The sequence below is a fragment of the Amphiura filiformis genome, chromosome 3 (assembly GCF_039555335.1).
Source record: "Amphiura filiformis chromosome 3, Afil_fr2py, whole genome shotgun sequence".
Classification (NCBI taxonomy): Eukaryota; Metazoa; Echinodermata; class Ophiuroidea; order Amphilepidida; family Amphiuridae; genus Amphiura; species Amphiura filiformis.
In genome coordinates, this window is record NC_092630.1 from 34,893,669 (window position 1) to 35,020,455 (window position 126,787).

The following is a 126,787-nucleotide window of genomic DNA, read 5'->3' on the forward strand; positions in this document are numbered from 1 at the left end:
TAAACTTTAGGACCCCGGTACTGGTCACTGGTATTATCATGCAAGGACGACAAGATGCGGACGCTTGGGTTTCGAGATACAGAGTTATGACGAGCCTAGATGATGTCATCTGGGAAAATGTAACTGATGAAGATGGACTTATGGAGGTTTGTCAGCTTGGGTTATCTCCTATAATGTGTATATATAATGTTTATATGTGTATATATGGTAAACATTTCAGGTCTGGTATTTACTGAATAAAGCAAGCTTGCAATAGACATTAGAGAGATGGACGGTCGTCTGGATTGTAATTCTATAGAAAGTTCACATTATGCTGAGACCATGTACGTCCCGCTCGCACCTGTTGGATTAGCGTGTTTGAAAGAAGCGGCATTCAATCGAAGTACATACATTGTCTCTGACACAGTTACGTCTGCAATGTAAACTCTGTTGTCACAAAACAATTATAGTTACAAGAAATGAAACGGTAAAAAACGCTTATTTGCTGCAGTTTCAAGTTAATTAAATAAATACATATATTCACCGTTTCGATTTATATAACACTACCTGTTACTCTGGCATTGAATGAATTTCAATTTGCGTTATATAAGCCTTGGTCTCAACGTCATGCTTGCACGGATGCTCAGAGCACAACATTCCATTGGTTTGCGACTGATAATGCAATTGAGTGGACGAGAGTTGAGTTATTGACCTTTTGTACGGTAAATCGATTCGATGGCAGGTATGAAGACTATCTTGTCTTTGTGTTCAGGCGAGACAATCATAGCTTCAAAGGATATGCTGCAGATGACCGTCCATGTCTTCACGGTCTATGATTTGGTATATCAATGTTAACATAATAATATCAATGTTAACAACGTTCTGCCGAGGTATCACTTAACTTTATATTTATCAAGCAACTTCGGTCGATTCACAATACGATGCGCCACCAGCGGTTGCTGGGGAGCGGCCAAAATACGCAGTGCATCATGGAAAAAAAGTCGACATCCAAAGTCCGCGTAATATGAAGGCATCACATAGGTACGCAACTGCAATATGCTAAAAATCTGTCGATCTAAACCGATATTCGCCGTCGTAGTGAATACGTCATACCTTGATTACTGGTTTACCCTTGGTTTGCACACCTGCGTGTTAGAAACCCATTGACTTTGTGCTGTGATCATTTTGATCGTGGTTCCGAACAAAGATAGCGTGAACCAGTTGACCTGGCAACGATCGATTTTGACGTCACACTACGACGGTGAATATCAACGAATACAAAATTTAACACAAAAATCAATATTGACTTTTTATTGCCTAGGTGTTCGAAGGCAGCTGGGATCGGGACACACCTGTTACTCACCTGTTTTATAAACCTGTTACGGCATCCTTCATACGTATTCATCCATTAGACTGGAACATTGGAATTGCCATGAGGTTTGAATTGTTAGGATGTGTGGGTAAGCGAGATAAATTATATTTATCTAATATAATTGTCTGCGACGTTTTAGTATATCGTTTTATTCTATATGCCTTATCAAGGCGAACGTTTGATTCGTGGAAGATGTTTTGACAACGAGACAATAAATAAACAAGAATGAAACAAATAATGGCCCCAATTTGTCCTTGTGGGACGCCACAAGAAATGTGAATTATAATTGAAATCAGTTGATCGATACAAAATGATGAGGGCGAAGTAAAATAAAGACGTCGTAAATAAGATTATGAATTTATTTATCTGCATTCTCATTCTAATCATCGGCAGATACCGAAGCGCCCGTGGTCATAACTACTCCAAGGAACATTACAACATCAACAGATCCAGGACTGCCGGTAGCAGCTGTCAATTGGACTGAACCTATAGCCATTGACAACTCCCAGGAGGATGTAATCTTGGAATCGAACTACAGTCCTATGGATAATTTCACAATTGGAATTACCGTGGTGACATATAAAGTGTTGGATCCTTCTGAAAACTACGTGAATTATACTTTTATTGTTACTGTGATTGGTAAGTATGTATTATAGAATTTAATTTTGTTGTTTTATAGTGGCACTATTCACCTTTCATGCCATCTTTATTTTGTTTGTGACTTCGAAATTATATATTGTTGAATATGTAGAATATTTTTTCCATTCTGTGTTTAGAATTCATGATAAGAATAAGATTTGAGATTTGGTTAGGTTAGTTTATTTTAGCTTAAAGGGGGATTTCGTGATCCTAGCATCCTCTTTTTATGTCATGTTTCAGTAGATATCCACACAAAAAAACTTATTCCCAAAATTTGAGTTGATTCCTATTTTGTGTTTTCGAGTAATGCATGATTATGTATATTACACTGCTCCATAGGACACCTTGTAATCTGGTATACCAGAACGAAATTCAAATTTGACGATATTTTTGCTAAACGATTTTATCTGCAAGGATTTTTTGTTTGGTACATAAACATTATATGTAGCCAGAGGTTTCCAGTGGTATAAAAATCTCAACTTTTTTTTTGAAAAAAAGTGGGGGGGGGGGGGAGGAGGCTGTGGATTACGAAATGCACTTTTAATAGGTGTTCGAGGATTTATTAGGAGTTATTCAGCTCTTAATCTGGGTGTTTGATGAGTTATTTGGAGTTATTCAGCTCTTAATCTGGGTGTACGTTATTTGCAGTTATTCAGATTCGAATCTTGTCAATCCTTACAGATTCTGAGGCGCCGATATTTTTGAGCGCCCCTACTGATATTTCGATACAAGCAAAACAAGTGAACGCTTCAACCGTTGTAAATTGGACCGAACCATTTGTTTTCGATAACAGCGGATATTTCACAGTACAATCCAACTTTAAATCCTGGGGTCTTTTTCCTATTGGAGATACTGTTGTTACATACATTGCGTATGATGACTACGGGAATAACGCTTCACATTCGTTCATCGTTTCAGTTGAAGGTATTTGGAGACGGAATGTTTTAACAGTAAAATAGATAATATTGCATTATGAAAAATACTTTCAACTGTGAAATTTATTTCTTTTCTTGCTTTCAACATTACATGACTATCTGGCCGACATGTAATTTATTGTATAGAGAGACAGTTAATTACATTTCTATGGCTCTAATTACAGGGTTCGAACTTACAACCTCTTCTGCAATCACCACGAAGTCATTGAAGCAGATACAACTAGAAAATCTGATAGGTATGAACTTAAACAACTAAACAAAGCAATCAAAGTGAAAAACTATGGAATAAATATTCCTGTTACATCTTGAATTAAAGCAAATTCGTGATGATTTAATCTTAAAATAAATGTGCCATTTTCGCAGACTCAGGTGGTATTGTAGTTCTTAATGAAGAAACCAGTTCGATTATGTCAACCGTAATTCTGCAGCATTTGGGAGCCACAGTAAGTTACTTTATGTCGATAAAAATATGTACAATTCAACTTCATTATTCCATCACATGAATTTGAGCAGCTATCGAACACATATCAAACAAGTAACATACCACACCTTTTATTTTATACAGTTGACTATTGCTTCTATGTGCATGGTGGTCATGGTATTAAATATCAAGTGATATTTTATTGGAAACCGTTCAAAATCAAAAATAAGATAACAAAACCAGAACAAAATCTGTACGAAGAGTTGTTCAGATTAATGCATACGAGTTACGAGCATGGATGAAAGGGTTTGACCCGTAAAAAACCTGATATTCATTCTGAAGCGTAGCAAGCGGGTGGACAGGGTGGATATAGTCCAGGGCCCCGAGCAAAAGCGAAAATGAGGAGAAATGATGGAGATGTTAAAAGGGTCCCGCACTTCTCCTTTTCCATGGTCCCCTGAGGCTCTTGCGACGCCCCTGCAAGGCCTGCATGTATGTCGTGTATATGATATAGCGGGATAGGATGGCTATTTGCCGAGTTCCTTTTCTTTATAGTTCATCAGATTTCTGTTGCTGGATCACCCTCCCGCCCGGGCTGAATGGTCGCTTCACGTATAATTGTCACGGGTTAATCAGATTTCGATTTCTAGATAACCCTCCAGTCCGGACTGGATGATGTCCGTATGCAAAACTATCATTCGAGCCTTGCAATTTTTGGCTTGTACTCACTTTACAGTCCATAGTTGGAGCTGACACTTCTGCAGGTGATGTCAATGAATTGTTAAGAGCATGGGAAGATATCACATCGACCCCTCTGCAGTCGGATGATAAACTGTGTTTAGATGGTGGGAACACATTTGGTAAGTTTGGATTTAAGTTTTCCAAATAATTCTTATTGAAGGTGACACAATTATTATTCATAATGTAAACCTAAAAGGAGTCCAATCAAAGGTCTCTGTGATATTGATATCAGTAAAAAGCCTACATTTTTCTAATTGCCTTGTGGGCTAAACACTCTTTGGGTTTGTAAACCAAAAGTTGTCGAAAGTGGGTTAACCCATATATATTTTTCGCACAATAATCCATCAGGCCTTCATGAAATCCACCTTTTTGGCGGGCATAATAGCAAACATGCTAAAAGGGATTGAAATAATGTCATTCAAATTCATATATCAATGGAGAGTGGGATCAAGGTTATTCAATAAAGTGAAAATCGTGCTTTGGGCTTGTTTTCTCTGCAAGCCAATGTGTTCAGAAACAGATTGTGTAAAAGAGAAATAAGTCGGGTTGAAACAATGATTACTTTACTGAATCTTTTGGTATTGTAGGTGTGTGTGTATTTCCGTCGCTGCCTGGAATAAACAAATTAAATGTTGCTCTGGAAGATGGCTTCTCTCTTGACGTCACTCTCGATTTTGGAGATGGGAGTAAGCATTTACTATTTTCATTTGATGTCTAAAACATAATGTACGATCTTTTAAAATAAAGTACTTTTTTTCAAACCTGGTTTTAGCTAATAGGAATAAGCCAAATTAAGTACCCTTTCCATATTTATCAAGATATTCTAGATACTCAAAATATTTAATTCATTACATGTACCATGTACTTGTACATGTTTTATGCACACATCACGCTTTTTGTTAATGATCTGATTTTCACAGCTGGGTTCGCTACAATAGGTGCTTTGGTAGCATTACCAGAAAATGTAACACTTAAGTTGGAACAGAATTCAGATGAGGGTGAGACCAAGACATTAAGTCCTATTATTACCATCAATTTGTGGGATCAATATGGGAACATAATAGCTTACGAGTCAGATGATCCGTTGGAGATTTGTCTCCCAATAGACGTAAGTTTGATTAGCCCTGCACAGTGTCAACACCCTGTATTACAAATATTTTTTTCATACAGCTGAACAGCTCCGTTGGTGATCAATATTCTATTGTTGACACAGATAAAGAAAGTTTAAATATGCATTGTGATATACACGTGCACGATCGAATATTCTATACAAGCAGCTGGATGGGCTTGTGTTCTTTTATATAATTGTAATTCTCAAAATTAAATATATCACAATTTTAACTAGCTAAAAATGCAGTAAAAATGTATCCAGAGCAAACAGCAATGGTCTCTAATTAGTGTATTTAATTTCAAGTTAGTGTCAAATTTGCTTGTAATAGGAACACCATGTGGGATACTAGAGCATGCGCAAATCGTAATAATGTATAGAATAGAAGTTGGTGGTATCTCATATGATAGTCGTTACATTTATATGAAGGCAAGACATCAATAAATCTTAATATAAATACAGATTTGGGGTAAAAACAACAATTATGAAGAAAATCACAGAAAAGTGAGTTTTTGGCAATATTTGTTAGGTACATCATAACAAAAAAACACTCTTTCCAAAATATTTTATTTTGTTTTTAGCTCAATCTTGAGGCTCTATTCCAAAAACGGTTTTTTATTTTTTTGATATTGGCCATATTTTTTGAAATATTGTTTATATAAGGCATCAAAATTAACTTTTAAAAATTCAAAAACGCATATTTGCACAAAATGATGCCTAAAATCGGAAATAGACCAAAATATAAAAAAATGAGAAAACCGTTTCTTGAGTCGATCATGCTTTTTACGATGATCATATTTGCTTACCTATAGATGCTGTATTTATTGAGTTATCGTGTACCTAAATCGTCATTTTACAGAGAAAATGAACACTTTCATCGAATCTCACAGGAGAATGCGGCAGTTTTCGTTTTTGTACCTTATATTACGTGAACATCGGGTAAATCCACAGCCCCTTGAGAAGTTTGAGCGAAATCCATTCATAACTTGATATTTAAATCGGGGAAAGAACTTGAAAAACCCACATTTTATCAGCTAAAACGGAGCCATTTGACCACTAGGTTTTGTGAACTCAGTGCTTCCGCGGTGTTTCCATAAGATGCGCCGCGCATGCAGATAAGCGTCGCGTATGCGTCGCGTATTTGTGCGTTAACAAATTGCGCGATACGCAACGCGATGCAATGTTGCGCGCGTGTACCCTGCTGGTACAACAAAGATTTTCTTTCCTTTGCAATTTCAAACACGAGTGGAATAGTGAAATAAAATCCTTTAAATTTTCATTCCTTGTATTTATAACAAACATAACAAAGTACAAACATATCAAAAAAACTCAATTTTGCGAAAGAAGCAATGTCTAGAGTACACAGCTGCCTTAATTTCCGAAGAGCTTACTGCAAATAGTCACTTTGTAGCTCTTTCGATCCGTACAAACTGACTCGGGAGGCTGATCCTGGCTGCAATGGTTATTCTACAATAATGTAGGTTGATCAGGGCTCTGCACATGCGCATGTATAGAGCTGTGTCCACACATGATGATGCTTTCAAATTGTAATGAATATAAACTGAGCTCAAAAAGAATTTTTTTTTTACAACTTGTGAATCACAAGGTCTAAAAGGAATCTTTAAAATACTGTCAATCAAAATGAACCAAAATTACACACATGATTACCTTAATACTCTACTCAAAACACATGTCAGTAACCAAGCAGTTGTCCAACTGACACAACAGCAAAATGCACTGTCATGGGACAGCTGCTTCCTGGACTTCCTTCACTTTCACAGCCCAACATTTGGTACCCAGGACAAAAAATCTGTGAGAATGCACACAAGATCCTTACACAGATGATAAAACGGTGCTGTTTTCTGCTTTTCATACACTTTCTTCATGAAACAGGGCTGGGCTGTGAATGTGGTCCAGGAAGCTGTCCCATGTCAGTGCATTTTGCTGTTGTGTCAGTTGGATAACTTCTTGGTTACTGACATGTGTTAAGAGTAGAGTATTGAAGTAAATCTCTGTGTAATTTTGATTCAATTTGATGGACAGGATTTCAAGATATGACCTTGTGAAAAATTATAAGTTTCTTTTTGAGCTCAGTTTATATTTGTGGGAAAATATGGAACTGTGTAATAAATTAACACCACTGATAAAAATTGTATTAATCTTTGATTCTAGCCAACTCAGTCACTTGAAGCTACTACTCCTGGAAAAACGGCAGTACCGGGATGTTATTACTACACTCAAGATGGGTAACTGTTAATTATTAATGTCTTAAATATTTTATCAAAGGTTTGATTCATTTTATCAATGTTCCCTCGCTACGCCACTGAGCGCAAGGTTGTGGGTTCGGATCCCGTCCGTACAAACGAGTTGTGTCCTTGGGAAAGACACTTTATGTCGCTTGTCCCCGGTGTAATATGGGGAACTGTTATGGGGTATTCATATGGGCGCCGTTATTGTAGGAAGGCAAATGGTGTGATATAGACTATTGACTGGGAAATAAATGTAAAGAGCTTTGATATCTGTTTAATTACGGATCCGAATCCGGCCTGGTGCATATTGTTTTTTCAACGTCAACATGGTTAATGTACGTTAGTCATTTAATTATTAATTTTTTAATACGGTTCCAGATTTATTTCCCGGTTTATTTGATTAATTAGTATTTTTGGACAATCTATTATTGTCGCTCGTAATAGGTGCCCTAGTCAAATATTTATTGGTTCTATTCATGACTAGGTAATGTTTATAGTGTATAAATGCATAGCTTTTTTAAATTTTGCAGGCACATTTCAGGTACCCCTGAACCGTTACACCTTACCTGGTTTATTATATATGTATTATCTGGTCTTGTTCATATTTTAACAAATACTTTTGATATCACAGTCCTTCCTTCATATGCTCTACTTTCTTGGTATACTGATAACCAAAATGCCTAATGTTTTCTCTTTACTTCAGGTACTGGTCGGAAAAGGGTTGTACACTTGACTTATCCCAAGAATGCGGGATGAAATGTAAATGTACACATCTGACAAGTTTTGCTGCTCTTATGCGATTTGTGGAACAAGTAAATAAGTATACGTAATTATTAACCCTCATCGGCCTAACGGTTCGCCCCTTGTTATACTGAGTTACCAAATGCTTCTACGTAATTGTTACACTATGCCATAATCGATTTTTGATAAATAAAAATGTGTTATTTATCATGATGAACTCATTCAGTTGAACTCGAAATACTTATACTGTTAAGGCCCATTCAGTGATTTGATCATCCAGACGATCGTAAAAAATCATTAAAATTCAGATTTTGGTACCTTTGTCATAAATGTGCTAACATAGCCTGCTAGTGATTCTAGTGCATGGCGCTATTAGGAGATTTTAGAGTTAGCTTATAGCTTTCCTACATTAGTGGAACCGATGTTTTTTTGCATCTTTACACCTGAAAGGGTAAAACTAAAATTGGTTCCATTTTTTCTATGCCCCTTATGCATCCCACGACGTCTATTTTAAGCCAATCACCTGATGTAAATGGTATTGGTCGAAAAATTTACACTGGACACAGGGAAATCAACCATTTTTAAAGTTCCCGGAGATTATGAGGCGTGTTGATTTGTTATTAATGGAAAAATCTAATTTGGTGCCCCGGCTTTCTTGCTTGGTAAGACGTGTAAGTTGCCAAAAACAAACAAACTAAAAGCACAACTTATTTTGGTCTGCTTCTTTTAGGATAAACCATACTCGCGTGTCGTGAGGGCCATAACGTACCTGGGAAATGGCTGTTCAATATTTTCATTGATATTAGGACTGATTAGTTTCTCTCTTCTTGGGTAAGTTATCTATTAATATTCAGGATTAATTACCATAGCGATAGGTGAAAACAATTTTCGAATGTATTGCCCTTCACTATAAGTAGGCTACACTCATCACCTGTCATATCTGTGTATGTGTGCAATCATTGATTGAATACACTACCGCTCTTTTCGAAGACACTAAGCGTACAGGTTTGAGTGAAACGTACGTTCACTCAGCATAATGTGAAGTTTCAATAGAATTACGATCCAAGTCTTTATACTTATTCTTTGATTATCAATAGTGTAATGTAGAGTTACAGCATACGTCTAGTGTGGGGCAATACATACAAAAATTGTTTTTACCTGCGCTATTTTAATTGATCATGTTACATCACTACTTCTACAGCGCTAGCAAATAGGTAGTGACAGAATGATTGACAGCTGATTGTAACAGATTACAAAAAATATGAGTGAATGATAAAAAAAATGATAAAAATGGACGATTTGTCTTTGTCTGCGAAAAATAAATTGTATAGATGAATTACTTGAATCAAACTAGTACTAAAATCCAGTGACGTAGCGTTAGTCATCCGAGGGGGGGGGGGAGACCGACCCCCCCCCCGCCTCTATGACGCTATGTTGCTACACCACTGTCAAAATCTATGTCCATGCATGATGATGATGTATTCTTATACACATTATCATGATTGTTTTATTTTCCTTACAGATGGAAAGAATCATTACACAAAGAACGCCTGTTTATCCATCGGCAACTGATGTTTGCTCTGCTTTTTGCACTTATGATTTTAATGATGAGTGAAACTGCGACTTCAAATGCGGTTAGTTTTAAGACATATGCAAGAAATAAGTTTAAAAAATACTGCATATATATGTCATAAAATACCCTAGTACATAATAACGTAAACATTTAATTTCTTAGATTTGAAACATTCGTTCTAAATTATCATCGTTTAGTTCTGGAGATGAAATAATAAAACAAATTCTAAGAAACTCGACCATTACCACATACTAAGGAACATAATTAACATATTTATTAACAAAATTGATCTCTTCTTGCCAGCGTAATAGAACTAATGCATACTGTGGTGGCTCTCTAATGATACTATTCCGGAATCCAGACAAATACAAATACTTAACTTATTTTTTGGGTTGAAAAAAGTATTATCCTTTTTAGCGAACATATCTAAATCATAATGCTTTATTTGTACCTAACTGGCAATAAATGTCCAATTGTAATATTTAACCCAATTTAGGGAAATAAGTGGGTAATTATAAAAATATCAAAACCTACGTTATCTGCGCACTTTTGAAGTATCATAATTCAGTTTGACCATAATTAAAGACAGAGATAAAAAGAATTTATCGCGTCTGATGTCACTGTCAATTACGATCCTTGATTGGTTTACACAGGTTAATCAGCGCGTAAAAGGAAGACCGATCTATCCGGTGCTGATCGGAAAAAAGGAATAGCAGCAAATGGCGAAAAATTACGTACTTTTACAAGGCAAAAAGCAGCTTTTCTAGGCATTGTTGACATGGTGCCTTCGCCAAAGAAAGTTTCCTACTATAAAGATCTAACTTTTGAGATGGTTTGCTTGTCGAAAGGTGCAAAATTAACTATAAGGCGCCCGGTTATAAATCCGCGTTCAACAAGTCAAACAAACAGTGCTCGAATTTGATTGACAGATGACGTCAGACGCAATAAATTCTTTTTATCTCTGTCTTTAATTATATGATTTTCTTCAAATTTCCTTTTCAGATTGCTTGTAAAGTAGTGGCAGTGTTTCTATACTATGCATTAATCTCAGTTTTCTGTTGGATGATGGTAGAAGCTATACATCTCTATCGTTTAATCGTGATTGTCTTTGGGAGTGAAAAGGATTTCACCAAGATTTATTACTGCATTGGATGGGGTATTTTGTTTCCTTTATTACGTTCATTTAAAATATAATGACGTACATGTAGACCTATTATTTATAATTTTGTCGTACGACGTGTATGATGGATAATTATCTTTCTCTAGTGCATTCGTCAACGCATTTAGCGTGAGACTCACGCATTTGGACACTTTCTCACGCTCTCGCGCCAACGTAGTAAAATCTCACCCCAAGGTACTAAATCTCACACCAAGAGCTGCTTATTTTCCATGGCTGAAATGGGGGGGGGGGGGCACATCCCTCATCTGACACCTCCTGCGTCAACATAATCTCGGGGTTAAGTTTTACATGAGGAACGCTATGCGGAGTGATATGTATTCAGATGGTCATCGGGATTGAACTGGTTTATTGTCTAGCATTATTTTATATTCTTGGAACTATTGCAGACAATAAAATAACCGTGATCTATATGCTATATATTTATAGGAATCCCAACTTTGATATCAGCAATAGTACTTGGAGTGGGACACGATAAATTTGGTGTTGATGGAAGGTATGTATGTAACAATAGAAACACTTTGAAAAACAAAAAAGAAAATAAAGGTACCATTAAGGGATCTAAAATGAGCGTTTATTGCTTTTCGACAGTATTTTTTGTGGGACATGAAAGCACCTCAGACCTATCGAATTGCATTCTGAATACGAAGCATGTCTTTCTGATATCAAATAATTTTCATTTTTTGAAAATCATAATATAATACAAATTTTATGACAAATTATAAAAATTTGATATTTGTCAAATTTTGATATATAACAGTCCTCGAAGTAAATTATATAAATCTAATGATATATTCTTAAAGTGTATGTAGCAGGGAGGAAAAGCCGACGGTCAATTGAAAATTTTACCTTTCATATTGAAGATATGGATTTTTTCCCAAAAAGACCTAATTTTTTTTGGTGTTTTGGGAAAAAAATCCATATCTTCTATACGAAAGGTCAAAATTTTCAATTGATCGTCGGCTTTTCATCCCACCTACATACACTTTAAGTATAAATCATCAGATTGATAAAGTTTACTTCAAGTACTGTTAAATATCAAAAATATCAATTTTAATGATTTGCCATAAAATGTGTATTAAATTGCGAATTTCAAAAACCTAAATTATTTGATATCAGAAGGACATTCTTCGTATTCAGAATGCAATTCGATATGTCTGATGTGCTCTAATGTCCCAAAATAAATACTGTCCAAACGTTCATACCCCAGCCCTTAAATTTATTGTAAAATTTCTTTCCCTCAATTAACATGCAATTTATTTTCGCTATACTTTTTAAGGTAACAAAGATAAATTTATATGAAAGTATACATTATTATGAAAGGGAATGGTGAAAGGAATTCAACTGTATTTTTGAAATTTCGAAAAAAAATACCCATTTTGGAAAAAGGTCCTAAACCGCGCTTGCATTACCAAATAATAGAAATTACATATTATAGACAATACTACTACTATACTAACAATCAATAGGGGAACAAAACTACGGTGATACACATCAGGAAAATTGCTTCTTTAATTACATGAGTTTTTAAATAACTTTTGCACTATGCTTAAGATGTACTTGATTTAACGTGGGTTGGTAGAGTATTCCAGAGACGTACGTGTATTCTGACGCCAGATCATTTAGTGACATTTAGTAACAATAAGCAGCATCAGTTTGTACACTATGCTGTAACCAACCGGCAGCCATTGTAACTCTCTTGCAATCTGAGGAAGGCCAAACAAGAGGGAGTTGCCCATATGAAGCCGAGAGGTTACAAAACTGTGAACAATCTGTTAAAGTAGCAAGAGGATTTTTTTAAGTAAGTAGGTTTTTTCCCAAATTTTGAAGATGCAGTTGAATTCCTTTCCTCATTTTTGTTTCCAAAATGTTATACTTTCATTATTGTCTTTGTTACTTTAAACGCGACCCTGCGTCAGTGCATATCCGTAAAAACACTTCACTTTTCTTCAAGTTTTTCTACTTTCCGATTTTTAATCTTGTGCTCGCAGATGTTGGCTGACGACGAAAAGGGGCTTCATCTGGGCGTTCCTTGTGCCAGTTTTACTCATCATCACAGTAAGTGATTTATGATAGCATCACTATTATGTTTGGTAGACATTTTTCTACTTTCCACACACCCAAACAATACCTTGCACCCATTTGTATTTTAGAAACGAAATGTCGCATGGTTGAAAGTTTTTTTTAACAATCTTCTTTCCAATCGTTTGACCTTGAAAGGTAAACAGCATTGTACTGGGTATAGTGATACAGAAGACAGTGAAAGCAAGCAAGGTTTCTGCAGAGAATAACATCGATGTGGTCAAGTAAGTTAATGTCTAAATTAGGCTTAATGCTAGACTAGCCCGAGGTACTCACACCTCCGTAACTACGATTTCCACTGTCCTTGGTGAGGAAGGAACAACTAGGGCCATGATGTTTCGGACTAATGCTAGACTTGAGGACAAGGATCAGAGAGAAACATTTGGACCATGATGTTCAATAACATATAATTAACTCGTCATCATCTTTCTGAAGCATTTGTGCCACCGTGAACATGATTGCCTCTCAGAAATTATTCATAATGGGATAAAATATAGGAGGACCCTTTAGCGCTAATATATCTTTTTTGAATACAGATCGAAAATCTAATATCGAATATTTGACATTTTCATCTTTTCCGCAATATCTAAGCTGTTCAATTCTTTAGATTTACGAGTACATAATTGATTGCTCGATTAGTCTACCAGAAAAAGTTTTTCAAATAAACACCTCAAAAAATTAATTATCCCCCCTTAAATAATGGCCACTATTCAAAAGAGGGCTATTGTATTACAAATCTGTAAAAAGGCGTTGGAAGCAGAATTTATTTCTGCGCATTTAGACACCTCATTTGATACGATAGCCTAGAAAACAATAAAACACCGGTCAATTTAAAGTAGCAAGGTCCAGATTTGAAAGTTGCACTTACATTTTTGAATAATGGTCAATATATCAAGGGGGTTTAGTTACTTATTTTGAGATGTTTACATATTTCCTGACAAAGGAAACAAATAAATTCAATTTCTACTTTTTACAAGAACTATTTACCATGTTTACGGGTTGGTTGCATATTGTCGGTGGACGTTAAATGTTGGTGTGCCCCCTGACACCATTTAGCACCCTAATCCGCACATTGGAAGTATATATTCATTTCACTTTCTTGTATTATTTCTATGCAGGACTGGGGTTCGAAGTGCTATCATGTTGTTACCAATGCTTGGAATAGTGTGGATTTTGGGAATAGTTGGAAACTGGACTATGATTATGGCTTATATCTTTGATATCATCAATAGTTGTCAAGTAATACATTATTCTCTAATCTCTATCCATGTCATTATTCTCTAATCTCGTTATGAAAGCAGTATACTTCCTGTGGCAGGGAAATCCAGGAGAGTTCATAAGAGCAATGTCGGGACCCCGGGTCACAGAAAGTGGGAAGAGATGATATACCACCACCACGGCCACGGCCATTTTGCTCTTTCTAACGTTTCCATGGTTTCTAGGACATCTAGGTTTCTTGAAACACCTGCTGAATAAAAACCCTATCCATGTCCAAATTCCTTGTTAATGAATCATTGTTTTATACTGAAAGATGATTGCATGAGTTATCGGACACATAAAATTAGAGAAAACAGAGAAACAATTAAATCAATCAAACGTTGATATACATTTTTGTACATTACATTACATCCTATTACAACATAGGATGTTGAAAATTGCAACTTTTTCTGAAAGCATCAATTTTGGAAAAAGTGATTAATTTGGCCAAAAAAAGGTTTGGGAAATGGGACAACATTAGGAGGGTAGCAAATTGATTTTTCTATTCACAGCTTTTTTGAATTTTTCAAATCAATAAAATGTACGTATATCAAGTTCTGCAAAGATATATTTTGTAATTTTAAGGGGGTTATTTTTTGAGCCCTGTAGTCATAAAATATTTCACTCATGTTCTGTGTTGTTGTGCGGTGCGGTAGATTTTTGCTCTATTCACAAGTTTTTTTAATTTTTGCAAAATGAACAAAATATTATGTCAAGTTATGCACAGAAATGTTTTGTAATTTTAGGGGGGGGGGGGTGTTTTTAACCCTATGTCAATAAGATCATCCCATCTGGTCTGATTCTATCAAGCATATACCTCAATAATCACTGTCATAATTTTCACGTCGATTACTAATTTTTAAATTGTAAATATGCTAACAAATGTATTTTTCTTATGTCAAGTGTTACAACTGATCAATAATATCATGAAGGAAGGAAACAAAATGGCACCTATGCAGGGAAGGACTGATCTATGTCAATTCAGCCTCATAGACTTGATATACCACACTGGAATGCGTGACAATTTCCAATGATCCCAGTTTCGAAACCCCCTACTATATTGTATTATTGTATTTATCATCAAATTGTCTGGGACTACATGTACTCTTACACATCTTTATGTCCATGTATAGCGGACATCCGTGTGGGATTTTTGTCTTTTCTTTTCCATAAAATCCATGCCTTGGTTGAAATAGGTTTGGAATTAGAGTGATCATAATATAATTGCGTCATGTAATTATTTTTTGTGTTCTAACAAAACATCATATTATTATGATCAATTCTAGACCCTGACAATACCAACAGCATTCACACTAACAAACATATTATTTTTTAGCTATTTTTAAAATAGATTTTCCTTGCTTGAAAAGAAAAATCATCTGCTATTTTTGTGGTAAATTTTATTCTATAAACTGTATATTTGTGTGAACATTGAGGGCGCTATTTAGATATATTTTAGTTTAGCCCAATAATATCAGTTATTCCTTCATTCTATGATAAAAAGGTTTTTCGAAAATATCTTGCTATTTCTTATTCATTTTTCTGATGTTTCTGTGCCAAAATACAAGACAGTGTCTACCATTTGTATAATATGACAACAATATTCAAGATATATAACGATAGAAGGTTTAGAAATCGGCGCCCACAATGATTTCAAAGGAAGGTTTTCAATGGCGTATTGTAGAAATGTTTAATACATACTTATCATCGGGTAATCGATTATTACTGTTTTTCTTGGTTTATAATAAGCACCAATTTCTTCTCATTTTCAGGGCGTATGGTTAGTACTAGTTTGCTGTTATTTTAATTCAGAGGTAAGTAAGCTATTGACACGTTTTACAGCAGTAATATGCAAAAATTTATTGTCAGTTCAGCCATCATGGCCATGTCAGTGGGCCTAAGAAGTCATTTTTATAAAGTTTTTTGGGTTGGCGATCTACATTCATTTGACCTTATCCGGAATTAATTGTGGGGTTCCTATGGGGTGTCAGATATCAACTTTTCGTAGTGTGTTTTCATCGTTTTTCTGTTGCTTGTTTGTTTTTGTCACATTGATTAATCGCAGATTGGTATAAACAGTGATAAACCAACCTGCCGTCGAGGACGACTTTTAATATTACAGTACAAAAAAAATGTCGTTGTCGCATGCATTCTGCGTCTAGCGTAAGGCATTTTATGGGTTTTATAGAAATGCTTTATAGTAATCTGTTGGCCGCGCCCGCATTGGGCGTTTCGCGTAAGGCACTTCACGGGGTTTATAGAAATGCCTTATAGTAATCTGTTGGCGCCCGCGTTCGGCGTCTCGTGTAAGCACTTCACGGGTTTTATGAGCTGAAATACTTTATAGTAATCCGTTATTCGTCATTACGCATACAAATAAACATGGACGATACATATTTTGATAACGATCCCTTACCCATGTTACTCGCAGGTTCGTGGAGCAATGCAAACGCAGTGGAATAAGGCATTCGGATCTAAAATATCAAGCAAGGTAAGAGATTCTTTATTCATATTTATTGACATTCACGTCTAACATAGCGCTGGCTGAAGTCATCTATTACCCGATGTATTTCCCCGGGGGCGATATTTTTTTACTGGTCAACATTTGCATCACATAATACATTTACATGATATACTTTAGCATATGAGGCTGGATTGCGCTGAGTTCAGTTTTATTGCCAGTATTATTACATCTTACTTAACAAAAGGAAAACAAATTTATTACAATTAATATTCTACCAGGGTTCGAACCCACAACCTTGAGATCCACAGTCGAGAGGATATATACTACGTTATGAGTCGTTCTACCAGAAATGCGCTTGTTCAACTATTATAGCTTATTATAATGATTGGAGTAGGGATCCTAGTGTCTTATGCTTTATAAAGTGATAGACCAAAGTTCACTAAAAAGATGCTAGTGATGTATTCCGAATCTGGGGCCATTGACCTTTGACCTCTGGATGATGCCAAAGTGGGTAAAATGCACATCTTCAGAGTAGGGCCTGAGACAGCCAGTTGTACAGCTAGGACTTCCAGCCTTGACACTCACGTGTTTACAGAGGAACGGGGAGGAGGAGCAAGTATCACAAAATAATTATAAATGGCATTGCCCTGTTGCACAAGAATTATATAACTTTTTCATTTCTATTCTATCCACTGCATCATTGGACACACGGCTTTAATATAGTCTATTAAGTTATTTTATTAAGAACCTTAGAGAAGAAAGCCCCTACCCAAAAAAGGCAGGGGGCCCGTAAGCCAACATAGCAAGGGGGACTGGTCAGCAGCTGCTGATTTGCTGACAGATTAAATCCGCCACTGCAAGATATCAACATCAACGATAAGATTAGATTTATTGTCCTATGCTTGTTTTGAGATAAAAAAATATATTCCATCACTTTTCGTTTTGCTTTATTTTGTTCATAGGAAAGTGGGACTTACGCAACGCATACTAGTACACGTAATCAGACAACCACCACGGATATGGCAAAAGTTGATTAGATGACCAAAGATGTTTGATAGGACCTAGGAGATTGAAAGAATTGTCTTCATATGAGCTGCTCAAACTGCCCATGTGATGGTTTGATCGGGGTCCGCTTGGTTGGGTTGTGTTGAATATGCGATGCAACTTTACTATCGACAATATTATAATTATGCGACTGGAAAACAATGGTCGAAAGTCAGTATACGCTGTCGAAATGTCGGTATGATTATAATTAGGTTTTAACCTAAAAGTTCGGAGTATACATGTACTTAGAACCAAGGAGGATTTAATAATCATGGAGAGACAATAGATTACGTAACGCATTGTTGCTTTGTGCCGATTTGATTTGCCGACAAGCTATTCATCGAGAGCTACCTTTTTGTTCAAGACAAATAGGTTCCGCCATTAAATCGGTAACTGACTGGAAGCATATGAACGCTTTGCAAGGCAGTCTACTGTAATCAAAAGAAAGTTATGTGAAAGGGCCTACTTGAAATGAATTGAATATAATTGCTGATCGATTACCCGTAACAAACGGCGTGGCTGCCAGGTAATAGGTCCATGTCTATTTGTATCACTTTTTATCAAGTAATATATCGCTGTATATTTTGTTGTCATGGTTATAGACCTAAAATGTTGTTTGCTTTTTGTTTTTTAATATTAATTTTAAAAGGGGAAGGGAAGAAGACAAAATGAAAAAGAAAGAAAGAGGGGCAGGCCCGTAACCAGGATTTTATTTGGGGGGGGGGGCTGATTTTGAAAAAGTGGACTTGTTTTCAAAATTTGGACCTTTTTGGACTAGGGGCTGATTTTGAAAAGGTGGACTTTTAAAATTTGGACCTTTTTCGACCAAAAAGGCATAAACCCTATTTTATAGCTCGCGACGCTCACAAATGGGACTTTTTTCGGTCAAAAGGGGCCTTTGGGGTGGGGCGGCAGGGGCGGATTTAGGGGGGCGCAGCCGGCGCGCCCCTCTATTTTTTCCCTAGCAAAGGGCGCCGGTAACTTAAAAATACCAGAATTGTAAGAAATTTAAAAAAAAGGAACAAATTCGGCCATGAACAGCAAACAATGGGCCAAAACCGTTGAGTTTTCGAGGGGGTAACCCCCTTTAACACATTTTTTCGTCGTCGACCAAAAGGCGCCCCCTTTATCAAAAATTCCTGGATCCGACCCTGGCGGGCGTCCACCCCAGCCCCCCTGGTTACGTGCCTGAGGAGGGGAGGGAGGGAGAAGGGGGCGAGGGTCTATAGGGCTTATAATTTCAAATGAGATATGCTTGTATTGCTTATTTATAGTTCAGATAGCTGATATGCTATCTGATCACAAAATTCGTGTGTCGAGCGCCGTCATTTTCTTACACGACTGACGGGAAAGATCCCAGTGACAGGTGTCGTCTTTCAGAGGGCGATATTTCGTTGCCATCAAGAAGTTTACAGAATTCCGCAGTCAATTCCTGAAGACATGTTTAAAAAATTTTTAACATGATGACAAGTGTAGTCTAAGTATTTAGCAATGTACATATTATAATGTTTGGGAATTTGACAAGTATGTTCAAGTTTACTAGGTATATCATGTATATTATATTCGGCAGCTCATAAAAATTTATACCTTCTCATGCCATTAAGTTGTAGTAGATTGTTTTCATGTGTGCTATTTGCACGGTAGGCAATAGCGTAGCCAGCAAAACAAAGGGGAGCGGGGTGCCAGAGTGCTCCCTGACAAAAAAAAATGCCTCCGTACAAAAAATGAAAGAGAAATTCGGGAAAGCAAAGGAAAGGGAAAAATATCAATTTGTCAGTCATAGTTCATTGAGTTTACAACCGTATGACAAAACAGGCGAAAATAGTAACTTTTTGCACAAGATTTGCAATTTAAAGAGAATTGACCATTGCTTATTGAAATGAAGCTAGTATAGAGGTCCTGCATGTTTTTATCGATTGGCTCCAAACAAAGGATTTGAACCGGTGTCTTTCACCGTAATCATGGCGCAGTGCAGTCCATTCAATCAAATGTTGTTTATCAACCTATTGTAGTGCATTTGTTATGTGTGTGAGACGAACTGTCGCGGTAGATTGCAATCATGCTTTTGTTTAATGTACTCATATGCACAACCTCTATACGCTGGCGAAGTTACGTAATTTAATAATAGGATTAACTACCATAGCAATAGGTACAAACAATTTTGAATATACCGCGCTGCACTACAAGCAGATTGCACTCATCACCTGTCGTCAATCATATAATAGATTGAATACAATACCGCTCTTTTCAAAGAGACAAATCTTACAGGTGCAAGTGATTAGCATTTATTTGACATCTATGGTTCAATGCAGAGGTACTGCATGAACGTAGTAGTGCAGCGCGATATAATCAAAAATTGTTTGTACCTATTGCTATGGTAGTTAATCCGATTATTACGTAAGTGTGCTCTTTCATTTAATGACATAAAATCTGAAAGATATTATAAGGATCACCTGTGGTTTTGCCTTTAAAATCTACATTTTGGTCACAAATTGTGCTTGGATAGGTCGTTTTCAGCAGATTTACCACATTCACCTTGCTATAAATATTATTGCGTTATCTGTTGTCAGTAGTCAGAGAGTAATTGTAAAAACTGTGTGAAGTCATCACTAGAGTAGATATTGCTAGTGACCACAGAATGGTGTTAACCTGCATTCACATCAGTAGAAAGTTAGCCAGACTTAAATTCATCAAGAGCCAGAGAAATAAGAAAGTTACCTTGCTTAAAATAAGAGAAAGGAAGAAAGAATTTCAAATCCAATTGCGAAATAGATTTCATATCTTGGAAGATGAACATCTCAACATAGATGATAGATGCAGCCTGATAACAAACATCATCCTAGAAGAGCGAAATTACAGCGCTTTGAGTCCTCTAAGATCTGGAGAAAGGCGCTTTATAAATCCAAAATTTATTTATTTATGTATAAAAGGCAGCATCTGTAGCACCTGTAAGTAAAAACTCCAAACAGAAGACAAAGGAGGATATTGAAATCGACCAATTGAACTCAAAAAGAAAACAACTCGGGGAAAAAGAAAGTAGCATATGCTGAACTTATTAAAACCACCAGAAAGAAACGAAGACAGAGAAATAGAAAGATGAAGGAGAAACAAATTCAAAACATACTGGAAATGGGAAAAGGTTCCAAAGAAATTAATAAAAAATGTCGAAAGAAAGTCAGAATACAAAAACTGCGCAAAAAAGATGGTTCACCAACTTCGAATAGGGAGGAAATCCTCAAAATATGTTCAGCATGTTCAGACTTTGATCAAGAACTATACAATTCAATTCACACACAGAGGCCAAGAGCCTAGAAGCCATAATAACATCACCAGAAAACTCAGAATTACCAGACATCACATTTCGTGAAGTAGAACCAGCAATCAAGGAGATGAAGAAAAACAAGGCACCAGGATTAGACATGTTAGATAAGATAACAAAAGATATTCTCGAGGAGGGAGGAAGTGAAGCAAACTGTTTAACCAAATTATATCACCAAAAAATCCCACAATCTTGGAAAGAAGCAAAAATCATTCTTCTTCACAAGAAGGGAGACAAAGAAGACATCAAGAATTACAGACCCATTAGTCTTCTCTCACATCTGTACAACGTAGACTAAAGAAAGAACTGGATGAACACCTACTTGCAATAAACCAATTCATTGAAAAATCAAACGAATATCAACTTGACCTATGTATTGGATTCATTGGTTACGAGAAAGCATTTGATTCCATAGAACATCAGGATCTCTTCCAAGCACTGAGAGAAATAGGTATAAATGAAGGGTATGTTTGTATTCTGGAGGATACACAGATGCAACATCTCGAATCCATCTGGATAGTGACGTTTCTGAAATTGTTAAGATATCCAGAGGAGTTAGACAAGGAGATACATTGTCACCAAAGATATTCACAGCTATGGAGGCTATCTTCAAAAAACTACCTTTGGATGAAAGAGGGATTAATGTTGATGGAGAAAAATTAACAGACCTCCGATTTGCAGATGATGTTGCCCTTACTACCTCAACAGTGAAGGACAACAGTGAAACACAATTTAATGACTTGAATAAAGAAAGCAAGAAGGTGGGATTGAAAATGCACAAAGGAAAAAAAATATATGACAGATTTGGCAACAGATGAAAAGATCATCATTGAAGACCAGGAAATTGAAAGAGTTAGGGAGTATACATATCTGGGCCAAACACTGAGGTTAAACGAACTGCATATAATTCAGTCAAAAAAGGTAAGGGGTGACGAAATAATTATAGGGGGGGCAAAAACGAAACAAAAATTTGGCAGGACAAAGGGTGGGACTATTTTGGCAGATCGGAAGGGGGGACAAGCGATTTTAGCAGGTCGAAAGTGGGGCAATTGATTTTGGCACGGATGTTTTGGGCACCGTTTCTAGTACGCCCTAGAAAGGTGTAGGAAATCGTTAGGAACACTTTTAAATAATATGCAAAACTTCCTGCTCGCTGCGTCGCATTATATGATAAGATAATTTAGCTTTAAATGTTGGTTCCCCCAAATCTTGCATGTGTATTCAGGTGTGGCAAAGATATTTTGGCACGTCAAAAAGGGGCAAAGGTTTTTTGGCACGTCAAAAGGGGAGTGGCAAAGATTTTTTGGCAAGGCCAAATAGAGAGGGCCAAGCAATTGTTGAGAAATTATTCACCACCCCAGAGGTACACATAAATATTGCACAGTCCCTAAGCCTACATGTTAAAGACGTTGGTCGCAAACAATAATGACACGATTTGATCTTCGTTCCTGAATGTGAACCGTAATGACATGGGTACTTCATTTGCCACCGCATTGTAATAACTGTACTTTTTCCCCAATTTTATTTTATTGTATTCGGTGAACAGAAAATGAGTTTTATTGGTCTCTGTAGAGCAACCCATATGATAGGCATTATGCACTTTCCACCACACTGCATCTTTTATTTCAGCATGAAGTTATTGTCAGGAATGTAGCTAGCCTAATATTTGCAAATTTGGATGTCCCGATGGATGCCAAATTGATGATGATGATAATGATGATGATGATGATGATGATGATGATGATGATGATGATGATGATGATGATGGTAATGATTAATGATAAATAATATATAATATTAAAAGGGCATTTCGTGATCCACAGCCTCATCCCCCACTTTTCTCAAAAAAAGATGAGATTTTTATACCACTGGATACCTCTGGCTATACATAATGTTTATGTACCAAATATTTCTTGCAGATTAATTCGTTTTGCAAAAATATCGGTAAACAGTGGCCTATGGAGCAGTGTAATACACATAATCATGCATAACTCGCAAACGCAAAATCAACTGAAATTTTGGGAATAAGCTTTTGTCGTGGATATTTACTGAAAAATGTCATAAAAAGAGGATAGGATCACGAATACCTCCTTTAATAATAATAAAATAAAAATAGAAATGATAAATACACAAATAAATAAACTAAATAAATGCATAAGTATATAATAACCTGTACATGTATATAAATAGCAAATATGAAGTAGGTTTAATATACTAGTAGATCCAGCTCAATCTTGCGGCTATCTTTATTTCACCTGACGAGCACATCAAACGTGAATACGCAGATTGACAGCGGATCATGTCATGTCATGTAGCCTATATGCAATCATGACAATGACCGTTATAGCTCGTTATGTAGCTTTATGTAGACAGTGGCGGCAAAAGTGTTGTTTTTGTTGGGGCAGGAAGATAGGTTTGCATAAAATTGGGAATTTTTATCTAAAAAGGGAAGATTGTGCCAATTAAAAAAGGGGGAAAAATGTGAAATGGGGGAACCGTGACTACTTGTTACAAAAAAAAAAATTAGCGATGTCACTAGCAATGTAAGTCTACGTGTATTTATTATTACTTTTTATCATTTGTAACATTTCTTGTAAATAAATGCAAGTAAATAAATGCAAGGTAAACTGATGTTAAACATACCTACAATGATGCTTCGTGCTACATCATAGCACTTTCTCAACTGCGTCATTATAAATGTAATTAATTGACTTGTAAATAATAAAAATGTGTTTTAAGCTCACTTTCCGTGTTTGTTTCAAAGTCATTTGTAATTGTACAGAAGACAATATATTTTGTTGAGTTAAAAATGTCGAAATAATCATTTTGTATAATCGAATCAGATTTGCACTAAAATGCAAACGCTTAAACATGTTAAAGTTGATGACTCAATCTCTTGCGTACGCATTGAGTTAAAAATGCTTGCTGAGGTTGTTGGCTCTTGTTTGCATTACAATAAATATATTACTCCGTTGAGATGTAAAATCATTCGCTAAGTACACAGAGTTGAGAGTAAATGGCACATCAATCACTACTCAACTGTATTCTATCTAGCGAGATACATCTACATTTCCGAGCTGATTACTTTGAACACACGGGTGTGCTTTGAGGTTTAGTTCTTGAATAGCAGTGCAATTTGATTTAGACTAGAGTTGGACTTAAAAGTGTATGTAAACTTCTAGCCCAGGTGTGTTGAACAATCATGGACACAACTAAACAATCGTATATATTACCAGCAAGACGAGCTCAATGGCTTGTCAGCGCCATGTCTTATGCCTATGGTCTTAACCAACCAATGCAAAATGAAGTTGTGGTACTTGCCACTGGTTTAGACCAGTATTTGCAAGAACTGTTCCATCATCTGGACTTCGCAGGCAATGAATGTGTGTCAAGAAAGCATTTCTTGAAGCTTCTCCAAGTTTTGGGTTTACGGAATTGTGAAGATGTATTTGAAAAAGATGTCGACACTTCCAATGGGACGATGGATTTCAAAGAATTCCATCGACAACTTGTTCAGAGCTTTCTCGAAGAGAATGGCGAAGTTGGTCTTATGGAGGGGAAACGGTGGGGTTTTGAAGGAGAGGGAGAACTTGTGGAAGCAGAAGTTCATATGGCTCCTCGACAAGGACATAGTGTTCGCACTATGTGTTCAGAATGTTTCTGCGAAAAACCAGTATCAGAAATTTTCCATTCAGTTCTGTACAAGCAAGGAAAGTTGGCAGACGGCGACGATGGCAAAGATCTTGTTAATGTAGAAAGCAATGTCCTGCAACAACAAGCAATGTCTGCACATGTTGTGAGACTGCAAGAGGAAAATGAAGGTCTACGTGAGTTGATAGAAGACATGAGACAAGCGTTACAAAGCAGCGACGCCAAAAACCTCGCACTTGAAGTTACTCTTAGCAATCTGCGATCAGCAGACAAATCTCCGCATTCAAACTTTGTTGCGGGTATACCCAACGGCAACTTGGCAAGACCAAAATACCTAACTCTTCTGACAAATGAATTCAACCGATTGCAAGATAAACGGAATGTGCAACTCGAAGAAGCTATGCTCTACACCCAGGAGCTTGAAGCTGATCTTTGGAGATCTCGTAAAGATCGAGAAATATTGCATAAAGCAAAGGCTAATCTACTGCAAAATCAACAATCGGTTACTGTCCAACTTGAAAAGGCGCGTGAAGTGCTAAGTGCAGGTCTACAACGGGTGAAACTATTAGAGGAGCAAGCATCCCAAGTAGAGCAATTGCAGAGGCGTTTGCAAGAAGTGCAGTCGGCATTTTCTGGTGATGACGGGTGCGTATATTTTTTGATTATTTAGTTTTACATTGTTTGAGGGTGTGCTATAAAGCGGGAAGGATGTTTGTGGAAGGTTTGCGTGTAAGGGGTGGGTGTCTGTGTGGTGGGGTGGGGTGTGTATGCTTGTTATGCTGTTGCTGTTGGTTTGCTTGAAGAGTGTGGTTTGTTTGAGCGTAGTGAGCAACAGACCAGAGCAACAGACATAACATTTGGTATTATGTCGCCCTTAGTTCAACTAAATAAGCTACACAACACATTTTTCTGTAGAAACAGAAATATTTAAAAGTCCAGTTGTTAAAAACTGGTGGCAATTTACCATGTTCACAAAATAAAGACTTTCAATGTATATGCAACGTGAATATAATTTCTAGCTAAAAACATAGAAAGTAAACCAAAACTCGGATTGTTTAGATCAATGGAAACAAGTCCATGGAAAGTGATTTTGAGAAAACTAAAAAAACAAAACCTGTATGATTTTGATTCCTTCAGTTACATTTACCAGGTAAACAGGGCAAGTTTTGCATGCAAATAAGTGAGTTAAACTGTATTAGATATGATGATTAGCAATTGGTGGGGGGGGGGGTATGCTAGACTTGGGTTGTTTTTTAATCACATAGTTAGTGTATTCTTTACCCTTTGCTCTCGGTCTTTATTCTTGTTCTGTGCCCATTTAAAACTTATTTCGTCATCACTGTTGCTATCACCTCAATTTATCAGACTAGCCATTTTGCCCTGTTTGCTGAGGCACTATAATATGTGTGCAAACACCAAAGTCCTGGACTTGGGTGGTTTTTGGATTTTCACATGCTCAATAGATGCACGTAGAGGGTGGATTTGTGTTGTTCTTTTATACACATGATAGGTCTCGTATAAGCAACAATTTTCCAGGCTTAACTCAATTTGGCCAAAGTATGGACTTGGGTGGGGTTTGTATTCAGGTATTAAATTATGTTCTTGTATTATACAGGTATATATCTCGCAATCACTATACCATTATTTAGGCTTTATTGCATTTTTGAATATTAACGCAAACGTTTCCATTGATTTAAAATTATGGTTTTGCGTCACAAACCTGCCAACTAACTACGATTAAGTCATTACAAAATAACAATTTTCCAGTGTCTGGTCTAGTATTATAAGAAACGAGATTAAAACAAAATCTTCAGATATTTAGAAAACTTGTAGCATGAGATCCATCAATAAAAATCGACTAATGTAAGCATTGACTTTAACACCTCTCTTGAAGATGCTGCAGACGACAGTGTTGTAGCCCTCTTCGCCAAAAGAACCACTTGATTGCGAATAAAGCGGCACATAATCATGATCATGGAGTGTCTGTTACAAGTCCTGAAAGAAACCGAAACTCGCCAACTCGAATCAGCTACACTCATTTGGAGAACTGTACCTCGTCTGATACAGGTGAGCTAACTATATGTTTATGATTGGAAAGTGTAGTTTAAAAGAAATACTTAGTGTATGATTCAAATAGACCTTTTAATGATTTCAACCAACACTTCTACATAAAAGCTCATAAATGAATGATTCGCTTTAGGGGTGGTGCAATAATTATGTGTACCGGGGGGGTGAATTCTCAAAATGGTCTGCCAAAATCGCTTGCCCCCCTTTGGCCGTGCCAAAAACCTTTGCCCCCCTTTTGACGTGCCAAAAATCTTTGCCCCCCCTTACATGCAAGATTTTGGGGAACCCGAATTTAAAACCTTAAATTGTCTTAACATATAATGCGAGCGCAGCGAGCAGGAAATTTTGCATATTTGAACGTGTTCGTAACGTTTTCCTATGCCTTTTTAGGGCGTAATATAAAAACGGTGCCCAAAATATCTGTGCCAAAAATTGCTTGCCCCCCTTTCAACCTGCCAAAAATCGCTTGACCCCCCTTTCGACCTGCCAAAAATGCTTGCCCTCCCCTTTTGGCCTGCCAAAAAATTTTTGCCCCCCCCCTATGATTCACCCCCCGGGGTACACATAATTATTGCACCACCCTTACCTATTGTTGTGTTCTTATATCACCATTAGCCAAAATACTCTAATTTCTAACGGCATAGTTCAACGAACCCTTTCAAATATCCGTGCTCAAACTTTGACGGAGTATGAGATTTTGTACTGGCAAGACATTCTATATAAGGTAATGCTATCATGTCTATTAATATACAAATATACCGTATTGAGGTTAGAAGACCCCAAACGTTTGGATAAGTTGTGACATTAAGGACATGTCAAAATTATCAACCAAATTTTATTGATTTCTATATTTGGCACTTCCTGAAAAAAATGAATGCACTGAAAGTTGCAGCAATTACGGAACTGTTTTTTAATGTTTTGTTATGTGATTCTGATCATTCTGTGGTGAATGACTTTCTAACATTACCTGGTTCATTCTGATGTTAACACGAACGGCACAGTGCCAATTAAATGGAGGTAGTCCATGTCTATAGCGACCCACTCTAGTCTCCTGCGTAAAGGTCCGATCCTGCGTAAAGGTCCGTTCATACGTTACCGATATATCGATTACTTTTTGCAGCAACTTAAAGCAACTCGTCGCATTTCAAAGTTTAAATGTATTTAACTTTATTGCAATACAGCAATGCAGTATTTTGCAGTACGATGCGATGCGGCAACGCACCGCACCGCACCGCAAAGCAATTACGGCGTAGTATGAATGGATCTTTATAGTCTTGAGTACGAATGTGCCTAGATCGTGTACACAGTCCGCATTTGCAAGTAAATTTACAAAAGATGTAGAAATTCTCTGGTTTATTCAAGGGGCGAAAGTCCACTTTTAACATGCAAGTCAATCCCCCGAGAAAAAAACTAAGGTCAACACATTATGGAATTCTCCTCATCAATGCAGCTTGTTGAAATATTGTGACGTCATCGTGTCAATTATCGTTATCCGTATCGCCGCGCTCTTAGTTTCGAGGGACAGCACTTGAACTTCCCCTGATAAAACGATAATGAATTGGGTACGAAGTTCACTGCAGTATTTCATAATTGCTGTTTCGTCGTCCACACTGAAACAGCAATGCGTCTACTTATCGTCTAAATATGGCGACTACTTCGCAAAACCTTAATTCCCCAACAGACGGAATTCCTAACTGTACGGCTTGCGAGGATAGCAAAAATCGCGCCGTTGCACGATGTACTGACTGTAAAGATTACCTATGTGAGACATGCTTGGAATCGCACAAGAGACTTCGGGTGTTGAAAAAACATCGCGTGGTACAAATTACCTTATGTTCGTCATGCGAAGAGTCGGGTAAAAAATGTATGGCCGTTGCACATTGCGCAGATTGTAACGATAACATGTGCCACACCTGTCTGGAGGCTCATCGTCGACTTCGAGCTTTAAAAAATCACCATATCTCTAACCTGGAACATGAGCAGCAACCTCAGCAGCAGAAACATCATCATGTGCAGCATGAGAATCATGAGCAAGAAGTTCCGAAAGAACAGCCACGACAACAGCAGCAGCAACATCAGCAGCCAAAAAATGTCGCGGTTGTCCGACGTAGTTCCTCCAATTCACACCAGCAGCAGCCCAAAAATGTCGCTATTGTCCGACGAAGTTCCTCTTCTTCATCTTCGAAATCATCCAACGGAAAAGTGCGCGGGCCATCCACTGGAATATTAGAGAATTCTCTTCGAAAAGTAGGAGATTTTGGTCGCGAAGGTGAAGTAAGAGTTCTCGCTGCTAGGGGAATAGCCATACATCCAAATGGAAGTATTGTAATCGCCGACTGCCAAGGATTAAAATTGTTCACCAGTAGCGGCAAGATCCGATTCTATTACAACATGCAGCAAGGATTTTCGAGCGTGAAATCACAGCTTAGCGATGTAGCCGTTACCCACGAGGGACAGATCGTAGTCGCCGACGAAACACCTCATATCAAAGTCTTCAATTCAGATGGTCGATTTTTGCGTCAATTTGTCGCTCTTACCCCTGATGGTAAGTCTTCAGCCTCGATTGAAATTCACTCTCGGTTGGTCTCTGCGTTCGTTGACCATAAGGGACATATTCTGATAGGTAGTGGAAGCGAACCGCATTACATCAGCATTCATAAAGCTGCCGAAGACGGTCGTCATGTAGCTTCAATCAAGACAGACATCGAGCCGCGGTGTATCGCTGTGTCACCAAGAGACAACAATATCCTGATCGGCTGCTGGTCAGATGCAACGGTTCATATCCTGAACAGATCTGGCGAGTTTATTCGCGCCGTCATAGAGCCAAAGCACCTAAAATGGCTGCCGGTATCCGTTTGCTATACCCCAGACAATGACATATTGATTAGCAATGTTGGGTCGCCTGGTATCGGTGTGTATAGGTTTGATGGCACGGGAAAGCTGATCGGATGCGTCACTGAAGATGTTAAGTATCCGTGGGGTATTGCGATGAAGAATAATCAAGTTGTGGTTGCAGACACCGAATCGTACAAAATATTTGAATGGCATTGAAGTTCAAGTAAACTGTGTGCATTCCTATTTAGTACCTAAAACAAATCAATTCTATATTCCAAGTATTTGAATAATCTGAAGAAGGAGATATAACGGAACTTATTTGAATTTAACGTCAGTACTTTGTGATATTATAATGTAACCATAAACATGATGAAACATGATTTGGATTCTCTTATTGACAGTGCTAATGACACGTAATCAATGGAATAATTTGGATGCGACTTATGATCAATGTGAGTGCATGAAACGAGTAACTCGGTTATGACATTACAGAAGAAGATAGACACAAAGATAATCTACTTTTAGCATCTGTAGACAACAGTCGAAGTTTTGAAGAGTTTTGTGTCGTAAGATAAGACTTGGACAATATCTGACGTTCCTGAAAGTATCGACAAACCATTCGAACAAAAATGGAAATACAAACATGTGGATGTAACCATAAATATCAATTAAACATTAATTAATAACTAATTAATAATGATTCTATAAATGAACGACGTGGCGCTTCTCTTAGAATCTGTCTACTCAGAGTAAATAAGATGAGGCCAATTCCCATCGCGAATGGAACAGTGTGCAAATGCGCCAATAAGCTTACGCGCGATGTAGTTACGCTACTTTGGTATACACCACCGAGCACTACTATAACATTAGGAGAAAAACGCCAATTTTGGACTTGCTTTCGCTTAAAATCTGGCTCCGAAAAGCTATTTTTTCAATTCAGATTTTTTTATCAGCACATGGAAACACTATATCAAAATATTGAGAAATTATATGAACGCTTGGGCCATCCTTTAATGAGTGTTTGAGGATCACGTTGTTATAATTTTTGCTTTCATTAGATTTTTTTTATGATTGGTATTCCAAAATCCATATTCAATTTTGCTGTGGATTTATCACATTTTATTGGATTTTATTGGACCTCGTATTATCTGTGTCACCGGCTAGTGGTCCATCTCTCTCTCTTTCTCTGTCTCTCTCTCTCTCACTCTCTCTCACTGGGTATATTATGTATAACTATAGCAGGTCTATATTACTGCAAACTTGGTGCATTTGATTGACATGACCAGGATCTGTGTCTTATCTACTAATTCAAATATGCTATTTACAATATACAGAAGTTAAGTGTGCATTTCGCAAGTTTTAACCTTAACCAAACAGTTCATGCAACAACTGATGATAAAACGACGTCCTGTTGGTTGCAGCCCCACTTGGGATTCAAAAAGAAGAATTATTTAAGACAGAATGAAAACAAACTAATCAGCTTAATAGTGCTCGCACAGCGTCGTAAAAACACTTATATACACACAAATACCAGCACCGCCAGCCATCTACACCAACATGCAACATCAACCCATCCGCCCGCCTTTCACCCCTCACACACACTACACACATAGGCTATTCAAACTAATTGCAACCCTACACCAACCCACCCCACCACCATAGGCTACACACCCCTACACCTACATACATATCCACATTAACACCTACAAACCACAACCCCTACTCACACACACCCCAGCAAGGCACAAACAACCCACCCCAACACAACGCACACACACTCCGCACGCAAGCCACGTACAGATATGTTTGCACAAGGCAATATATAAAGTCGGTGGTCAAATTTTATTAGTATGACAGTATGTATATTTTCATAATTATTTGACTTTGCACCCGAGAGCTCGATTTGACAGTAGAAATTGTCTAAATTTTGTCTTCATTATGGTTTAGAAATTACATATCATAATTATGATAATTGCTTGAGTTTAAACATACTATTTTAAACGGTGATGAATCCAGAACTTTGTAAATATGACTCATTAAAATGATGTTTGTGACACATGTTGTTTTTTGCATTGTGTTTAATCAAGTTCGGTGTATTTTATATATTTTTGTGTTTGTGTATATACTCTTTACGATGACTTCGAATTTTTCTGCTTAATGGGATAGAAGTTTCTGGACGATACTTTTTGTACTGTTTGCCTATTAAAACTTTACAAACTAGTAACTATTTTAAAGTTATGACTAACTGTCTATTATGACATTTGAATGTAATCTGTATGCTTTAGATTAGAACAACAGAAATACTACATTTATTGTTCTTGTATGGTATACACACGTGTACGAAAAGCATTGCAACATCGCTGCGGACAAATTCAAACTGTAAGTGGAGCATTCATTTCAAAAAAGCAAGAAAGCAAAAAAAAAAAAGCGCGGCAGTGATTTATAGTGCGCTACGCACAGTAGACTATGCCATAGTCTATTTTTGATAAATAAAAGCATGTTAATCATGATGAAAGCATTCAGTTGAACTCGAAATTATACTGATATTTAATACATCAAAATACTAGTATAAAATTGTTATGAAAAAGTTAATATAATTATATTAGTGACAGTAAAAGTAAAGTGGCTTATATTATTGAATGCAACATATCATATTGTCATATTAATTGTAATTGTATTGTACTGAACAATTCTGATTTTAGAATCGGCCAGTTTATTAATCGCGAAATTCCAGGTTAAAAATAGACTATGGACATTCAATTAAAAACGTGATTTTGAACAGGCAAAGTCCCTAACACTCACACTGTCAATCATACTTGTTTATCAATCAAATTTAACCGCAAGCAAATACAAGACGCGCTCATTGACTTACTGACGCGTTCATGCAATTACACAACACAAAGGCGGCGTCAGTAGGCCACATACTTGTGTACCATGTAGTTATTAATGGTAATGATAGGTACCCGGAGGATTTAAACCATAACGAGATCTGGGCGACCAATCACAAGCCAGATCCATTTAAAGATGCATTACATCATCGCCAATTTTAGTAGGCCAGATTTCCGACAATCTCATCCATAGAAGCTCATAGACAGCCGTGTTAAGCATGTAAACCGCAATCCAATGTCAGTAGTCCACTTGGGAAGCTAACAAACAGAGGGAGTAGGGTGACTGAAAAGATCAGATGTGAAAATCTATCAATTGTGCACACATTAATTAAATCAGAGTTTTAAGCTTAAATACAATATCCAGAGTATGCACAATGGGCAAGTGGACTACGGGGTAGTCTATACGCACAGGCACAACGCCTAGACGTTGATCCACAAGCCTCAGCACACTTTACAGATTCTCAGCACACTTTAGATTGTCGCTGACCACTACGACCCACATCATTCCATAAACCATTTAACAAAGGTTGGAGTGGTCCGTTTTTAATTTGCAACTTTTACAAATGCACCAACATTCATATACTGGTATCAATCTCTGTAATTTTAGAGTGTTTGGTAGCAAATTTGGTATCCAATTGGAGCTAACAAGATTCTGCACACGACTTTATCAATCAAATTGAATACATGAATACAAAAGCCACCTAAGTCCATAGGAAGTGCTTTTGAGAGAAAAAGCTGTGTATCATTTTAATTCCTTCAGTTAGATTTACCTGGTCAATATGGTAAGTTTTACGTGCAAATGAGTGGATTAACCTGTATTAGGTATGACGATTAGCATTTCAGGGACTTAGGTGGTTTTGAATCATATACAAAGACAACAATGTTAGAATGAGATTACCACTAGTAAGATAATACAAAATAAAGCACACAGGTATGTATAATGTTGATAAGCATTCTGCCATGTAATATAAACCACACACTTTCCTTTATTAAACCCATTTTTTGTTCAAAAGTCACTCTCTAGCAATGAATGTGTTACAAGTGGACTTTTTATACATAATGGATTTCAATCAATGTGTTACAAGACTCAAATCATGGAATTGGGTGATTCTTTCATACATGCTATTTTTCACATGCTTAATAGACACAGAGAATGAATTTGAGTTGTTCTTTCATACATATGACAGGCCTATGTATAGCAACAATTTCCCATGCTTAACTCAATTTGGCCAAAGTATGGACTTAGGTGGCTTTTGTATTCATATATTCAATTGTCATAACAAGATCAGGTTTTGGTGTAGGACGGGTTGTATAAGTGCGGAATTTCTTTATGTGAGTAGTTTAGTACTTGGATATACCTTTTTTTAAAAATCTTGGTGTTGAAATTAGGCATGAAATTATGTCTTTCACTAAGATTTTGTATTTTTACACACCTAAATTTGGTCCATGAGCTTTTTCTGGGTTTAAATTTTTAGTGTTTCAAACTAATATAGTTCGCTAAAGAAAGATTTTCCCAACTCTACAAGGCACATCGTCATATCCGTTTTGATTTTACCTTTTTCACTTGCAACTGCCAAAACGCCCAATTCAGTACTTCATTTCGATACAACCAGCAGAACTTAACAACCGATATTTCTATGCCAAATCAGCCATCCAAGTTCACGTGTTGATGTTGAAATATTTGCAGTCAGAACTGAAAAATAGTGTAATCAAAACGGATATTCTGACAAAACTATGATATATAGCGCGGTATAATGTGCTTTATAAAGTTGGCAAAATCTTTCATAAGCGAACTATATTACTTTGAAAAGCTAACAGTTAAGGCCTGTCAAAATCGAAAATCTTACATTAGAAGACTAAATTTCACACCTAAGTTTAACAGCAGGGTTTAAAAAGAAAATACAGCAGCATCATGCATTATGATTTTCAGCTGATATTTACTGAAAAAATGAAAATTATTGCTCTTCATTTTGGTTAGCAAATATATTTTAACGTGAAAAGGTGTAGCTCACAATTTTGCTAATTTCAACGCCGAATTCAATGAAATGACTGAGTGGGCCTTATTTAACAATAGCCATCGAGTAACAAGCGTGCGGAGTGCCCAATAAGTATCGTCTACAAACCGTGTCCCATGTTACTCAAGATTAGAAGTTGTTTTTACATAGCTTTACATAACGATTCTGTATATTCTGGAGAGGGAATGAGAAATGTTTAAGTTGATCAATTCCATTGGCATTTTCCAAATCATAAAGACCATTTAAAAAGGGATCAGAGGTGCTTGTGCGCATTTTGAAACTTGCTTTATTATTATTGAAGAGGTTCATCACGATTTCATAATTCAAAGAAAAAACTTACGTTTTACTTACAAACGTGAAAGGACTTGCAGTCAATTGAAATGAAATCCTCAATTGCAGAACACTCCAATGAAGAGAATTATCTCATTAACTGGGACAATCCAAAAATCTAACTGGAGACCACACACTAGAAACACCAGATGGATAAGGGAGTCTATCTGAATACGGAGTAGTATAGTAGTAGTACTAGTACTAGTAGTAGTAGTAGTAGTAGTAGTAGTAGTAGTAGTAGTAGTAGTAGTAGTAGTAGTAGTAGTAGTAGTAGTAGTAGTAGTAGTAGTAGTAGTAGTAGTAGTAGTGTGTTATTGTTATTATTGTTATTATTATTATTATTATCATTATTATTATTATTATTATTATTATTATTATTATTATTATTATTATTATTTATTATTAGTGTTATTAGTGTTGTTATTATTATTATTATTATTTCCATCCAATCCACAACAGATGATCACGAGCAGATGGTTCGCGCAGTGGAAGGCCAAGAAGGTAAGTACTATAATTAATGATTAAGAAAAGTCCGTTCTTTCTAGTTTCTTTCTTTCGTTCGTTTGTTCTTTCTTTCTTTCGTTCGTTCTTTCTCAAATTATCATAATTCAATAGATACTCTAAATATAAGTGCGACAATTCCCAGCAATTAATAACAAACATGTTGTACACACATATGTATTAAAACATTGGCAACCAGAATTACATTGAACCCAGAAGAACGGTAGATATGGCGAAATTAGATAATTAGAACATTAAAGATAAGAAAAACAATTTGCTCTTAAGGTCGTATAAAATTAATGTTTTGGTTCTCGTCCAGAAGATTGTCAAGAATTGATAACGGTGGGAGTTTTTTCCAATGTAAGCAAGAGTACCTTTTTTCATTTTTTTAATACTAAATGTGCGATTCTAAGGGGTAAACCTCATTTACAGCCTGTCTCAAAAAAAATTACATGTACCAGCCCTATTCCCTAGTAAAAGTGGCACAATTGTGATTTTACCTTTTCGTTGTTAACTAAACATATCTCGAGATTAAAAAGAGCAAATTGAACAGAACAAACGGTATTTGAGAGCTAAGACTGTGCCCTTGACGTTGATGTAACAGTATGTCACAACGGTATTTTCTAATTGCCAAAGAGGGCACTTTTCACTTGCACAATTTTTTTTTGAGACAGGCTGTATATGTATCGATAAGTTTTCAAAAATCTTTTCTAAAGTCTAAGCAAATTTGAAAAATCGAAAAAAAAAATCTGACAAATCCCAAAATTGAGGAGGGCGGGGTCGACGAGAATCAAAACGTTAATTTTACACGGCCTAATGTGGCGTCAGTGCGTAAATACATATTCTTATCAACATATTTTCCCGGTTCCGTGAACTAGGGCAATATTCGGACTCAAGTCACCCACAGGATTAGATTTTCGTTCGCGTATACGCGGCGCGTGTACGCATGACGTCAATATGATGTCATTCTATTGCGTGTCGATTGGTCACGTACGGGTAAGTGACATCAAATTGACATCATAAGTACGAGCATAATTTATCCATCACCTATTCACCATTAATTATATTATTATTTATAAACCCAATATTAAAAAATCCATTTTTTTTTCTCTTCTGATACATATAGTTTGCCGCCAAGGGGAAGATAAAAATCAACCGAAATGTCACAGGTTATCTTTTTAACAAAATAAATATGTTTCTGATAAGTAAATTCAAGGCAAACTCCTGTTCAAAGTGCAACTAAAATGTTTCCATCAAATCGCATTGTTTGTACTCGTGAGTCGTGACATTTCAAAATTTCAAATATTTTTAATAGGCCTAACTCGAAAACTATTAATAGACAATAATATAAATAGTATACATTTTTTGAAAGGAAATCCATTTTAAACGTCAGTTTTGGGTCAAAAAGTACAATTTTTGAAGAAAAAAAACCCGGCTTTTTTGACCAAAATATTTTGGTCCACCATAAAAGATTAAATTGAAAACCAAAAACGGTGAAACATGAATAATATTTATTTAGACACTTAGTTCTAGAAACGCTTTTCTCATTTTATCGAAATTTTGCTTAGTTTGTAATATAGACAAAAAATCTACAAAAAATCGGGAGCCCTGTTCAAATGTTTTAATAATGGGCAAAAAAAAAATCTAGGCCCTTATTGAAAAAAAAAAAAAATGAAAAAACCGTACCTAGATTTTGACAATATCATTTACCTGGTATATTTATAATTTCAGTCCAATAAATTCCACCTACGTTTTTCCTATGCCCATTTTTTCAATATTAATGAAGAGATATGTATTTGTATCTTCTCTAAATGGAACAGAATAGAACCAGTTGCTGGAACTAATGATGTTTACACACAAGTGTGTCATCGTTTTCATTTTCAGATTTAAACATAATAATAATAAGTGACTGTTACTGATGCTAATTAACTTCTACCATCATGATGACTGAAGAATATGCCATATCGTTCTCCTAATGGCCAATTTGGAAGAAGTTGGGTTTGCTTAGTAAATGAAGCGCCGTGCAGGATAACACTGGAATTTTCTGTACAATAATAATTAGGCCCTATAATATCTAAATGCTAATGTACCACGACCATGCTAAAATTATATAGGCCTTAAAGGTCCTGTTTCATAAACCGTTAGCCGGTATTAGCCGTTATCCGGGGAGGGGGGGGGGCAATTCCACTTTGGAGGTGACGCGTATGTAGGGCTGTTAAGACACCCCCTTAAGGCGTCGCTAGTCACCCAAATACCCCAAATTTGTTTACGAACACATGTTCTTTCACACAAAGACCCTTATTTTTCCATTTGATCTGTCACCCAAAGACCTTTGTTCGAGGTTTTTGTGGCACTAGCTGTTTCGGCTCAAAAAGGTTCTATTTAAAAAAAAAGGTCATGCTCTCACCAAATGCCTATATGGTTCATTAGCAACAATTAATATTTACTGGCAAATTAATCATGTTCATTGAAGCGTTTTATTAATTTTATTTTATCTGCAACGATACAAAGGATATTTGTTTTATGATATACATCAATATGACCAGAGCTAAATATAAAGTGATTATAAATGTATGTGAAGAGTCACTTATAAAAACGAACGCATTGCTTTATTGAAATGCAAACTTTGGAGGAGGGTTATTATAAAATTTTTAATTATTTTTTGCTAATTATATTATAGTAAAGCACCATACGCTCATCTTGCATAGTTTTTTATACATAAATATGACATTGGAAATATAAGAAACGTTAAAATGACTATGACTATAAAGGAAAACACTATGTGCGCTATAATGTTAATTAAGTCCAATAAATTCACGATGAGTAAGAAATAACGAAAGAAAAATATGTATAATATCCAAGTGAGAATTGACAAGCAATTGGCCCAAGGAACGTGAGATGTTAGTTATTATTATGCCGATTATATAAAGTTGTAGAATATATCCCCGGGGGGACCACTCAAATATGACAGTGTACGCATGCGTGACCAAATATTTTTCAAACACCCCCTAAACGAGTTTTACCCTACCAGCAAATTTACCGGGCAAATTTAGCCCCTTAATAAGATAATTGAATATAGAATTTACCCCCTAATGAGTTTTTGGCTGTTTTTGTACCCTATAACATGCCTAAACAAGTTGTTCAGATTCAGAAAACTACCCTTATTCTTGAAAAACACCCCCTTTTACTTGTTTTTTTTTGGTCACGCATGCGTACAGACCATTTATGTGAGTGCCTGCCCCCCGGGAATATATGACGGGCCACCAGCAAGCTCGTTAGCAGTAGGATGACAGACAAATAGTTGGATTTTCATCAAGAGGAATAATTATCTGTTCATTATATCGGTTTAGTTATTTCAAATATTTTAATTAAAATACATATTTTAGTTTCACCAATAAATGATCATCTGTACTTGTTGGACAATTTTTGCCAATTGGACAAATCCTGTTGGAAACATTTTTACCTAGTGTTGTAATGTTTTATTAGGACAAGATACTGACTAATGAATCTGAGATGTGCGAGTATGTGTAAATAAGGAGCAGGGACACATTATCAGAGAACGCACTTTGGCCTGTGACATGGGAAAATTAATTATACATTTAGTAAAATTCTCCGAGAGTTGAGTCCAAATCGATCCGAGAAAAAAACGGCTGACTTTACATGATTTTTAACAAAGTCCGAGGGCTTCAGCCCCCAAAGCTCCCCCTTGGACACGCCACTAGGTATATTTTTAGTTTATTTTTTTAGGACGTGAGGGGGGGTGGGGATCAAAAAAATTTAGCCCATAAAAAGGGGATACAAAATCCACCCTTTTTTTTTTTATGTCCGAGGTTCCAACTTGTCCACCCCCACCACCAAAGCGTTTACGAACACTCCCTAAGTTATTCTAATAAAAGACGAGATCCATCAATCACAATGTGCACATTAAGGGGTGAGGTATGAACGTTTGGACAGTATTTATTGTGGGACAATAGAGCACATCAGACATATCGAATTGCATTCTGAATACGAAGAATGTCCTTCTGATATCAAATAATTTTGATTTTTGAAATTCGCAATGTAATACACATTTTATGGCAAATCATTAAAATTGATATTTTTGATATTTAACAGTACTCGAAGTAAACTTTATAAATCTGATGATTTATACTTAAAGTGTATGTAGGTGGGATGAAAAGCCGACAATCAATTGAAAATTTTGACCTTTCATATTGAAGATATGGATTTTTCTCCCAAAACACCAAAAAAATTGGGTCTTTTTGGGAAAAAATCCATATCTTCAATATGAAAGGTCAAAATTTTCAATTGATCGTCGGCTTTTTTACATACACTTTAAGAATATGTCATTAGATTTATAAAAATTTACTTCGAGGACTGTTATATATCAAAAATGTGAAAAATATCACATTTTAATAATTTGTCATAAAATTTGTATCATATCGGGAATTTCAAAATGAAAAATTATTTGATATCAGAAAGACATTCTTCGTATTCAGAATGCAATTCGATATGTCTGATGTGCTCTCATGTCCCACAAAAATACTGTCGAAACGCTCAAAACGCTCATTCCAGATCCCTTAATATAAAGCCAAAAAGTAACAAAATATACGTCAGTAGTTTCAGAGAGTGGCGTAGATTTCTTTTTGGCATTGGGGGGGTGGAGTTGGAAAAAAAATATTGAAGTATAGTCAATCCAGCACATTTTGGCGACAGAAGAAGTTTATGGTACAAATGCGCGCGTAGCGAGCGAAAAATTTTGCTATTTTGAAGCTAAACTGATGAAATATGGTGTAAAAGTAGAATAAATGCGCGCGAAGTGCGCGAAAATTTGGGCAAATATGATGTTAATACGGCATGGTCAGAAACCCATTATCAGGTGTTAACATGGGGGGGGGATGATTGTATGGACCATCCCCCTGACAAAATGGGGGGGGGGGGTATTTAGTTTCAGAACTATATAATCGTTTCCTCAATCATTTTTACATATAGGCTAGAAAGACTAATTGTTTATTTACGCACTTTTTGATACCCAATACGTTCAATGTCGTTCAATCTTAGCAACACACTGATGTTTTGAAAGAAAAATATTTTCTGAATGTTATTATAACCTTTATATAACCCAACATTTTTAAATGTCGACATTATTACATTTAAATGCCGACATTTTTTATTTTTTTTAAACAGAAACGTTTAAAACATTTTGCTGGGTAGTCAAAACAAACAGTCCAGCCGGTCAGATTCACTCGCTCGTCACTATGAGCGGGAGCCAAGGGGGTCAGCCAAGCTTGGCCAACTTTCCAGCTAGGTTGACCCCCCTGGGCCCTCGGTCTATCGAGTGGAGTAAACTGTTTTTTTAATTTCATTACAGCGTCAGATGAAGAAACGGAAACACAGAAAGAATCTTCCCCAATCTGTAACCCCGAGAATCATGAGAATGGTACTGACACGATGAGAAGGGCTAAACTGAGTGAAATCCAAGCCAAGATGGACAAAATGAGGAAACAACTTCAAGACATGTCTAAAGAAAAGGAAGACATGAAGACCAAACTTGAACAAGTAGGTTTTAGGCCGTATAAATTAATGTTTTGCTTCTTCTCGTCCTGATGATTTTTATGAATTGATGAGGGAGGGAGGTGTTTTTTGTTTTCAATGTAAAATTAGCATTGTCAGTAGTTTTCGGAATTTTCCAACAGTGCTCGAGGAAATGATGAGTCCCCCTTTTTTTTTTAAATCAAATGTGAGATTCTGAGGGATAAACCCCTGAGTACCACAAAAAGACTTGGAAGTGATCATTGTTCTCTATAATAAACATATTAGTCATTAATAATAATTAGTCCAAATGTGCATGGATTGAAGTCTGAGCTATGTAGGCCTATATGTATGAAGATTTCATAAATTATTCCAAAGTCTTAAAAAAATTGAAAAATCTAAAAAAAAAAAAAAAAATCTGACACATCCCAGAAATTTGAGGAGGGAGGGGACGAGAACCAAAACATTAATTTTATACGGCCTTATGAATTAAATATTATTTATTTCTTCAATTCATACGGACCTTCAAGCTGAAACGCGCATTTTCATAATAAGTTTAATTTGGTTAAATGGCACACTTGTCATTCGTCGAGAACCAATCATAGTGGATCAGGTATTCCGGTATACATGTTTTTTGGCTCTCTGGCAAATTCAAAATTATACACGAGATGATGGAGCAGGAGGTCCACACCACAAAAACAAAATGCTTTACTGCGCGGGCTGTAAAACTTTTTAAAAAAAATATCAAAGCTGGAGATGCGACCGCGTCTAAACTTAGGTATGAGGGTATGAGCTCGATATTTTGAAATAGCTCCGACTTCAGTCCATGCACATTATGACTAATTATTATTAATGACTAAATTCGTATCCAATGCTCAAAACTTCAACTCAACTTTCCATGAATAAATAGGCCCTTATCATGACCCTATTATCGATATCAAATTCGGTCCCAAAACGCAATTTTTCTTATGTTTTTTTTCTAATTTGTGGAGAGGACAACTGCTACCGTTTCATTAGGCACCACACTTGCTACACTTGGTATCGCGTTCCCAGGGGGGGGGCTCAAGTTTGGTTTTGGTAGGGGTGTGCCGCTGAGAATTTAAAAGTGGGCCCATCATTCAAGAAATTTGGACCCATATCGATATCATACCAAAAAAAAAATTCGAAAATTTCGACTAGATTGATGGACCCAGCCATATTCTGATAGGCCTATTATATACCAAAACTGGCTTATAAAAAGGGGTAACACGATCTGGTCCATGGAAGCCAAACGGGCAAATATGAAATTGAGCTAAAGGTAAATGGAGTAAAATCAAAACAAAACAATCAAATACATAAGAAAATAGACATCACAAAACTTAATAATTTTAAAACCAAGTAGGGGGTGGGGGGCTATGCTAAACCTTGGGTTTGTCAGTTTAACCTATGAAATTTAAAATACACAACATTATATTTTTTTCACTCAAATTGTATTTTTTATAGTTGGAACAATTTTTTTTCTTCAAATTTCAGGAAAGATCTCATATCTTATCACAACTTGAACAGAAGACTAAAGTAACAGACAAGTTCAAAAGAGAAATTCAGCATTTGGAATCAGAACGTGTAAGACTCTCTCTGGTTGAAAACAAAATAAGAGAAAGTATAGTACTTCTTCAAAAACTTAAGGAATTGGTAAGTATCATATAGAGGATAGAGTATAGAGGATATAAGATAGAATATAGATAAAAGGCCTTCTCAGTAAGAAAATTATTAGGTTATAAGTTATAACAGATGAAATTTGCTAAGATGGACATGGTGGATCGGAGGGAAGCATACTACTAGTGATGTTGCTCTTAAATATTGAGCAACTTAACATGAATAAACATGCTAAAGTTGACATGCTAGTCTGTACTTTTTCTGGCATATCAAGATGTTCACCAGATAGTACTTCCATGATTGGACTAATGCATCCCAGCAAACACAAAACGTTTTCGACATCATTCGCAAAAGGTTATAAAAGGTTGTCAGAAAACGTTTAAATGTCGGGTTATATAAAGGGTATATTAAGAGTATAAAACGGTTTCATAACCTTAAAAACATTTTTGATAATCTACTGCTCAGCAAACAAAAATGTTTTACAGAAAACGTTTAAATGTCGGGTTATATAAAGAGTATAAAAACGTTTTAATAACATTCCAAAAACATTCTTGAAAACTTAATACAAAACATTCTAAACAAAATGTTATTTTGGGGTTGATAAAATATTTTGCGAAAAATGTTTGCCCAAAATATTTGCAATAACGTTTTAAAACGTTTTCATGACCTTTATATAACCCGACATTTAAATGTTATTAAAATGTTTTGAAAAAACATTTTAAGAACATTTCTGTGTTTGCTGGGTTCAAATATTTTAACATAATGTTATTTAAGTATTGACAAAATATTTGGCAAAAATGTTTGCAAAAATAGTTTACAATAACATTTTTGAAAACATTTAAAAATATTGTTGTAGTGTGTTTTCATACAAAACGTTTTAAAACGTTATCATGACCTTTATATAACCCGACATTTTAATGTTATTAAAACGTTTTACCAAACCAAAAACCAAAATATAACTTATTTAAAACGTTTTTAAAACGTTTTTGTGTTTGCTGGGATGTTTCTATGTGATTGACTCAGTCCTTATATCGGTTTATTCTAGCCATCGTATTTAGATAAGACGGTTTAACCCAGAGCTTTCAGCCCATGTTATTTTTGATAATATCTATAGGCGTATAGTACGATATTTAAGTTAAGGGCAGCTGATATTCAATGATAGCTGCATGTCATCGGTTGACAAGGTTGTGATGGATCCACGCAAATGTTTTATTTTGAGATATCTAAACTTTCATGTGTGGATATATTTGACGAATGACGATGATGATGATGACGACGACGTAATCAGGCTCCATCGACGCGGCATATTTTAGAATTTTATAACGAATTACTGAGCATTTCCCGGGGGGAGCATTTCAAGCCCATTAGGGGTGAGTTCAGGGACATATCCAGCTTTCTTGGTGGGGTGGGGGATGTTTTTGTTATTTTACCGTAATTTGTTGGGGAAATGGGCTTCTTTCCTCGTTTCTTTTCCTTCCCGATTTTAGTCAAGGGGGCATTCCAAGATTGGCTATATCAGAAAATCTAATCAAAAATCATCTGAATTTTGCCTTTTAGTGTCAATATTTTTATTTGTATACGACCAAAAACGACCTACCGGTATCACATTTTGGTCAATGATGCGGCAGTTTCAGTATGTACACCAATCTTGTATAAGTTATTTTTCAACACGGCTGTTTTCCTAGATTTCTCCATTGTTTTAAGGGCTGGGGTATGAACGTTTGGACAGTATTTATTTTGGGACATTAGAGCACATCAGACATATCGAATTGCATTCTGAATACGGAGAATGCCTTTCTGATATCAAATAATTTGGATTTTTTGAAATTCGCAATTTAATACATATTTTATGGCAAATCATTAAAAATTGATATTTTTGATATTTAACAGTACTCGAAGTAAACTTTATAAATCTGATGATTTTTACTTAAAGTGTATGTAGGTGTGATGAAAAGCCTACTATCAATTGAAAATTTTGACCTTTCGTATTAAAGATATGGATTTTTTTCCAAAACACCAAAAAAAATTAGGTCTTTTTGGGAAAAAATCCATATCTTCAATATGAAATGTCACAATTTTCAATTGACCGTCGGCTTTTCCTCCCAGCTACATACACTTTAAGAATATATCATTAGATTTATATAATTTACTTCGAGGACTTTGAAATATCAAATTTTTATAATTTGTCATAAAATTTGTATTATATTGTGATTTTCAAAAATGAAAATTATTTGATATCAGAAAGACATGCTTCGTATTCAGAATGCAATTCGATAGGTCTGAGGTGCTCTCATGTCCCACAAAAAATACTGTCAAAACGCAATAAACGCTCATTCTAGATCCCTTAAGAAAACAAAATGCCAGCATACAAATTTTAATTTGAACACTTTTGCTGGGACCACGGTGCCTGATTCACATTGTATAATTTAATTAACGATATTCTGTTTTGTATCTTAAAATAACCACATCATCTTTCCATAACTGAGCGTCTGTTTTGGGAATTATCATCACAACTTGACAGTCGAGTATAAATGTTGATATGTATATTATTTTTAGTAAAGGACATTAGTATTAGGACATGATATGAATAATTTATATTTAATCGTTTCCTTTATATATATATTTCTATTGGTTTAAACTTCGTAGCATTTGTCACGGCGATCTGTCGGCAAGATAATTATGGATTCACTCGAGATAAGTTTACGTGATAACGGCATGAACATGGATCCAGGTATGTATTCTATCATTACTGTATTTAGGGAACAAACCAAAAGATCGATGACGTCCTATAAACGAAATGTTTAAGGGGGGGGGGGGGGAAAAATACTCGATTACGTTTGTACAAAAACATCGGTCTGAAGAATGTGTCCAATGTGTCATTATTATTATTATGTCAAAATTTTCAACATTTCTTTATTACGTTTCTGGCAGGGAGGGAGGGTCGGCTGAGAAACGAAACCAGTTACGTTTAGGCCTAATAGGACGTCATCGATCTTTTGGTTTGTTCCCTTAGGGACGCACCATTAGATCGGGGGGAGGGGGCTAGGGAGTTTTTGGGAAAGGACAAAGCAATATTTGGCATGCATATCGGGACACCTTTTAAATAACACGCTCTAAAAGGCTTAGGAAAACACTGCAGAAACGTCAAAATAGGCCTATTACAAAATTTCCTACTCGCATCATGCATCTAAATTTGGCATGTGTAAAGGGGGGGGGGGGTAAAAAAAAAGGTGCAAGCAATTTTTGGCAGGCGGGGGAATGTTTGGCATGCCATTACCAGGGCTCATTAAATTTGCACAGCCCCTGCAATATGCTTGAATTACAGTGACAACTTCATTTTCAGTGAACCCGTTGCCTTTTTAGCAAAAGTATTTTCTTGAAGAAAATGGGTTATTGGAATGGCTCGGCAAGAGTTGAAGAAGTCACAAGTGTGGTTGGGGTGGGGTGAGTAGGGGTGTGTATAGATTTGTGTATGGGTGGTTGTAATGGGACTGTGTTTGATCAACATTTACATTTAGTTTCTTGGCTTTTCTAATTTATTTAACATTGCAGGTGATGATGTGACAAGGTTTCTAGCGTGTTTTCAAAAGCAGCTTCAACAGCAATACCTCTTGCTTGAAACAAAGACCACAACAAACGGGCCATCCAATTCATACGTATCACACAATGCTGTGCATATGTCATCTCGTAAGACTATGTCATCAACAACGTCATCATCATCAGAGACTCACAGTCGCAGTAGCAATAGCATTCAAGTAAAAACTAATTTCTACCAGTTTGGATCGATCAAAGCTGGAATGAAGGGAAACCTTCCCGCTACATTCAGAGCTATAAAAACAGATTTGGGTACTGTCTAGTGAGCAATTCAGAGCATGAGGTGGATTTGAAATTGCTCAGATACTAGTGATAATTGTCGCAAGTACAACATAATTGTGTCTGAAACTGTCATTTATAACTTCATTATTATTATTATTATAAAATATATAGGTGTTTGCTTAGTTGGATTGCTTAGTTGGATTGTGCTTCATAGTCTGGTCCTGAAGTAGGAATATTTGGCTCAAAAGGTTTTTGGCATTTCTATATCTCTGTCCGAGACCTACTGATTCAGAGTTTTGAAATAAATGACCCCATAGGGTTTTACATGGGTAAAAAATTGAAAGTGTTCAAATATCACTTCAAAGTATATCAAATTATTCATCTATACCCAAGATTCACAAATATGTAATTTTTTCTCAATACGACCTATGGTTCAGAAGCAAAAGGTCAAGGGTCAATTTCCAGTTTGTAGGGGTCAAAAATTAAAGTTTTCCAAAATGCCCAAGGGTGCCATGGGTGGCTCCTGTGAGATCCTGAATCGGTAGATCTCAGAGAGAGAAAGCACACAATAAAACATACACTGTAAATACAAGTGTTGAAGGGTTTCTGCTCATTTAACATGTAACATTTTTAAACACTGCAAGGTGTTTAATTTTTCATTTACACAGTAAAGGTATAGGACACCTAAACACTAAAGTAAACACAAAGTAAACACTTAAACACAAAGAGGAAACACAGGAGAGTATTTAGATTCTAAACATTTCAACATGTTTACTTTCATAGTGTTTAGAAAGTAAACACATCAAATGTTTACAAAGTAAACACATGTGCATTTACTTTCTAAACACTATGAAAGTAAACATGTTGAAATGTTTAGAATTTGGTGGTTAGGTGTCCAATACCTTTACCTTTACTTCTCAGAATTCAAAATTTAAAGTTTTGGTTGCCATTAGCAAGCTAAATGCATGTACCCAACAATTCCAACCTGACTGCTTACAATCACCAGAGTAGCCATGTACTAGTTTAGTTTTATGGTGGTAATAAATTAATATCTAGTTTATAGATCACCCTGTATGATTGGTTCTAAAAACATTTGTAATGCTATCAAACAATAACCAAGTTTGATAGTGCATTTGGATGTATTGTATGATGCACTCATTAAAGATACAAGTTCACTGGGGCTAGCATTGTTGAATATCTACTGGCTTGATGTAAAATACACTGGTGTAGGGCCACCGATTAAATCCGACCGTGTCCCTCTCACCCAAGTGAAAAAATGCTATTTTGCGGTATTAATGTAAAAAGAAGTCACCAATGTGGGAGGCAAACTCATTCTAATCTCCAACAGCGATGACATTTTAATAATGAACATCTGCAATAGTACAAATTTTCTTAAATAACGAAATATACACTAGATTATATACAATATATTACAGAATATGAACAGGGATTGGCAGCATTATTAGAGACCATTCATTCAGTGAATTATACATTGGTAATTAAACAGAATTATTGACAGTTCATGAAAATGTAGCTCTCCATGCTATTTGCAATTTCTATCAAACACTAGAAATAATTTAGATTGAACATAATTTGTGACTTATCCTACATCCATGGTTGGTCATCAGGTTAAAATCAGGCATAAGAATACATTTCAATGGGGGAAAAAAAGGAAAATTTTGAAAGAAAGGAAAAAGTGAGTAAAATCAGGGCAAAAATGCTCAAAACGGGCTAAAAAGAAATAAAAACACAGAAATTTGGGCAACACAAAAAAAGGATTCCTTTTATTAAAAAAGGAAAATTCTCATGCCTGTAAAATGCAGTATGACCTATTTAATGCCTCTTCCCATTGCTCATTTGGTATCCTCAAGGCAGTGATGTCAGTGGCAGTGTGTGTTGCAGGGGTGCAGTATTAAATCATGTGTTTTGACTCAAAGGCAGTGTTTCTAACTGTTCACGCAAAGTACTGACATCACCATCTCGAGAGCCAAATGGGATAGACTTCTGTACCCCACTGGAGGTTTACTAGCAAGTCAAAGTTCAGGTGCAGAATTGATGAACTGCAGCATGTGTGTGTTACATGTATGTCATGCTCAGAGTGCAGTTGTTGTAAAACAATTACTACTCTTTGCACTTGACATACACATAGTGCACTTACACTGCAACTTAACTGAAACTGGTTATTATATTGTGTTCTTTCCATACACAAAACATAATGTGACCCGCTCTGACAAAACAAGGAACAAGTCGCATTTTTGACATTTCATGATTTGAATAAATATGTAAGCACTACACAATAAGCTTTAAAATGATACCAAAAGTATATAAATAGCATCAATAATTTTCAAGATATGGATAATTTTGTATCTGATACCTTGACATATTTGCCAAATTGCTATTCTGAGTAATGGGCCAATTAGTTTCCTGCCTTACACAGGATTGAATAGGGATTATCATGATAGTTCAACTGTCAATTATCGATTAAATAAACCTCTTTTTAATAAGTACTTTTAATGATTTGAAAGTCTATTCAGTCCCACAATCAAATAACATGAAATTAAGAATTCAAAATTTTCGTTTTTTTTATGGGAATGTCATCTTTATAGACCTATAACTCAAAAACATGTCTGGCAACTTGTTCTGGGTTTTGTTGGGAGCTGGTCACATATACAAACCATTCACCAATAAACAAAGTCCCCATGTTTGTATGTTGTAATATGTTGAGAATTCTCGCATATTCATACAGGCCAATCATTTGAACTAATCTAACAAATCACGCACAGTGTGTTTGTGGCTATCATGGAGTGGTATTAGGGTTTATTATCAGTTCCATGGTGCCTATGAAGGTTTGCGCAAAAGATGTCAAGCCTGCACTTGTGGTAACATGTGCAAAATGGGTGTAGTGGTTTCTTGCGCGTGCTTCATGGAACGATTGACCCTCATTTACAGATGATGCTGGACTTTGCTTGTTGGTGAATGGTCTGCATATTTTTTGTCTATGGTTCTTTATTTTTTTATATACTAATATGATGTACATTCATGTTGGCTCAATGTGACAACGGTGACAATTGTAGAAAGTTCCTGCAATCTTATTGGTTCTTATACAGGTTATATGATGCGCTATTTGACCAATCAAGAGGCGCATAGCAACATCTGGACTGATAAATTCTAAGCCCTAGGTAATTCTTTGTAAAATTTTAATTTGATTAAAATTTAGTATTGAATTGAAGTGTTTATGAATGAGAATCAAAGTATTGTTTTTAGCCATTGTCATGCATCTATTGTCTCGTATAACATGCGGGCGACATCATTATTTTTTGCATAAAACAACTTGGCTTCGCCTTGTTGTTATACATTGGTTTGTTTGCTCCAATGGTTTGTTGTTATACATTTGCTTGTTGGCTTCACCTTGTTGTTGGCTTCATTGCCTTGTTGTTATGCATTGGCTTGTTGGATCCACCTTGTTGTTGGCTTCATTGCCTTGTTGTTATACATTGGCTTGTTAGCTTCACTTTGTTATACAACTTGGCTTCGCCTTGTCATACATAAAATAATTTGTTACATGTTATATGAGGAGATAGATGCACGACCGTGGCTAAAAACAATACCTTTATTCTCCAAGTACATTGTGCAACAGAATTGTGCCCGAAACTGTTGTTTCACCCCATGCTCTTCTTTGATAAACATAATGGTCCGATTCAAGGGCTACATTTTCATGACTGGTTATTATTATTATTGCCTATCACTATCATACATAGCTTTTAAAAGTGTGTAACTCTCTTTGTATCTTGCTTGGTTGGACTGAGCTGCATCCTTCCATCTGTGAAAATAAAATACACAAATAAAAAAGTTTTTTTATGAATCTCCATGTGACCAAGAAGTAATCACCAACCTGACTGTTTTAAAACCACCATAGCAGCCATGTACTAGATTTGTAGTGGTTTTGGATTTGTAGCACCAATGGTCACCATTTTGAGTAGAACTGACGACCAGCAACCCTACCCAGGCCTTATTGCCAATGGTCATTGAATGGAGCAAGAACTACAGACCATCAACCCTCCCCAGGCCTTATTGCCAATGGTCATCGAGTGCAGCAGAACTACAGACCAGGCCTATATCGTTTAAGTACCAAATGAACAGGCTTAGGGGTAGGGATGAACTTTAACACCCGCCCAGATGCGGGTGACTTTGCTGTTAGGCAGGTAAATTTTTAAAAGTAATTTGACAAAATGTACATGTATAGTACAGCTGTGCCCTTTTGTTTGTTATGTAAACAATACTGTCCAGGGTACAAAATGCACTGCATTGGTTGAAAGTTGGTGTGTATAAGAAAAATGTTGTGGTATTTTGACTGGAGGGGACCAATCGAAAAGTGCTCCTAAACGTAAAGGCAAACAAAAAACAAAAACAGAGGTATGAATCAATGATTGTTCTTGTGATGTTTACTGTTTTAGCCAGTTGCTGATAATAATTATATTTTTTTGGTTTGGACTCAATAAGTTCATCATCTACCGTAATTTCAAAAATAACTTACTTGTGCCTGCACTCCTTCCACCTCTCCAGATGATTTTTCAGCATGACATCATGGGTTGGCACTTGTGATGTATCCTGTGTATAAATCAGACAGGCAGGATGAACAAAAATCACAATTCCAATTAACACTAACAGACACTTATATTTTGCCATAATCACACAAGTTAAGAGTACTTTTTCCAACACTAGCAATATGTACAGGTGTCTAAATACATGTTGTCAAGCAAAAAAGCAAACTAAGACAGTACCAACTGACCAGCAGGGAAACTTTGAATGGATCTTAAAAAGATTCAAGTAGTGTACATAACCAAGGAAAATAAATGTTAAAAACTGTTTGATATACATGTATGTACAACATCCAAAATTTAGGGTTAAAAAGACAAAACACCCGACGTTTGGGAGCATAAAAACATCCCTTTACAAGGTAAAACAAGTAGCACTAGTAACTAGCACTGCAAGAGATTAAAATCGTTTTTTGGGGGGGTCAAGTTTCATTGTCGGAGGTAATAAATAGCTTTGACAAAACCAAGTAAACCAGCTCACTAATAATAAAACATTTTCTGAAGGTGTTCTCTAGCTTATGTATAATGGCGTACACCAGTTTTTTTCCAAGTGTCTTAATTTTTACACTAGAGTTTAACAGCTTTCTTTTACAAGGGTAGTAATAATAACCTATTTGGTACAGATCACACTATACTCACTGCATGGATATCCAGTTCTTCTGTTGGCTGCGGCACTGGTGAGGGTATCCTCAGGTCTTGTCCTTCTTCACACACTTCACTTGCTAAACTTGACGGCAGCGGCATTTTGTAGATATTGGGTATCGCATCTTCATCCTGCATCATAAATATTGTAAATGGTACTCATTTTCTCATCTTTATTTCATTCAATTTTAAATCCAACAGCAAAACAACAAACACAAACATTGAATGAGGAGGTACTCAGAAGGCCGAAAGTGATTTCAAAAAGAAGTAACTCTGTTCAAATACTATACGTGTTGGTTGTCCCATCACTGCAGATGGAATTAGACACTTTGGTACATGGATTCAGAAACAAGACTGGCATGAAATCCTTGAATGCAAGGGTTCTCAGTGTAAAGTTGATAGGTTTATGCCATGCTTGATTCTGCTTCTGAACAGTGTTTCCAAGTTAAAAAGAAAAAAATTACAATAGTAGTAAGCCATGGATCACACCATATAAACGACAAATGGCTTTTGAGGTAAACTCTGTTGAGTAGCGTAAATTACGGAAAAAGGTTCAAAGAGAGATTAATAAAGCTAAGTTTATTTATCATGCTCAGAGAATTAGATCTCTCCAAAAAACTGAGCCCTGTAAGTGGCACTAGAAGATAAAAACGGTCACTAGCAACAAATCTGAGAATGTCCCAGGTATTGATGATGATGACTCTACAGGTAAGGCTAACACTATTAACAACATGCTTGCTAGTGTGTCAGCTCACATTGAGCCTCTTGTCCTGGCTAAGCTTCCTGCTTATTTACCTGCAAAAAAATCCAGTCCCTCACCTCTACCCATGGGATGTTTACACTGAACTTAAGAAAGTGAATCCATCTAAAGCTGGTGGCCCTGATGGGTTTAAACCTCAATTGGTGTGTGAATTTGCTTATGAACTCAGTATTCCACTCACAGATATTTTAAATTCCTCCTACAAATATGAGGGAAATGTGCCCACCCAATGGAAAAAAGGAATAATTGTTCCCGCTCCTAAGACCAGCCTTCCTAATGTTGAAAAACTCAGGCCTGTGTCTCTCAAAATTGCTGAGGGTTTTATCTGCAAATGGATTTTGGAAGACATTAAAGATTTTATTGACATCAAACAGTTTGGCAATGTTTCAGGAGTTTCTATCAGCCATTATTTAGTGCATGCATTTTCTTCACCAGGGTGCACAAAAAAACCCACAACGTTGGCACTTTCTTTAGTAGCAGTATTTCTTCGGTTTCCAACCTTGAAAAGTAATTTGGGACCTATAACTTTTGACAAAAAAAGTGTTTTGGTAAACAAAATATGGGACAATCCCAGGTAAAACAGGACAGTTGGCAAGTATGTAGGAGTTGAATTCACTGACATATATGGGCTATATAACAGTATCAAACACAGAGCGATGCATTGACTTTCATAGTCCTGTCGTTCAGTGGCATGCCACTCCACTTGCAGAAAAGTACAAGCAGCATGATGAAAAGTCACACAGTTCAGCGGCATGTGGTTGAAAGTATGAAACATTAGTGTATGATAATAAGAGTTTGAGCCTGCACGGTCAGGCAACTTTGTTTGCATGAAGTAATTGAATATTAGTTTGATATGGGTTGTCTTGGACCATAGTAGGCAGCAATTGTCTGTAGAATGTGGCTTATGGGTTCATATCGCAAACACTACTGCAATGTATTATAGGTCTGTAAAGGAAGCTTAAAATTGTGAATTAAAATTAATCGCACATTTCTCAATTTTATAGGCCCTTCTTTTCTATTACCATACAGAGCAACTCTGATTCCATGCTATAAAACCCACTTGTGTTCTCACAAGATTGGAAATATATCAAGTTAATTGTATCAGCACACACACCTGTTCTTCTGAATCTTGGAGTGGATCTGGAGATGGTGTTCTGGTTTCATCTTTGCTGGTTTTGTTTCCAGATGGATTACTGTCTAACCAGTCACGGCAGACGGGGTATAGAGAGGAGTTGCTACGGAACTTTGCCAGGTCTACACTGCGATCAAAAAGCTTCATTACATATGAATCTGTGGATACAAAAACACATTTAATTATTTAGTATGTTGTTTTAATAAACTTTTAATCCCCTCAACTCCAACACATGCACATTGATCAATCATTATTGAAGTACATATTTCTAATGTAGTACATTAACAGGTCACCCACCTTTAATAAACTTTTAATCCCCTCAATACTTCAATCCCCTTTAATACTACACATGCACATTGATCAATCATTATTGAAGTACATATTTAGTAAATTAACATAGGTTGGATGACAACAATTTTGCTATTTGACTTTCTACATTGTAAAGTTGAGTGACCTGTTCAACAGCCCCTAAAGAAATATTGAGATATTGTCAATGGAAGAAAACTATTCAACTTTTAAGGCTAATATGTCTCATTAACATGTTAATGAGCAAAAACATGGTAGCAGGTTGGTATATAATGTACCACCCATGAGAGTTTACTGTTCTACAGGCCACTGCAATACACATTTTTTCATCTAATATCTTAATAACTGCTGGAGCAATTTCTGAAAACTTTCAAAAACCTGACCACTCACTTTGTTTTGCAAGCAGTAAACTTTGCAAAAACTGTCATTTGGCATTTAATTTTTCATTTCTGTAGGCATGAACCTGTTTCAGGTTTCAACTTTTTTTAAACTAACCACAGTTTAACCACCACAGATGAACTCGACAAAATAACTTACGTTGTAATTTGGATGCATCAATTAGATCATGGTCTATTTGTGACGACGGCAGTTCACGTTTTCTCCTTTTCCTTGATTTCACTACTTTCTTTGCCTGTGGCTGTTCTGGTACACCAGGATAATCATCATCTGGTTCTTGCCTGTTTGTATAATTAATGGTTGTAAGGATTATTTTGAGAGTTAACAAGAACTTAGTTACATTATAACAATAAATCAATTTAATTCCTCTTCTGCCTGTCCTTTTAGTTTTCTATTAGTTTGCAAAATTAATACCTTACAGCTGAAATATTATTACAACTGCTTTGACAGGTTTTGAAATCTGAAGATGTGATGAAGTACCAGTATACTATGATCAGCTCGTAATAGGCGAGAATTATTCGCTTTTTGTTACTGCACAAGTCAATAAAGACCCAACTTACACTCACGTATATTTACAAAGTGTAGTTCGCCTAAGTATTGTGTCCAACTGTGTGTACGCCACTTCATATCAATCCACAATGTTATGAGTCCACCTATTACAAGCTGATCAGAGTATAGGCCAGATTCCCAAAACAAGATCATCGTAACACATATTTGAACCCCATCAGACTTTAAGTCTATAAAGTTTTCATTAACATTATAACTTCTGTGGATATACCGTAAACGTTCGCCTAATGGCGCACCTGGGCTCCTTTGCCTTGGAGTAAATTTCATGTACAAATAGAGAGCTCCCTCCTCTAAAAATCCCAACAAGAATTAAGGGTATATGTGCCCTTATTTGCTGGTGGGATTTTTATGGGAGGGCACTTTTAGTTTGTGTCTAAAATTCCAGTTATGTCAAGGAAGCCCATAGCGCCATTAGGCGAACGTTTACGGTATGTGAATGGACAGGGAAAGGATGAGTTAGGATTTCATTCAAAATTGAAAAATAAAAAAGTATGGTATAAATCTTACTTTATAACTGTTCCATCTTCTAACCTCACAGCTAGAAGATCATCTGATGCCTTGCTGTTGGGGGAAATTCAAAGACAAATTACATGTATATCAATGTACATTTTATTTTCATTTTATAAACATATAGGCCTACTGTACACATGTATGACATGGGATGAGTTTTGGGTGCAAAATGCAATACTCACCATGCTGCCTTGTACTATCATTATCAATTTTTGTTTTGAATGACCGAGCAGCTTTTAATACCATGTTCATTATAAATAGTGTCCATCCCTGGCTAATTAGTAAATATGTAATAAGACATGACTGTACCTTTTTTAAAATACACACTTTGAGGTAACCTTTGGATACATCACATTTGCATCCTGACTGCTCATATACTACATATATGTAGGGCACAACTGACCGGACTGTGTCTTGAACCAACCCAGATTGGACCGACGGTTAAGGTTAGTAATTTGTGGACTGGTCCAGCCTGGTTCTGGAAATCCAGTACGTAGCTGAGTAAGTAGGCCTACTTAAGTTTTAGTATTGTCCATGAAATATGGTCCAGATGTTGCACAACTCAAAAGAGGCAAATGTTTCAGAGCTAGCAATATTGTAAAAATTGACATTTTTTATACGTATTTTATGTGCTTTGCCAATATAACTGTGAATCAGGATGTGTGAAAAAAATAATAACAATAATAATAATAATAATAAAAATGAAAGAGATTTATATAGCACATCATACAGCTGTCTCGATGTGCTTTACAGAGCACATACATGTATGTACATAAGTAAAAACTAAATAGCCCAAAATGGGCTTAAAATCAATAAAATTGCATAAATTTTGGTCACAAAAAATCCCGAAATTAGGAAAAATCCTGAAGAATCACACCCCTGGTGAACTGCCCCATTTGCTTTTAAATTCGCAATTTTAAGCTTCCATAAATTGACCTATACATAAAAGGATATATTCACAAGTTGCTACTTTCATGAAAAGCACAAAAATAAATGTTGCACGAATATTTACACTTAATTTTACAGTCATGGCAAATTATAAGAGCACCTGATACCTATAGACTAAATTCTACCAATATTCTTTAATCACTAGGAGTACTAGTATCATTTAGCTGTTTTTGTTGACCTGACTTCATATCCAAACTTATTTTTTGTGTACATATTCATGATTAAATAATCTCAAAAAATGACAGATCATGCATATACATGTATTTTGCGTACTGACCTTTCTTCTGCCTTTTCTACTAAGCCTTGGAGAACACCTTCTAGTTTGTTTCTTGCACCTGATACATCACTACTCTTGCTTTTGCCACTCATCTTTGACACCTGTCAAAAAATTAAATAATGAAAGAACATTCTTAGTGGATGACGGCGTGGTTTAGTTTATTCATGCATCATGCATAGTGTACAAAATTTCATTAGGCAAAAAAAAACCTTTGTCTCTGCTTCCTTCAGGTCAAAACCCTAATATTATAAGCGCTGACGCTGTGTTTCTTTTCTTTTTTTTCTTCTTTCTTTTTTTACATTTTTGGGCAATGCGAATGCGTTTTTTTTCCATCTAAATGTGACAACACCACAGTGCAATGAAAAAAAAATTATATAAAATAATGTAACAAACCACTACTTCCATAAAAGAGGACTTTTTTTATTTGGTATTAAGCTTCATTTAATATCCTCCGCCCTATGCAGGGCCCATTGGCGTATACATGTAGGGCTGCCGATTTTCTGTCTGATTTTGACACAAACATGTTTATTTGTGTATTTCCAAAATTCCAAATCCTTTACCTGGCAGTCAAACTTTCCGTGAACAGCTGCAAACCGAAACTTGTGCAAAGCCAAGTACATGGATCGAATCCATGGGTTCCTACAGTCACCCATGGAAAACAGGGTACTGAAAACCAGTACCGGTACAGCATGGGCCATGAGTTGGTTTGTTTACATTGCAGTAATTCCCTCAGAATAGTCAGATACAGATTCTGTTATTATTTTAATATTGATGTCACGTGTCCAATCTCATATGTTACCAGATTGATGTAGGCTTATTGTATGTTTGAAGGAAAGAAATTGATTTCGGTGGCCATTTTGAATTTTTGGCGGCCATTTTGAATTTGTAAATTGACCTTTTCGGTAAATCCCATAAGGCTTTGCGATTACACCTAAGAACTCGTCATTCTGCGTCACGCCGCTCCGCGCCGATGCGCACATCGTTTATCGAACATCGTTACTGCGCATTGCAAGTCGGCGTGACGTCAAATGACGAGTTCTCAGGTGTACTCGCAAAGGGTTATGGGATTTACCGAAAAGGTCAATCATTAATATTGGTGCTACTGCATGCCAACATGACAAAACTACTATAACAAGCCTAAAACAATCACTACTGTGCCAATAAAATCACATTGGGAAAGGGCAGTTGGACAAATATTGGAAATATTTTGCCAAAATGGGCGCCATCTGCTGCATCTGGATTTTTGTAAACATGTATAAATATATGTTACTTGGGACCCAAACAACATGCTAGGATAGGTGGCACATTGTCTTCATCAAAAGGCCACGGGCCTTAAAAACCGGGTAGTTTGCTGCCCGACTAGATAATGAATCAAGAATCAAGAATCAAGTGTATTCCAAAATGTGCCTGTTGTGATGTTAATCTTTAAAGTGGTCTACAATTTAGTTAGTTAACACATTTGCTAGTCAGCCAAATTCGCCTAGACTGGGGCCCAAACACGATACTTATTTACAGAAATTTGAAAGAACAGATTGGACAGCCTGCCTGGTCAAGGAAACCTACATAAATATGTTGTCTATAATTCATTCTTCACTTGACCCAAATACAGTATATGATTTTTTATGGCGATGAGACACTCGCACATAAAAATTTTAGAGGGATTTTGATCAATAATCATGAGACTAAGATCTAGAAACACCATCGAAATTCCGAAATGCTGTTTTGTTAAGCTGAATTTATACTCGATCGCTTTTGCAGAAAAGCGATTTTCACGCATGCTCAATGTTTACTTGCATTTCCAGAGCGTTAAGCCGATCAATCGATTCAAATCGCCGAGGCAAAAACGACGTCGCTTTTGCAAGTTGAAGAAATCTCAACTTCCCAGCGATATCGCTTGACACGTGAATGCGTCAACCAATCATATACAACCAACTGGATCTATTATTTTGCTAATTAATTTACCTTTCTCGATTTTTAACTAAAATTCAAAGCAATATTATTGACAGCAATTGTCGTCTGCAATCGCTATCGCCGTGATAAGTATAAATGCAAAAGCGACGGGCGATGCATCACAAAATTCGGCGATTGCAAATCGCTTTTTCAAAAGCGATTAATCGCATCGCTCGGCGATCGAGTATAAATTCAGCGGGAAATTCAGCTTTAGCTGAATCTTTTTGATGAAAAGTCAATCTTTGACAAGATTTAAGATTTTCAGTTTTGGCTTTCTTTACTCCAGGGCTTTAAATTTGATTTTTAAAATGATGCAGTTTGATGGTAAATTTGAATTCACCTACATGTGTAGCATACATGAATAATATACAATACACATGATACAAGCATATAGGGACAGGCACATCTGAGCGAGGGCGCTATTTATTTTACTTGATAATAAAGTCATGTAAATCTGTGCCATTTTGTGCCACCATTTTTGGAGAAAATTATGAATAAAACCAAAATGAATCGTTTTCAGATGCTCTAGTTTGCATTGACAACAGATTCAATGCTTTAGGAAGCAGAATGCAACATTGACTTCACTTTTGAAAAAATATTTCTGTGAGATATGCCTTGGTGAAAATCACCGTTTTGGTCAAAAAGGGGTCAAAAGGGGCATTTTGGGAAAAATTCTATTTTGACCCAAAATTCATCTTCTGACAAAAGGGAAACATGGTTTGACAAAAACTTTCATGATTTCATCCTTTTCACATAACAATTCCAGTTTACTTATTAGCTGGGAGAAAGCAATTTTTTGTTATCGCTTGGAAAAAATCATTGTTTTTGCCTAAAATGGGCCTAAAATGGCCAAAAAATTGCAAAATTTGACCAAAATTAGCACAAAAATCACATTTTTACCACCTTAAAAATTGAATTTTCATACAAAATTTCACAAATGTGTTGGAAATGATAACATACATAATATTCAACAAAAATTAGATAAAATTACAATGAAAACAAAAAATTATCAAGTCCCCCGGCCCCATGCATGCACTCAGGACTATTATTAAGTTAGGTAGGCCTATGCTAGATAAATTCAAATTTGCCATCAAACTGCATCATTTGATATATCAAATCAAAGCCCTTTCAAGAGTAAACAAAGCCAAAACTGAAAACCATTTTTTCATAGCACTTTCCGTAGTCAAACAAAGATTGACTTTCATCAAAAAGTTTCAGCTAGCAAAATTCCCCAAAACGGCATTTCGGGGGTGTTTCTAGATCTTAGTCTCATTATGATAGCAGCTTTTTCTAATGGAACTGCTATCCAAATCCCTCTAAAATTCCATGTGCGAGTGACTTATCACCATAAAAAATCATATATTTGGGTCAAGTGAAGTATAGAAAATCATATTTACAATGTATGTACGTTTCCTTCTTCGGCCAGTTGTTTTAAATTTCTATGTAAATATGCATTGACATTGTCGGCGAATTTGGCTGACTAGCAAATGTGTTAACTAAGGTTTGCCTGGCCCGGTTACCTAATTAATTTAACTATAATGGCCCAATGTTCCGACAGTAATTTCGTCATAACTTCACTTAGCAATACAGTAGAAGATTGATTTTGGTGTCAAATTGCTTCTGAGAAGTTCTCTCTTCCAATAAACAACAATTCATGTTAATAGAATTAATTTGAAATTTTTATGCCTGTCCCTTGACAAGAACAACACAAAATGAACAGAAACGGTAAGCTTAAATTATTATTAAGGCAAGCTGCCTATCCCGATCCGATCTTCTCTCTCTCTCTCTCTCACTCATATTCATAAACAAGGATTATAAAGCTTAAATTTGCCAAAATCGTACGAGACGACTAACATAGCAAGCTGCAAACTTACCAGTTTCGACTTTCCTTTAATAGTTTAGTAAAAACTCGACTTATTTTCAGATTGAATTTTCCACCTACTGTACATGTACATGTGCGGTCAATGCAGGTCAAAGGTTAATTATCATCATTAACCATCATTAACTATTAATGATTCCAGGTAATTCTAAAAACACAATTATAAGCCACAAATCAATAAAAATTCAATTAGACCTTTAAAATAAATAATTTTAAAGAATTATGAATGTCACTATTAACCACATATAGCATTTGTATTAATAGTATGGCCAGTGTTGACCACGCGTTGATTAAGCAAAATACCACTTTCAACACATGGTCCGATTCTGTGCATGTTGTTGTGGGTTTGTTGCAGGTTAAGCTTAACTAAAATGTCATTCTTCTTAAAGGGAAAAGCGAAAGGCAAGCCTACAAAACGTAAGGTAAGTAAAAAATGTGATTTTGTTGAATCAGTTGATCATGTCAATTTTGTTATGATTGTTATTCATTGTAAATTAATCAAAATTTTGTAGTGAAGGGAAAAGGTATCAAAATTCGGAAACCTAAGCCACTTGTTGGCTTGTTTGTTTGTTTGTTTAACCAGTTGGCCCGTGAGGGACACATGCTTATGCTAATCCATGGGAAATCCATCAACTGTTCCAAGCTCATACAATAAACCTTGAATATTTTTACGAACACACATGTTCTCTCACCCGCAGACCCCATATTTTTTACGAACACATGTTCTGCATTAGACTGCGGAACTCAGTCTTCCATGATAGTCGTCATTTATCATTTGGTCGTTATATGACTATCAGGGAGAGACTGAGTGGTTATGCAATGTACACGGAGGTGCATCCTTTATCGTGTTGGTTACCGGTTTTTAATTCATCTTCGTTAGCAATTACGCACACTTAATACTATTGTACTGAAATTGTCTCTAGTCGTATATGAGGTGATTACGGTTTCTTCTTGTTGATTCCATATTGAAATCAGATGATTATTTCTTACACATTTAGGCATGAAATCGGTGAGCACGCCGAATTTTTCACTCGCAGCAGTCGTCCATGCATGTTTATCGCGCAATGCAATATGGGAAGGAGGGGGGAAGTATATGTCAAGTGTGGAATAGGGAGACATGAAGTCCATGTACAAAGACCAGAATTACATTTCAAATGTACACCAAGGTATTCTTCCCTAACTATTTCACCTACCATGTCACTGTTGCCCTAAACATCTTTGAAGTAAGCTTCCTTGGTTGTATTATGTCTCTGGAAATTTATTGGTCCAAATTTGTAGTCAATAATCCTGAAATTATGTGTCCTGCTTGTAAGCTACACCATGCTTCAAATGGTGTTGATCAAATCTGGCTCTCTTGCCTCTCAAAATGTCTGACAAAACAATCCCTAACTTTTGACCTTTCATAAAGACATGTGTTATTCTACCAATACCCCACAGAACAGAGACTGTGACTATGAGGTTGATATCATGACATCACTAAATATGACACATCAGCAGTTGAAGCATGTGCTGACCATATGCAGGTGAATGAACATGTGGACTCTCAACCAGTCTCTTGTTCAGCATGAATTGGGCTATTGACTACACATGGCAGTGCTATCAGGCCTTGTGCATGTGTCTAAGGTCGGAAAGGTTATGATTTTGGGTCATGTTGTGAACATATGTATGGACATGTACAGCTGAATTTGTCATGTGGATATTTAGACTTTTATCAATAAAGTACATTACAAATTAGGGATCATATTTTTCAGATATGGAATAAGGACTTTGAGTGCATTTTGAAAGTGGTATGTGTGTGGGAATTTTTATAACTGGTGCAGTTATCATGTTTTGAAATATACACTCTTTGACAGCTCTTTCCGTGCCTGTTTGAATGCCTGGTTATACCATGTACCCATACACTAGGTATGGGTACAAATGTACATGAGACCAGGTATAGGGGGGAAGTTAGGATGTACATGTAGGATTAGCATGTTCATGATATTACTAATTCCACTCGGCTATAGGGGAGGTAATTGACTTGATTGACAAATCACCCAGACGGCGTAGGGCGATCCCCGGGCGATCCCATCACCCCATTGCCACAAAAGCATGTAGCATACCTACAATGTATTAAGAAGTGGTAGGGTCCACAGAGACCCGGATTGAACAAGGTCATCACATGACCATCAGTGTTGAATTATTTGGCAACTTCGCCGAACACTGCGATCACAGCAAAAATATGAAACTACAAATTTGTGTTTGAACAGAAAGGATTCCGCAGATAATGGTAAATTTAGAATCATTGTAGACTATGAAGTCATTAGATAGTCGATCTTTATGTTTTGGTGCGTTACATGTTGTTACAAAATAGGAATTTCCTCAACAAAACTCACAAGCAATGTCAACAACTTCCACATATGGAGTAATTTGTGTTGTTTATCAGGGTCATAGCTCATACGACACCAATTTGGTGTCTTTCCGCGCCTTCGGAAAATGGCTTCTATAGTTAGTGACTAGTTCTGCATGTTCTGTCACCGGAAGACCTCATATTTTTTACGAACACATGTTCTGTTATGTTGCCATAAATATGTTTCCTAGGATTTTGATGGTAAATTTCATGCAACTTGACACTAATTACATGTTCCATACATTTTCTCTATTTTTCCCTAAGGCTGGAGATGACAGAAAGCCAGGCGAGTTTATGAAAAGAAAAGCTCAAGCAAAAGAAAGGAAAAGAAATTTGCAGCTCCAAAAAATTCAAGTTGAAAGCGAATCTGAAGTAGAAAGGTAAGGCTAATGAAATGAAATGATTAGTTTCCCGTCACCCACCCGCATTGCCTTTTCAATTGACCAAAACTTTCATTATTTTCATAAAAAAGTCAATTATCTGAAAATTGAGATGAAACTCTCAAAATGTTTTAAATTTTCCTGAATAATGAAATCATGACCTCATATTTCACTGAAAAAAATGGGAAACTAATAATTTCATTTCATTAGCCTAATGGCAATTCCAGTTAGATTCCATGTACCGTACATGACCTTAATTAATTTAATTAATAATCTCCCACACCAGAGATGTATATTTCAAATGGCAAAGTTGCTGATCTTTTTTTATTGAAATCGTGATTTTTATCTTACTATAAATAGGGGAATGTTGTATCAATGTATCTATCTATGTATCTATCTATGTATCTATCTATGTATGCCTATAAAGGCTCCGTCAGTTTCGATCCAAATGTCGCCAAATTCATACGGGACATTGAGGCATATACCGAGACGGTAATACGAAAATTTGGTTGAAAACGGTCAAGAATTGGCTGCAAAAACTGTGAAAATATGGGTAAAAACGGGGTCTTTGTTATGAAAATCGGTTACCAGCCTACGCGTCACTGCAGCTGGCGGTTGCGCGTCGGCGCCAGTGTGCGTAATGCGCATTACGCAAATGCGCGCGTAAACGGCGCAGAGCCACACGACTTGCGAGCCAGAGACCAGTGGACATGAGAATACGGAAAGAAGGAAAAATAAAGGACAAAAAGGTACATGGACGGGTCACGGGATACCGGGTGAACACGTCCGCAGTCACGCTATGAGAAGACGTAATAAATACGGGAAAGATGTGTGTTGTATAAACAACATGAAGCCAACGGGTTAAAGTAACTAAATGAAACGGGAACGAAGGAAAGAAACTTATCAGGAAATGTAAGAGAAAAAAAAAGAAGCTACAATAATGAGAACAGAAAGTAAAAACATGGAAACGGGAAATCATAAGCAGCAAATTAAAAAAAGATGCTAAAAGGGAAATGTAAGAAAGAACAGATTTAGAAAAGAATGGGAGCGGGTTAAATAAATAAATAACATGGAAAAGGAAAATCACAAGCTAAGCAGAAGAAACTAAAAAAGAAAATGTGAGAAGAGACAGATTTAGATAAATAAAAATGTACCTTTTCAATTATTCTACCTGTTCAGTAATTCCTCCTGTTTTAGTGAACGCTCCCATTTACTCATCTAGCGGGGACCCGCGCGAAGCGCGGGTGTCCCACTAGTATAATATTTAAATTAGATTGTTTAAATTTATATTTTTTATGTGTCAGTACCGGTACTGTACATGTACAGGCTTTGGGGCAAGCATTTTGTGCATAAAGTATGTCTGTTGCAAATGTTTGAATAGTGGTCAAATAAAGTCACTGAAAATAATTCTTCTCTGTGTTGCAAACTCGACAAACTTGTTGAAAACTTGAAATCAAATAGGAATTGAATTTTTTTGATTTTCAAATAGGATAACACAAAATTTAAGACTGGTTTTAAATAAGGAGGCTGTGTACTCTCAGACATGCATGTAGTAAAAGTGCAATAACTTTGTAATTATTCGCGCAAGACATATAAAAGTATACATTTTTATGAAGGCAAAACATCAATAAATCTTAATAATTAATATAAATACCGTACAGATTTGGGGTAAAAACAACAATTATGAAAAAAATAACAAAAAAGTGAGTTTTTGGCAATATTTGTTAGGTACATCATAATAAAATAACACTTTTCCAAAATATTTTATTTTGTTTTTAGCTCAATCTTGAGGCTCCATTCCAAAACCTTTTTTAATTTTTTTTTTGATATTGGCCTTATTTTTTGAGATATTGACCATATAAGGCATCAAAATGAACTTTTTAAAATTCACAAACGCCTAATTGCACAAAATGATGCCTAAAATCGGAAATAGACCAAAATATAAAAAAAATGAGAAAACCGTTTCTTGAGTCGATCATGCTTTTTACGATGATTATATTTGCTTACCTATAGATGCTGTATTTATTGAGTTATCGTGTACCTAAATCGTCATTTTACCTAGAAAATGAACATTGAAATAATGGCCGTTGAAGTTTAAAGTGGTCACATTTTGCACTTTCATCGAATCTCACAGGAGAATGCGGCAGTTTTCGTTTTTGTACCTTATATTACGTGAACATCGGGTAAATCCACAGCCCCTTGAGAAGTTTGAGCGAAATCCATTCATAACTTGATATTTAAATCGGGGGAAAGAACTTGATAAACCCACATTTTATCAGCTAAAACGGAGCCATTTGACCACTACCCTGTGAAATCAGTGCTTCCGTGGTGTTTCCATAAGATGCGCCACGCATGCAGATAAGCGTCGCGTATGCGTAGCGTATTTGTGCGTTAACAAATTGCGTGATACGCAACGCGATGCGTTGTTGCGCGCGTGTACCCTGCTGGTTCAACAAAGATTTTCTTTCCTTTTCAATTTCAAACACGAGTGGAATAGTGAAATAAAATCCTTAAAATATTGCAGTTGGAGTTTACAAATCTGGATTTTCATTCCTTGTATTTATAAAAGCATAACAAAGTACCGTACAAACATATCAAAAAAACTCAATATTGCGAAAGAAATAATGTCTAGAGTACACAGCTGCCTTAAGGTGGCCTCATCAATCACTCGACCTACAGATGAATTACCCTACTGGAGTCGGCAATGTATAAGAGCAATTACTCTCCATATAAGGCTTTTTTTGACATATTCAGCAGAGTGATTTGTACTGTAAGTCACCTGCAAAAGTCAAATTCTGTTTAGCAATAAGAAATTTTGTTGAAACTCCCATGCAATTTTCTACTAGCATTTTCAGTTTTTTCTGGTTATGTGTATGAAAATAGAACTGAATCCATGAAATTGTTTTTTCTCTTTGAAGTGATGATGAAGGCAACAAGAAAGTTGATGAAACTTTTTCATCCGATGAAGAAACGGCACAGGAAAAGAGACTGAGATTAACCAAGCAGTATTTGGCACAACTTGAAGAACAAGGTGAGTTTGCCAGTAGACAGTACACGGTGTAAAGTGTGCTGAGGCTTGTGGATCAACGTCTAGGCGTTGTCCCTGTGTGTAGCGCACTATAAATCACTGCGCTTTTCTTTTTATTTTTTAATCTGTTTTCTCTGAATAAATTGACCCAAGTAACTTGCCTCAAGGGTTTTAAATATGCCCATTGATTAATTTGCACAGTCCTTAAAATCGGCTATCCAGTTGAAATGCATACACGAAAGATGTGACAAATCTCTAGTACAAAGAGTTAATTTCAAATGGGGTTACCTGAATGGGTGACTTTTGATATCTACACCCTATCACCCCATGTGTGGGAAATTAAGGTCATATTTTCCATAGGGGTGTATGGATTTCAACTGGAATAGCCCAATACATCACACTTGGATTTGGGATATTTTTGGAACAAGCGCAAGCCGCATATGTGTGCTAAACAGACTGGGTAAATGGCAAACATGGAATAAATGTAATGTGATATGAAGTTAGATTAACTACACACTGACAAAATGATTTGTGCTCAAAATTTGGCCAAATTCTATGTGATTTTTCATGATGTACTTGCATAATCCATGATTGTCTAACCACACCTTAAATGCAGACAATGCTGGACCGGAGTTAGAAATTGTATGTATAGACACAGGGCCTGTTTTCCATATAACTGGCATTGAATGTTTTATATTATCCTTTTAACAAACCAGATAAAGAAGATGAAGATGAAGGTGAAGATGCAGACAAAGATATTGTTGCTGAGAAGTTGAAGGAAGATGTTGTAAGTTTCCTCATCAATGTTATTGTCATTTGCCCCCCTCCCCAAGTTTGTCTTTGCGCCACATCCCCCATCCTCCCAGTTAGGACAGAAAGTCAATGAAAATCTACTATTTTGGGCCATAATCACCCAATTCTAGGAAAGTTTTCCCCAAAAAATGTTTTCTTGTTTATGGCCCAACACCAAGAAAAAATTCTGGCACCACCACTGACTTTGATCTTACAATGACCTCACTAAATTTTGTTTGTCCTACATGTTGCTTTCAATCAGAAATATCATGCTTATTAGATTTGGATTAATCTTCTGTGTGGTATTCAACCTAATAAGAGCCTTCCCATTACTGCTCTTCCTATGAACTTGTTTCATTTGCAACAGTACATGTATAAGCGCCCCTTTATTAATCCACAGTTAAATAATAACATCACAGCAAAATCATCTTGACTTATTTAGAATTTTAGAATTTACTCAAAATTGTGAACAATTACTTTGAGTATTGTAACATATGTTTTATGGGTATTATTTCTATTTTTCTTGAACTACAAGTTGATTTGCCTAAATAAAGTACAGACAAAATATAGTACTTGTTAAGCTTTTCTTCAGATGGCTCTGCTCTCTGGGGCTCTGCGCACAGGGTGCTTATTACACGGTAAATTGCATATGATATGATTTTAACCCTCTTTCTTTTCTAATCTTGTACACTGTATTTTGTTACAGTTAGAGCAAAGTGGTCGTCTGCAGCGGCAGGTTGCTCGTGATTACATACCTCCTACTGGTGAAGACATATTGGTGTTAAAGGGACACAAACTATCCATCACCTGCTTAGTTATATCACCTGATAGCAAACATGTATACACAGGATCAAAAGACTGTTCCATCATCAAATGTAAGTGGTCTAGATTAAAGCTGTAGGCTAGTCTGGGGGTATGGGATGCCTGGTCTAGGAATCTGTCTCACCTCACATCAATAACCTCATCCCTAACTTTACCCACCATCAAACTTGAGATCTAGGCATCAGAAAAAACATATGTGACATGATCTGGTCCATGGGGGCCAAAGGAGGCATTTTTGAAAATTGAGTTACTGTAATTATTACATTATACATACAATAGGCTATCATTAACTGAAAACACCAAAGGTCTAGCATACTTAGTTCTAAAGTTATGAAGTTTTTTAATGCCTATATATTTTCTTATGTATTTTTTTTTACTCCATATTTTTACCTTTATCTCAGTTTCAAATTTGCCGCCTTTGGCCCCATGGACCAGATTGTGTCACATATACTTTTCTCATTACCCTTGTATAAGTTAAGGCATAAGATGTGTTTCTTTTGGCACCACCTGTCTTTCAATAGTGAACTTTCCATACATTGAGGAATTTCTCTTCAAGTTTGAACCTGCATGAAAGGTCAGTCATTTTTAAAAAATGCCACCGCTCCACTCCCACCCCACCATGAAAACACAAACTCTTGCCCCTCCCACCACACTTACTAAAATGGTCCCTGAATTCTCCTTTATTGGTCGGACTGATATATACACTAACCAAATTTACAAACTCATTTCAATTTGATAGGGAGTACAGAAACAGGGAAGAAAGTGCATGTGATTTCTGGTGGAAGGAAAGGCACAGAAGAGAAGCATGTAGGACATACAGGACATGTCATGGCTATCTCAATATCATCAGATAATAAATTCTTGGTGAGTTATCAAGTTGTTGTTTTTTGAGCCCTCAACTAACTTGTCTCCAAAGCTGTATCTTGCAAGTTTGTTTTCTGTATTTAAGGACTTTAACAAAACGCCGTATAGTTTGTCTTTGTCACGCAATATAGGGACTTAAACAAAACTCCTTAAATAGTGTGTGTCTGTATGTTTGAGGTTGTGTGTATGTAGGGAGATAGAGTGTGTTCTTGTACGGACATGTGGATAAATACACCTATATCTAATGTGTGATTGAAAATATCCATCTGAATGCGTATGCTTGTGAAATAGTAGCAGTTACTATATTGAGGGGTGATCATACTCATCTGATGTCTATACCAGCAATTGAGAACCATCTAGCAACTTTTAATTTGTGTTAATTTGGACTCCCAACTGCTTGCAGTGCTGATACATCAATAGCTGCAGTGCTCATAGTTATATCAGTAAGTTGCTTTTCTGATAGACTGACCAGATTTATGATACGTTTGTAATATTTACCTATTTATTAAAAATAACACCATGTTAAGATTTGTACATATTTTTTCATATATTTATCTTTTCTCTACAGGCAACTGGTTGTAGGAATAAATTAATCCATATTTGGGATCCAAGTGATTGTCATCTGATACACACATTTAAAGGACACAGGGATGCTATAGCGGTAGGTCAATTCTAGACTGATACACTCATATATCAACTTTACTTTCTGGGTTGATGACTGAGAATCTTATGGGTTAAAAAAGTGTCGGACTTTGCAACCAGATTCTGGTTTCATTGAGATGTTTAGTTATGTCCAAATTGACCGTGTATTGAACACCTTATTGTCACAACAGCACGATACGATGATGCGGTACTATCTATTTAGTGAGTAAAAAGGCAATTTATCCTGTGCTATTAGCTATATAGCAGACTGGTCAGAAAAACCTTGCAAATAAAATCTCAAAAGCCATGATCTGATTTGCTATGTGTTATGTCATCTGGATATGGCAGTATTGTGGTGTTTATCTTTCCTTACCGAGCTATGATTTTGCTGTCATACACAACTGGTATCACAGATTTGGTCTCTAGCCTCTCCTATGATACCTAACCTTGCCCACACGTTTTCTCATGTTGCATTTGAATGATATTAAACGTACATTTAGCGTAATACCGTAAAACCCCATCTACAAGCATATGGTTTTTTTATGAAAGCTTAACTAATACTAATTAGGCGTATATATACCAATTCAATAGATTGGTCTTACAATAATACTTGTTTTTATATGCTTGAATCTGTAATTTATTTGTTCAAACTCTATAATGGCGCCTGGAATAATTTAGCTTTCATCAGAAGCACTCTATATGCTTGTAGACGGGGTTTTACGGTATTTGCATTTTCCTCATAGGGTATCAAAGCCTACAATGTATCATTTGTTTCTCTACATTCTTCTAATAATCATGTTCTTATTTGCAGGGTTTGGCATTCAGGAAAGGCAGTCATGATCTGTTTAGTGCTTCCCATGATAGATCTGTCAAAATTTGGAACCTTGATGAGATGGCATATGTAGAAACACTGTAAGTTTAACACCGGTTTCTTTTAATATACATGTAGTCATATTGAAAATGTATGCAATAATTCATATATATATTTTGTCTTTGTTACTTTTGAAAGATATTATGAATGTAAGGTTAAATACTTTCCCCATCAAAAATTAACGTACACGCATCCTTAACAGAAATTGCGGTTGAAAACCATAGACCCCCTATTGAAGACATGCACCCACACAGGAGGTGTAGATTTCAAATTGAGTCACCCATTCAGGTAACCCTATTTGAAATCCCTTTGTGGAAATTAAAGATCATGTCTTCCATTGGGGGTGTATGTATTTCAACTGAAATATCTCAATAACATGCCATAAAGATTCTCCCAATGGTGTACATGGGCTCTTTTGTCTTGGGTGATTATCACATAGAAATAGAGAGCTCTCAGAAAATCCCAACAAGAATTAAAGGACTGTCCTTATTTGCTGGTGACTAAAATTCCAGTTATTTCAAGGAAGCCCATATTTCAAGGTAGCCCATATGCACCATTAGGCGAATTGTTACTGTAGATGTTCAAGTAAAACAGGTGGGTCAGTAGGCAAGGATCATTTATCCATTATTTTTTATTAAGAATGTCTTTAAAGAGAAACCACCAGGGCAAAATCATTGTCTCTTCTATCTGTCAATATGCCCTTTGCAATATGCCCTTTGACCTGATGGGGAATTTAAGAGTATATCCAACATACTTTTAGGGATGAGCTAATTAAACAAATTATGCTTCATCACTTCCACGTCTTTCACCGTTTCAGGTTTGGTCACCAAGATAGCATAACTGGTATAGACAGTTTGACAAGACAGCGAGCCATTACAGCCGGAGGTAGAGATGGTTCCATCAGAATATGGAAGGTGGTAGAAGAATCGCAGCTTGTATTCCATGGTCATAGGTGAGAATAATTGGGAATTGGTAACATTTTGCACAAGAAATGCATTAAGCAAAATCTTATTTTCGTTGTAATATTAAAATTTTGTCCAAAATCAGATTTAATTACTCGCATTGGTAGACTTGTCCTCCCACATAAATATTGATACAATTGTTCATATTAATCATGTGACATATAAATATTAAATAAAAAATAAATAATCCTACAATCAAAGGATCTTCTTAACGTCCTTGTTATTTTACATTTCAGTGGATCCATTGATTGTGTGCGGTTTATTAATGAGCAAAATTTCTTATCAGGAGCTGATGATGGGTAAGTATTGTGTGGCATTTAATTTCCATTTTTATTCGCCAGCAGCGATAAACTCAGAATGTTGTGTCTTATCAATCAGACCGAATATGCCATATTGCACTGGTCAGGAACCAATCACTCTGCCCTGACATTAGACGCATCATTCCAAATTTATCTTTGCCAGTGACTATTATAGTATACAGTGGTTTGGATACAGTGGATCAGGGATTATAAAAGTGGGAATAACAACAGCTTACTTTCTATACTTTGTTTCACATCACTTTGGTAGTGGTGTAGGTGCCTATTTTGCTGGTGGTCATATCAAATTCGCTTGTGCTACCCTAATCCAGCACAGCATACACACACGCATGCAAGGGAGTTTGTTGTCACATGTGTGGCACAACTGATAATAGCACTGACATCACTACCAAACTCGGGGTGAAACAAAGCAAACATAGAATCTAAGAACACATGTATATATAAATGGAAGATATGGTTTCACTGGCATTGAGCATGTGGCACATATTATACATTTCTACAAATTTGTCTTTCACAATGCTATCTGCTGCTACTGACTCAATGACAGGGTAACTTTGCTCAGCTCGTATCAGCAATGATTTATTGGTGCATGTTTACCCAATGCAAACCAGAGAAGAAAAAGACTTTGAAATATTTTGGTAAAATTTGTGAGTGTTGAAGTTTTATTATGAACATTAACACAACTGTATTTATTCCTTGCTAATGTATCCATAGGTCTGTAGCACTGTGGAGTTTGATGAAGAAGAAACCTTCCACACTCATCAAGAATGCCCATCGTCAGGCATCTCTTACACAGACCAAAGAAAGAACACTCTCAGAACAGAACTGGATCACCTCAGTGGCTGCTTTACATAACACTGACCTAGTAGCATCTGGTAAGAATTGGATGACATGGGCAGAGTGTCATTTTCTGTCTGTCCTTAACTTGTGGTCTGGAACCACAGTGTCTTGAAGACTCTTTTGTATTGTAACTCCATTAGTTGCAAGTCTTTACTATGGAAGTCGGTGACCTCTTCAGCCCTGCAGAGCTTGGGGCCTTTCTGTTCTAACATTGTGGTCTGAGAGCACAAGTTGTGGACAAATTAGATATTTGTATTTTCTGTTGCACATTGGTTTAAAAGTTAAAATGTTTCTGCTTCATTTATTTTTGTTTTTCATGCTCCAAGCAGCTACCCCCACCCCAAAAAAACAACAACCCACAAATATATTCTGTTTGTGTGTAGGTCTTTGTAAGGAAGCTTCCAAATTCCAAATTGAAAAGAAGTGAAATAGTTCAGAAACTACAGCATGAAATATTAATCACATAAAGCTCTTCAATGGAACCCGTCCAGCAAGTTTGGAAATAAACAATAGGTGTTATGAAAAGTATTGTAATGTAATACCAGCGATTTGAACCAAGCCATTTGATCAAAAACTTCCCATGCAATTCTCATGTATAGTGCTGGAGAAAGCAGTAGATTTATACTTTGATGCATACAGTTAACAGTGAATTGTACATTGCTTGTCCAGCAGGTTCTAAAGACTCCAGCATAAGGTTATGGCAGTGTGGCCCTGGATGTAGATCACTAATACCACTCTTCAATATACCAGTGGTAAGTGAGTTCTCATATAAAAGTGTACAGTCAATATCATATTTTTCTTTGTCAAACGTTATGGTATCAAATGATAATAGATACATGGCAGAGGCTAAAAACGGTACCTTGATTCACATTCAAACACTGCTCTTCTATGATGCCCAGGGGCCATGGTAGGGTAGACGAACAGCCAGGTATTACCCTGATCAGAACTGGCTTCAAGATCTTTGTCATTCACTACATCTGCCCCACAATATAAATTTTGCTTCCACTGAGGGATTGAACCGGGGACCTCTTGCACCTGAGTCAAAGACCTTAAGCACTGGACCATCTCTTTAATGCTTACAATCGAAATAGATGCTAAAAGTTAATAGATGGATAATTATTAATAACATCTTAAGTGAATAATTAGATTTTTCCTGTGAATTACCCGGATTTTCTGTTTTGCTATTTATTTTTTATTATTTGCTGTTATGGGCAAAAAGTATATTTAATTTGACTGAAAAAATCAGGAGGGAAAAATTGTAAAGAAATTAAAATTTATTTACAGATTTTGGTTATTTTTAGTGTAAATGTTAAGATTACAATGAAAATAATCATATTTTGTGTAGAAAAAAAAATATAGATGGAGAAGTCGCTTGTTACACAGCCGTGACGTTAGTCATGGCTGTGTCTTTTTTCTTACAGGTTCTTTCTTCTTCTTCTTTCTTCTGTCAACCATTACATTTGCTCTAGCACTCACATGCTTACATCGATTTTGACCTAACTTGGTCACAATGATCATTGACCGTGCCCCTACATGTCACATGAAACTTGTGGGGTCAAAGGTCACACAGGGGTCACAGGGGTCAAAAATGTGCATCTTCTCGTACAAATTACGTAGGACAGTGACGCCACTTGCACACATGCATTGTAATTACCCAGTGTCTATGTAGTGTACACAGATTTGGGGCCAAAGGTCATTAAGGGGTCACTTCCGGCATAAAACGGAACACCTTCAATTTTTTTTATTAGCTAAGGGAAACATAGGACAGTAACGATATGTTCACATATGAGTTGCACTTACCCAATGTATATGTGGTATTTTTTTTATTTGGGGTCAGAAGGTCATTAAGGGGTCACTTCCGGTATAAAACGAAATACCTTTAAAAAGCATCTTCTCCCACAAATTACGTAGGACAGTGACACCACTTGCACACATGCATTGTTATTACCCAGTGTCAATGTGGTGTACACAGATTTTGGGTCAAAGGTCATTAAGGGGTCACTTCCGGTATAAATCGGAATATCTTCAAAAAATTTTATTAGCTAAGAAAAACATAGGAGAGTGATGGTATGTTCACACATGAATTTTGTTTACCCAATGTATATATGGTATTTTTTATTTGGGATCAAAGGTCATTAATGGGTCATTTCCGGTATAAAATGAAATACCTTTAAAATGCATCTTCTCCCACAAATTACGTAGGACAGTGATGCCACTTACACACATGCATTGTTGTTACCCAGTGTCTATGGGGTGTACACAGATTTGGGGTCAAAGGTCATTAAGGTGTCCCACGTGCATGCATACATTGACATTAGCCAATGTCTATGGGGTTTTCATATATTTTTGGGTCAAAGGTCATTAAAGGGTCACAACACGGCTGTGTTCGTGGTCTTAGACCACAGCTAAGTCTAGTTGTAATTTTGTTCATTCAGTTTTTTGATATGTACTCTCTACTTTGCTATGCAGGTGGGATTTGTCAACGCTTTAGAGTTTTCTGATGATGGAAGTTTACTAGTTGCAGGTGTAGGACAGGAGCACAGACTGGGACGATGGTGGAGTATGAAGCAAGCCAAGAATAGCGTGGTCATTGTCAAACTTAAGAAATCAGTGAAGAAACAAGTTGCAGATTTATAGTTTGTCATACATGCAACACTGGTGAATTCTGAAGCAAGCCAAGTTTAACATGATCATTGTTAAACTTAAGAAATCAGTAAAGAAACAAGTCACAGATTTATACATGTAGTATATCATACATGCAACAATGGGAACTCTAAGCAAACCAAACAGCGTGATCATTGTTAAGGGGGTACTACACCCATTGATTTTTTTTTGCATTTTTTTGCATTTTGTGAAGAAATTACAACAACAAAATGGACAAAGTGGTATGCAAAATGAAGGGGCAAATCTTCTCGTTTTATTGGTGGCATCGGTATCAACGTAGCTTACATGCTTTTAAAAGTAGAAGCCAAAAGGTGGTACATCACTGATGATTTAAATTCACTTCATTTTGGAAAGCTTACTATCAACGGATTTCGTTAAAATTTTGGATATGTGTTGCTAACACGTTAGGGAAATAAAGTTGATATGTAAAATGGGAATAAGTGGTTCCTGATTTCTTTTATGACTTCATGAACTTGGTGCTCCACAACTATCAAAAAAGGAACTGGTTAAAATGCTTCTATTTTCAATGTTGAGCTATATTTTGTATTTTTAACTTGCGACATTATTTCACTGAAACTTAATTAAGCCACAGGTAACAGGTTACCACAACCATACTACAGCAATGTTGAAAACAATTGTATTTCTTGTCACCTATACCACCATATTGGGTAGTTTTCCGTAAGCTTAACGTTTGTGATTTTGGTAACTATTTTATATTTATTTGTGAAATCCATCGCAACTAGGCATTCTAAATTGTACTCACCATTTACATCCCAAGGTATATTAGTATATCCACCTTGCACTTCTCCATATATATCCAGTTAAAGACAGAATATCAAAATTATTCCTCATTATGATATCACAAACTCTCACATGTGTATTCAAAATTGATGCTTAAATTTGACCTGAACCAATTGACCTATAACCTGACATACGGTGACCTAATAGCCTTTTCTTCTCCTAACAACACATTATAATATTATTGACTAATGACTATACATCCATTGTGTAAGTGTTTATATATTTTGCATGCACCACTAGATTTTCTATAGAGAGTATAACAAAGGATTTAATGTATTCTATTCATGTACCCTACTTGAACATGCTGAATAGAATAAATCATGGTTTGTTATGAAACACGCATCTGAGTAACTAGGATACAGTAAACAAAATATATATAGGGCTAAAATGACTTACTACAATTGTTTAAAAGCACTTTTTTCTTCTTTTTTTCATATTTTTTTATTTCACATGATCCGTGCATATATCGCCTAGCTATAAATGAAAAAATATTTATTTAGACCAATCAAACCAATATATGGGTGTAGTACGCCCTTAAAGTTAAGAAATCAATAAAGAAAGAAGTTGCAGATCTAGAGTTCCTCATCATACATGCAACAATGGTGAATTCTGAAGCAAGCCTAAAGTAGTGTGGTCATTATTATTATTGCTTATAAGTTCAACAAAGAAGCAAGTTGCGGATCTAAAGTTCCAACAAAATGCAGGAATGAACTATGTGCAAGTGTTTCATTCACAGGCTTTGACTCTGAATTAAAATATACAATAAGTTAAAAGAGAATTATAATTGTTCAATAATTTCAAGATCTAATGCCTTAAACGGGCATTCATATACATTATGTGTAAAACTTTTGCACAGATTTTTTTATGGTGCCCCTACCACTCACATTTCAAAAGGGAAAATGATTTTTGCATATCACATGGATCTTATCATCAGTTAGTGGCTTCCTATAATACCTCTTGCAGGGATCACAATAATTGTAATTATACCATCATTGGAATTGTTGCTCTATAATGAAGATTGCTATTTTATCTAGTGCCGTACAATTACGCTGACTTTCGTATTCGGCGAGGAGGACAATTTCGACCTCCTCGTTTGTTTACAAACAGGTAGACAAAAGGCCTGTCAAAACTCTTCCGCTTGTCCAAATATTCAAGTATCAAAAGGATGGTCCACAATAGAGTGATTCACGCAACATGAATAGGGGATTAAAAAACTGTGAAGTAGGACCATGTGCTTCTTTTGTCCAATTTGCCATCAAGATTTCAAATGGAAACAGTTCAGACCCAGAACACGATCATGTCAGAAATTAATATTTACAAGCCGACGACGGATGTCGGCTTGTTCTGTCTCTTCTCAATTCTTCTTCTTCTTCTTTCTTTCTTCTGGCAACTCGTGACATTTTGCGTGACTTGCCACGTTTCGCCCTAGCTCTCTTATGCTTCGACAGATTTCAACCATACTTGAGCCAAATGACCACTGGACTAGGCCAAACCTTACATTTGACTTTGACCTGACTGTGACCTTTGACCTTGACCTTATGGTCAAAAAAGTTAAAAAAAAAAAAAATGCTACTCCTTCCACAAATTACATGCAATGATCATGTGACTCATGCATATGAATCAACATGTGGCAGTGCTTAAAACTTCCTAAAAAGAATTGAGGTCAAAGGTCATTAAGGGGTCATTTCGGTCAAAATCTGAAAAATTTGTAAAAATATTCAAAAAATCACTGTCTGTACAAATTACATAGCAGAGAGTCGCCATTAACACACATGCATTGCTATTAGCCAGGGTCTTTAGGATGCCTACAGTTTCGGGGTCAAAGGTCATTAAGGGGTTACTTCCGGTCAAAAACCAAAATTATCAAAAATGTTCAAAACATTTTTATTTCAAAATGTAAACAGGCCAGAATAATATAACCAACATACATGAATTAGTGTTCCCTGATGTATGCATGGTATTTTTATTTTGGGGGTCAAAGGTCATTAAGGGGTCACTTCCTGTTTTTAGCTGAATAACTTCAAGAATTTTTATCTCAAGAACTAAACATGTTAGAATTTTTAATTAAAATTGGAACAATGCATTTTGTCGGTGTACATAAGTTTTTTTTTTTTCATTGAGGTCAAAGGTCATTAAGGGGTCAAAAGGTCAATCAAAATTTAAAAAATCAAAATCCATGTTTAAGTTCCGATTAAGCTGAAATTCACCAGGAATATTTCTTATGACATCCTAAGCACAATGCAAGAGCAGTTGACCCCATCCGTAACCCAGGGGTCAAGTTATAGGGGTCAAATTGCGGCTTGTATTCAGCGTCTGTTGACTCTAGTTTGTTCTGGGTCTGATTATTCAGACTATATTTTATCTAGCATCAAAATGTGCTTGCAGCAACAAAATAATCAAAAATTGACATGCCTTCAAGTTTAAGTAGTGTGTGTGAGCTAATAAAAAATGATTAGATCTGAGAATTTTCACAAGCTTGTTGTATTGTTAAAAATGTGCAACTTTCATAAATTAAGAATGTATAACATCATGAAATTAAGTTTAAAATTCAGTTGACCATGCCTATAAAATCTGTGAATGTGCCTTAGGGATGCATTATATAAGATCTATTTGTACTTCTTGTATTGAAATAAAGAATGGAATCTGGAACAGGTGCTGACTGACCTTTATGCATTATATCAATTAAGAGCTGTTGTACATGATTCTGTTCTCATGGAATAATTAAGCTTTAGCTTGAAAATCCCCTGGGGTCCATTTCACTAAACTTTTAACCCTTTGCAACTCAGGTAACTGTTCGTAAAGTTATGAATACCTAATACTATACGTAACTTGACGAAGGGTCTCTGTAGTAAATCCCTATTACTTGTGACGGGTACCATTCGTAAGTAAGTTTAGTAAAATGGAACTTCGGACTCGTCGTAAGTTACGAACGATTTCGAGACTTTCGAAGCTTCGTAAAGTTGAGTGAAATGGATCCCTGAACACGGAAGTTGCTGCTAATATCCCGGTCAATCCGTACAAAACTAGGGTAGCTAGCTGATCCTGGCTGTGAGTTTTATATTATTATGTAGGCTGATTAAGTTTCTGTGTCTGTAATATATAGAGAGCTGCATCCAAAAGGATGCTTAACCCCAACCCTACCTGTGTTTGTTTTGTTATCGGAAAGGGAAAGAAGAAACAAAAAAGGAGAGAAGGTGAAGAAAGAAGTCACTTGGTACCCCCGGGATTTAAACCCGGTACCCCTCGGATGTCACGCACACGATCACCGACCTGTAGCTACCGAGGTTAGGCTGCCCCAGGCAGCAATTCCCTGGGTATATATGACTTAGGCTGATTGCGACATCAAGTCACGTGGAATGCATGCACGCAGAGTGGTTTTAATAGTGAGACTTGGTTGGGTTAGGGTTAATAGTTTAAAATTAGCTAGCAGCTTCTTCAATGATGGTATTTAATGATCGTATGTACTTGCGTTATATAAATCTGTGGCTTTTTTCCCCTTCCAAGCAGGTGGGTATTTCTGAAATTGTACCTATCAAACAGCACCCAGCACTGTGGTGTGAGGTGATAATGTATAGCAATGATTGAGCCAAGATAACACTGCAAAACAAGTTGTGCTCAAGAATTTTAATTATACAATATTTAGTGGTGTATATCAGCTTGAGGATCAAGTCACAACAAATTCTGGGGGGGGGGACTTGTATTTCAAGGTGGACACCATGCTCGTGTACAAAAACAAGTAAAAAGAGTTGTTTTTCCAGTATTAGGCAAGTACAGCGCTGTACCTGTTTAGGGTGTCAAAAACACCAAAAAATCAAAAGAGATCGTAGGGTAAAATATTAAGAAACATCAAACTACTAATATTAAACAAGAACCTGAACATGAAATTTTACTTTCTAAGTGTTAAAAAATGGCAAACTACTTGTTTAGGGTATGTTTTGCACACGCTGAGTAATACTCGTTTCGGGTGCGTTTCAAGAGTCCATACATGAGCATGGTGTCCATCATGTAATGTAAGTGCCCCGAACAAATTACTCTTGTATAACGGTATTTGGACCAAATAACACTGTGGGAGTGGCTAGTTAAGACAATGCCTATTGTGTGTGTGTGGGAAATAATTACTTCCTCAATCTCTAATTTGTGATCCAATGTGTTACTTCAAAACAAAAGCCACCTTTGTATTGCATGAATAGCATAGAAAAATACACAATAGTTATTGTGTTTTGAAGGCAACAACTGTAATTACTGAAACAAAAGCCACCGTATCTAACAGTATTTGGGTCAAATGACATTGTGTGGGTGACTAACTAAGACAATGCCCATTGTGTTTGTGGGAAATAATTACTTCCTCAGTATCTAATTTGTGTTCCAATGTGTTACTGCAAAACAAAAGCCACCTTTGTATTGCATGAATAGCATAGAAAAAATACACAATAGTTATTGTGTGTTGAAGGCAACAAATGTAATTACTGGAACAAAAGCCACCGTAGCTATTGTGTGAAGGACATGATTAATTTTCTAATTAGTGTGAAGCCATCCGTAATACTAAACAAAAGCTCCTTCCATCCAAAAGCAATTAAATTGCCTTTTCTTTTGATCTCTTTTGTCTTCCTCCCCCAACCTCCACCCACAATTCACACTTCCTTTTAGGCCTTCTGGTTTGTTAGCATTCTGTAGCTTTCAGTAAAATTTGTAATTAGGCATGTTCACGATAATGGTATCATCTTTTATCGAGATAAGTTTTCATTATCGCGATGGCGATCAATAGCCTGACATGCTGTGATATTTTGATGATAAAAATGTGTCCTCAAAAATACGATATTCTGCCTGAAGATTATACAATTGAATATATGAATACAAAACCCACCCAAGTCCATACGTTGGCCAAATTGAGTTAAGCATGTGAAATTGTTGCTATACATAGGCCTGTCATATGTATGAAAGAACAACTCAAATTCATCATCTGTGTCTATTGAGCATGTGAGAAATAGAAGAACCACCCAATTCCGTGATTTGAGTCTTGTAACACATTGATCAAAATCCAGTATGTATAAAAGTCCACTTGTAACACATTCATTGCTGGAGAGTGACTTTTGAAAAAAAAAGGGTTTAATAAAGGAATGTGTGTGATGGTTTGTATTACATGGTAGAATGTTTATTATTCTGTATTATCTTACTAGTGATAATCTCATTCGAACGTTGTTGTCTTTGTATATGATTCAAAAAACCACCCAAGTCCAAAATTTAAAATGAACCCTACAAAGTCCCTGAAATGCTAATCGTCATACTTTATACAGTTTAATCCACTCATTTGCACGTAAAACTTACCATATTGACCAGGTAAATCTAACTTAAGGAATTAAAATGATACACAGGTTTTTCTCTCAAAATCACTTCCCATGGACTTGGGTGGGTTTTGTATTCATGTATTCAATTGTCCACCAGTCCTCTGTGTTGCACCATTTGTACAAATGAGGCTATATTGCCTTTGGCTGCATAAACAGCACATATGAGACTACATGTGTAATAATAATACATGTGCATGTCTAGTACTACACTTGCCGAACGTTCCCATTTTGAATTATGCTGTTGTTTACGGTCCGCCATTGCTAGACAACGTAATCAAATGATTGCAGAGCCATTTTCAATCCAACCCATCTGCTCTGTACTGTACTGAGGATTATAAACGTATCTAATGTGAAAAAGGTTACAATATGGCATCTAGAGATTACAGTTTGTTGACTGTTAAAAGTTGGACACAGAATTACTTGAAGCAGATTCGTTCAAAACCCCTGGAATAGAATGCCTAATCACGATCGTTGGCCTAGAATCGTGAATTGTCACGTTTTTCATCTAAGGCCACTCGCATCCCTGCAAAATAATATTTTGGAAGCTGCCCCCATTTTTGTTTTCGTGATCAATTTTGCTGGCGATATGTGATAAAGAAGAAGCGGTGATGAACATGCCTAATTGTAATGTACTATAATTTATAGTGCCTACCATACATGTATCTAGTGGCTTTTTATGTTTCAATTTTTGCATGTAAGCCATTGTGACACGCAAATGAAGAATAACAAATCCCCAAACAAATCTAATAATTTGGGTGGAAAATTGCAGCTCAGAACTGATATAATTTGGTTCACTTCAAGTTTGGTAGTGACGTCAATGCTTTTTCGCGGTTGCGCCCTAAGCGTGACAACAAAACGCATCTGTGCGTGTGCGTGTTAAATCAGCGCATTTAACTTTCCGCGCGCGGTTCGATACTGTGGCGAACAAAATAGGCGCATACGTCACTACCAAACTTGGGGTGAACCAAATTATAATCCAAGCAAAGAACGGACAAAACAAAGTTCAATGAAATTTCATTACACTGACACCCCATAGCCTTTATGAGAGGACAAACTTAATTTTGACCATTTGACTTAATACTGGTGCCACATTTTTATTGCAAATTTTTTTTCATTCATATTTTCACCAAATATTCTTAGAAAGATGGTCTTTCAGAATATGTCAAAACAGTTTGAATTAGACTTTTCAACTGCGAGAAATCAACCTTTGAATTTGGATAAAGTTGGCTTTTGTATTTTTGGACCACCCTGTAGAAAGAGCATACAGAATCCCTCAATTCAACTTTTGCAGAAAAAATATGATCCCTGGAGTATTGTGAAACTTACCCGAAGCACTCAATATCTAAGCTGCTCTTACATTTACTAATGCATGATGGATGGGATACTCTCTTCGGCTGAACTACCAAATCACAACAGTTTAAAATAATTAATAACCTTAAGGTTATTAATTATTTTAAACTGTTGTGATTTGGTAGTTCACAGCATCTTACGAATGGTAGTGAGCTTTGGCAAAAACTGCATTGCTCAATTCATAGCGGCGTGTAGAAGAATTCAAATATCACAGATATACTTTTATAGGTGCTGCGGTTCTTGAGTTACGTTGTAAAGAGGGCTGAAACAACAACACTTTTGTAAAACGTACATAATTGATTAACAACAATAAATTAAGCAAGTTTGCAAAGTATACGATTTGTAGAATGAACTTTTGCAAAACATCAAGGTGTTAATTTTCAATAATATATTGATCTAGATAATGAAAATCGATTTTTAGGTTGCTTCACCAAAAATACCTCGTCTACCCTTAAGGTGGTACTTCACCCCTTGATATTAAAATTTATGACTATTTGTGCATTTTTCTCAAAAAATAATAACACACTGGTAACAAAAGTTATGTATATTATATATAGGAGCAAGGAATACGCTTACTAGGAATTTCAGTGACTGATCAAGGGAAGTAAAAAAACAATATATAGTTCGTGAGATACAGGAGTATGTGGTGAGAGCCCGGGGGGGCACTCCAACTTTGCAGGTGTTAAGACCCCTTTTTCAGCATCGCTGTCACCCAAAGACCCCATATTTTTTACTTAACACATGCTCTGTCACCCGAAGACCCCTATTTTTCCATTTGATCTGTCACCCAAAGACCCTTACAAGTTCAATTTGAACAGCAACTTTCTTTTATCACTGATTTTGTTACTTATTTTGAAAAAACAATGAAATTTGAAGCCATGTAGAACTAGAAATTCGATTTTCGAGGTTTTTGTGGCGCTGTTTCGGATTGATTGATTGATTGATTTTATTTGGTACTATAAGAATAACATACAAATTACACTACATATACAGTATTATTATAACAAAATAAAATATATTGCACATCAAAATTGTATAACGAAATTACAAATCAACACAAGTACCAAGGATAGCCCCAAAAGCCTTGGGGAAAAGCTTATTTCCATTGGGGTCCTTTACAAGCAAGAGAAATAGGAACAAATTGCCATACAAAAACAAGAACAGAGACAACATGCACAAAGGACGCAAAAAGCAGAAATGTGAGACCAGCTCAAACTCTAAAAATCAAATGGACCCTTGATCAGCTAAAAACTGCTTGACAGATTGTTTGTACAATTTAAAATCATTGATGTTCTTGATTTCATTTGGCAGTGAGTTCCAATGATGAATTGCACTATTAAAAAAAGTGAGGCTATTGGCCCTTGGAGTGAGGAACCTTAAAGTTGAATGGACTACCCCTGGTACTGTAATTACCACAAAGATTCCATTTAAAAAAAAGGTCATGTTCTCACCCAATGACCCAATATTTTTTATATTTTGCTCTCACCGAATGACCCTTAGTGCGAAAGTGCCAGCCCTACATCTATATCCATTTCATATTGAAGTGCCCCCCCTGGCCCCCCCCCCATGGTGAGAACATGATTCCATAGATTCCATATAAGAAATGGGTCATGTGTAAATTATATATTGCATCTGTTGGCTATATACCCATGCAGCTTAATTTCAATCCCATATGTATCTCATTCATTTCTGGAAACCATTTAAAATTGCATCATAAATCATTTTGCTCATTTTGACACTTAGGTAGCAAATTGAAGGAATTGTGTCGTTCAATCTCGGTGGATTTTCTTCAAACATTTTGTATGGGCTGTGCCAGGTATACACTCTTAAAACGATATACTCATTTTTGAATAAAAACTTGTCAAATTTGACAGGGAAACTATTCGGATGGGGATATAACAGATTTCTCTTTAAAATGAGTTGGACATTCTTATCAAAATGACAAGAAGCTCCTCAAATTTGATAAGATTGACTGTAAAATGATGATTATCTTATCAAAACTGACCAAAAAATGACATTTGAATAGTTTGTCTTCTCTGAGGGGGCTATAACAAAATCTTTCAAATTGAAAAGGACAATGTTATCAAATAATGAGTTGGAGATCTTTTCAATTTACTTATCAAAGTTTATTTCAAAGTTACTTATTTAAATAAAACGGAAATTATTCATTTTGATAAGAATGTCTAAGTGATATAGGCCTACCTATATCACTTCAGGCAGCATATGCAGAAATGCATGAAGCTGACTGGTAGGTAGGTAGGTAGGCCTACCTGGTCAAAATGGACAATATAGCTCATCAAAACGAATAGTCAATATTCAATCAAAAATATAGGGATTCTATTCAGAAAAATGAATAGTGTGAAATTAGAGTGAAGTTTTGGATCACTTTCTATGTACCTACTCTTTTGCTGTCTTTGAAACACACCAGTATACCAATTTTTCACAAAAAGCACCAAAATAGTACCCGAATTTGTGCTTTTTAAGGGCACTTTTTTTTCCAAATGTGCCATTGTTCATCACTGCAAAATCCACCCATCGATATACCAAAATCACTGTATCCCAAACCCGTGGCGCGCGCATCCCCGTGGTACATCTTCAACCCGAAGAGGGATCCCTCTTTGGGCAGTGGTAGGGCAGTGGCGTAACTGGGGGTGGGTGAGTAAAAAAAAAAAGTGCAAGAGGGCAAATAATCGATATTTACGTGAGAACCAAGTTGAAAGTTGAAGAAAGTTTCTATTATATAAATGCCACACTCAATAGTCATCTTTTGTGAAATAAATTGAAGTGAATCGTACTTACCGTTTAATTTTTATGAGCCTTTTTGGGCGGGTGCGGCGTGCCGCACCCGCCCTGTATTCTCTGACTATTGACCTACTTTTTCACATGCCGCAGTGTTGCGAAAATATTCGTGCCGGTTATATCCCAAACACCCACAGAGGTGATAGTTTACGGCGAGTTTTGTAATTATTACTTGCTTTTGATATGTAAAGAATACGATAAAGTCACCATAGGCAGTAATGTGTTTGTATTGCCCGCCCTATTCCTTTTAAAGGAATTTTTATTACTGCGATACCCGATTTAATTTTTTCTCCACGAGGCACCATGTATTTTGAATGAGAGTACATGATGCGCAATAAAGACACCAGATCTGAAATTGACTTAAAATTAATGTTGATTTTGCGTCCTTGCAATTCTTTTTTCGGTTCAAACTAATTTTCTAAACTTACTTTTCAGTTACTTTTAACGTGGTGAGTCGGGTACCGGGTGAAGTATGCAGGACTTTAAAGTCGGGTGAAGGACTTAAATGTCCTTCATTAAGTTCATACTTCATCCGACTCACAACGTTAATTTTTCTACTCCCAATATGTCCACGAACTTACTGGATATTTTGTAATTCTCTCCACTTACTTTAATTTGCACACATTTCCTTTCGACATTTGAAGACCCCGCCCAGACATTTGTAGGTTTCTTTTATAGAGAATGAACAGCTTTAAAATATGAAAATAAAAACAAGTAATTTTTCTTCTACTTTTAGACCAGGAGCAATAACACTTTGAGTGTTCCATTCTCAGTGCCAATATGAGGGTAAGAAAATATCAGTTGTTCCAAAATTAAACATTGAGATGTCTCGTGGACAAGCAAAAACTGGCTATCGCTGTAAAATTGATCATAAAAATGTTGGACCAAATAGCGACCAAATATTTCACCTAAAATGCCAATGCCAAAGTCCGGTAATTTCATCATATGATTTAGAAGTGATACAATCTTACATGGAATATTTGAACTAAAATCAATATAATTTTCACTATCATTTTCAATCAGAAAATTTCATTAGTACGGAACTTTGCAGTTATCAGTCCAAGAGATCGCCAAATATGGATCAGGAGTATTACATAATAATACCCTGCTATGACAATAGCTGCACTAGGTTAATCGTATAATCTCCTTATGTGGTTAGCATGGCTGGGCCAGGAAATCCACAAGGTCAGCCAATGTATGTACATGTATTCGGTACATGTGCCATATCTTGTACAATGGGTGATAAATTTCTGGTTTGTTTTATTTCAAAACGCAACAGTCGATATTCTAAAGCTTGGTCCAAATCCAAGAGAAGAACCAACTCTAGTAATTTATGTGGTTTCAAATTATATCGGCCGTTGCCTTTTTGATAGAAATGGTGTTTGTTGATGTGCACAGTTTCCCATTAGAAGCTATTAGATCATAACATGCTGTTGTACATCCAAGGTCAAAGGTCTTTTAATCCATATTTGGCGTTGTTCTGGGACTGGTTATGGGATACGAGACATAATTATAGCAGGAAAGTTGAAAAAGAAGGAGGGAGAACGGAATTATATCCTTGAGATAATCCCGTAGGTAATCCTGTCGCACCTATTCATAGTCCTTTATTCTCAAGTAGTTACACATCTACTTGAAAGTAGCCTTTGATGTGATGTGGGTTGCCGACTACGGTTAATTAATTTTCACTCCAGAATTGAAACCATATCCAATGTTTCTATAGAGAATCCCTTGAAAGTATGACACGTGTGTGTTAATTACCTGATGTTGCTCTGAAGGGATGCCACACGTGGATACTATGAGAAAGAAATGTAGTTTTGTAAAGATTCCAAAAAAATCCGCCCATTTTGGAACATATATTAATTATTTAGGAGAGTGTTTTAGGATTTTGTTAGAAAAGGGATGATTTTTGATCATCTATATTTTTTGTTTTATGTATTTTTCCTGTCATTTTCCTGCAAACCTAATAAAGATATTTTGATAATTGAAAATAGGCTGTATCATAAATCGTAGAGGTTGAAAGCGTAACCAAGCGTGCAAAAGTATTATTTGCCATGGAACTTCGGTCATATTTTATTTGAAATAAACTGGCTGTTAGGATCTGCATGCATGGTATGCATAGTATTGATGGTATACAGACACTGACCTTTCCCTAAAACTAGTAAGCAGCAACTTATGGGTTCGAACCCTTTTGTTGTATTTTATTGTTAAGCCTAAATAGCGTGATTGCTTTTGAATGAGCGGCAACACACACATTTTCTTTGAGGATAGCTGGATCTATCTCCTTTCTTTACATCTTCTCTGAATTATAGTAAGACACTCGACGAATATCACGATTGACAAAACAGGTGTGTGTGTTTGTCGGGAAAGGAAAGCTTACGAATTGGGACTTAACTGGCTATGCTGTTGCTGGTGTGGGCTATGCTAATATTTACAATTTTAATCAATCTTCGCCTTTACTGTAACTGTAATAATCCCTCAAGCTCTCGATTGAAAGATTACATGTAGAAAGTGGTGATGCGACTAGCGTTAGGATCACATCATATCACAGAGCCCTTTTTCTAAAACGGCCTGATCTCAAAAATATTTGCCTTGATTTTAATAATAATAATAGTACCAACAATACCAATCAATAACACTTTTTCTTGTAGGCTGAAGGGCGATTTTTGGTTTGTGATCCTTTTTACTATTATTAGTGGAACCAATATTTTTTTGGCATCCAGGATGCATCCTTACACCTCAATGAATAAAACTAGAGTTGGTTCCATATATTTCTATGCCCCTATGCTTCCCACGAGGGGTCCAAGGTCATAATGGGGCCAAAAGTTTATAATCTGTTCTATCATGCTGTAATATATCTCAAATTGTTCTTATCATTGCTAGGAATAAAAAAAGTCATACTGTACTAGGATGCTTAGTTCAGGAGTTTTATGTAGGGTAAATAAGGTCAAAGGTCAATCTCATGCTCAGAAGCCAAATTTTTAAAATGCACTGCTTAAGGGATGAGCCTATAGGAATAACGACCAAACAAAGAAATTCTTGTTTATGCCTTAATATTGTAGTCTTTCAACCCTTTCACAACTTCAGCTGTGTAACTTACAAAAATTCCCGCTAAAAAGTGGTTCTTTTAATTTTAGAAAATACATTAATAATCGCATTGGACTTTTCGTACTGATCGTACTATAAGGTGACCACCAGCCTATAATGTTCTAATCACACTTTAGACTGGGATTACATGTGACGTCATTGCCAGGCAATTGGTCTCTATTGTTCCTTGCCCGGAAATATGCCCACGCAGTCAGGGACCGTGCTTTTAAAACGCCCGCCAGATCACAATAAGGCCATTGAACTGTGTAGTGGCCATACGTACTCGATGAAGTATAACGGTAGCACGTTCCCTTACCGACTCATTATTAATGTGTGGAAAGGGGTCAGGGACGGTATTCTGATCATTCTAATCCTTTCTTTTGAGGTCAACAGATAAAAGAAAGGCCTTGAACACAGGTGCCTGGTTGTAGATAATATTTAATCATCAAAGCTGCTGGCATAAGAAATTTCGAGGAGGCAGCGCTTATCATTTCTTGTAATCACAATCTAATGTGGTACTCACTACATGTAGAAGGCCGGGGAATTAGTGCATGAAGCTAGTAAAGATATAGCTTCATGTTCAGTTTAATCAATTAAAATACTATGGCTGGATATCAAAAAAATCGCGAGGCATTCTTTCTTGTTATGGACGACAAGTATTAATTTTTATATTATTATAACAAAATTCCCCGGCAAAATTCAGTCCCTTCTCAATTGAATAGGCTCCGAGATTAGACTTTCCTTTCCAAAAATAAATTATATGGCCTAGAGGACATGATATAGGCCTAATCTAAACCCATATTCGGTATCCAGAAACCTTCACAGTCCGAGCGGCGCTTGCACTCGCATCGCATTAAACTAGACAAAGTTCGCTAAACTGAGGCCTGCTTCAAGTGCCAACCTTTATCGAGGGGCGAGTTTGAGGTTTCATAGTCATCTATTACCTATACCATTTTTCACCCCGATGTGGCAGTGATGTCAACGCGTTGTGAACAGCTGTTTCGCTCGCGCATCTATGCGGTGTCTTTAAGCGCGTGCGTATGTACACCAGCGGCATCGAACTCGAATTTGAAAATTATATCAAGACTCTTGACCAGAATGATCTTATCAAACTTTGCAAATTTAGATGTGGTAACCACAAACTACCCATCACCACTGGAAGGTACCAAGGTATCCCCAAAGAAGATCGTTTGTGCCCTCTATGCACAAAACATCAAGTGGGTGACGAATTTCACTATCTTTTTGAGTGCCCATCAATGTCTAACGAAAGAGATAAATATTTGACAGCACAATTCAGGCATAGACCAAACGTGTTGACAATTGCATCAATTTTGAACTCTCAAAAAGACAGTGAAATGGTCAATCTTGCCAAATTCTGCAAATACATTATGAAAAAATTTGAGTAATCTATTATTATGCATTGTCGTATATTTTGAAGTCGTAAAATTGAAACGGTATTATCTTATATGTATTTTATTTTATCTATTTGGATTTGTATTTTGATTATATATTTGGATTTGGTTATATGTGTATGTATGTATATATAATGACTGTATGGCTGATTATATTCTCTCATACCTTTTTGAAGGTAGTTATAGAGTTTAATAAAACTTGTAAAACTTGTAAGCGAGTGATGCTGCGCCTAATAAAATTCGTATAATGCCCCCAGCATACTTTCCTGCAGCTTTCCGCTGCGGCAAGCGGCAGAGCGTTTCAACCAATGACAATCCTTGATTGTGTCCGATTGTCTGCAATGCGCGTGCGCCACGCCGCTCATTGCAAGCGGCAGGGTAGTATAAAACCAGCTTTATACTGACGTGACCCCGGATGTGACGTCACTGTCACATCAGGGTGAAATGGTATTGAACAACGCAAACCAGCCAAATTTGTCATAAGTTTAAATAGCCATTAGAAAAACCGTGAATATAGTGTCAGAAAGTCTTACACATCTTAGTATAACCTTGTCGTTAGTGTGATACTGAATGCAGCGCCATGTTTGGAATATATTCGTACACGGTGTGGGCAAATAGTTGGTCAAATGTAGGCTAAGTAGGCCTAAATCACGAACATCGCTTAATCTGAATAATACCAACAGTAACGGACACTGAGACAACACTAGGCCTACGTGCGAAATTTGAGGTAAGTAAAGCTTTTCCTTGTTATAAAAAACAAGGAAAGGGCAGTCATTTTTATCACAACGCGATATTTTAAAAAAGTACATTTTGAGAGGGCCTACGCTGGTTCTTTTGATTCTAGTTTAAAATCTGTTCATCACATGCAGTCCGATTTGGTGTCTATGGTTTCATCAAAGTCTTGAGAACTAATTTGGATGGTATGTTGGTTAACAAAAACGATACTGTTAAAAATAGCGGTATTTATGTAAGCGACGTATCTATTGTGTAAAATGCATTGAAAATTGTCGGCTAAAGAGGGCATAAATTAAAATCGCGAAGAGTAATAGCAACAATAACTATCTACATTCCAAGCGGAAACGCTTTTCAAAAACATACCACCTTTTTCGGGCAATCGCTGAAACCGAAATATGAAATTCCAGGCCATCTGTAAAAAAGTGCGTGAGCAGAAATGACCATGAACTTGGGTCACCGAAACAAGTGTTTATATTGGTGTCAGGCCTTTCATAGTGATACAATAATTAGCCCCCAATAATGGCTTTCATTTGAACCATTATTTGTTAAACTGCGATTTTTACTTTTTGAGAAATCAATGAATGTATCAAAAAACTTTTCGAAAGTCGATTTAAAATGGCCTAACCCGTTAAAGCCATATTATAACATTTCTTTAAAAATAGATTATCATTTATTTTCCATAAAATGTTGGCTTTTACTGTTAGTCCAGTCAAAGTGTGTTTTGACTCACCACTAATTGCAACAGAATTTTTTTCACTGCTATAAATGTCAGAGATGTCCCCTGAACAACATACAAAAAGTATACTAAAATATACTTGGTGGAAAGGTAGTTTTTGGCGGGAAAAGGTCATACAGGGGTCAAATTTCAAAATCGCTCCAATCATTTTATAAACTATACCAAATTATTCCTCTAGTCATAAGGATTCAGAAAAAGTATAGTTTGCTATATCTGTGATGTACGGTTCTTGAGTTATAACCGAAAAGGTCAAAGGTCAAATGTTGGGTTCAACAGAGGTCAAAAAAATAAAAATTGTCTGATTTTAACCAAAATGGTCTCAAATTGTTCGGCTTACAAACATAATTCATTTAAAGAATATTTGCACTGTTTAGGTTGCTTAATTAAATGCGTAACATCGAAAACTAGGTCGGGGTCAACAGAGGTCAATGGTCAATGACCTCTTTTACCCTGCTACCTAGGTAACGAACCGTCCAAGATATGGCAAACTATTCTTATTTTGGAGTGTTTTTAAAGGACGAAGACATTGAGACCATTTTCAAGGAGATCGGAGCATTTTTTCGAAGTTTACCCACGTGGAGCCCAAAATTTGACCTTTGACCTTTTTACTTATAACTTATAGAATGATACATCACAGATATGACAAACTATACTTTTTCTGAATCCTTATGACTAGAGGAATAATTTGGTATAGTTTTTAAAATGATTGGAGCGATTTGACCCCTGTATGACCTTTTCCCGCCAAAAACTACCTTTCCACCAAGTATATTTTAGTATAGGCCTACTTTTTGTATGTTGTTCAGGGGACATCTCTAAAATGTATAAAAAAAAAAAAAATTCTGTTGCAATTAGTGGTGGGTGACACCACTAATTTGTTTAGATTGACTGGACTATGTCAGATATGTCCCCTTTTAATTTTGAGCCGAACAAGTGAGGTAAAGCAAAGAAAATTGGAATCTACTACTAGCGCCAATGCATGGTACTCCGGCGGTTGTAATACAGTACGATCCTCTGGCGCGTGTGTGTGTACCGCGGGGGGTGTACGTAGGGGTGTGTTATGAACAACACATACGCGTTCGACTAATATTTCTATCGTAATAATAAAACGACGGTTCCGGCGGTTTATTCAAAATCACGGATTTTGACAAAACTACAGCACCTAAAGTCTTGATTTTTGCAGAGAATCTTTGTTTACTAAAGTACATTACAATCGTGTAAAAACCTGAATTCAAAATTTTTTTGAGGGCGTTCTTCTCAGCAAATGTATATCGAACTTAATTGTCTTAAATTACTCCTCTCGGCAAACTAAATAGGAATATAATTTATTTGATAAATACAGTTAGCAAAAGAATCAAGGTAGCAGTTGTGTTCACCCCTGTATATTCTAAATAAAGACAAATGTGTCAAAATTAAAACAAGCAGCCGATGCCTCTACTTTTTAGCTCTGATTTAAGACCTTATTTGTTGAAATTGGTTGAGAATTTATAAAGAAACGGTAGTCCAAAACCTGATGAAGATACGAAATAAAAAGTTGCACTTTTGTGTTCTAATCAATGAAAGCACGATGCTAGTTTTTTTCGTGCTAATCAATGAAAGCACAGCGCTAGTTATCTTGTTCGCGTACGCTTTGTGTACAAATCAATAGGGCATGTAATGTGGCAAACTGCAACTTTTATATTTGCATCTTCCTTGGGTTTTGGATCGTCGTGTCTTTATTTCTTGGACAATGTCAACGAATGAGGTCTTAAATTCGAGCTGAAAGATGCAGCTATTGGCTGTTGGTTCCAATTATGACATGTTTGCCTTTGTTTAGGATATACAGGGGGTGAACGCAACTGGTACCTTAATTTTTGGCTTACTGTAAATAACCTCAGAATCAAATGAAATCATGGGTCAAATATTATGCTTGTACATATTTCTATTGGACTTTGGCTGCATGAAGACTACGGGACACGACAATACAAACATGCACTTAAATTGTGAATTATTAGTATATGTTTGAGACCATTTTCGATGAAATCGGACTATTTTGTAATTTTGACCTCTGTGTATGAATATGACATTGGACCTATTCGACCTTATAACTCCTGAACTAAGCACCGTAGCAAAACCATGACAATTGCTTTTTTTTTTAATTCCGTGTGATGAGAGGAATAATTTGAGATACATTACAATATAATGGACTATTTTCAGAAAGTTTATGCAAAGAGCTAGAGGAGTACATTTCACTTCTATACGGAGTGAAGGGCAAAGATGTCAACGAAGCAAGATACGATATTTTCGATCGAAAGTTTTCAAAAGATAAAAGATTGCAGATATATCCTACCCGGGATCCTACCATGTAAGCAGGCGCTGGCGCTTCATAGCCATCGCGCAAATTTCATTGCAAGAGAGTGGAGAGCAACTGCAGATGTCACTGTATACAGTGGTGGTAACATATTGTGTACAATGGGTGGAACAAAAACATGGTACCTAAATGGGTTGAAACGGTAATACCTGAGGACGACCAAGAACTATAGAGAATGACTATGAAGACTTTTAAGAAAATTACCCTGCATTCTGTTAACCTTAAGTGTAAATGGTCATCTGTATGTTCCAAAGTGCAATGCAAATTATGGTAAAAGATCTTTCCAATACAAAGGTAGTGTATTATGGAATGTTATTTCGAAAGTCAAGTCAACTAATTAATGCAATTCAAAAAGAAACTCAAAGAAGACCTAAAATTGTAGTACTACTGATTTTGCAGCTCATACATGTCAAATATTTTTAAATACTTCGTGTTTCTCTTTTAATTACTCACTATAATAACTTATTTTACCAGTTTAATGATTTCCTCAAACACTTGACTTTTAATGCTGTATAGTATTTATATAATGTATTTTAATGCTGTATAATATTTATGTAAGCTCAATTGTATGGTTTTTTTAATAATGTACGATCTACGTGTTCCTTAATGCTGTATAATATTTATATAAGCTCAATTTTAATGATGGTTTTTTTTTATAATGTATGATCTACGTTTATCTTAATGCTGTATAATATTTATGTAAGCTCAATTTTATATGTTTTTTTTTTATAATATATGATCTACGTGTATTTTAAAGCTTTTATGTGTTTGTCTCAGGGCCCTACAGAAAATCAACATTAATCAATGGTAAATAAATAAATAAATAAATAAATAAATAAAATAAGTGTATATCGAGCTTGAATATACGTATAGATCGACTTTTGTTCTGATAAGTACTCGTCTATCTAGCTCTGTAGATATGCTGACTGTTAGTGCTACTGATCGTGATTTTTTGTAACAAAATGGAAATTTTTCCAGTGAGTTTACCACAAATATTGACACAAAAAGGCTAAAGCAGGGCTTATAAAGGATTGCCAGGTTATTACTGGAGATGGTGTGTGCTTTTGTTTTGCTACAAGCAAAAATCCGATCAATCTATTTGGGATCCAAGCTACATGTATTATAGTCACGCGAGTTGACAAGATTACCTTTTAGAATTGTCACCTTTACTAGAGTTGAATAATTAACCTATATTTTATAATAATAGCTTTATTCCTGCCTCTATCACAGGCTTGTCTGTCATGCATTATTATCAGCTCCAAGGATATTGAAAGCAAAATTAAAGATTCGAGAAGGATCACGTTTAGGCGAGGATATATTTGTTTTTGCAATAATGTGATATTTTCCCTAATTCAGAAGACATAGATACGTCCCTTTAGTCATACCTTTCCAAAGATGTATACTTTTATAATATATGTCTTTGTAACTTATATCAGCCGTGCAGTCGAGTTGTACAAATATTTGCAAGCCAAAGTAACCTTTCTGTCCACAAATACTCCGTGACACCTTTCTACAGGACTATTATGTTTAAATGAAGCAGTGGGACCCTTTTAGCGAAACCAAACTTCGAAAACAACACTTTCCAACCTGATTCGTCCCGGGATTGGTCCCATATTAAGGATTCTTATCCCGAGTCGTCAGTCCCAGAACAAATTAACGACAAATATGGAAAGTGAGACCTTTGACCTTGGCTGTAGAGCAGCACGTACGGGATGCACCAGTTTTTGAAGAAAAAACAAACAAGAGCAAAACAAAAACAAACAAACAAACAAAATTCTAGATAATTATGTAAATAACAACCAATTTAATGTCACAAAGCAGTTCAATGGGTTCCCAGTAGTTTCTTCTTATTGGGTCAGGAAGGTAAGATCTGCATTAAAACCACAGTGATTAAAACGCATTCCTGGGATGCGTTTCAATGTAATTTCCTCTTCTGCTCGCAGACGTCGAAATTGCTCCACGACGAGTCATGAGCGCCTTACACGCAAACGACACGCACTTACAATGTACAAGAAATTCGCTCACGACGCGATCATTTCTCGGATGCGGATTCGAATACCAGGTAGACATTTTCAATTATGGTTTCTCATCCCATGAGATCGCATTTAGGCGGTTTAATGCAGATCCAGCTCTCGTGTGGAGTCGCATAGTGCAGTTATGTCCACCGCAAATTCACCGTGACCTTTCCAGCCATAAACCCGCTTAGTGAAGATTAAACCGAGATAAGCAGTACTAAACCATTATAGTAATCGATTATCCAATGCAAATTTATTACCACGTGATAATATTAATCCAATGAGCGATCGAATTATCCGCTACGGTTGACTAATCCAATCGATAATGACGCTATTGACATGTACGGACGGAGCTCCACTGACCGAGTTTTGGTGTATTTTTCACTGGTTTGCTGTTATTTACTCATCAAGGCGGTCCCCCTTTATTATAAGGACTATGCTAATGATTTAAAGATTGACATGTAGAGAATAAACCATACTTTATTGACAGAAAGTACTGAATTAGTACCTATTACGGTTTTGTGACACCCGTGTTCCAAATGCGACCAAGCCAGGGCGGCCCTGTGAAGCAAAATGTGCATTGGAATAACACGGGAGTTTGGATATAGATGGTAGATTTCTTTCTCATACAAATGGTCCCCCGTTATTAAAGCTTGTACCGGGTTGAAAATTCAGATATTTTAAAAAGAATAAGTAATTGAAACATAGAGCAAGTACTAAAATCATAGCTTTTATACTTTTTGATATATGACGCTAACTAATTCATCTCCTATATCTACAACACAGCGCTACCAGTAGGGGTCAATTGCCTATTGTGAGTGCCCCTGTGTTGTGTGCATATATGTAGGCAACAATAACTGCATGATATGGACCATTAGACCTCATGAAAGGTGTCCTAAGACTTTTGGTTAGTGTGGTATAAAGGAAAATAAATAACAGTGCGCGGTATAGTGCAGTTTCAGGAAAGCACACATTGTTGACGTTGGCAAGGAATTGTTTTTTTCCTCTAAAATGTGCCGGTTTTTTCGTTTCATCTGATACCGATACTTGCCTCATGTCTAATGTATTAAGCAAAGTCTATTAAAACGTCTTCTTGTAAAAGGTCAATATGAGAAATATAGTGCAATTGTCTGCACACTAAGAAAACTCCTGTATCAATCGGAAAGTACATTGGATGCTACAAAATTACACGTATCTTGATATTAATGTTAAATGTTACTGCACTTGTAAACTCCTTGTATCAATCGGAAAGTACATTCGCTGCTACAAAATTACACGTATCTTGATATTAATGTTTAAATGTTACTGCACTTGTAAACTCCTTGTATCAATCGGAAAGTACATTCGATACTACAAAATTACACGTAACTTGAATGTTACTGCACTTTAAACATTACATTTAGATGTTTGGATTTTAGATATGGCCAATTTGAACAACGGTACTTGGTCCATTTTGACCACGAAGTTTACCTACTCAAGCTATTATCAAATGGTGACTGTGATGTGCCGGAGAAATATAATTTGAACATTTAACTTGGTAAAAATTTAAAGCTATTCATGAAAGATGGGAACCCCTTTTAAGTAATAATGCTAGTGTTTGTGTTGTGACATTATTTTAGGAAACGCATCCATTGGTTAAAATAACAATTCAGTCAAGATCCATTAATACCTTGGGAATCCCCATATGTCTGGATATTATCATAGTATTGGAAAATCCCTATGGCTATTATAAGGTAAAGGGACTTTCCAGTTCTACTACTGTGGTATAAATGAAGGAAGTAAGAGTTTCTCGTGGCAGATTTGGAAGTTGTTATAGGGTTTCTTACGTGTTGGTAGTCTATGTGCCTTCAACGAAAGGTACCTGTAAACCAGTCATCAATAACAAAGGCGATTTCGAGTACACGAAATTGCTCATCCTCCCCAAGGGAATAACATTCTTTTGTCGACTTGTTGAAGACTGGATTATGCAACAATACATCTGTCAATATAAGTAGAACAGTGTGGAAAGGCTCATTTCCTGGTGAAAGTGAGTGATTGGTGAAAGAACTACCATTTTGGAAATTTCCATCTGTGATAAGGATTTGTACGCAAAGGATATACAACTTTAAGAAAACAGTAGATTTTGCTGAACAGTGGTCTTCGCAGGACAAGTTTGAATCAGGATATACATCAGTCGTCTAAAACATTGAGTCCAACAGAACTTTGAAATCAACAACAAGAAGACTACCGGATTAAGTAAACAGTAACATTAATATTGTGATTCAACAAGTGTGCACATTTATATTTATGTGCAGGATCATTGTATAGTTTTCATTAAAGATTCAGATTTTATTTTTAAAAAAACCAACAACAAAAAGAAAACATTGTGTTGTTGTGCATTCATGTGAGAACTGGGAAAAGGTGTATTTGGCCTTGAGTCTTTCCGACTCGTAACAGTGACAAAATAAATTCAGATGAAAAACACATTGATACAATAAAAAGAAAATACGGGCCATTGTTTAAAGAAAACCTGGAGCTTTCCAAAAAGTTCATGTGTCGTTTGTTTCATCAAGTATTGGTTTCATAAAATAAATGAACATGCAAACAATAAAGCATTGACAGAAGTAGAATTGCTGCACTTTTCTTGATTGGTATCGGGTATTTCTGTTGTTGTTGTTGCTGCTGCTGCATGTTGTTGTTGTTGATGTTGATATCGGCCAATCAACATTGAATTAGTAGCGTATAAAAGTATCCCACGAGCCCTAACTATAATAATGTACAATCAGTAACACGACAAAATTCCTAGCGGCAGTGTGACTATATCGCACTGGAACTCTACAGTCACCACCGCCGTCACTCCAGAGTGACCTACCATTATCATGATTATGGCCGATGGAGTCACTACAGGAGAGTGACTACATTGGAATCGGAAAAAAGCAGTAGGGTACTATCACAGATATTGTGTTCCAATATCTGTGGTACTATGCAGCAGTGTCACCACGCAGTGACTACAGCTGCTGGCCTCCGATGTGTCATCTGCTGGATGCAGCATCGGCGACTCATAAGGTACACCACTGACTCATGCGCGTTTTCCGTTAAAGGTCAAATTATTAACGTACGCGACCTTTACAAAAATGACAGTCGCACTTTTGGGTTTGCCTTTTTACCTCGATTTAAAATGTATCGTATTATGTGTAGCCAATCATCTTGGGCAATTTACAAATAAATTGGATTCAAAATATCTTTACAATTCTCAACTTGATTTCCATTTTGTCTACTCTTGTCGTTAGAATTCATGATTTTTGCGTTTCCTAAAGCTTCAAATTTATTTTCGTTGCTATGGATTTCTAACCCAGATATTTTTTGTCTTAACGCTTTAATCATTCTAGTTTTTAGCCAGACAAGTAATTCCAACCTTTATCTATCGATTAGTCTTTGTCCCAAATAGTGAACTTAAAATTCAAAGCTTTAATAATGGTTTTAAAATGGTTACACCCAGATTCGGGCCATAGACGAAAATTAAGTGAACACCTTCATAACAATACCGCCTGACTTGACACAATGAATGAGTACACTCGCGCGACTTTGTTGCGCCCAAGCGAGCCTTTCATCTGCGTTCAGTGCAATACGCACTGAACCTTCTCAATGCTGTTGTCGCATGACCTACTGTTTACTGGTATTTTTGAATGGCTCTCCGACTGTAGAAGAAGGAAAGTGCACATTCAAATTTGTTATAATCTTTTGCACGGTTCCTTTTAAGCGTATTCCTACACCTCACTGGCGGCCATAGCTGCATGGGGGCCATCCATCCATTTTACGCGACACCAGTATCATAGGCGTGCAGCGTTTACCGCTCCCGTGACACGGCGCAAGTGCTACGCGCTCCGATGCGCTCGACGGTTGGTAAAAGAAATCTGCAAAACAATATAATCTCTGCGCGTTTTCATCATTATTGTATCAAAATATGAAATCTCAACTTGTTAGAACCACCATATTCCAAGTGTTCTACACGAAACTGAAAGAAATCTGCGGTAAACGAATACAGACTGGAATCGAATAAACCATAAACCATTAACCTTTAGTCCTAACCATTTACGCTAATCTGAACGACAAATCTGATTTTCAACTTTTACAACTTACACAAAAGCAATTGAAATGGCTACTAACTAAAAAAATAACTTTCAACTACGTAATAGTATAAACCAACAACCTTTTAAAGTATTATGTTTAATTGACATCAATTGACTTCTTAAAATTTGCTAGCTGGTTTGAACTCTTTTTTCCGTATGAATTGTTTAACCCTCTCCATGCGGATGTCGACTGCAGAATTGCACATTCACATGACCATATTTGGAATCAGCGCGAAAAATGCATTAAAACGAGTACAAACAAGCCTAGTATTGGTTCAGTGGTTCTTAAAGAGAGCTCTTGATATTTTAAGAAAATATCTCAAAACTTGGGACTTATTCTAATGCAGCTAGTTAAACCATTTCGGTTGTCACTGCTTGAAGGAAATAAAATTAGGTTAATTGGTCCAAATATTTATCTGAGTTTACAACGTAGTTGTCAAATTATTTTTTTTCTTAACCATAAAATACAAAGTAATATAAGACAGTCAACGCCGCGCCAGGGAATGTTATGTTACACAACAAAAATCTGCTTTATATTCCAAGTTATCTAACCAACGCTCAAGCAAATACGAAGTCTCATCCGCCAGATGTAAAAACAACTAAACGATATTTTTGAAACTCAATGTGCAATGTTACCGAGTTAAATGATTGCACTTTAAGCAAAAGCGTCTCTTAACAAATACCCACATGTAAAGGTAAGTGTATATTCAATCGAATAGAATCGTGATAGTTGCTATTGGCAAATGATGAAATGCGCAACAATATATTGCAGTGTATAACATTTCTATGCACTGTTAACCTAAAAATGTCCATATTAATATGGCTTAAGGGGGTACTACACCCCTGCCCAATTTTGTGCATATTTTTGCATTTTTCTCACAAATTATAGAGCATTGGTGACAAGTAAGATATGTATATTATAGGGGCAAGGACTACAACGGCTACACTGGGAATTTTATTTCAGCACAGATAACAGTTGTGGAGTTACAGTCAAAAATTAGGGAAAACCATTATTTGATCAATAAATCAATAACTACTTGCCTTGAGATGCTGAATTTTCAGTGCAGCAGTTGTAGTCCTTGCTCCTATAATATACATATCTTACTTGTCACCAATGCGCTATAATTTTTTGAGAAAAATGCAAAAATAGGCAAAAAAATGCCAAGGAGTGTAGTACCCCCTTAAATGACAGTTATGTCTGCCATATGACATTAGATACATAATTATATTCTGTACGAGCATCAGTGTACTTAAGATTTTAAAATATTATTGACGTCAAGTCAGGCTGATTAATCGGCATCATCTTCAGTAATGTAAGTACCGGCTTTGCATCTATTACTCTTGTCATTAAGTTGTCATTTGTAATATACAGGTAAATATATACGATGGTCATTCAAAAAAAGTTCCGTCACCACCCGCATATCTCAGCTTTTGCAACCCCTGTCACATTGTCCATGATTTATAAGCTAGTGTCTTATCTAGCTTGTGAAGAAAAATGCGGTTAAAAATATGTTTTTAGAAAAATAAGTAAAAATTAAATCAAAATTCAGTGCCACGGAAATGAAGAACATTTGTAGATATATATACAAGGACATAAGTAGGCCAAACTTAGTGACCATTAAATACCATTTGGTCACTTCAAATGAGGCTGACATAAAGAAAAATATTTGGAATTATGTAAAACGACAAAAAAGCTGCTCTACATCAACACAAACTATACAAAAAGAAATAAGAGTAGATACAAACTGTTATCATATTTAAATTAAAATTTATTGGAATGCCTAAAAGATAATTATGCAAAAATTGTCTGTATTAGAAAAAGATCTAATTGAAAGTATTTTTCACTTTGTATTTTTAATTACAAAGTGAAAAACACCAAGGAAACTAATTTGAATAATACAATTGACAAAAAGTGGTTGAGTGTGTCTTTTGTTTTTTAACTTAACTTTCAGCTCTGAAACATAACTTAAGAGACATTTGATACAGATGATCCTGAAGCAGATTCTCATTCTATGACAGACGTAACAGTAAAAATTTATTTTTGTATAATTTTTTTAAGTTAAAATGCATTTGTATTACTGGGCATCTTGCTGTTTTGATGTTAATTGTTTCAGTTATAATCTGTTAACATAATCATAACTCTTACATATCGAGCTAATCTCGTAGGAGAGATACACGCATATTTTCATGTAAATGTATTGCAATATTTTACCGTTAAATTCTGGTATATCAAATCTTATTTTGGTTATGAGGTCACTTATGAAAATCTGCGAGAGAAGGTTTCAATATATTTTGCTGTCATTTGTAGACAATATTCCAATAAATAATCATGCTAAGTCTGAAGAAGCTACCATTTACAGAACGGAGAGCGGAGGTAAAACTTATTGAATGACCCTCGTATATGGTTTTTCTCGCAAAACCTTTAAAAGTCTAATGATGCACCAAATGGGTGCATACCCACCCATACACCATGTACTGTCTCGGAAGGGCGACGTACTGCACTGACTCCCGAAAATACACTTTTGTTTAACAATCCGGCCCCATAAATGTTTCCCCAATAATAATCAATTTCCGACTCTTGGTCCGTTGGGTGTGAAAAGTTGCCACCCCCTATTTTTATTCTTTATATATTTGTACTCTTAAAAAGGTGCCTAACTGGTAGGCCCTACACACAGAGTACCTAAACAGCATGCTGCTGTACCCGTGAAAATAGACGCGGACCCGCAAATTTCATACGATACGGGTCCGCGTGACCCGTAAAAATTGAACCAAGCATAGATCAGACAATCCTAGTTTTGTTACCATTAGAAATTACCATATTAATATGGCTTAAATGACAGTTATGTCTGCCATATGACATTAGATACATAATTATATTCTGTACGAGCATCAGTGTACTTGAGATTTTAAAATATTATTGACGTCAAGTCAGGCTGATTAATCGGCATCATCTTCAGTAATGTAAGTACCGGCTTTGCGTCTATTACTCTTGTCATTAAGTTGCCATTTGTAATATACAGGTAAATATATACGAGGGTCACTCAAAAAGGTTCCGTCACCACCCGCATATCTCAGCTTTTGCAACTCCTGTCACATTGTCCATGATTTATAAGCTAGTGTTTTATCTAGCTTGTGAAGAAAATGTGGTTAAAATATCTTAAATATCTTTAAAAAATAAGTAAAATTTAAATCAAAATTCAGTGCCACGGACGTGAAGAACATTTGTACTTATATCTACAAGGAAGACATAAGTAGACCAAACTTAGTGACCATTAAATACCATTTGGTCACTTCAAATAGGGCTGACATAAAGAAAAATATTTGAAATTATGTAAAACGACAAAAAAAAAGCTGCTCTACTTCAACACAAACTGTTGGCCTGTACAAAAAGAATGATAAGAGCAGATTATCATATTTAAATTAAAATTTATTTATATAAAATGCCTAAAAGACAATTATGCAGAAATTTTCTGTACAATGTATTAGAAAAAGAGCTAATTGAAAGTATTTTAACCTGCTATGGAAATAGGAATCTGGCAGTGTATTTGATTCTGTATTAAGGGGTTGTTTGGAATGACAGGTGAGTCAGGGGTCAAAAACAAAATTTTTACCTTTTTGACCTCAGCACATGTGTATGTATGATCTGCCATACAAAAATTAAAAAAACAATACCTCAAAGTATCATTTTTTAATGTTTTTTTTCATAATCACGCTTTTCTACAAATTCTGTTTGTACCGGGGGCGTGTCTGTTGCCAGGTAGGCCTACATGACAGCATAGACACACGTTACAACCTTGAATAATAATACAGAATGACGTTATATTCTTCTTAACCTATCTTAGAACTGCCTATTATTTCAATTGTTATACTGTTCTGGTTGGTTTATTGCATATACTGTATAGAAATTATGCAATATGACGTCGAGCATGACAGAGTCATCTTCATTCAAATAAAATTCAGGTACCCGTAAGGTACCACGGAGCAATTCGCACGATAATACAATAAAACAGATGAAAGGTATGAATGGTTGTGGAATCGAATTGCAGACCTGTCCCTCTGTCACCTTAGAACTGCATCTCGTAGGCAATGGTAGGTAATAAACCAACCGGAACGATATAACAGCATGTCTTGGTCTCAATTCAAGATGTGCAATTTGGACACACCTACTCGTTGGCTGATTTATACTTCAACAGTTCCTCAAAGTGATATCAGAAAAGCCACTATCTCATCTATCTCATTGTTCATTGGCCCGCAGTATGCGCTCGCCCCGGGCACTCAACTTTAGAATTGATGGGTATATGTGCCTACATTTTGTACAAGCGTCGCGAAGTAGGCGCATATCAGTACAAAACGTTGGGGTTTTTTTAAAAAAAAGGGTCAATTATGTACAATCAAAATGAAAAAGGGGTCATTGGGTATAATATTTTGAAAACTGAAGGTGCCTGGTCATCGGGTATAGTCGGCTTCAAAAGAGGGGCATATATTGACAGGCACATACCGTCACCTCTAAAGTTGATGCCCCGGGTGCTCGCATTATATTTTGTTCATGGCTCGGCTTTTAAAACTCCCACACATCACAATAAGGCTATTGAAAAGTGTATAGAATAGCTAATGATAGACTGGTCCCTGCGATTAGTCGCGGACCCGAGCGACAATATAGTAAACACATCGAGTTTATAACACAAGTGACAGTAGTCGTGAATTATGGAGGGTTTCATTGAACTTCTACCAGCAAAATATGGAATAATACTTACACAAGACACCAATCGAGATGATGATACCAGCCATAATGGAAGGCTTGTATTTGACCTTCTTATGAATCCAATTTCGTGGCGAGAAGTTAAAAAGGTAATGTATATTTCAAGAAATTTGGGTTCAAAAATTCCGTATCAGCTCGTATCATCAATTCCGTAAATATGGCGTATAGAGGCACAACTTGACAATAAACTGAACTATTTAAACGTAAAGGACGCACTGGATACACATAAATTTGTGTTTCCTTGCTGGCGGAATAGTTGTAAAACTCTTTTTGTCAAAAAGTTGGACAATTTATGAATTATGATTGGCAAAATAGCGAAAGGAAATAGACTTTTCCAACCATGTAAAACTACACTGGGTTGTTGACATGGTCGACATACATTAAGACATACGCATGTTCCTAAAGTAGGAGGTAAGTACTATAATTAATTGTTTAAAGTGCTCAACATACCAGCAAAAAGTCATAGGGTCATCAGAGTACAGGGACTTTGTGAAATACTGGGTACAAAAATAAAGTGCGTGAGCCGATATGCAACATCAAATATAAAAGCCGATTTACATAATTTCCCATGACCTTACAGAAGTGATCGTGCTCAAATATAAAACTATAGAGTTTGGTCCTTGATATGCACCATCAATTGTGTACTTGTGATCAATATTGCTAGGCAAACAATCACAGCAAACATGCCAAAATCCTCCCATTTCTCCTCCATTTACACACATATAAACCCATCCCTTAAAGGGCATATCTATTGCAAAAACAAGTTGATCTCCATTCGAAGAGAATAATTATTACATTACAAGTTTACACTCGTTGCAATTTTTTATGCGTATTTCTCCTGAAAAAAGAGAAACTGTATTGGTAAAGTTCGGGCTCGTATGTGTCCTTCCCCCGTTCGAAGCCCTTATAGTAACAATCAATATTAGCGACAAACGACCCGCTTAGCTTATCACATCACTATTGTCAAAATGATTTTCTTTATCCCATAAAACTGAAATATTATTAAACCTATAAACGAATGTAAAATGTTGACAAGGTCGAAAATCCGATCGAAAAGTCCATCAAAAATACTGGAAGTGCAGCGTATTAAATTAAAAAGACAGCCACATTTACATACGACAGTTGTTATTGCAACGTCAATCTTTGTGAGGTAAGGCAAACTTCTTTTTAATATTAAACATATATATAGTGAAGGAGAGCTTCACTAGCTATACTTCAACCTTTCATGGTCAGGTGCGAGAGTGGTGCGATTTTATTGGTTTCTATCTTACAAGGAGGGCTGTCAATAACATTGTCGCTTACCAATAGAGTCTACCTATCAAAGGAACTTAGTAGTACATGGAGGAGATATAAAATAATAAGAAAAGCAAAGGAAAAGGAACGCCAAAGAATTGAAACAACCTTAGCGTATATAAAGCTTCAATATACATATAGATCGACTTTTTTTCTGATCAGCAATTCACCACTCGTCTCTCTGCAGATATACTGAGTGTTACTGGTCGCAATATTTTGTAACACTATGGAAATTTTTCTAGTGAGTTTACTACAAATATTGACCCAAAAGAAGCCAACGGATATTAAAGGATTGCCAGATTATTACTGGAGATGTGCAGTGTACTTCGTTTTTGCCACAAGCAAAAATCGGATCAATGTATTTGAGATCCAGGCTACATTATTATATAGTCACACGAGTTGACAAGCTTCCCCAGAATTGCCACCTTTACTCGAGGTGAATAATTAACCTATATATTTTACAATAGCTTCGGTTTATTCCTGTCTAGTCTCTATCACAGGGTTATCTGTCACTGTCATGTATTATTGTCAGCTCCGAAGATATTGAGAAGCAAAATGAAGGATCATGGAAGGATCACGTTTAGGCGAAGATTTTTTTATTTGCTTTTTGCAGCAGATGCGTCCCTTTAGTCATTACCTTCCCAAAGATATATGGTCTATTCCAGCGAAAGCGGGACAAAATTCTCTCTATGTTAACTTTCCACTTTAAAATGTCATTAATAAAGGAAACCACGTTATTGATGGAGCATATCATGTCACGTCCAATGTGCTCTCTTCGAGCATATAGGCATTTACTTGCAAGTCATACCAGGAGACAAGTTATGATGTCTTAAATGAATTGGCGTTACGAATTCAAAGATAAAGCACCATTATTATGTCATTGAATGTCCTTCAATCAAAATGAAATTATTACCGTAGAAAGAAGTTTGCATGATCTCTCATCATATGTAAAACGATTGAATTCCACCAATTGAAAGTTTGTGGACTCTAGAGGCCATTAAGTCAATTTGGCTAATAATAGTGTTAACCGCGTATCAAAATTAAAATGATCATTCTGAAAAATGTTAAGTGAATATGCCATAAATGACTATATCATGAATCGAAGTTTCGTACTATAATTCAGGTCCAAGTGATTATTTTATACAAATACATTTTACCCATAAAATTCCACAAAATCAAATTTGACGTTACCCACGTATCAAATGTTATCCACGAGTCCAGCAAATATAATTGCCATAACTTAATTTAACATTTAATGACCTTGGACACTGAATTTAGTTTGACAAGCGCTTAAAATTGTAAATCGTATAAATACGTTCACCGCTTTAAAAAAAAAATCTACGACGGCTTCAACTTTTGATACCCACGAATCCCGAATAGATGCTAACCTTGAAACACAAGGAGAATTTTAATTTTAAATCTAAATCAGCACATATTCAAGCCATGGGTATGCTATACTTTTTACAGTACTTACAGTTTATGCCCCTAAGATACGCAAACCCCAAACGGTACTATAGCTTTACCTACGAATTCGGCTTAACCCACGAATCCAAGGATTTACTCGTAAATTAGATGTTTCTTATTCATCTTAACATTTTGAAAACATGCGAAAGAAGTTCCAAAACAGTCCTTTTTAATAACGTCTTCTTGAAGGTATGCTGAAGCTATATCGTGAGGTTTTGATTGATTATCCTAAATTACCATTTTTTGGGTGCATGCAATTGGTTAAAAAACGGGAGTCATTGAAACACAATAGAGGAATAACCACGTGATGATTTCCAACCTTCTGTAAAATTTTCTATTTTGCCGCTTACCAATACATACCTTCAAATATGTGTTACCCACGAATCCCTACTTAAATTATAGTTAACAATGTCTTGATAGTGTTTTAGTTCATCATAGGAACCATCAAACACGATTTAATAGAATATTGCTGCATAAAAGTATGGAATGATTTTACTTAAAATAATAATATAAAACTGTTTGCTATGTCTATTTGAATTTGGCAACTTCATTATTCTCAACATTTTTATACCCAAAATGCCATAATGATCAATTCTAAATATTCCATGTAGTTTGTATTTTGATTAAAATTCATTTTAGTGCCATTGTAGCCTGAATTATTGACATACGGAAAAGTAATTTTTATTTTTATTAAAAAATTAATAGGAATTTGCTAAATTTCAGACGCTGTTACCCCACGAATCCACCCGAGGTCCTCAGCAAATTTTACTGAACTAAAACCAGAATAAAATTTCACCCCACCAAAAAATAAAGGGTATCAGATGGAAGCTGAGTCTTTCAACTAAATAAAGTTCTGTGTACGTGAAGTCCAATTTGGCTTAAGAAAGTCTTAAATCAATCTTTTAAAGAAAGTACATTCGATGCTACAAAATTACACGTATCTTGACATTAATGTTTGAATGTTACTGCACTTCAAACATCAAATAAAGTATATAACTACAGTTGGATGTTTGTTTTAGATATGGCCAATTTGAACAAGGCTACCTGTTCCATTTTGATCACGAGATTTAGAAAAAACTGTGCGTTTACCTACTCAAGATAATCAATTGGTGACTGTGATGTGCCCTGAGTAAATTTAATTTGAACATTTGATTTTACGCTATTTCATGCAACTGTTTGTTATAACATTTTTTAGGAAAAACACCCATTGGTTGCAATAACAATTCGGTCAAGGTTTATTAATATCTTCGGAATCCCCATATGTCTCAATGTCATCATATTATTGAAAATCCCTATGGCTATAATAAGATGAAGGGACTTTCCAGTTCTACTACTTTGTTATGAAAGAGGGAAACAATTAAGAGTTTCTCGTAGCACATTTGGATCAAGAAAGTTGTTGTAGGACTTCTAATGTGTTGGTAGTCTATGTGCGTCAAAGAAAGTTACCTGTAAACCAACTATTTTGCATAGCTAATAATATATTATATGTGCTATCAATCAATAACAAAGGAAATTTTGAGTACACGAAATTGCTCATCCTCCCCAAGGGAATTACATTCTTCTGTCGACTTGAAGTGTGGAGTATACAACAATACATCTGTCAATATAAGTGGAACAGTGTGAAAAGGCCCATTTCCTGGTGAAAGTGAGTGATTGGTGAAAGAACTACCATTTTGGAAATTGTCATCTGTGCAAGGATTTGTACGCAAAGGATATATAACTTCAAGACAACAGTGGATTTTGCTGAACAGTGGTCTTCGCAGGACAAGTTTGAATCAGGATATATATCAGTCGTCTAGAACTTTGAAATCAACAAGAAGAAGACTACCGGATAAGTAAACAGTAACATTAATATTGTGATTCAACAAGTGTGTGCATTTATATTTATGTCAATCATATTAAATTTTTCATTAAAGATTCAGATTTTATTAACTTAAAAAAACCATTGTGTTGTTGACTTGTTGTGCTTTCATGTGAGAACTTGCAAACGGTGTATTTGGCCTTGAGTCTTTCGGACTCGTAACAGTGACAAAATGAATTCAGCTGAAAAACACATTAATGCACTAAAAAGAAAATACGGGCCATTTTTTAAACAAACGCGACGTCAAACGTATGCATAGGACTAAAAAGGAAATCTGAAAGAAACATTGAAATGTGAAATCTCAACATGTCTGGACCACCATATTCCAAGTGTTCTACACGAAACTGATGGAATCTGCGGTAAACGAATACAAACTTGAGATCGAATAAACCATAAACCATTAACCTTTAGTCCTAACCATTTACGCTAATCTGAACGATTATTTGATTTTCATATCATTACACAAAAGCAATTCAAATGGCCACTAACTACCCCTCCTCCCCCCCCAAAAAAAAAAAACCCAAAAAACAAACAAAACAAAACAAACATTTTCAACTACATAATAGTATAAACCAACAACCTTTCAAAGTAATCAATTCACTTCTTAAAATTCGCTAGCTGGTTTGAACTATATAAATTGATTTACCCTCTCCACGCGGGTGTCGACTGCAGACACCCATGTGGGTATCGACTGTCCACTCAGAATTGTAAATTCACATGACCATATTTGGAATCAGAATGAAAAATACATTAACATGAGTACAAACAAGCCTAGTATTGGTTCAGTGGTTCTTAAGAAAGCTCTTGATATTTTAAGAAAATATCTCAAAACTTGGGGCTTTTTCTATTGCAGCTAGTATGTTAAACCATTTCGGTTGTCACTGCTTGAAGGAAATAAACATTAGGTTAATTGGTCCAAATATTTATCTGAGGTTACAACGTAGTTGCCAAATTATTTCTTTTTTCCTTAACCTTAAAATACAAAGTAATATAAGACAGTCAGTGCCAGTGAATGTAATGTTACACTACAAAAATCTGATTTATATTCCAACTTTTCTAACCAACGCTCGAGCAAATAAGAAGTCTCACCCGCCAGCTGGAAAACAAAAAACAAAAACAATGTTCACTAATGTTCACTAGTTAAATGAATGCACTTTAATCAAAAGCGTCACATAACAAATATCTCATAAAAAGTAAGTGTATATTCAAATTTAAGAGTAGAATCGTGATAGTTGCTATTGGCAAATGATGATATGCGCAACAATATAATCAGTGTATAACATTTTCTAACCATGCACTGTTAACCTAGAAAATTCCATATTAATATGCCTTAAATTATCTATGCCCGTGCAACGGGGCATAGATATTGTATTTGTTGTGTTTAGTCTTCGACTTCTCCTTCTTCTTCTCACGCTTCCTTTGCCCTCCTCTAGCTCAAGAACCAAAGTAGCCTCGGGGCCCATACTTGGTACAATGATGGCCCATGACACCTAGAAATTTCCTAGGGTACCCCCTACCCCAGAGGTCAAAGGTCATGGGCTACAGGGGGCAATATATGTAAAATTTGAAGCATCTCTAGCCCAAGAACTATAGCGCCCTCAGGGTTCATACTTAGTATAATAATGGCCCATGACCCCTAGAAGTAACTTATGGTAGTCACGACCCCAGAGGTCAAAGGTCACAGGCTACAGGGGGCAATATGTGTAAATTTTTAAAACCACTTAAGCTCAAGAACTATAGCGCCCTCAGGGTTCTTGCTTGGTACAATGATGACCCATGACCCTTAGATATTTCCTGCAGTAACATCGACCCCAGAGGTCAAAGGTCATGGGCTACAGTGAGCAATATGTGTAAAATTTCAAACAGCTCTAGCTCAAGAACTACAGCGCCCTCAGGGTTCATAATTGGTACAATGATGACCCATGACCCTTGATGTATTCTATATTAGCAGCCTCCCCAGAAGTCAAAGTCTAAAGGCTTTAAAAAGTAAAATAGGTACGACCTATTTTAAACACAGTGTAGCGCAATAGGTAGTATTTTGTTCGCTCCCTGTGTTTGCAATGATAAAGGTCTGAATCGTAGGCCTACGTCAAGGAAACTAATCACAAAAACTCCCTTAAAATGGAATGTGTAGGCATTTTGATTTTGGATTTTGGACCACCTCAAAAGATTGTCATGATGGGACAAGGGGTGTGGTTGGTTAAGGGGTGGGATATTAGAGAGAGTGCGGTCCAGTCTGGTGGTGTTTTAGAGAGAGTGAGGGTCTGATGAGGTATAAGAGAGAGTGAAGGCTTGGTAGGGTATTAGAGAGAGTGCGCGCCAGTCTGGTGGTGTTTTAGAGCGAGTGAGTGTCTGGTGGAGTATAAGAGAGAGTGAGGGTCTGGTGGGGTATTAGAGAGAGTATGGGTCAATCTGGTGATGTTTTAGAGAGAGTGAGTGTCTGATGGAGTAAAAAGAGAGAGTGAAGGCTTGGTGGGGTATTAGAGAGAGTGAGGGTCTGGTGGGGTATTAGAGAGAGTGTGGTCCAGTCTTGTGGTGTTTCAGAGAGAGTGATGGTCTGGTGGAGTATAAGAGAGAGCGAGGGTCTGATGGAGTATAAGAGAGAGTGTGGTCCAGTCTGGTGGTGTTTTAGAGAGAGTGATGGTCTGATGGGGGTATAAAAGAGAGTGAAGGCTTGGTAGGGTATTAGAGAGAGTGTGGGCCAGTCCAGTGTTATGACTGAGCATTACATGTATATCAAATGAAAGCTTAAAACAAGTTCTTTCACATGGTGCTCACCAAGTTTTCGTTTGTGAATATAGGGAAGGGGGTTAGGTGTGGTCACGGGCATAGATATTCGTGTTTGGTCAAACACATTACTGTGGCATCTAGTGACAGTTATATCTGCCATATGACATTAGATTGCATATATTGCTCTCGTCATTAAGTTGCCATTTGTAATATACAGGTAAGTAAAAACGAGGGTCATTCAAAAAGTTCTGTCTCCACCCGCATATCTCAGCTTTTCCAATCCCTGTCATATTGTCCATGATTTATAACCTAGCTTGTGAGAAAATTTGGTTATAAATATATTTTCCGTTTGTGGTAGGTTAGGCGAGTGAAAGTCGATTCCGAGTTTATCGTCCCCCGCCCGCGTCACTTTTTGGACACCAAAAACACCCGCGTCAAATTTTCAAAAATGCCAAAATAATTGATTATTTTCAAAGTATCAGTGTTTTCACCAGTTTTAGCAATTATTGGAAACATATATTTTTGTTTGTAAAACATATAAATTTATAACTTGGAACCAAAACCAGGCCCTTTTCTAACTTTTCTAGTCCCTACCCATACAAAAACATGTTTATAAATAACATGTATGAGTGTGGCTTTAAATCAACACACACTTTAGGTCAATAATGAAATCTGATGAAATAATGAAAAATGAAAAATGAAAAAGTCACCTCACCAACCTGGGGAAAAAAAGGGACGATAAACTCGGAATTGACTTTCATTAGCCTTAAGTAAAAATTAAATCAGGATTCAGTGCCGCGGAAATAAAGAACACTGTAGATATATCTTCAAGGAAAATATAAGTAGTGCAAACTTTGTGACCATTAAATACCATTTGGTCCCTTCAAATGACACAAAGAAAAATATTTCAAAACATGTTAAGACTATGTACAACATTATTGGTTACTATGAGGGCTCATGATGCACCCTAATATTTACCCGGAAATTATCCAGGTTGCCCGATTTTATGCATTTTGCCTGCTATTTGGAAATTTCAAGGTCAAGGTAGCCATTGTATTTGTATTGTTAAGTGCGTTGACCTTCGTCACATTTCTGCCCATAGTGTCGTAACTAAAAGTCGCAGATATGGCAAACTATACAGTTTTCGATTCCTTATGACCAGACGAGTAATTTGATTTTTAAAGAGAATTGGGATATTTTATAATTTTGAAGATGGCAGCCCTAGCCAAATTTGTTTAACACACGTTTAAACCTTTGTGCCAATCATTTGGTCGCCAGACATTAGCACTGGCCTCTTACTAATACCTCATATGCCAATATTAAAGCAAAACATGTAAGTCATGCCCTACTTTACCCTCATAAGTAAGTTCTATCTGACTAAAAGTCCATCTCTCGAAAGCCCCATGTATGTTTTCCTCTTACCGAAAGCCATTTACTTTGAACATGTTAAAAGTCATTATGTATCGAGTGACCTGTATCAATAAATTTGTTTCATATCTAAGTGGGACGATTCACTATTTAAATGATCATAAGTAATCCACAAAAGAGCGAAACTAACAACCTAAACAGTAAAGAAAAGAACACAGAGAAAAACGCGGTTTATGGGTGCTAGGTTGGAATGAGGTTGGGAGTCGAGTCGCCGAGCTAAATAATTTATTGGAATTAGTGGACTCGTATTAAAGTCAAAGATCCCCGTATAAACTTGTTCTACTAGAGATTAATGGAATTTTTTCCAATAAATTATTCAGGTCTGTTTTCAGAGATTGGCGTTAAAACTTGTTCCGTGAGAGATTTGTTACATCAATGAGGCCACGGCAGAATAATAAATTACATTAAAGTTATTAATTTCAGCCTCCAGTGGTTATTTGCAAGCATAGTGATCCCAGCGAAAGTACAAAAAATTATAATTGTTTTATATAGATTGCTTAAAAGGGTAGGATAAGTCATTAACATATTTGAAACGAAAAATTTGGCCCAAAATAGGAAAACAGCAGTATTGACAAAGTTGAAGTCCCATTCAAATAAATGTAGCTAATTTTCTCAGAAATTACTAGTACATTTACATGTAAAATATCGCATTTTGTCTTTAATTCACTTTACTCTTTAATAGCAGACCGTGTTAGCACATGACACCAACAAAATGTCAAAATCTGAAATTTGATGATTTTTACGATACACCGGATGAGCAAATCACTGAATGGGCTTTTAAGAAAAGATGTGACGAAAAACTTTGAATGAGCAATCAGTGGGCGGAATTTAAAGATGTTTGAACCAGGTACTTCCCATAGCAGATGCAAGTGTTTGTATTAACCGTCTGCGCAGAATGGGAGCGAGAAAAGTAGCTTACTTGGAATATTATCATGATATCTGTACTTTAATCGGTATTTGCTTAGATCTTCCCTTCTTGTTTTTAACAATGTGGTTATGTCTGATCGTTTGTGAATTGATGGAGGTACTATTATTGATTATATAGACTGACTAGTTACGTAATTACAGCTTGACAGTAAGGTGATGTAAATGTAATATCGACAATGCCTGTTAAATAATATTTCGGGTTAAATAATATTGCATTGTCAGAAAAGTGTCAACGTGCCTCAACTTTCTTGTCTAGAATGTTGTCTTTATCATTTACTATTCCAACTTCACATGTCTTTCTTTTCCCACCAACCTGCCAGCCTGTACCAAGAGATACCAAAACAATTAGTATGCAGCAGTGAATTATTATAGAATGATTTTCACAATGTGGTGACAGGTTTGTAGAAAACGTTTCTCTCTTTTCTCCTGATGATGTAATGACAAATATGCCAAGTAGAAGTCTAGAATGATACAATATTTCATCCTACTCCTGATTCCTACTATAATGAAAGACAAAGATAAAAACTATTTATCGCGTCTGATGTCACTGTCAATTACGATCCTTGATTGGTTAACACAGGTTAATCAGCGCGTAAAAGGAAGACCGATCTATCTGGTGCTGATCGGAGAAAAGGAATAGCAGCAAATTCCGTACTTTTACAAGGCAAAAAGCGCAGCTTTTCTACGCATTGTGGACATGGTGCCTTCGGTTAAGAAAGTTTCCTACTATAAAGACCTAACTTTTGAGACGGTTTTCATGTCGAAAGGTGCAAAATTAACAATAAGGCGCCCGGTTATAAATCCGCGTTCAGCAAGTCATCATCACGACACTTGTAAACAAACCGTGCTCGAATTTGATTGACAGATGACGTCAGACGCGATAAATTCTTTTTATCTGTGTCTTTATATAATTCACCGGAATCTGTCCGTCTGTCAGCCATTTTTCTCGGAGACTAGGGGTTGGATGTTCCACAGCGTCATCATCTCTATATCTTCGTGTCAAAAATTGCCGTGATAGTACGGCGAATCCTCTCGTTTTTCAAAAGCTACGCATGGCGATTTTGTTCGAGATAGGCCAAGCGACTCAGGCTAAGCATACCATTTACACGATATGAGATACCACAGAGTTTCTATTCTACACGTTTTTACGATTTCCGCATGATCAGTACCCCATATGATGTTGCTATTACAAGAAAATTCGATTTGTTGTCCGTAAAAACCAGGTTTTGTTTTCAATACACTAACTGGAAATCCAATACACTAATAGGCGATTGCTGTTGTCGTTATACGCATATAGTTTACTGCATTTCATACGTTAACATTTTGAAATCGTTCGTTAAACTTGTGATATATTCAACTGTTTGAGAATTAAAATTATATAAAGCTCAATCCACGTGCTGTATAGAATATTAAATCACAAGTCTATAATACAATGCACTATATGCAACTTTCTTTATCTGCGTCAATAACAGAATATTGATTTTTATCGAATTGAATACATCTCTACATTTTGAGTTTGTACTTCAGCACTGAGAGATCTAGCGATCGATTCCTAGCCAATCAGATAGGACTCCTTTTCTTGCGTTCGGTGAAATACCAATCGCCCGTCGCTCACCAACGGAATATTAAGTTGCAGAAAAAAATCTTTATAATGCATGGTGTCGACACTGTGTGTTCCTCAAACTTGGTGGGTGGGTGCAGGTATGAGGAAGAACGAGTTTATATTTTAAAGGTCAAAGGTCAACGACGGGGTCAAGTCCAATTGAAGTATAATTTCAAAAACGTTAAATGGCAAAGCTAGCCATGCCATTGTGTTGACCTTGGACTATCAAACAAAAGTTTCCACGGTGACCTTTCAGACCTACGGTTAAGAAGCCATAGGTCAAAAGGTAAACATTTCAAATTGCTCCTATGGAACTCAAACATGGTGGGTGTGTTGACCTTGGACTAACAAACAAAAGTTTCCACGGTGACCTTTTCGTCACACCTACGGTTAAGAGGTCATAGGTCAAAAAAGGTAACAAATCAAATTGCCCTTATGGAGTTCAAACTTGGTGGGTGAGTGGACCTTTGACTAACAAACAAAAGCTTCCACGGTGACCTTTTCGTTAGACCGACGGTTAAGAGGTCATCGGTCAAAAAGGTAAAAATATCAAATTGCCCTTTTGTATGGAGCTCAAACTTGGTGGGTGTTTGTAGCTTTGACTAACAAACAAAAGTTTTCACGGTGATCTTTTTGTCAAACCTACGGTTAAGAAGTCATAGGTCAAAAAAATGTAAAAATTTCAAATCGCTCCTATGGAGCTCAACTTGGTGGGTGGGTGGACTTTGGACTAACAAACAAAAGGTTCTACAGTGACCTTTTCGTCAGATCTACGGTTAAGAGGTCAGAGGTCAAAAAAGGTAACATTTCAAATTGCCCCTATGCAGCTGAAACTTGGTGGGCGGGTGGACCTTGGACTAACAAACAAAAGATTCCACGGTGACTATTTAGTTAGACCTACGGTTAAGAGATAGATCAAAAAAGGTAAACATTTCAAATTGCTCCTATGGAGCTCAAACTTGGTGGGTGTGTTGACCTTGGACTAACAAATTATCTTTTCGTCAGAACTACGGTAAAGAGGTCATAGGTCAAAAAGTAGGGCGAAAGTTGGGTCAAATTGCACAAAGCTGCAATCGAGCTCAGCTGAGAGGAAATAAGTGATCCCAGCCAAAGGACACACCCTGAATTTGATATCACCAATAACCATGACAGCCGAGAACTGCGAAATACGGGTATAGTTGGATTTAATTAGGATGTTTTGTGATGTGTGAAAATTGACAGATATGAATTATGCATGATCATGAACCCCACGTGGGATACAGACAACTTCTGATTTCTTATCTTCTATGAATATATATTAGTCTTGCATAAGCGGCATGCTTTGATCTCTTTCTTCTGTGAACGATGGAGTGGCCAGCTATAAACTATAATGCATTTTATAGCGAAAAGCTATGATCTCATCTCGTAAACGGGTCAATTTTCTGCAGAGTAAATCTGTGACGATGTATAGAATTTATTCTTCAGAATATTTATCATGTTTATACCAAATTAATATGCCCTCTTTTAACTATAATAGTAAAACTTCAAATTGAACTCTGAACAATAGAATTAGAGAGAATAACATCAAACTGATATTAGAATGAATTGATGGTACTAAATATATATACATGTATAGTGGTTTAAACAAGGGGTTTAAACCTTTGATCACGACACAAAATTTTGTTTAACTCGAATTTTTAGTCGATACTTCAACTTTCATCAGTAGACTGGCAACCCAAGTTAAGGGTAAGCAACTTTTCGGACACTTGACCCCAAAATTAAAAATTGTGTCATAGACGCTCGGTAACATCAAACTTACTTTATAGCAAATAAGTAGATTTTCTCGACGGGAATTCATAAAGTTCTCCGACTATCAGCCTTTTTATCAGGACTCTGATAACGTCAGCGACACAACTGAAGAAAACTCAACCGTTTTCACCATGCGCACACAGGGACCGGCTGTAATGGGTACTGTGATAACCGACGCGTACTCGTAGAAATACTATTAGTTACTTTACACAATGAACAAAACCGACAAAACAATTAGAAAAAATGCAAATTAATTTCCCGTGGTTGGTTTGTAATTGTAATTGTTTGCTCACTTATGTTTAACATATTATTAACTTGAATGATTAATGTTTATACGTTACACTAATTTGACAATTTTTCTCCCTTACCATACTTCCTTACTTCAATGTAGCTTAATATGGACGGGGATGTGCCACGCAGACTTTCGGATGCTTACTTTCTCTATACGTACTTTTTGCTGTTTTGCTACCTATCAGTTCACCAATTTTTCACAAACAATACCCAAATTTGCCCTAATTGGGCGTTTTTAGGGGTACATATATTGGTCTCCACTGAAAGCCAACCCATCGATATACCAAAATCGCTGAAAAGGTACCACCAAACCGTGGCACATCAACATATACTTTCAACCATGAATTTCTGTAATTGCTGTCCAGCTCGTACTCTTTTTAATTAACAAACGTTCTTTAAATAGTCTTTCCAATATACTTGTTTTCTACCAAGTTTGTCCTCAGTGGCGGTTATCACGTGTTTGCAGACGCTTTGCAAACGAAAATGCTTTACAAACAGCCTCTCTATACCGAGGGTGCACAGCACTATATATTACTGGATTAATGGCAGAATTTACAATCATAGTTACTCTACCAATCCAAACTAAATATTGTTTTTCAGTTGGACGAAGCGTAAAAAGATGCGTCCCTGTGAATTGTTCGGTTACATTCTCCAAATTGACGACCGTAAATGGAGTGAGACAAAGAAAGAATATGACGGCGTTAACTATAACCATGCGGGAGAGATGAAGTCGAGCTCTCTTTGCGTCCAATGATCTTATGCGTGGCCGTCTACTTTTCACTTCTCCACGGAGTAGACAATAAAAAATGGAAATAGACATGAAAGTTACAAGTGAAATACAGATGCAAAACTGACAAACGTCTGCCACAATTATCACCCCTTTACTGAACCACCTTTCATTATGGTCGCATTTCCAAATAACATCTGGATACTTCGAAAATGTCTTCTTTGCTGGCCATTGAACGCAGAGTTTCTGCACCTTTGAATGTGTGAGTGAAAAAACGGAGAGACCTAGTGACGCTGTCCAGGTTATTGAAGCTACAATACGTTGGTAGCGATCTCCTAGAGATGTTCTATACATCATGGGATGGCATATTGCGACGTAACGTTCCATAATAACCAAAGTTACCAGAAACACAGACGCAAAGTAAAACACATAAATCAGAAAATTGGGCAAGGCACATCCTAATGTGGTACGAAAAGACATGCCTTTGTCTAACGGCGAATTGGCTAATGAAATAATCCATTGTAATGATGAAACGAGAAGTAAGCATCCATCTGCGATAGCTAAATTTGCCAAGAAAAAGTTTGTTACTGTTTTCATCTCACGGACACGGTACAGTGTATAAAGGAATACACCATTAGTAGTGAGGCCGAGTGCACAGATGATAGGAACAACGATAATCACAAATATTCGATTGAATTCATTATAGACGTCGTCTTCGGCATCGATACTTGAAATCGTTTCATCGCACTCTGAAGAATTCATGGTTTACGAGTAAAGACACGCCAAGTTCAACATAGATAGTCATTTAATAGTTCTCGCTCGACAGATATACCCCGGTACGTGCAATTCCTTATTTTATAGTTTAGCTCTATCGCAAGTTCGTAAGTTGTGTTCTTCTCGATTAGCTTCGATTTCGATATTTCATGTTGCTCCCAGTTATGCCTGCACTAATGCCTGTAAAAATAAGACTTTCATATTGGAACACCCTAGCTACTCTTGGTGGCGTTCGTATAATTATATTCATCTTGGTATATCCTCAAATGTGTGCAATTTTGTCTGTGGACTAAGTGGCATTTTTAGGCATGGGCTAGATAATGAACAAAAGGTATTCTTGTTTATCGTGTTGACTAATTGTAGTCTTTCAATACTATAACTTCGATCTGTGTAACTTACATCAATTCCCGCTAAAAAGTGGTTCTTTTAATTTGAAAAAAAAAATAAATAAATAAATAAAATAAGCGCTCTAGACTTTTATATAGGTCGCGGGTAACCAGTGCAATATTTCATAAACATGGTAAATACTAGTAGAGAGTCCACATCTGTCTATCTGCCCTAGTTATGGTTTTCGTGCAACATTTTTAGACAAAGGTGCCAGCAAACACATAATGTGTTCTACATCATTCGCAAAAGGTTGTCAGAAAACGTTTAAATGTGGGGTTATATAAAGCAGGCTATTTTAACGTGTCTCCTGGTACGTTCGTGCAGTGAGATTAAAAATCCGTGCAGTGAGAATTGAAAATCCGTGCTTAAAATATTTCTATGTCATTAAAGTTTTAACCGGTCTAATGACCAAGAAATGAAGTACTTCCACAAAGTAAGATCGCAATCCCTATGCAAAAATTGTATTTAGTAGTTTTGCTCTCAGTAAAAAATGCTAGTCTAAAATTCAACCGCAAATTGCCTTACAACGCCTCTTGTATAGTCAAAATTTCTGGGAAAGGAAGACCTGGGTGGATGTGTGTTTGGCAGGGGATGCACGTTGCTCCCTGGCTCGAAATGCCGGGGCAAAATTGGCGTCCTCTTTGAAAATCCTCTTTTTTAAGCCAAAAAAGAGTAAAATTGCAACAATTATGACGGCTTCGCGCGCACGGGCCCACCTAAAAAATCTTCACCTTCATTTTGTGCTTAATATAGTGACTGAAATTTAAAAATGTCCTAGCAAAACCGGCATGTTTATGCTTCAGCCGCGACTGATGTGCAACTTCCTATTTTCCAAAAGCATCAGTTTCTCAACATGCTCAAGGAAGCCCCTTTTAAGACCACAATTATTGAAGAAGCTACACTAGCAATTTGTTCAGCACGATTCTACGGAAGTAACTAAGGGCCATTTTTTTTCTCTTTGAATAAGTTCATCAGGAATGATATAGTTAAATTTAATATCAGATTTAGTTGTACAAGTCCAGAATTTTACTCGCATTTTAGACGTTTCATCTTCCGTGCGGAAGATTTCATCAGTAATGCGCCGATACAGCCGCTGCATCACCTCTGGTCCTCCTACTCTCATCCCCAGGGTGTGTTGTTGTTTGCAGTAGCTGATCGTATAACAAACACGGTGGATCAGAGAAGCAATGTGGATTAGAAAGCGGGGGGACCACGTTATCAATCAGTCATGTATACGATCAGCTACTGCAAACAACAACACAATAATACCAAAGTATTCTAGCCATATGCAGCGGCTGTATCGGCGCATTACTGATGAAATCTTCCGCACGGAAGATGAAACGTCTAAAACGTGAGTAAAATTCTGGACTTGTACAACTAAATCTGATATTAAATTTAACTACGGGCCATGTGGTTCACTTTGTAACTCAGGAAGTCAGGATCTCGTGATCACATGTCCTGACTTCATGTGTTCATGACTTAGCCAGTTTGAAATAAAGAAATAGTAAAGAAATGAAAATAAAGAAATAGTTACGACAACTAAGGATCCCAGGAACTCATGAAATCTGTTCAATTTTCATAATTGTTGTAAGCCCATCCACTCCAACACGCCTTAATAATTCACTAATATATTATCAAAGAAAATTTTTAATCTATTCAACAACACTCACGTTTTTGTGGTTTCTAAAACAAAGGAACCATACTCCGTCATCAGCGGTTTATATATTAGTTTCCCAATTGGGTTTCCTTTAATCATCATGGTTTCAATCTCACTAATTTCCATCACTTCACTTTTAAAGCTGTCACCAATAGAGAGTACAATCCTCACAAATTGGGCTATTTAAGTTGAAATCCATACGCCTCCTAGACATGACCTTAATCACACACACACCCCCACACCCCCCTCCCCCCACACACCCCAACACACCCACAGGGGCACAGGGGGTGCAATTTCAAATGTAATCACCCATTCAGGTAACCCCATTTGAAATCTGATAAGAGTAACAAAACCTTTTGTCTCAATCCTGAGCTCAACTTATAGGCCTATAATGCTGCCCACAAAACTATTCGACAACACTCACGTTTTTGTCCGAATAATTTCAGAGTAACCATACTCCGTCATCAGCGGTGTTTATATTAATTTCCCAATTGGGTTTTCTTTATCATCATGGTTTCAGTCTCACTAATTTCCATCACATCACTGTTAAAACTGTCACCAATATAGAGTGCAATCCTCATAAATTGGACTAATTGGGTTCACACACATTTGGCGTTATTATTTCAAAAGCTTACAAATGACATCACCCATTCAGGTAACATGATTTGAAATTGACAATTTAATTGAAATGTTAAATTAAATCGGTAACTGACCTGACAGCATATGAACGCTTTACCAGGCAGCCTACTGTCAATAGGTGATCAAAAGAAAGTTATGTGAAAGTGCCTACTTGAGCGAGATGTACCTTTTGTTCTCATACAGCCCACGGGTGTGATGAGTAGCCGCAAGCTACTCACCGGCACACTAATAGTCGGCGATGTACAGTTATTTACCGCCCGCCGTATATTTAAGGCGCATCATTTAAATATATTGAATAGAGTTACAGAACGAATACCCGTAACAACGTGGCGTGGCTGCCAGGTAACAGGTCCATGTCTATCTCTGTGTGTCATTCTATCTCGCAGTATAATTTGTTATCATGGTAATATAGGCCGATTCAATAAAGTCAAATGGTTTTTTTTCTAAAATCACGAATATCAATTTTAAAAGCCAGGGGAAAGTGAGGGAGTGAAGGAGGGAGGGGTGAAAGGAGGAGAAGCGGCTGAGGAGGGGAGGGGATGGGAGGGGAAGAGAAGGGAAGAAGAAAAAGGGGAGGGAGAAGTGGAGAGAGGGAGAAGGAGGCATGTGTAGGCATAAGAAAGAACAAGTGCAGAGAAAATAAAATAAAGGAATGAATAAAGAAAATAATTATTATTATAGAAACTAAACACATAACAGCACTAGGCAGCCATTCCATTATGCCAAATCCTTTACTCGTTACGTAATTAAAATACACAGTCAGATGTATTTCACACCTACCTGCCAAACACAAGTCACCCAAGTTCGAAAATTTGATGTAAATGTACACTCTCATGAATATTGATTGGCAACAACAATTTCCAATATGTCAGCTCTCAAGTCTTAAACAATAGATGAATAGATGCTGCAGCCCGTTGCCCCGGGCTCCAAATTAATACTAGAACAAAATTAACATAGAAGTATACGGTATACAGCTCAACTGATCATACTTTTCCTACATTCGACCTTGCATGATTTTTGAGTTGACACAGTCATGAAAATAACTATAGATACTTGACAGACCATTAGTAGCCCAGTTCTGAACCTTTTCATTGATCATTCATAACAATAGGTATCTGATGGATCAGTGAAGATAAGAAGGGATTATAATATATCCGTAACCTTGATATTATAGTACATCTCGAGGAAAAAGGGCAATGGACATGTTTTCATTTTATGTTTCAAATATCCCGCGCATGAAAATTGAGTATTTAACCCAAAATGGAAAATGGAACAATTTATTGGCAATCTGTTTAACAGATTTTTTTGACATCTTTTTCTGCACTGTATTATACCTAAATTAAGAAATTTGATAAATATTCAAAGAAAATATAGGTCATCCAAAAATGTTGATTTTTACACATTTTGGGGCAAAAAAGGAAAAATAAGCAAAAATATCAAAATCTGTTTTAACAGCTTCATTCATCAAGTCATAACAAACGGCCTACATGCTTAATTTCTAATAAAATATTGAAATTGTGAAAAATATAGGTATTTATTGATTTTCATGTTTTTTCTTGCAAATAGGCTAATAATATGCAAATTATGAAATTGCAAAATAAAGTTTCTACATAGCATACATCTTTCAAGTGTGATGTTCAAAATGACAGACATCAAAAAGAGATTCGATGAAATGTAAAGGTGTAGTAACAATTTTGGCATGGACTGTCTGGTTAGGCAAAGTACGGTAAGTTGAGCTGTACGGTATTCGCTATACGAAATACGCTCATTCGATCAGGCTTGTATACTTCTATGTGATCGCAGCCTTAGCTACATCTTCCTTTTGGCCCATTTATATTCGGGTTTATATTGCACATATATTCGCGAGCTTCGCGCGCATTTGTTCTAGTAAAGTAAATTTAGTAGCGGATTAGCGGGGCGATTTGAAAATTTTGCCTCTCCTCACCTGGCTGGTCCACCTCAGAAGATGATTTAAGGAAGCCCCATCATGCACTGCAAACGTGTTATCACTAGAGTTTCAACTGCCACTTTACTTTTCAAATCCCATTGAATTCTGTGCAAAAGATGTTGTTTAAGAATTGTGCGTGTGTCATTATTACTTGGTCGATTTCAGAACAAAAGTGATGTATGCATGAAGGATAATTCACACCTTCTGTAGGTAACATAAAATGTGAAATCGACTAGCATTTTGAATGCGTTTTTATTGTAAATATATCAGTCCAAATTCAAATTTAAAGGAGAATTTCGTGATCCTAGCATCCTCTTTTTCTGACATTTTTCAGTAGATATTCACGAAAAAAGCTCATTTCCAAAATTTCAGTTGATTCCGATTTTGCGTTTGCGAGTTATGCATGATTATGTGTATTACACTGCTCCATATGCCACTGTGTGTAATTTCGTTCTGGTGCACCAGAACGAAATTCAAATTTGCTAAACGAATTAATCTGCAAGAAATTTTTGGTACATAAACATTATGTAGCCAGAGGTTTCCAGTGGTATAAAAATCTCAACTTTTTTTGAAAAAAGTGGGGGATGAGGCTGTGGATCACGAAATGCCCATGCCCGTCAATGCAATGTTCGAGCAGTGGTGTCATGTTCACTCACACAGCTGTGCTAACCGCAAGTCAACACAGTGGCGTGGTGGGAAGTGCTTAAAGCCATATTATAACATTTGCTGAGGAAGACGCCCTCACGGAATTTTTAAAATTCCTTTTTTTACACGATTAAATTGAACTTTATTAAACCAATATACCCTGCAAAAATCAAGACTCTAGGTGCTGTAGTTTTGTCAAAATCCGAGATTTTGATTAAAACGCCGGAACCGGCGCTTTATTATTACGATGAAATTATTAGTCGAACGCATACACGATGTTCATAACACACAGTACGTACACGGCGTGCGGGACGGTGATATACACAACAAAGGGTCGTACCACAACATGACCGAAGGAGTGGTAGGCCTACGTATTCATGGTATTGGCGACATGTGCGCTGGTAGTAAATTCCAATTTTCTTTGCTTTGCCGTAGTTGTTCGGCTCAAAAATAAAAGGGATATATCTGACAGTAAAAGCTAACATTTTATGGCAAAGAAATGCTAATCTATTTTGTTTGAAAATGTTATAATATGGCTTTAAATCATCCCCTGGGTCGATCCACCTATGCCGCCTATGTTTAAAAAAAGTCTACGTGACACATGTGTCATCAAAATGAGTGATTTTAACGCGTGGTTTTTAAAAATCTCAGAAACTCAAGGGGGCTACGACCCCCACTCCGATGCCCACTGCGACAAAGGTATAGTAGTATTATTATACACTGTCTTGCCAACGTGCAGTGACTTTTCCCGCCTAAAATAGCCCCTGAAGTATACTGTATAGAGCTGATGACTATAATAAGTTATTACTATCTACTGAGGATATAGCTGATGGCTATGTGAAGTCGTTGATATCTAACTGATGTTAGCTGATGACAAGGTGAAGCCATTGCTATCTACTAAAGATAGCTGATGGCTCTATGATGTCATTACTATCTACTGAAGATAGCTGATGGATATGTAACGTCAGTGCTATCTACTGAAGATAGCTGATGGCTATATAAAGTAATTCCTATCTACTAAAGATAGCAGATTGCTATGTAAGGTTGCTACTGAAAAAAACTGATTTCAAGGTAAAATCAGACTTGTTTGTAAAATTACTATCTACTGAAGATAACTGATAGCTATGTGAAGTCAGTGCTATCAAACTGAAAATAGCTGATTGCTCTGCGAAATCATTACTTTCTACTGAAGATAGGTAATTGTTATGTAAAGTCATCTACTGATGATAGCTGAATATTGTATAACGTGTATAAGGTCAGTGCTATCTAGGCCTACTGAAGACAGCTGATTGCTCCGCTGTGAAGACTTTGCCAACTACTAAAGATAGCTGCAGTGGTTGCTCTGTGATCGTGAAGTCATTGCTATCTACTGAGGTTAGCTGATGGCTATGTAAAGTCATTTCTATCTACTGAAGATAGCTGATGGCTCTGAGCAGTCATTGCTATCTGGTGAAGATAGCTGTGTGAAGTCAGTGCGATCTACTCCAAGATAGCTGATGGCTATGTGATGTCTTTGCTATCTACTGAGGTTAGTTGATGACTTTGTAAAGTTATTGCTCTCTTTTCATGATAGCTGATATATCTTTGAAGTCATTGTCATCTACTGTAATATAGGCCTAAGGTCATTATTATCTACTAAAGGTAGCTTATGTCTAATATGAGTCCTGGCAAACTACTCTAGAAAGCTGATGGCTATGTGAAGTCATTGCTATCTACTAAAGATAGCTAGCTGGTTGCTCTGTGAAGTCATTGCTTTCTACTGAGGTTAGCTGATGTGAAGTAAAGCGGAATGCGGATTATGTGGGTAAATTTACCGTGTCGTCGCCAAAAATCAGTAGCTAAATGTAAATTCATTTAATTGACTTGTCATTATTTTTAATTACCTGTAGCTCCATGAAAGTACACAACAAGTTCACTAATGTTATTAAGTTTATGGTATTATGTTTAAACAATGTTAATCAGAATGCAAAAACAAATACAGACTCTGCAAAAATGCATAAAATGCACACAGGTGCCTATAATTGCACGAAATCAATTTCTGTAAAATGTAATAATAATAATTAAAAACAAATGTTTGGATTTACTTAGAAGGGTATAGGTTTTCATTTAAAATGTCAATCAATTTAATTGAATTATCGTTTTTTTGACAACTCGATGAAAGTACAGAGCTGGTTTCCTGACGGGATTATGCTTAAAGATGTGAATCATGAAAATGAAAAACACATAGGCCTA

At 36.3% G+C, this 126,787-nt stretch overlaps 6 protein-coding genes across 7 annotated transcripts in view; 5 read left to right on the forward strand and 1 right to left on the reverse strand.

Annotated features, from left to right (window-relative positions):
* The window catches only part of LOC140147217 (uncharacterized), a 19,039-nt gene extending 18,803 nt beyond the window's left edge, over positions 1–236 (forward strand). Inside the window, exon 11 of the mRNA XM_072168996.1 lies at positions 1–236. This exon is cut by the window's left edge and continues 168 nt beyond it. Within this exon, the coding sequence (XP_072025097.1) occupies positions 1–236 (236 nt within the window).
* A 2,855-nt stretch (positions 237–3,091) lies between these two features.
* Positions 3,092–10,776, forward strand: LOC140147218 (adhesion G-protein coupled receptor D1-like). Its single transcript, XM_072168997.1, has 10 exons — positions 3,092–3,161; positions 3,289–3,368; positions 4,083–4,206; positions 4,675–4,773; positions 5,008–5,195; positions 7,368–7,441; positions 8,148–8,256; positions 8,916–9,016; positions 9,708–9,758; positions 10,761–10,776. Exons 2-10 carry the CDS (start codon positions 3,333–3,335, stop codon positions 10,774–10,776), a joined length of 798 nt encoding a protein of 265 aa, XP_072025098.1. The 5' UTR covers positions 3,092–3,161; positions 3,289–3,332.
* On the forward strand, positions 10,771–18,481 carry LOC140147677 (adhesion G-protein coupled receptor D1-like). Its single transcript, XM_072169447.1, has 8 exons — positions 10,771–10,914; positions 11,365–11,431; positions 12,927–12,993; positions 13,156–13,241; positions 14,136–14,256; positions 16,047–16,088; positions 16,706–16,765; positions 17,701–18,481. The coding sequence occupies exons 1-8, from the start codon at positions 10,821–10,823 to the stop codon at positions 17,773–17,775; spliced, it is 612 nt and encodes a 203-aa protein (XP_072025548.1). The 5' UTR covers positions 10,771–10,820; the 3' UTR covers positions 17,776–18,481.
* Positions 18,482–24,106: 5,625 nt separating this feature from the next.
* Positions 24,107–47,516, forward strand: LOC140148419 (EF-hand and coiled-coil domain-containing protein 1-like). Its single transcript, XM_072170351.1, has 7 exons — positions 24,107–25,397; positions 26,647–26,819; positions 35,347–35,388; positions 40,757–40,944; positions 42,430–42,588; positions 45,199–45,283; positions 46,105–47,516. The coding sequence occupies exons 1-7, from the start codon at positions 24,304–24,306 to the stop codon at positions 46,407–46,409; spliced, it is 2,046 nt and encodes a 681-aa protein (XP_072026452.1). The 5' UTR covers positions 24,107–24,303; the 3' UTR covers positions 46,410–47,516.
* Positions 47,517–48,514: 998 nt separating this feature from the next.
* LOC140148420 (protein lin-37 homolog) lies at positions 48,515–60,413 on the reverse strand. The gene is made up of 8 exons (XM_072170352.1): positions 60,326–60,413; positions 56,502–56,602; positions 55,274–55,327; positions 54,341–54,480; positions 53,480–53,655; positions 51,603–51,737; positions 50,903–50,976; positions 48,515–50,188 (listed from the first exon to the last, which is right to left on the reverse strand). The coding sequence occupies exons 2-8, from the start codon at positions 56,591–56,593 to the stop codon at positions 50,101–50,103; spliced, it is 759 nt and encodes a 252-aa protein (XP_072026453.1). The 5' UTR covers positions 56,594–56,602; positions 60,326–60,413; the 3' UTR covers positions 48,515–50,100.
* A 213-nt stretch (positions 60,414–60,626) lies between these two features.
* LOC140148421 (U3 small nucleolar RNA-interacting protein 2-like) lies at positions 60,627–75,880 on the forward strand. 2 transcript variants are annotated; one of them, XM_072170353.1, is made up of 13 exons: positions 60,627–60,752; positions 62,984–63,099; positions 66,018–66,130; positions 66,844–66,914; positions 67,626–67,794; positions 68,481–68,605; positions 69,174–69,266; positions 70,059–70,159; positions 70,936–71,070; positions 71,317–71,379; positions 72,112–72,272; positions 72,907–72,989; positions 74,707–75,880. In XM_072170353.1, exons 1-13 carry the CDS (start codon positions 60,663–60,665, stop codon positions 74,872–74,874), a joined length of 1,488 nt encoding a protein of 495 aa, XP_072026454.1. In that variant the 5' UTR covers positions 60,627–60,662; the 3' UTR covers positions 74,875–75,880. The 2 variants fall into 2 exon arrangements, with proteins under 2 accessions (XP_072026454.1, XP_072026456.1); XM_072170355.1 differs by having other exon boundaries at positions 72,910–72,989.
* Positions 75,881–126,787: the final 50,907 nt, after the last annotated feature.

Excerpts from the sequence above, each read along its gene's own strand:
- LOC140148421 (XM_072170353.1), top strand. The coding sequence starts at position 60,663 with ATGTTGTTGTGGGTTTGTTGCAGGTTAAGCTTAACTAAAATGTCATTC. Across the intron at positions 63,100-66,017 it reads AGCGAATCTGAAGTAGAAAG|TGATGATGAAGGCAACAAGA; the intron begins GTAAGGCTAATG and ends TTCTCTTTGAAG. Across the intron at positions 71,071-71,316 it reads CTTGTATTCCATGGTCATAG|TGGATCCATTGATTGTGTGC; the intron begins GTGAGAATAATT and ends TTTACATTTCAG.
- LOC140148419 (XM_072170351.1), top strand. The coding sequence starts at position 24,304 with ATGGACACAACTAAACAATCGTATATATTACCAGCAAGACGAGCTCAA. Across the intron at positions 25,398-26,646 it reads GCATTTTCTGGTGATGACGG|ATGCTGCAGACGACAGTGTT; the intron begins GTGCGTATATTT and ends CCTCTCTTGAAG. Across the intron at positions 40,945-42,429 it reads TGAAGACCAAACTTGAACAA|GAAAGATCTCATATCTTATC; the intron begins GTAGGTTTTAGG and ends TTCAAATTTCAG.
- LOC140147218 (XM_072168997.1), top strand. The coding sequence starts at position 3,333 with ATGTCAACCGTAATTCTGCAGCATTTGGGAGCCACA. Across the intron at positions 4,207-4,674 it reads AGATGGTGGGAACACATTTG|GTGTGTGTGTATTTCCGTCG; the intron begins GTAAGTTTGGAT and ends TTGGTATTGTAG. Across the intron at positions 7,442-8,147 it reads TATTACTACACTCAAGATGG|GTACTGGTCGGAAAAGGGTT; the intron begins GTAACTGTTAAT and ends TCTTTACTTCAG.
- LOC140148420 (XM_072170352.1), bottom strand. The coding sequence starts at position 56,593 with ATGAGTGGCAAAAGCAAGAGTAGTGATGTATCAGGTGCAAGAAACAAA. Across the intron at positions 53,656-54,340 it reads TGATGCATCCAAATTACAAC|ATTCATATGTAATGAAGCTT; the intron begins GTAAGTTATTTT and ends TTGTATCCACAG. Across the intron at positions 51,738-53,479 it reads TCCAAGATTCAGAAGAACAG|GATGAAGATGCGATACCCAA; the intron begins GTGTGTGTGCTG and ends TTTATGATGCAG.
- LOC140147677 (XM_072169447.1), top strand. The coding sequence starts at position 10,821 with ATGATGGTAGAAGCTATACATCTCTATCGTTTAATCGTGATTGTCTTT. Across the intron at positions 10,915-11,364 it reads TTATTACTGCATTGGATGGG|GAATCCCAACTTTGATATCA; the intron begins GTATTTTGTTTC and ends ATATATTTATAG. Across the intron at positions 11,432-12,926 it reads AAATTTGGTGTTGATGGAAG|ATGTTGGCTGACGACGAAAA; the intron begins GTATGTATGTAA and ends TTGTGCTCGCAG.